Here is a 138,515-nt window from a genome sequence, read left to right as displayed (position 1 = left end):
ACAGTGTCCCTCTTGAAAAAAAAAAAAAAAAAAAAATGGAATTTGTGATTTTCTATGTATTTACTTATAGGGAAATACATGGTTTAGGTTAAATTTAAAGCCTGAACAGTACAATTAAAATCATTGTTTTGGACTAATTATAGGTGTCAAAAGAATAATAGTGAAGAGTTTCTGATTATGGTTTATTGAATATATAGCTTTGACCTAAGCTATAGCTTTGTATACATTGCTTTGTTTGAGAATGCTGCTAGGGATCCAGCCATTCGCACCAAGGCAGGGTTTTCCATATCTATTGTATTCCTGATAAATATTTATCTAATTCCTTCCTACAGACCTCCAGCATCAAAGCTGCCCCAGGCAGTCTGTTCCCAATGTCTAATCTGAGTCATCCTTGCACAGCGTGTAAAGCCAGTGTCTCTCAGCTGCTGTGCTATAGTTGTAAAGAACAACAAGCACATATTAGCCCTGTGGCTATATGGAACAAGTTTTACTGAACTGCCGGCAATTAAAATTTGGGCATTTCTTCTTTTGTCTTGTTTTAACAGTCCCTGGATCTGTAATCAACATACATGTTCCATGAGAAGAATTACTACTGCACCTAAGTAAAATTATATACATCATTGACAATTTTGTATCATTCCCTTCTGCAAAGGATGCCAAATTCTTTAGGTGCAGAGTAAAGCCCCGGTGGCTGGCAGCTATTCTCTGGGTGGCAGGCTGGATGAAATCCCCAGTGGATGTGTGCAGCCCTCTGCTTTGCTTTCTCGTTTCACTTTGCTGTAAGGTTTACCTCAGGAACTTCACAAACAGTATTATTCACTGAATTCCATTTATTTGCCACAAACCTGTTTGAATTGACTACATTAGGGTTTGATTGTCACTTTGTCTTGATATCTCATCATCAAACACACACAAGTGTGTATAAAAATCTATGGAGAAGTTACCAAAGCTGATAGCTTACAACAGCTTTCTTTATGGTGATTGTTCCAACTTATGATATTCTACAAAGGAAGCTCCTAAATCCACTTTTTTCTTTTTTTTTTTTCATGGTTTAAAGGCGGTGGGTACCACTGTCTTTAATGAAAATCAGTCTTCTTATCCTAGAGACTAATATAACTCCTGGCCCTGGAGTTTGAACCCTATCTCCCTAGACTGCCAGAGCATTCTCATTTTTCATCCCCGCTGAGAACACAGCTATAGCACATTTCCTAATTTCTATCATATGTTAGTGTGTCTCATGAAATGCAATTCCCTTTTTTTTTAATAAAAATAATCAAATAAACCACGTTGCAATGAATAGATGTTTTCCACTTTTTTTTACCTTACTTGATCAACTCATTTGAGAAGCCAGTAGTTATTTTCACTAAAGCTAGAATTTGTAAGTCTTCAGTCAAAAATGTGAGGTTTTTATATCTTATTAAATTTCATGTGGGTTATGCAGAAAATAAATTACATGCAACTGTACTATATAAGTACCGTTGCTGTATTTTTTTTTCACTGAGCAATTTCTGAAAGCAGTATAAATCATAGGCTAAATTCTGCTGCCCTTCCTCCAACCTCCTTGAGCCAAAATCCCATTAAAGTTAACTTTGAGATTTGGCCCTATGACTGGATGAGTATGGGAAAGCCTGTAATTTATAAGGCCATATCTAGTCTATTATACTTCTGGAAAATGTGCAGAAATATATTTTTAAGAGACTTTTCTCTCCAAGTCACTAAAAAAGCCTGAGTAATTTCAGGGAGGCAATCTGATAGACAGATTTGTATGAATATTTATACAACTAATAACAGAGCCAATACTTCTAAATATTTTCTAAGAATATTCACTCAAGAAAAACAGCGAACGCATCTTGGCTGTTTGTCTTCTTTCTATTTACTTCCTTTGAATATTCCTGCAGATGAGTTCACAGGCAGGAGTGTTGAAGAACTTCTGCAAATAATGACACTATTCACAAAGTGGATTTAAACTTGTAGCTCAGAGCAGTTTCATCAGAAATGTCTCCTAATTTGTGAATAGAAATGACAATGCATGGCAAGTGATGTTCAGAAAGATCTTACATTCTTGATTTTGAATAGTGAGTCTTTCAAATGTAAACAATCTACAGGTGATCTTCAGGGAACCTATTGAAAGAGTGATTTCCACTAATCCAAGAAAATTATAAAGTATCTTTAGAAAATATGCAAACAGAGAAAGGTTAAACCAATTAAGTAGGTTATTTACTACAAAATACTCATTCAGCCATAGAAACTAACCCCAAACAGATGAACGCTGCTCTGATGTACACTTGTGGTCTATTTGAAGATAATTTAAAATGCTTCTCTTAATATCAAATAGTCTTCAAAATTTTTCTTCAGATCTTCAGTCATTACCACAAACGTGCAGTGCAGAATTAAACACTGCAAATATATTCATCTTAAAGGTCAGGACCTAAACAGTGAAGTCTAGATTTCCACCAGAGGAATTAATCAGTTCCAACTAATCCTATATGCCTGATCTCAAGTTCTTCAGTAAATAGCCTGAATTTTGATGACTGGGAAGAAAATAGTCCATTACTGCCCTGGAAGCTATTTCAATTGTAACCCGTGTCTCTGCTCTGAAGCCCTGCCAGGCTCTTCTCCAGAAGGACATCTTAAATATGTTTGAGCCCCCACTGGTGGGGTGAGACTCTGAACAGATGAGGGTCCCCAGTTTACCCTCTCCTTACTGTTTAAGTAAGGAAAGAAAATGTAGGAAAATGTTAAGTCCATTTTTCACCCTACTTACTGCCCACCAGCAAGGGGGAAAAAAAACTAAAAGCTTTTGTGTGGACACACTTATAGGACATACGGAAAAGGTGGCATTGTTTATGAGTCTCTTGGACCCATTAGCAGTAAAGCACAGTACAGATTTTAGAAATCATACGCTGTTCAAGCAATAGACGTTTACTACAAGGCTAACTACTTTATTCATGGAAGTTTTACAATCTTATATGTTTAAACTGTTTGCATATGCATATGTAAACTGTATACTTCAATGTGCACATGGTCTACAATTGTTTCAGTATGCATAACTTGTCAGACGTAGCTGGTTATTATAGTTTGCAAGCACTAATATGTTTGATTGATGTTGATGTGTTCTGATTAAATTCACTGCTGATTAGTTGATCATCACTTTGAACAACAAGAAATTATATTTCACTGTTTTTATTACACTGATTGGCATTGAGTTTATCAGCCATTGCACCAATGGGAATTATCAGAGCTAATTGATTTCTAATGAGGATATATTAATTACATAGTTGTAAGGAAATTCAACCAATTTTAGTCTGTTTTATTTTAAGACAAGCAAACATGAAACTATGAAAAGGATCCTGCAGTAATCCTTAAATTCTACACAAGTGCATTGACCTTATACTTTAGATTGATCTGCCTGTATAATGAATCTCTGCTTCTGAGGGCTTTTCCTCTGATTCTGGCTGAGATTTGAAGAACTATTATCTTTTTTCTTTTAAGTTTAACACGCTACTTTTTTCATCAAAAATAATTCCTAATAGGGGTAATAATTATTTTGGGTTTATGTTGTGCAGCTTCATATCTTCTGGTATAATAAAAAATACTTTAAAATAACACTGTTACTAGTTTTAAATACATGAGTAAAAAGGAATCAAGGACATAAAATAACAAAACAACAAGTAAAAGCAAAACAACAACAACAAAAAGGGCAATTAAAAAGCTCTTCAGCATCTCACATATCTGTCTTCCCCTGCCTGTGGGTGCCAAGACAAAATGTTCAACTAATTTTGAAGTTTTTAATACCAGCTTTCTGGGGTTTGGTTCATGAATCTATTACACCCCTACTATCTAGTTCCCACATATTGATATCATCACTGCCATTGGCCCTAATTCAACAAAGCACTTACGTATGTGCCAATGACATCCATAGGGGGTTGCACTTTGTTGAACTGGGGGCTGCTGTCATCACAAAATTAAACAGGGGAAAAAACCTATAGTCAAGACATTCATATATAACCTGAAAACTAGCAGCCATATGTGCAGACTGGTGCTTGCATTTTCCACAATGCCAGCTTGTCTGTGGGTCTCTGCTGCACGCTTAAGCTGAACTGAAGCATGGGGATGCAGCATCCTCACACCAGTGAACTTCCCTGTGCTTGCTTCACACATTCATTCTATCTCTCTCTTTGTCAGATGAATTTGGTGTTTTGGAAGCCAGAGTCTCAGTCCTGCTTTAATGCTTTCTGAAAGCTGCTTGTTGCAGGCTCAGGATCATATCTAACGTATGTACCAACATTTTCTTGAATGCTCTTGCTCACTTTTAGGCCTGCTAATGAAGGCTGAAGTGTTTCTACTTAATATACTCAGAAGGACCTTTTGAATGCACTCTAGTTGGAGAATAAGTTGAGGGTTTCTTATGAGCACATGCTCCAAGAAGAAAGCACATACACTCCATCTTCAGGGAATTGCTGGCTGTCTTAAACCTCTCCAACATGATTCATGCTAAAGCACTTAGGAATATCAGTCTGTCCATGTGTTGTTCACCAGCTTCCACAGCCTGTGTAGGAGCAGCAGGAGTGGCTTACTGGTATGAATAATTTATGGCTGGGGGTAAAGCATTTTTACGTCTTCATATGTTCACCCATTAAGAGCAATTCAAAACCCACAGGAATGCGCAGAATGTGGGGACTTCACTGGGCCCCGAGAGCCTTAAAGGAAAAGAAACTTATCCTTATGTGCCAACGTTGAAAGTAAAAATAACTTAGCAAAACTCTGTTTCTAATGCAGCATTTCAAATGGAAGATCTTACGACACTTAATATTTCTTAATTTTTTTAGTGACATAGTGCTGACCATAAGATAGATGCCAAACTGAAAGCACAGTTATTACCTGAATGCTAAAGTTCAGACTTACAGATGGATGTGCCTGCAGCGTATACTCATTAAAGCATACCTTTCCAAACTTATTTTATTTCAGATTCTCCTCTTTATAGTATTTCAAGACTCATTATGAGTAAAATTAGTTATTATACATCAATAAGATATGTATAAAGCACAGGGAACTGTTTACTTTATGAACCCTTACCTCAACCCATAAAGGTTTGTTTATCTTTACACTAAAATAGGAACCTGACTGCACTATTTTAAAATGTGTGCAGTTTATTAAAACACTCAAATTCCATATTTAAATATGCTCCTGCTTTTTAATAGTTAAAATTAAAGTAATGGTATTTAGCCATCAGTAAATACTACATAACTATGGTATCAGGTAAAAAGACTCCAAATTAACCATAAATTCAAGAGGAAGGTTCATAATTGGAAGTCCTCATCAGAATACTGGAAGATGCACGCTTGCTATGGACCAAGAGGTCTTTCAGAAGTTGCATGTTGCTGGTATCAAAAGTGCCAGTATTCTAACCAGGCAAATGCTTTCAACAGAGCTGCAGCATTGCTGGAAAGTCTGAGCAGCCTGTAGACAATATATTTTGGTCATCATGCTGGGGGATGGCTCAGGCACAGAACGATCTAACTGGCAGACAGGAGCTGTAAGAAGATTGAGCTTGCTCAATTTTGGTGAAATCTCACAATTAGCCAGAAAACTCTGATGTGTCTCAACAGGGCAAGAAGAAAATGAATTTTCATGAGCTTGAAAAAAAGGAGTGTCATTGACATCAAGCCAACACCCTTGGCCAGATTTCAAATTCTGCTATAAATATGAGCATGATAGAGACTTTTTAAAATACTTTTAACTTTACAAAGAATAATTTATTTCTGAGTCTTAACTCTGGAAAAGATAAAAATCTGTCTTAACTCTGGAAAACCCATCTGAAATACTGATCCCAAAAAAAAATTCTTAAGCAAAGCATTCAACACTGTCCTGCATGACATCCTTGTCTCTAAACTTGAGACACATAAATTTGATGGATGGACCATTCAGTGGATAAAGAACTGGCTGGATGACTGCACGCAGAGAGTTGCTGTCAATGGCTGAATGTCCAGTTGGAGACCAGTAACGAGTGGTGTCACCCAGGGATCAGTGTTGGGACCGGTCTTGTTCAACATCTTTGTCAGTGACATGGACAGTGGGATTGAGTGCGCCCTCAGCAAGATTGCCGATGACACCAAGCTATGTGGTTCGGTTGATACGCCGGAGGGAAGGGATGCCATCCAGAGGGACCTCGACACGCTTGTGAGGTGGGCTGATGCCAACCTTATGAAGTTTAACCATGACAAGTGCAAGGTCCTACACCTGGGTCGGAGCAATCCCAGGCACAGCTACAGGTTGGGCAGAGAAGAGATTCAGAGCAGGCCTGCGGAGAAGGACTTGGGGGTGTTGGTCAATGAGAAAATGAACATGAGCCGGCTTCAGTGTGCGCTCGCAGCCCAGAAAGCCAACTGTATCCTGGGCTGCATCAAGAGGAGCGTGACCAGCAGGTCCAAGGAGGTGATCCTGCCCCTCTACTCTGCTCTCGGGAGACCTCACTTGGAGTATTGTGTGCAGTTCTGGTGTCCTCAACATAAAAAGGACATGGAACTGTTGGAACAAGTCCAGAGGAGGGCCATGAGGATGATCAGGGGACTGGAGCACCTCCCGTATGAAGATAGGCTGAGAAAGTTGGGGCTGTTCAGCCTGGAGAAGAGAAGGCTGTGTGGAGACCTCATAGCAGCCTTCCAGTATCTGAAGGGGGCCTACAAGGATGCTGGAGAGGGACTCTTCATTAGGGTCTGTAGCAATAGGTAAAGGGGTAATGGCTTTTAAGTAAAACAGGGGAAGTTTAGATTAGATATAAGGAAGAAGTTCTTTACTGCAAGGGTGGTGAGGCACTGGAATGGGTTGCCCAAAGAAGTGGTAAGTGCTCCATCCCTGGTGGTGTTCAAGGCCAGGTTGGACAGAGCCTAGGGCAACATGGTCTAGTGTGAGGCGTCTCTGCCCATGGCAGGGGGTTGGAACTGGATGATCTTAAGGTCCTTTTTAACCTTAACTATTCTATGATTCTGTGATTCTATGATTAAGTACACACAGACTTCTTAACTGGCAGGTTTGTTGGTAATACAGAAAGCTTTTCTTGCTGTTTTAATAGTCACACAAAATATGTTTATAGCAAAAAGTAACGTTTTGTGAACACTTCCTATTTAAAAAAAAGTGAAAAAAATTTCATAAAACAAAACATGTTTGACAATGGCAGCAATTTTTCAGACAATATTTTGGTTTGAAAAAGAAAGAAAATTGGATGCAAATTTTCCAACAGCTTCTTGAATCCCATTATCCTTGACTGCATTCTTAAAGGAAGGGTACAAGAAAGTTCACACATTCAGAAATGTTTAGATCAGTTGTTAAATCTGGTCCTTTGATGGTTAATGGCCATATACCAAATGTCAATAGAAAGGATGCTACCACATTACTTTCTGATTTCATTGAAAGGAATACACTGGAGAATGCATTTGAAGGTAGGCAGCCCTTACTACTGAAAGCGGAATATACATCTTGGAAGATACGCTTTGCATCAAAACAGCTTTATGAACAAAAGCTGTTTCCCTGCAGAGGTATTTCTGATTCCAGATCTTTCATTGTGAAGGTGTTTTTTCCTCTATTGTGTTACTGAAATGGTTAACAGCAAACTTTTGAAATCAGATTTGAAAAGCTTAATGAAAGAGCCTGATGCTTTCCCTGATTTTTCTTTCCCTCTATGGACAAAGGCCTTGAATGATGAAGGCTGAAAAGCCTATTATCACCAGAAAGAAATGTAAGTAAACAAGGCATTACAATAATGAATTCTACAGTACATGACAAGAAGGCAAGAACCAGCTCTGTGCAGCAAGCAGTGAAAGATTTGGCTGTATCTTGGCAATCTTTCAAAAATGATAACAATAAGAGGTTTTGTCGCTTCAGACATGTAAATCAAAAGGATATTTCAGCACTAAAAATGATACTGAGAGTCTCTAACCATTGACCCCAAACCAGCATCCAAACATAGACATTAAAACTAAGAAGCTATAATCCTACAAGCCATGCACAATCAAACCTAAAGAGCTAAAAAGACTGGATTTTTAAAGTCTATTTGAAATTAGGTTGGCAATAACAATCCTTATCCACAGCAGAAGGATTTCTGATATTCAAAGTTAAGATGTGATAAAAAGAAATAATTCAGAAATTATAGGAAGAGTATATTTCAAAACCAGCATTTTAAATGGTCTGAAATTCCCCAATCTTGTTCCGTAATAAGCAGCAAATACAGAGGACAAGCACATGGGTAGTTTGGACTATAAGGATGCTGAGAATTTAATTTGTAGGAAGTGAGGAGTGTGCATAAGTGAAACATGAAGATGGTCAAATTTGATATTTAGGCTTTTTATAGTGCATTAACAAACTGTACAAATGTGCCTAAAAGCAAATAAAACCAACAGCTTGGCCAAACTGTGCAGTAAAAATTTGGCAGAGCAGAAGGTAACCATTTAAAACTTCATCTACTGATAGAACTTAAAGCTGCTTAAAACTCGCAAAGCAGGAGAGTGTGTCCATATATGTGAGCAATGCCTTACAAACTCTAAATGAACACATAGAAATGAAGGCATAGCATAGCAACCTGTTAATAGTGAATTGAGTCTTTTGCACTGTCCACCTCATCTGTGAGAGAGGACAAGAACCCTTGCTGCATCAGCAAGGTGTAGCTCTTAATGCCACTGACAGCAGAGTATTGCTGACTTATCTGGGGCATCCTATGGGAATGAGCAGTGTCACTTCGAGAGACATATCCAAATAGCAGGCAGGATTGGACTCGGCACTTGTTCCTTTCCCCACCTAAGCCCTAACTACACACTCAAACAAAAAAACCCAAGCAAACAAAGAAGCAAAAAGCTTCAAACAAAACACATACTCAGGTGAAATGAAATTCCATCGCAGATGGGGTGCAGGTTGAATTAATGTATTGTCACCAATCTAACTGAGGTCAGCACGTGCCTGGCAATCCCCGGTGCTGCAACACTACAGCCCCTATTCTCTCACATTAAACTAACCAAGTGTGACATATTCTCAGCCACTGAACGACCTTTGTTTTTATATTTGCCCCCTGAGAAGTCTGTCAGAGCTGGGCTTGCTGAGCAGGAGCACAGGAACAACCACACATTTCAGTTCCTGACTCTGTGTTCTGCATCAAACTTCCCCCAAACTTCTGCATCAAGACAAGCCCAAAAGACTCCTCTTAACAAGCCTGATGCCTGAAAAGGACAGTACAGAAAAGACAGAAATGCTTTTGAGGTGGTTTTGTGGTGTGACCTAGACTGGGAAGAGTGGCTAAGATGATTTGACTTGAGTGAAGATGACCTTTGGGGTGCAGTGCAATACCAGGTGTGATGGGTGTCAGGAGTGTTTTTCTACTGAGGAGTAGAAAGCAGTACCACTCCATGAGGAGGCAAGATAAACATCTTTCTTGTATAGACTGACACCAAAGAGTCAGCACCCGCTCTGTGATATGAAGCAGGCAATGTTAAAGAAAGAATTTGGGGCATGAGGAAAACTTTTTCTCTTGGCAGGATCAGATGGGGCTTTCATCCAGACTTGGATTGATCCCAGGCTACAACCATTTCTGCATAGCTCAACTGAGTCCAGTGCAAATAACCCTCAAAGCAGTGACACCCCAAGCCTGATCCAGGACCAGAAGTGCTAATAACACATCACAAACACAAATAATAATAATAATAAGTCCCACCAGAAGTTCAAAAATTTCTGTATGGCGTAACATGGCACACTCTTATACAGCTATAGATAGTTTTGAGTAGAGCAGAACAGTCTGAACATTCTCTGGGCTAGTGCTTTCATTAATCCCTAGAGAGACAGGACCTTTCAGTAACAGGGGCACCTACATAGGAAAAAAGAAGCAAAAACCCTGCCAAAACAAACCCTGAACAAAGCTCCCTTCACCTCTTTAAGATCTACAGTAATCATATAAGTTTATAGGAATTGTATTTTAGTAAACTCTGAGACCTTTTTTAAGGCTTCTACAAACACGCTAGAATGAAGATGCAACCTGGTCTCTCCAGGGAAATCTCCACTTTCCTAACGGTCTGCCCCAGAGTCAATGTGTTGAGCTGAACAGCTGAAAAAGCAGCTCTCAGTTTCAGCGAGCACCAAAACTGGACTCAAGATCAAAGATTTTGTTCATGATCTGTCCCTAGCCCAGCTCCACTGAAGGCAAGAAAAGTTAGTTTCAGGTAAAGCTCTGTCTCAGAGTATATAAATGAACTAAACAAAGTGTCAGATGAACTAAACAAAGTGTCAGATGAACTAAACAAAGTGTCAGAAACTATGATCTTCCTCTATGATAAAGAGCCCATATTAGGGTTGGTTTTTTTTACTGATTCCATTTTATAAATCATTTTAATGGGCATGTGAGGTAATATTTTTCATGCCATTTGAGTTGCTTGGTGCTGACTAGTCTAATGTATATATGTACAGAAATGAGGAAGAGCTATTAAGACAAATCAAATAGTATAAACATTTGCACTGTGAAACAAAACTTATTTGCTGAAACATGTAATTAGGTATTAATAGCTCATAATGTGCAAATGTTTATCTAAAAATCAGCAAATAATGGTTCTATTATTATTATAGAGACCTAATAACAAACCTGTTTCACAGGCAAAAATTACTGACATGAATATGAATACCTTTGGTTAAATAATGTCCAAGAGAAAGAAAAAGTAATTTTCCACATGGACTTGCTCATTCATAAGTATCCCTGTACACTTTCTGGAAGCAGTGGGATTACAGGTGATCATACATCTTTCAGCAGTATGTTACTAAACTTTCTGCTTTATCAGCATCTCTCATGCATGCAGAAAATTTATTGCTGTTATATTATAAAAGCTGGTGCATTAGCCATTGGGCTGGTATATTTTTTCTCAACATTAAATAGTTCCTCTAAAGTTTGCTACTTTCCACATATATAATTAATTCCCAATGGATTTAAGTGACATTGACGACATCAAAATACTTTATGTATCTAGAAGCTGAATTCAATATTTTTATTAAATTACTGCATTTGGATAAAATATAGTTAGTGACCTACAGCTCCCAGACACATTCCACAACGTTCATGCTTAGTAGGTCACAAAGCCGTTAATGTGCCTTTATAAACCTCAGGAAGGCTGAGGGGGTAGGGAGAGTGGTGGGGAATAGGACAAACCAGAGTGAGAACAACCAGATCAAGCTAGACAAATTGCACTAAATTCCATAAGCCATGCAGACTTACTACATGTTGTTTACCCAGAGAAGACAGTGTTATGCAGGAATGAGGAATAACACAGTATGACATGAAAAAGAATTGCATGGCAAATTAACTTATTTTTTGTGAAGCGGAAGGAAGCTGTAAAAAGTTTGTCATCAGACAATTTAGTCATAATGGGAGAGCGTAGGTTTTAGGCTTAGTACTACATGTGCAAGATTGTTTACCTGTAGAAGCTATCAAGTGAGTTGTAGAGAGGAAAGCATGAAATATCTGTAACTTTTGTGTTCTGGTGGCTATAATTGTACCCTTTGATTTCCAGCCTGGCAGCAGGCTCATGAAATGTGGGATTTTTGTTAAGTATTATGCCCAAATTAACAAATTATAATGTTTTATTTCACTATAAACCCATTTCCTAGAAATATTTTCCCATTATGGGAAGCCCATTTGGCTCACAGTGAACACTCTGCTTCTGACAGAAGCTTCATCTGGTGCCTGTTTAGATACCACCCAGAGCTCTAAGCTTCTTGGCACTGTCAGGATATATTTCATGCCTAATATGAACACATCTTGTGGGTACACCCCGTGTTGACCACATCTGGTGCCTGGTCTAATAGCTGATTCTGACTACCTCAGGTGGTTTTTCTGCTTTTGCTGAGCTTCCCTTTTCATTTCTCATTGGCGAAGGCCTGAAATTACACCTGTCTACTTCATATATCCTACTGGGTTGCTGTTCCATGCAGCAGCACCTGAGAGACCAAAACCCTATTAGACTAGTTTCTGTACAAACATCAGTTTGAAAAAAAAAAAGAATTGATCCTAACATAAAGAAGAAGGCAGAAATGGAGAAAGAGTACGCCTGAGGGGATGTAGTAATGTTAATAGGTATTAGTTCATTTTATAAGACACCCTCACAGAGTGTTTTAGAAAGTAAGTCTGTCTGCCAAAGTTCAGTCAGAAGAGATGACAAGAAAAGAAAAAAGAAGATGAAAAAAAGGAATGACCTGGTGCAGATAGGACTGACCATAGTATGAGACCAGGCTGGTTTAGTTAATCCCAGAATGCACACATGCATGTAGATATAGTCTGCCTGGGAGTAGACCCACTTGCTTTATTTTTAACAAGGCAGCCTGTATTAATGTTTGGATAATAAGGTAATAATGATTAGATAATAAAGATCCGCATGCCCTACAACAGCAGTCCTCTGCAGTTGAACATCTGTGATTTTTGAGGCCCTCCCCTGCAGGGCAGAAAGGTCCTCATTTTCTCATATCTTAACAGAAAAAGCTTGGACAAGATTTAGCACCAACTGGTTAGTCATCTATTAATGGGATTTATGTCTTTTAAGAAGAATTTTGGTGTTAGGCTTCTTTTTGTTACATTTATAAAATTATGGTCCTCTGTTATCTCTTTTATTCTATATTTTTGTTACACAAATTTATTTCCAGCACTCCAGTATTAATATTTCCAGTTAACTTCTAAAACCAGTGCTTTGCAATGCTTTATTTTTTCAGGCAGTGGTTCCTGGAAAGCTGCCTGTGATTCCCAGCTCAGGTCTGGAAATCTTGTGTTCTTTCTGGGAACATATGTTTAGTGTCTGACTCCTCCACTTCATAATTTGTACTTCGGGTGTCTGAGATGGCAGGGTTAGGTGCTGCAACCTCCAGCACTACAGTATTGAAGGTCTTGCCATGTCAATACTGATCAACCGCAGCAAAAGTCCTTGAACAAATCCTACTACCTTGGTAAGCTGGGATAGCTGAGCTCTTCTCCTTAAAAACTGGATGCTTCCAGCTTCCTGGATGTCGGGTAACTCAAACACCTTTGATTCTGTATCCCAAGAGCGTTACAAATACCACCTTTTTTTCCATCTCCAATTCCTTAGGCCTACCCAAAATTTCTCTGCAGACATTTTTATTTAAACAACTGATTTATGGATTAAACTCATCAAGGAATAAAGAATAGGTATCATATCAACAATTCACTACTGTAGTAAATTACAATTGTTAAAATTAGACACTTGTTGAATAAGGCCTTGATGATAATTGCTAAAGTTGAGTATTTGTGGTAATGTGACACAGACTTAGTCATTAGAAAAGCAAGATTCAGCATTTTTAAAGTGTTGGTTTGTACTGACTATTGAAATCCAATATGCTATCACTGGACTTATTTATTGATCTATTTAACAGTTTTACAGAGCATTGCCATATACTTGTTAACATTTGAAAAGCAAAACCTAAACAGCTCTCTTTTACGTTCAGTCCATCTTGTACTATGACACATTTCCTGGATGTACTATGAGCAATAAATTCCATGTTTGGTATGTGTTTTTGCAAAGGTATAAAATCCACAGAGGTATCAAAAATAAAATTTAATAACACAGATGATGCCCAGACATTCCTTTCCCATTAAGGGCTGACTTGTAGAGAAATCTAGATGTGCATTTCCCACTGATTTCAGTAAAAGCTATGAATAAATCCTCAAAGTAACTTAGTCACTGAAATATCTTGCTCATAGATGATTGCCATCTAATCCATCTCTACCCCTCATTTAGAAGTCTGTAGGAGCAGAGAGCACTTCTGGAAGAAGAGAGAACTGCTTTACTGGATACAACTGCAGTTCAGAGAAAAGTACAAGCCTCAGGAGCCAAACTGGCTGACCCACCTGGATATGAGCACCTAACTCTGATCAGGAATGCTCATTTTGCAGAATCCTGACGAGCGAGACACATCCTGCAACCATGCTCAGCTCTTGTTCACAGCAAGAACTTCAGCAACGTTTTCTATCCCCATGGAAAGTTTCATCCTAAACTGACCATCTGTGCCATTCATGCTGTTTCAATTCATATAATTACCACAGGAACAAAAAGAGGCAGAACATATAGTATACTGGTTAATTAACATGAACAGAATATCCCTGCTCCAAGGGATATATTTTATTTATTCATTATAGAATATCTCTAAGAAGAAACATTTGGAAAGGACAGAGTAACCAAATAACTTGGACACTTGGGATCTGGCAGAGCTGAGTTTAAGCAAATTTCTTGGAACATACAGAAGAAGATGAGTCTTTGTCCTTCATCTCCCTAATGGATGCTCTAACTACTTAACTCCTCTGGACATATGCACACAGTTTCTCCCCACTCACTTCCTCTCCCTCCTTTTGTTTCATGCTTCAAGCCCTCCCACTGGCTGTCCTCCTGCTTCATGGCACAGATTGAGATGTTGGCTTTGGCATTGGAAAGCAGTAATACCAAACCATATGTAGGTTTCTATATGCTAATGAATGGAAAGATTTTTTTCTTCTTAGTGTACCTGGTTCAAGAAGGAATGAAATCAGAAAGCATTATAGCTCTGTGATACAGTTTGCACACTAAAGCTACTAATAGTTGAGTCTTGTCCTAAAAACTAGGAATGCCAGCAAATACAATTCTGATATTTCTAAAAGTATTGTTAGTTTCCCTATAATATTTTTTTTCAAATCTTTATTTAAACACTAGGAAAAAAAAAAGAAGTTGAAAGATGTAGATGCAACTGAAAATGTTTACAGAAGAAAAATGAAGTTTTACAGCCCAGTACCTAAATTCATCTAAGACTTCGACTGGGACAATTGCTACATTTTGTCTGACTTCAAAAAATTCATTCTTCAGGACAAAAGTTAGGATAAGCAGAAAAGGCAAGCTTTACATTTAGAACAACAAATTTTGGAAGAACACAATTTCATTTGCTTAGTTTTTCATACTTACTCGACCAAATATTTTATCGAAGATGTAATACCATGTAAAAATAACTGTTCATGTACAGTTGGTTAATGATGGATAACACACCATCAGTATCAGACTTGCTTAGAATTGAAGAACAAGATCTTTGAACATGTAGAAGAGAGAGGTTAAGTATTTCACCTTTAAATCTGATACTGAGAGCCAAAGAGAAAATCTTGAAGAAGAAAATGAGATGAGTCACTGTTATCCATGCAGGAGGCTTTTCATCATCATCTGCTTTTCCTTGGTCCTGGTGCTCAGTGAGGGTTAGTAAGCAGGACTGGCAGCACTTAACACTGATCCGAGCAAAATGGCCACCTAAGCTATGGTCAGTGTAGCTTACCCTGAAATCTGAAGCAGGTATAACCAGGTACACAACAAAAATATCCTCTAAACCTGAAAACACATCACCATTTGTCACAGCCTCCAGGGAAGTATGCATACAAGCAGGTATATGGTCTTTTACTTACAACACCGGATGATCTCTTGGTAACCTTGTAAGTGCACCAACACTTCATTGTTTTGCTGTCAGCACACCTAGCTACAAACTGACTAGAATTTAGTCCTCAGCATTTTCAAGTATCACAGTTAACAGCAAATCTTTTCCAATAACAAGAAAAACCATTTTCACCCTTTGGTCAATAAACATTTTCAAATGCTGCAAAAGCTAAACAAGAGTGCTTTAAAGGTTTGGGAATACTAAGCTCTGATTGATTAGAATTAATCATTTACAATGAAGGAAGCAATTGCTTCATTCATGCCTCGGAGTCCTGCAGGATTTCCTGAGGTATTTGAAGGATGCAGGTTTTAAATGAAAATATGACATTTTAAAATGTAAAATTCAACATACAAGTTGCAGCTAAGAAGTCTGAAGTAGCCAAGTGGCATTCTCCCTTTCTGTCATTTCATTGTAAAGCTATATTCCCTTTGGTGGGTCTGGGTTTGTGTTAATGTATTTGAATATTGTGAACATCACAAATATTCTAAGACTGGGCTTAACTGCTGGAATGGAAGAGTGTTGATTTTATGCCTTATGATAGATGTGCCTTTGTGTAAAGCAGTAAAAATTGGTAGAGATGGGATGCAAGTAGCAGTAAAAAGAAAAAATGTTGAGACTCTTTCTTTTAAAATACATCCTGCAGTTTAGCTATAAAGCTCCTTATTTTTAGAAAACCAGTAGAATTGTTCAGGCTCTGCCCCTGCAGTTTCAATGGCAGTCTAGTGCTTTAAAACCCTGACCTTGAAAAGAAAGCGTTTACATTGTAAATGTACTGGCAGTATGTAGACTATTCTATGACTGAGTATCCAACTGCGGCAAAAAGTTCAGAAGCAGATTTTCTTTATTCTGAAAGGCCTAATCCATGGGGCTTTTTTAGTGGTAAAAGCACTTGGCACTAATTGTGACTTAGTTCTAGCAGTGAACCTGTATAATTCTCAAATTTCACACAGCCAATTAATTCCCATGAATACCGGGAATCACAGACTCTGATAAGTGTTGATATGCAGCATTTTTTGATGCTTAGATCTTCTGCAAGCAAAGGGGACCTCTTAAAGCTGGTCTTGTGTCTAAAATGCAGCATGGCATCATAGCTTTGGGTCGTACACAAGTTTATGATGACCAGAGGACTTAAAGGATAAGCAGAAAACAATCTGTGGAGGTGACACAGGGATAAAATGTGGCATTAGAAGGATGTGCAGCCCCTCCTGCTTTCAGGGCTGCCTGTTGGAGGAAGTATGATGGAGAAGAGGCAAAGCACAACTGCAGAGACATTCTGCAATGGGTCCAATTCACAGTAAATCTTTTGTAAAAAGTCTCACCTTCAAGAATCTCTTTGATAAAGGCTCACTTCCCCACCTCACCACAAAGTTCTCCGTTCTGGTATGGAGGCCCCAGTCACAACGCTACGATTTAGGGAGACTTCTCTCTTGCTCCTAAAGCAGATTCATCATTTTTATTATGTACAGCAAATGAGCACACCTTCTCCAAACTTGCAGTTCTTACCCTTTAGAAACAGGATGAGTATTCTAAGCACTGACTGTGCATCACTTGTTTTGTATATTCTTTTATCATTATTTCCCCCTCCTTTTCTTTGCTATTAAGCCATTTTTATCTTAACCCATGAGTTTTACCTTTTTTCCCATTCTTTCCCCATCCCACCAGGGGAGAGTGAGTGAATGGCTGCATTATGGTTTAACCCTAGCTGGTAACTAAGTACCACATAGCCACTCACTCACTACCCACCCACCCCACTCCCAGTGGGTGGGTACAATCCATGGCTTGAGATAAGAACAGTTTAACAATTGAAATAAAGTGAAATATAACAACAACAACAATAACTAATAGCAGGAATCAGAGAGAGAGGAATAAAACTGAAGAAAGACGAGTGATGCACAGTACAATTGCTCACCACTTGCTGACTGATGCCCAGCCCATCCCTGAGCAGTGATCAGCCCCTCCCAGCCAACTCCCTCTGGTCTATATACTGAGCATGATGTGCTGTGGCATGGAATATCCCTTTGGCTAGTTTGGGTCAGGTGTCCTGGCTGTGCTTCCTCCCAGCTTCTTGTGCTCCTGCTCACTGGCAGTGCATGGGAAACTGAAAAAGTTCTTGATTTAGAGTAAGCATTACTTAGCAACAACATAAAACGTCAGTGTGTTATTAGCATTATTCACAGACTAAAGCCAAAACACAGCACTGCACCAGCTACTATCCCAGCTGAAACCAGGCAGGCTGTGTGGTGTTTCACTGCCTGCCAGGTTAAACCACAACATGAGGCATCAGTAGAAGATCCCTCCAGTTGCAGTGGAACCACAACTGTGTTAAAGAAGTATAATGAAGGCCATTGGTGGACAAGATCTAGAAAAATCACTAGTTGATTGAAGTAGCTGATGAAAATACTAAGAAAAAAGACACTTCAGTTGTGTCCATTAATGTTCCATTAATTTGCAGTACAGATGATATAAACAGGACCTTTTAGAGCAGTCTTGTGAAATTCTGAGATTGGGACACCTTCAGAGAGGCTACCAAGACAGCAGTTACTGTTATACTGGCTCTCACATCTTTCAAACGTCCCTAGCACCATGTGTTATGCTTTTTAAGTAAATAATTGCTGCAGTCTCCACATCAGAGCTGGACAGTTTAATACAGAGTTGGTTATACTCCAGAGTCAATGGCAGCTTGATAGTTTTGTTCAGGGACTCCATTTGACAAGATAAATAATCAGGTCACTGTACACTGCTTGTTACACGTTCAATTGAATCCCACCTGCAAGAATTCATCAAGTGGAGCCAACAAGACAATGTCTTTCTAACATTTGATATCCTGAAGTAAAACAGTGTCAGCTCAAAGGCCTGGTTCTTCAGCATACCCATCAGTCAATGAAGACCTCAAACAAATGATCACAGAAGGTCATGGCCTTCCCAAATGTACCTACCTTGTTATGAGGGAAAACAGAAAATAGCTATAAATTTTTAGGGTTTTATAAATAAACAACAGTAGTCAGTTTGAGAGTGAATTTTAATTGAAAAGGGTACCTTGAATAAAAGTATGTCCTGGTTCAGCAGTAGCAGTCATTTTTTCTCCTTCTTAGTAGCCGGTGCAGTGCTGTGTTTTTGACTTTCGGCCTAGGAACAGAGCTGATAACACCAATGTTTACCCTGACCAAGGACTTTGTGAGTCTTATGCTCTGCCAGGGAGGAGGAGAAGTCGGGAGGAAGCATAGACAGGACACCTGACCCAAACTAGCCAAAGAGGTATTCCATACCACAGCACGTCATGCCCAGGATGTAGAACTGAGAGTCGCCCGGAAGGGCTGGAACTCTGCTGGATGGGGGGCGAGGTATTGGTATCGATCGGGGGGTGGTGACATGTTGTATTCTCTTCCCTTGTTATTTCCTTTATCATTATTATTATTGGTGGTAGCAGTAGTGATTGGTGTTATACCTTAGTTATCTCAACCCGTGGGAGTTGCATTCTTTCAGTTCTCCTCCTCGTCCCTCCAGGAGCAGAGGGAAGAAAGGTGTGGGGGGAGAGTAGACTCCGTGGTTCTAATTTACGGCCTGGGCTTAAACCACAACAAAGTAGTATTCTGTTCCTCTGATTATGTGATCTTAGTAAAATAGGTGATTCTTTACACTCTTTGAGTAGTTAAAACTATGGAAGTCTGTCACAGAATCACAGAATCATTAGGTTTGGAAGGGACCTCTGGAGATCATAAGAGTCCAATACCAACGTGTCCTACACTTCAAGATAGCATTGTAGGATTAACAACCATTTCTCCCCCTAAATCCAGGTATTTTTAGAAGTCCTACGGAAAATCCCCTGGACAATGTGGGATGCTTACCTTTCAAAACTATTGTTCTCTCCTAAGTGGAAGTCCACCTACAATGCTGCATCTATACTCCGCTTGAATGAGAGGTCATATGGGCAAAATATAGCCCACTATACTCCTAGACCTGGCTCTCTGAGGGCACATTTACGGAAATAGGATGATTACAGCTGAGCTCCCAGTATCCACAGTATGCAAAACTCAGGCTGCCCATCAGTCCCAGCTACCTTTGTAGCATATGGTATCAGATATGGGATGAGTGCCCTCGTAGGAAAGATGCCAAGAAATCTAGTCTGCAGGCTCTTGGCCAGACCATGGCACCAGCATGGCAAAAGCAATGCAGAACAGCAGCCTAGTCATCCTGCAGCTCAACCTGCAGACAGCCAGCACATACCCAGACTGTGCCAAGAGACAGCGGTACCCAGAAATCAAGTCTGACCCTGCTCTTCCCTGGCAGCTTTGAGGCTCACGGTACTGGTGTGAAGAGAGTTTATGATGAAAAAGCAGAGCAGAAGAAGCCTATATCCACAGGGGCATTTTGAGAAGAACAGCATGTTTCCATTGTTCTTCCTGCAGCTGAGATCACAGGCTTCTCTTAATGAAAGTAGCTGCTGGCTATATTCTTAATGGGAACACTGTCATGACACAAAGAGAAGGGAGAGCTAAAAAAAAAAAAATAAAAAGATAATTTCTATTTAACTTCTATTTTAGGCAAACAGTTGAGTCTGGAACTAGAAATACATAAATGCCCTTCACTGGAATAATTTTATTTGGTAATGTTGCTTTACAGCAGAGTTGAAGTTCCTTGGATGCTATTTCTGAGCACTTCCCATCCTATTTTCCATGTATTTTCTTGAAATTTCACCTCTCTTTGGACTTTTAGAACTATTTATGTTTGATTTTGGACAATTATATGATCCCTACAAATTTTCTTGTTTAGCTCCAGGTTAAGTTGAAATTTATTTCAACAGAGTTGGTCTTTTTCTTTATTTGGACATAGAATATATTCAGCATTTAAGCACCTACAGCCAGTCTTGCACAAGTCCTAGAAAACAGTAAATAGGTCACCTCGTCTCTTCCTCTGCCTCAAGGGAGAATCAAGTATACCTATGTCATCCCTCACAGATATTCGTCCAACTTGTTCTGAACAGCTCTAATGTTTGAATTTCCATTTTCTTATCTTTTCCAATGCTTAAATATCTTCTCAAAATTGAAATCATTATGAGATTATTAAGAATGAAACTGTTCCACCACATTTTGCAGTGGAGTCCTCCAAATTAATGTGAAATGACATCTTAATGTAAAAATGAACAACTGTGTCTAGCGGTTTGCTCAAGATGGGCGCCCTCCCACTCACACAATAAGAGACAAAGGATGATAACAAACCTTTCAGCTCTACAAAAATTGCAGATCCCTTCTCTTCATTTTAGTTTTTCTAATTCTAGAAGAAGACAGTTCATATCTGAACTACCTGCACATTGTTTAAAGTACCTCAGAAGGTCTTTACTGGAGACATGTTAGGTGTTTACGTGGGAGACAATCTGGTGCTATGATTATAATTATACTGTAAGCATCTAGAGAATGTATCATGAACACAGATCTTCAAATTTTATATACTTGCTCTTTCAATCATGTTCTCTAAGTGAACTATATTTGAGATTTGAGACCTTAGCAATAATCTTCTGTATCTGGGATTCACTCCACTATCACATGCAGTATATAACCTCTAAGAGAGTAACAACTTTCCATAGACTGACTTTGTCTGTTTCTGCCATCTCCCAGTTGCTCACCCCATTCTGCTTTCCTTTATAGCCATAATCCGGCTGTGAGCACCTAGAGAAAAACTGTCTCACCACACACTCATACTCCTTGTTGAGCAATGTCCTGATACTTCCACAGTGCCAGTAAATATTAACAAAGCAAAATAATGACAGTACATCATCAAAAAAAAAATAGTAACAAACAGTAATAAGTAATTCATGTAAATAGGCAGTCTCTTACATTAAACTGCTCTTTAGAAAGCATACTGCATTTTTAGAGATTCATGAAACAGTGTATAGAATCATAGAATCATAGAATAGTTAGGGTTGGAAAGGACCTTAAGATCATCAGGTTCCAACCTCCCTGCCATGGGCAGGGACACCTCACACTAAACCATGCCACCCAAGGCCTCAACCAACCTGTCCTTGAACACCGTCAAGGATGGAGCATTCACAACCTCCCTGGGCAACCCATTCCAGTGCCTCACCACCCTCTCAGTAAAGAACTCCCTCCTTATATCAGAACTAAACTTCCCCTGTTTAAGTTTGAACCCGTTACCCCTTGTCTTGTCACTACAGTCCCTAATGAAGAGTCCCTCCCCAGCATCCTTGTAGGCTCCCTTCAGGTACTGGAAGGCTGCTATGAGGTCTCCATGCAGCCTTCTCTTCTCCATGCTGAACAGCCCCAACTTTCTCAGCCTGTCTCCATATGGGAGGTGCTCCAGTCCCCTGATCATCCTCGTGGACCTCCTCTGGGCTTGTTCCAACAGTTCCATGTCTTTTTTCTGTTGAGGACACCAGAACTGCACACAATACTCCAAGTGAGGTCTCCCGAGAGCAGAGTAGAGGGGCAGGATCACCTCCTTGGACCTGCTGGCCACGCTCCTTTTGATGCAGCCCAGGATACAGTTGGCTTTCTGGGCTGCGAGCGCACACTGAAGCCGGCTCATGTTCATTTTCTCATTGACCAACACCCCCAAGTCCTTCTCCGCAGGCCTGCTCTGAATCTCTTCTCTGCCCAACCTGTAACTGTGCCTGGGATTGCTCCGACCCAGGTGTAGGACCTTGAACTTGGCATGGTTAAACTTCATAAGGTTGGCATCAGCCCACCTCACAAGCGTGTCGAGGTCCCTCTGGATGGCATCCCTTCCCTCCGGCGTATCAACCAAACCACACAGCTTGGTGTCATCGGCAAACTTGCTGAGGGCTGTCGTGGTTTAAGCCCAGACCGTAAATCAGAGCCACGAAGTCCACTTCCCCCCCACCTTTCTTCCCTCCACTCCTGGAGGGACGGGGAGGAGAATCAAAAGAATGCAACTCCCACGGGTTGAGATAAGAACAGTTTAATAACTAAGGTATAACACAAATCACTACTGCTACCACTAATAGTAATAATGATAAAGGAAATAACAAGGAAGAGAATACAACCGCTCACCAACTGGTACCTCGTCCCCACCCCGCAGTGTTCCAGCCCTTCCGGGTCACTCTCAGTTCTACCTCCTGGGCATTGCGTGCTGTGGTATGGAATACCTCTTTGGCTAGTTTGGGTCAGGTGTCCTGTCCCTGCTTCCTCCCAGCTTCTCCCCCTCCCTGGCAGAGCATGAGACTCACAAAGTCCTTGGTCAGTCTAAACATCGCTGTTATCAGCTCTGTTCCCAGGCTGAAAGTCAAAAACACAGTGCTGCAACAGCTACTAAGAAGGAGAAAAAATGACTGCTGCTGCTGAACCCAGGACAGGGCGCACTCAATCCCACTGTCCATGTCACTGACAAAGATGTTGAACAAGACCGGTCCCAACACCGATCCCTGGGTGACACCACTCATTACTTGTCTCCAGCTGGACATTGAGCCATTGACCACAACTCTTTGTGTGAGGCCATCCAGCCAGTTCTTTATCCAACGAGTGGTCCACCCATCAAATTGATGTCTCTCCAATTTAGAGACAAGGATGTCATGCGGGACAGTGTTGAACACTTTGCACAAGTCCAGGTAGGTGACTTCAACTGCTCTACCCCTGTCCATCAGTTCCGTAGCCCCATCGTAGAAGGCCACCAAATTGGTCAGGGTAGGATCTCCCCTTAGTGAAGCCATGCTGGCTGTCACCAACCACCTTGTTGTCTTTCATGTGCCCTAGTATGCCTTCCGGGAGAATCTGCTCCAAGAGTTTGCCAGGCACAGAGGTGAGACTGACTGCTCTGTAATTCTCCAAGTCATCCATTTTCCCCTTCTTGAAAATGGGGTTATATTTCCCTTCTTCCAGTCATCGGGAACTTCACCTGACTGCCATGATTTTTCAAATATGATGGCCAGTGGCTTAGCAACTTCATTCTCCAGCTCCCTCAGGACCCGCGGATGGATTTCATCAGGTCCCATGGACTTGTGTACGTTCAGGTTCTTAAGATGGTCTCGAACCAGATCCTCTCCTACAGTGAGCCCAACGTCTTCATTCTCACAGTCCCTGCATCTGCCTTCCAAGACTTGGGTGGTGCGGTCAGAGCATTTCCCAGTGAAGACCGAGGCAAAGAAGTCATTAAGAACCTCAGCCTTCTCCAAATCCTGGGTAGCCAGTTCTTCTGATAGCTTCTGGAGAGGGCCCACGTTGTTCCTAGTCTGTCTTTTATTTGCAATGTACCTATAGAATCCCTTCCTGTTACCTTTAAGAACTTCCTGTTACTTTAAGAAGATATCCATTTAAGAACTCTCTGGTCTATAATATACAGGTTTCTGAGGAAATTTCAACATAGAATTATCAAAATTTCACTGTTATTTTTTCCACAATACTGGCAATAGCTGGCATAGGCCCTTCATTCATCCTGCTGCCAGCTGCTTTATTAGCCATTTTAACTGTCACGGTGCAGGACAAACAAGCCACCAGAGAGACTAGTTGAAAGGTAGGTTAAGCAGCTGAATGAAAGGGGGGTGGGAGGAACAGGGGGGCATAAAGCAAACATCTGAAAAAAAGTATTGAAAATTTTGCTCTGCCTTTCTCTAAAAGAAAATACACAGTGGGAGTTTCTTGTTCTTTTTCCTGAAGTGCAGAACTCTGATTTTCTGAAAGGCTGGAAGCTGATGAAATCACTTGCACTTGTATCCTAACCAAAGACTGTACTAGGAGTATTTTCTCTACAAGTTTTAACAACCAAACCTTATACAGGCTTAATATTTTGTGCAGGCACAATGTAACTGAAAGGAGGAGGGAAAATAGGACATCTTTTCCTGCTTCCATACTGCTGGCTACCGGGTCACCTTCTCCAGCCCCCTGCAACACAGTGGTGCATTTGCAGCACTCCTCTTGCTACAGCCAGGGCTGCCTGGGATCCTGCATTCGGATTTCCCTCAGGCACCCCAGCAACCACTGCAACCCCACAGAGCTAACATCCCTACAGTCTTTACCTGCAGAGCACAGTAGAAAGTCCAAAGGGACTTCTGCTGCAGAAGAATAAAGGGCCCAGTCCTCTATGGGGTACATTAAGCCAAGCATCCTAACTGCTTGTGAAACCCACTCTATAAAAGAAGGGTTCAGAAAAGCAGATTCAGCTCTCCAAATGACAAGTCCTGTTAGAGTTCTGCTGATCTCCAAGGCGGTAAGGCACCTCCTCATCCCAGCAGAGCAGCTCAGAGGCAGATTACCCTGCTGCTGCACTCACATAGCCAAGCACGACGCCAACATATGTTCTTTGCTTTTTTGGCTGAAGTTACAGTCGTCTTTCCTCTCTTTCTCCCCCCACCCTTCATCCTTGTTCTGACTCTCACAGGAGCAATAAATGCCAGCAATAAATATTCTCAGCCTTACAAGGATTTCAGTAAATTAAAGTTCACATCCAAGGTTTGGGCAACTTCCTGTATTCTAAATGGGATCCAAATGAAGGTTTTCCAAAGTCTATACAGTATAATAAAAATAAAAAACATATCTAAATCATTAAAATGAGTGACAGCATTCCCTATACCAGTTCTGGACTCCATAAATAATGTATAAAACCAATCTGCATTATATTAGCAAAAGACAGAAATTAGAAAAGGGCGAGAGCAAAAACGTTTCATTTTTCGGCAACACAAAGAAAATCCTCCCTGCTCCTGAGCCGAGAGCTCCATCTCGTGGGTGACGGTGGATGCGGAGTCATTTCCCGCTTATCGCAATATTATTAATGTTTAAATTTTCACCCATTTAAAAGATATCATGAGAATACAAGCTCTTCACTGAAAACAGCAAACCAGCACCTCCGTGCTCTGCAGCCCCACCACCTGACTTTGCTCTGCTTTATTGCACATTTCCTCCCAAACTCTCGCTAGAAATGGGCCAGTGTTTTGTTCTCACCACTTACAGTGGCTACAGCCTAAGTAATTCATGTACGCTGGCATCTGTGATCTGCTTTGTGTCCCTGCCCGTGAGCTAAGCATGCCCACTGTGCACACTGGCGTCCGTGCCTCCCCTGCCCTGCTGCTGATGTGATGCTCATGGAAGCAGCAACAGGCTCCCATGGAGCTATCTGGGCTCTGAGCCAAGGGCTGCATGGAGCTATCTGGGCCAAGCCCTGGTCCTGATCCTACCCCAGGGGTTTTATTCACCAGTGTGAGGTGGAGCCTCATAATAGCTTTTTCGTTCAGCTCAGCTTTACGGGGTTTCCAGCTGGTTCCTTGGGGAGTGAACCCCGCGGCACACAACCCAACATGCTCCAGGGTGGCAGAGGGTTGTGTGGGAGCCAGTGCTGTGCCAGCAAAGGCAAGTGTTCAACTCAGCCTCTGCTCTCTTCTTCTCTCCCCACCCAGCCAGCCCATACCCAGCATACCTGGGAATCCTCCCCCAGAAATGTTTGCAGTTAAATTTATGAACATTTGGAATATACTCCCAGGATGTAAGACTACTTATCTGGATAGTGCTATTGCCTAGTTGCCTAGTTGCATTCCAATATGCCTCATTATACACCCTTTGACGCCACAAGTTCCTGTAGGGCACCACTATCTCTTCAAGCCACCCTTCAAATATGTGTGAATACATCCCTCACCCTCTTACCAGGAAAGGTGAGATAAAGCATTAAAAGACCCACCTTTCCTAATAGTTGGCTTTTTCTTTTTTTCTTCCTTAACACACTCTCCAGAATTGGAGATGCCTTAAATTTAACTGTTATTTCCAAGATACCATTAACCAACGAAGAGTGCTTTGTGACAGGCAAGAGTACAGCTTACAAAGCAATATCCTCCTAAATGCTACTGAATGCAGCAGTCTGCTGCACTGTCATAGGCTTATGATTAATAGAAATTTGGTTGTAGCCTAGCTTTTAGAAGTTGCAGTCCACAGCACAGAGGTGGGCTAAGGAATGAGACAACATGGAGAAAGAGAAGACACAGATATTTCACCAAATGTGGGCAGAATTCCCCCAGATACCAGACTACAACAGAAAATCCACACAAAGTGGGCACATTGACAACACTCATGGGTTTCCACAGCTGCCATGTCACCGCAGGTACATACCCATAGGGAGCCACTTCCCTCCAAAAGCCGGTGAGACTGGAGCCTGATGTTTTCAGACTCAGGACTCACGCCTTGTTTGTGAGGGGAAAAGCAGAGGAGGGGCCTCTCTTTGACTCTCCAGGTGGTTCTAAATGGTAGCTCAAGGTGAGTTCCCCACTTCTTAGGTAGCTGCAAAAGAACAAAATGCAAATCTAATCCCCCTCCTTTTCCTTCAAAGCAACCATGTGAAGTAGAGTTTGAGTGAAGTAGAGTCCACATACTGGGGACTCATGCCCAAAAGAATCTGCACTAGATCTTGAAACTCCTAATTGCATGTGAAACTTATGAGAGAAAAGGAAACCTACTGAGAGATGAAGGAAAATAGGCTGGAGGACCACGCCATTTCTCACTCAGCTGGGACAGGAGCTCACCGTGATAGTTCTGGATGATAGAAGTGTGCTGATCCTGCTCTTGAGCATGGCAAAGCCCAGACTTTCAAGCAAGGTGGTGAGCTGGGGATCTGAGATCAGCAAAGCATTTTGTGATGGAGGTAGAGAGAGCAAGACACAAAAACAGACCAAAGAAAGGCGAAAATGAAGAAGCTGACAAAATTAAGCCTGTGTATAGGTTATATATATGTATATATATTATAACCTTGTACATAGATGGAATATAATGTCAGTGTTTTGTAACAATTAGACCAGAAGGAAGTACAAAATACTGTTTGGTGGATTGCTGCAGTCAATGGCCATCAGCTGTTCATAAATCAAGTACACAGACAGACTGCAAACTGCCTTGCTGCCATGACAAACACACAGTGATTAATGTTTCTGTTATGGATTAGGGAAGCACTGAGGTAGTATTATATGTAAGTCTAAGATGTTACCTTTTTTTACTTCTCAGCTGAAGGCCAAGCAAAGTTTAGTCAATATTACTCAGAACTAAACTGCTAAGAGAGTCATATGTTTTATTTTATAACATACACAAAGGCATCCCTGCAAGTGGCTTCTTGATTATTTTTTTTTTTTTGTAAATTCAGTAACTATTATGCAGTAGCTTTTTCAGTATTTTCTTATACTTATTGTCCTATTTTGTGCTATGTAAGTTTTTGTACAGGCTGTATTTTAGCATATATGTATATGTAATTCTCTTTCCTTTGCTTGAGGGTGTTTTTCAGTCTCTGTAGTGTGGCATCAGTCTAGTATCTACAAATCATCTAGTCTCCTCAGCCTGGAGAAGAAAGCAATTGCTAGAAATTCCCCAAACTCCTCAGGATGAACAAGAAAAAGAGAATCCAAAGGCTCTCAGCAGGAAGAATTGTGGTGCCCCAGTCTGCACAGAGCCAGATCCTCCACCGCCAGGATCATCGTGAGGGTTCTGGGACACCATGGGTATTGCACACCTGGCTGTCCCACATCGTCTGTCCCCTCCAGACCACAGGACTATTTCCTCACGTACTCCTCATACATACAGACTCCTGCTAGTAAACTCAGCTTAGCTCAGCTTTTGGACAAGGAACACATAGGTGTAGCTGGAGTGTTTTTCCACAAGAGATACATTCTGAAAAACTTCAAGGATCAGTAGGGTCTGTGAGTATCCCTCCTCCCCAGTGCCTTTCTACGCTCCCTGCTATTTTCTCTGCCCATCTGAAAAGACTCAGAGGATTCATTAACAGGATTTCCTAAACTCATTAATTGATGAAGTGGAGGGAGAAGGGGGAAAAGTCACAAACACTGATAAAGCTAATACGTGACTCGATTCCTGCATCTGAAATCCGACCTATGGTTTTGGTTTTCTTATACAGCTTATCTGCAGCACTGTTGCTGCCCGTAGCATCTACCTAACACTCATGTTTGTGTGATTCCAGTGGTTTTAGCTGAATGCACTGTCTGATGGATGGCAGCATTCTAACCTAAATTGAAATATATTTCTTGGAATCACTGGTAGGGAAAAAAAAAAAAAATCTAACTCTAAATTAAAAAAATATACTCCTCTATGGTTTCATTTGCTGATGAAAGAAATAAGTGAAATGAAATGAGCCAAAATGCAAAACACATCTCTACGTTCATAGAAAAAGTCATTTGCTGCTATTTTAGCAAAATGCTCACAGAACTCATAAAACAACATTCTCTCAATTTCTTGTTATTATAAGGCAATTGTTCTGTGTTTATCAAAAGACTTAGAGAAACATACTGTTCTTGTCTGAGAAAAGCGTAATGTTAGCGGACAACTGTTCACTTGATTTTATTTGCTTCACAAAAAAAGTACTGTTGTATTCTGAATAACCAAAGACACCCACCATGTTTCCAATACATTGCTGTATGCACATCTCACTGTTTGGCTACTTCATTCTGTCAGTAGACATTATATAAAGGGTACAGAGTGGTGCAAAGCACACACCACCGAATACTTTGAAATGTATTTACTTTTTGGCATTATTCAGTAAGAATGCACAGACACTTGTCTTCCAAATCTTTTGCTAGACTTTCATAGTTCAGATTTTATGAAGCACATAGGTTCCATGAGAAAGGCTCATCATTCATATTTAATGTTTATTTGCATTGATCAGTCATCAATTAGCATTTTAAATATATGTAGTTCTTCTTTATGTTCCTCTATTATACAGCTCTCCCTTATACAACTGACTAGACTTCTTGTTTAACCTTCCAAGACACAACCAAGACTGTTCAGAATCTTATGAAGGCTCAAAATTAAAAATAACATTCTGATTCTGGGTTTTTCCCATAGTAAAATATTAAAAGAGATATTTTATTCACATTGATCTTCCTTTGCGCACATTTTCTGGTTCAGTAGGATTCAGCTATTTTCCTTTTAATTCTAAATAAAGCTTTTCAGTACAAATATTTCCTTCAGACTATTCAAATCTTTTAGCATGATAAACAGGCATTGCAATTCGACTGAATCGCTATACAGGTAAACAGTTCTTTATTCCACAAAAATTACAGGAAGTGTTGTGACAAGTATTTTCATCTTTCATATACAGTTCTAGCTCTTTCAGACACTTAGAAAAAGTATTTACACTAAACGCCTTGCAGTTGAGTCATAGTAAAGGCTCTTTATTAGGCATGCTTCTCATTTCAGAATGTCTTCTCATTTGGCAATAACTACCATCTTACATTGGTTAATCAGATAGGTCTGATTTTAAGTAACTACAGAGCCTAAAAAGACAGAACATTCAGGTTTTGCACTGCCTGGATATGTGAAAATCTGGCTTGGACTTCTCATATGACCTTGAAGTACCTGTCCATGGCCTGCAGGGATGTGTAGGGGTGCAGGATTCTGAAGCGTGCCGTAAATCCTGCTTTTCTGGGTCTTGGAATTCTTACGCTCTAATTCCTACCTTGGAAATCCTGGTAAATAATGGTTCTGTCCTGGTTTTCATACACAGAAAGTGTCAGTATACATTTGCAGTGTGGACTGAGCTTGCTGTTACACACTGGCTCATCACTGCAGAGCTCATAGGCCTGGTTTTGTGTTACTCGTCTTTGAATAGACATTCAGCTTTCCAAGCAGACAGAATTCTCTGCTTATATGGTAACAGTCATTCAGCTCATCAAACTAGGCACAGCAATCACTAAATAGAGGTAGGAAGAATTTTGAGTGTGTTTTTGCTGTTCCTCTCACTAACTAGTTTACTAGTAGCTTATTGCAAGGAGATGGATATGAAGTAGCAGGTGCAAAAAAAGAAAAGAGCAATAACATTTCTCAGTTGGCTTTTTGCAGGGGAAGAGGAGCTTCCCCTTGGAAGTTTCTTTCCCTGAATTAAAGACAATGCTCTGCTGGCCAGGGTCTCATTGGCCTTGGTCTTTTTTAATTTTCCTTTGGCAAAGATGTGCCCTTGGCTCTGTTTGTAATAACGCGAGGGATGTGGACTATGGGCCTTTGTCCTTCTTCAAGAGGAGGAGCTTGTGATGTGGTTTAAAACTGAAAGTATGAAAATCTGATCAGCAAAGTTTAGCAGCTACACGTTTTGACTGCTGTGACTCAAAATCTAGTGATTTCTTACATTAAAGAATAAAGACATTTACAAAGCCCCAGGTCTTTTATGGCAATGATCAGTGAATAATCAATAAATACAGAAAACAGTTCCCCATGATGTAAAACAATGGCCCAGAGGAGACCGATAGTTTAGTGACATTAAACTGCAGCTTTCCTCATTAGAGCTGTTGGTAAGGTGTGCCCTGTGATTAATGACAGATCATTTATACCGCATTACCAGCAGGCAAGTAATTCTAATTACCAATAACATTAAATCATAATCACTATGCAAATAGTTTACATAATGGAATAGAATATCTGGTCATTACAGGGCAAACAATTTACTATGTTAACTGAGGTTAGTCAGTTATTGCAGAGTAAATAACATTAGAAATTAAACAAAGCCAAACTAATATCAGGTTTTATCCAGCTAATAACCAGTAAGCTTATCCCTAGCAAAACACATCAGACAATGAAAAGACTATGTAAAAACACATCAGACCTTGTAACTTTGGTGTCTAATGCAACACAAATTGGAGATAACTTGTAAAAACTTCCTGTCAAGCCAGATGTTACTGGCTATCTGAGGTGCATGAATGAGTGGTTGGGGAAATTCGCAGTGAAGCTTACTGATTTTTATTGCTTCATAGATGATACTTTCCTGTCTTTGCAGGGTTAAATCTTCAGATGTGAGCCACACGATCCTGTTTACAGTGTGAAGGATAAAGCACTGTGGCAGTCAAAACCAGCCCAGATGAGGCCAGTCTGTGTTCACACACTTGAAACATAGCTGTAGAAGTAGCATTATACTAAATCTGGCACTAATCTAAATCTATTAACAGAGTTATTTACAACCATAAAATCAGTTAAAGTACTCACCCAGCACATGGGGCATGCAATGTGCTAGAAATATGGTGGAAAGGAAGAGAGCAAAATATACAGGAGGTAATAATATATCTTAGAAAAAAGCAAAAGGGAGCCCAGAGAATGCTGTATTACCACAATTGTGAAAATATGGATTTGAGGACTGAGTTATATACTTGACTATGGAGACGAAAATATTACAATGTTGGGGATGGGGTGAAAGGAACAGTGTTTTCCAGCTTTTCATTTCCCTACTGAGAGGAAAGGATAAAAGGCAGACGTTGTTGTGAATAATGCCTGAAAGCTAACAGATGTATTTGTGAGATTTAATACAGATGATTTTTTTTACTGAAGAGAGATTACATTTTATTTGCTTGCTCTCATTCTCTTTTGTCTTCTGAAATCATAAAGCAGAAAAGGGTAGCTGGCTTACAAAGCTGGACACTCAGGCACCATCAGGTATCTTTAGGGCATTAACGACGTTTTCACAAGGGACTAGTCTCCTTGTGATGCTGAAGGACATTTGGACATCAGCAGTGAATTCTAGCGGAAATCTCCATCCATGGTAAACAAATTGGAGACAAACCCTTGTTTTGGACTCTGTCCATATTCAGTGTTGCTCTTGTGACTCATTTTTGTTTTCCCAGTGTCTCAGATAACTCCATGTTAGGACATGGACAGATGTCCTCCTCAAGATCCCAAGTGCCTGTTCAACCATTCTACCCCCAGTTGTTTGCACAGGCAGCAGCTGGAAGCCGTCCCCACGGCTCTGCTCCTGGAAGGGATCTTGGGTGGATTTGCTAGAACACTTCAGTCAAACAGCCCTGTTAGTGCAAACCAGTTTCATCAGCTGTTTAAATTAACCCAGTTGTAGTTGTCTGAAGCAGATTAGCAAATGTTGACAAGATTCCTCCTGAGGACAGTAATCTCTAGCATAAGCAAGTAGCACACAGCTGGGGAGAGAGGGTACTTCCAATCTTATTTCCCACTTCCAATGGGCATAGCTGTGTGAATGTACATCCCTGATCTTAGGTAGCTGTGGTGAACAGCTGTGCAGTAACTGAGCATATTGAAAGCAACTTAGCCAAACTAAGGTCAGTCAAAGGGATGGGAAGTAGGGGGCACAGTTTTAGCATGTTCAAGTACCTACAAAAAGAGCTTTGTTTTCATAGGTGCTGCCTGGTGTCTGCTGTTATGGAAGCTAATGTTAGTGGCAGATGCTCGGCACCTGTGGAACCACCAATTTATTCAGGAATCTCACTCTTTATTAAAGTGCCAACTTTAATCTTAGCTCTGAAAGTTTTTCTCATGTACACAGGCCTTCTGAGTTTTTAATAAATTCTCTTTAAAGGAATCCTAATCTCAGTTCCTTCAGTTCTTATATTACCAGGAACAATATTTAGAGTGTGAAGGAGGTTGGAAGAGAGATTGGCCAGTCCTGTAGCAGGTAACAAAAGTGATTTTGTTGTAGTTCGCTAGTAAAGTATCAAACTCACTTCATGCATTGTGACTATGCAGCACAGATGTGTGCTTGCCAGTCAACTGCTTTGCCTATGAATGCACACAAAAAGAAACTTTTAAAGTGACACGAGGAACTGCTCAAGCCTTTGTAAATCCAGACATAATGAGAAAAGTGAGTAAGGTGGTACTGAATGAGCTATTTTGATATTAAGACTGTAGAACATTATGGTGTGATAGGGCTTGAATTAGGAGAAGGGCAATAAATTAGTCTTATGCTATTTGAAATGCTTAGATACAATAGTAGATAACACTGAGGATTAAAACATACTTGTGCATAGATGAATTCTGCTCATGTTTAGTACATCGGTAGTCAGATATAATGTATTGCTGAAGAGTGGGTTACGTGAGTCACTTTCAACTTATTAGCTCTAATCCGGATGTGACCCTTTCAGCTTAGCAAGACAGAGGCATGATGTCCAGGCAAGCAGTGCTGTAATTACTCCCCAAATTTCTTCATGAACCAGCAGTGCTCTGGATCAGGAGCTTGGCCCATCCTTGCCTGCCCAGGGACTGCAGGTTCCTGCAGGAGGATGCTTCCTGCTGCAGTTCTGGTGAATTCAAAATCCTTAGCTTCTGCTTTTTCACTTTTAATGCTTACTTCTGCCCTGCTCTTCACCCCATGGCTTGCTCTTTTCTAACCATGTACCAACAACAGTTGCTGCCTCTGCAGTGAGTTACTTCAGTGAGGCAACTGGGATATTGTTAGGCAGTCCTTGATCACCATGGTTATTAAAACAAACTCATTCATTCATCAGTATTAATTAATGCATGTTATTCAAGGCTCCTAAATTTCTCAAAATATTTTTCCTTGGTAGTGAAATATCTCTTGATCACACTGATTTAACTTCTAATATGCCTAGCATCAGAGCCTGTTGCAGCAGCAGTTCATTCAAGTTCAGATCCCGTGGCCCAGGTCAACCTGGATGGGGCATAGCCGTGTGAAAACAGCTACCTGTGAGAAAGAGATGCAATAAGCCTTGCTTGGGACATCCCTGTGGATCCTCCGCCCATGATCCATCACCTGCATTTAAGCTCTGTGGACTGAGACCACACTAGTGAGGCCCTTACCTTGCCCCCTGACTGGTGCACACAACTCTGGAGCTCAAAGGCTTGTGGCTCCCTGGTGCGTATGGTGCCTAACATAGCAACCAACTACCTGCTCCAGGGCCAGATCAGGCAACTGGTACTGGATGTATTTTCAAAACACTTAGGTTTTATCTAATTTTATTTGAAATAATCTCTTCCTATTTCACTTGAAAGGGATTCTTAAGCTTGCGTGCAGATTTATGTCACTTCAGAGGAATACAACAGGACTTGAGAGATGAAGCCTTTGTGTGTCAGCTAGAAGATAAAATGAGAGCAAATCCTCCTCCTCTACTGAGGAGAACTAATGAAACAGGGCTACTTAAATTTAATACTCATGCCTGGCCACACTGTTATAGCAGAATTCATTTTTTCGATCACTGGGCAGAGTGAAACCCTGCTCTGAGGCTGGATGGTCTTTTCTTAATTTGGGTTGTTAATAAAGGTAAAGGCATGGTAATTCTGGATTTACCTGAGTTTACTGAATATTCTGTTTAGTAGACTAGCTAACTGTGTTTTAACTCAACATCCTTCACTAGTCCACGCTATAACAGTGATAGAGAAAATTCATACCCATTCCCAAGATATACCATGCTGCTGTATGCAACCATGCATTTCTCCATCTTCAGCCCATGTTTCAACATCATCTAAAAGGAAAACATATGACCAGTCCTTGGAGAGAATTCACCAAGCAGCTGACTGATCCAAGAGCCTCCTGTAACCTTCCCTCCTGTCTGAGTACAGTAGGTAGCCTGGTATAGCGATGAATTAGCCTCACTGCAGCTTATTTTGACAAGATATATTTCCCTTTAAACTGCATACATAGTGCTTGATTCTCCACCTGCCTGTATCTTTGACAGAGAATAGCTTAATTCCCTTCACCCTTTACTAACTGAAAAAATAAGTTTTCTATAAGTTGCATTTCAGACACTTGGTCAACAGGGCTGGATGGATCACCTTTCTCATCTTCTCAGAGAAGACATGCTCAGGCTCTCTTTCCCACCCACCACTGGAACACTGCCACTCCAACAACACCTTTACTTCTGTTTAGATAGACTTGCCAATAGGTTTCATGCCAGCAACCCATTGGCATTTTCCTTAATTTCCACTTATTTATCCTGGAAAGAGTCTTTCCTCCTGGATATTGTAGGTTGAACTCAAAAGCTCCCCTTGTCTGCTCTGGTTTCTTCATATTCCTACTGTCACAAGAAAGTCTCTCTCAGCAGTGGCCCCAAGGGAAGATGAAAGATGACTTACAGTGGGTGATGCAAAACTTTGGTCACATTCTTGCTTTTTTTCTCACACACAATGCAGGATAGCTAGCACCTCTTTGAAACTATTTATGGAAACATTGCTGCATTACATGTAATCTACCTATGCTATGTTAAGGAAACGTAATCTAAACCAGGGAAGAACACTAACTCTGGGTAGATGAAAACATGTTTGTTTCACATTGGTTTATCAATATGCTTGCTATATGAGCATTCTTAATTGGTCATTTTCTCATGAGAGAAAAGTTCTTGGACTTCATTGATATTCACGTATTATTCTTCTTAACCCTGTTGTTGAGGGCATTACCTCTTTTGTTTTAATGAAAGTTGAGCAGAAGATGGAAATCTCACAAAAAGTATTTATTTGCTGACCTGCCCGAATCTGGGCACAGGAGATAGTGTGTGATGGATTGTGTGGAGTAGGAAAAAAATAGCATTATTTGCCTCTTGTAAAGTGATATAGCAAAGAGAACATAAATGAAGTAGCATTAAGGCAGCAAATAAGAAAGGAGATAACTGACTTTCAAAGACAACTTTACAAAAGGGAAGAAATACATAGGCTGGCTATACTTGTGAAAAGTGGATGGTTCGAGAGCATCTTAAGAACCTGAACGTGCACAAGTCCATGGGACCTGATGAAATCCATCCGCGGGTCCTGAAGGAGCTGGAGAATGAAGTTGCTAAGCCACTGTTCATCATATTTGAAAAATCATGGCAGTCAGGTGAAGTTCCCAATGACTGGAAAAAGGGAAATACAACCCCCATTTTCAAGAAGGGGAAAATGGATGACCCAGGGAATTACAGACCAGTCAGTCTCACCTCTGTGCCTGGCAAAATCTTGGAGCAGATTCTCCCGGAAGGCATGCTAAGGCACATGAAAGACAACAAGGTGATTGGTGACAGCCAGCATGGCTTCACTAAGGGGAGATCCTACCCTGACCAATTTGGTGGCCTTCTATGATGGGGCTATGGAACTGATGGACAGGGGCAGAGCAGTTGACGTCACCTACCTGGACTTGTGCAAAGTGTTCAACACTGCCCCGCATGACATCCTTGTTTCTAAATTGGAGAGACATCAATTTGATAGGTGGACCACTCGGTGGATAAAGAACTGGCTGGATGGCCGCACACAAAGAGTTGTGGTCAATGGCTCGATGTCCAGCTGGAGACCAGTAATGAGTGGTGTCCCTCAGGGATCAGTGTTGGGACCGGTCTTGTTCAACATCTTTGTCAGTGACATGGACAGTGGGATTCAGAGCAGCCCTGCGGAGAAGGACTTGGAGGTGTTGGCTGATAAGAAAATTAACATGAACCGGCAGTGTGTGCTCGCAGCCCAGAAAGCCAACTGTATCCTGGGCTGCATCAAAAGGAGCGTGACCAGCAGGTCGAAGGTGATCCTGCCTCTCTGCTCTCGTGAGACCTCACTTGGAGTACTGTGTGCAGTTCTGGGGTTCTCAACATAAAAGGGACATGGAACTGTTGGAACAAGCCCAGAGGAGGTCCACGAGGATGATCAGGGGACTGGAGCACCTCCCGTATGAAGACAGGCTGAGAGAGTTGGGGCTGTTCAGCCTGGAGAAGAGAAGGCTGCAAGGAGACCTCATAGCAGCCTTTCAGTATCTAAAGGGGGCCTATAAGGATGCTGGGGAGGGACTCTTTGTTAGGGTCTGTAGTGATAGGACAAGGGGTAACGGGTTCAAACTTAAACAGGGGAAGTTTAGATTGGATATAAGGAGGAAGTTCTTTACTGAGAGGGTGGTGAGGCACTGGAATAGGTTGCCCAGGGAGGTTGTGAATGCTCCATCCCTGGTGGTGTTCAAGGCCAGGTTGGACAGAACCTTGGGTGACATGGTTCAGTGAGAGGTGTCCCTGCCCATGGCAGGGGGTTTGGAACCTGATGATCTTAAGGTCATTTCCAACCCTAGCTATTCTATGATTCTATGAAAATTCTGAGCTATGGAGGAGGTAGCTGGGGTAAGCAATAACAGGAGACTTTAGAAAAAGCCTCAAGTTTTTGACTTGAGAGAAATCCAAAGTGGAGAAGCCTTCTCTGTTACATGCACCACTGGTCTGTATTGCAAGCATTGCAAACTTTCCGAAAACTTGAGAGAAAACATAATTTTAACAAAAGACATTTATTTTTCAAAGTCAAGAGAATGGAAACAGTGGGACAAAAAAGACTATGACCAAAACAAGTCAGGTCTTTTACCACAATGTTGTCAGCCTTAACTATGAGTATTTAACCAGATGTTAAGTAATATCATCAATGTCTGTGATCTTTAAAAACTGGAATAAACTTCACCACTCCACATTGAACAATAAACTGTAATACATTAGAAACCCCTAAATTTATTTGCAACTCATGGATGAAAAAGACCAATATTACTTTGCCAGGCTGCCCTGTTTTGGTGACTGAATTAGTCACAAAGTCCCATAGCCAAAAAATCAGCCCTACATGATTTTATTTATTTTTCTAAAGCCAGCACTTGTACTCAGTAAGTCAAACACAGGCCAGCTTTTCTACCACAAGTTCAAGCTGTTACAAAAGCAGCAGAAGCAGAAGCTTCCCAGCTGTTCCAAGGTGTATCACATCCAGCAACAGCACACCCTTGTTTAGCCAAAGGTGTAAGGAACTCCATGAGCAGAAGTAGAGAAGTTTGGATTCTGAATTCTGGAGATGGCTGCAACTTGCATGTCACTTTTCAGTGCAATTGGACTCGAGGTATTTATAAAGTGCAGAATGAAGGAGGTGTGCAGAGCTCTCTGGGGAATGGTACAGGGTGAAAGGTTATAGGGCCATGAGGCCTTATTAAATGGCACCCAACCCAGTTTTCTTACCACATGGTTTAGCCTTCTAACCACAAAGTAGGTTTGGAAAAGGATGTATGTAGATGGTATACGAGTCGTGTATTTCACCACTAGTTCACTGCTGTTCAGAGAAAGCAGGTTATGTTGGTACCATTTGTTAAAGCAAATTTTGTGAAAGCAGGAACATCACGGCACATACAGGTTCAAGAGCTTAATTTCCAATCTCTGACACCCCTCTTCAATCTCCACCCTGCTCTTCTCTTTCTGAGCACCTGTAAATGGCAGTGTGTTTACTTTGCTACATGCAGTGGAAGATTCAAAAGATCTGCAAAATGTCACACCTCTCCTACACTAACCTTAGATATTCCTGTCCTACAACTCAATAATTTCAAAGCATCTGTTATTGCAACATCTGGCTCCTTTTAAGACTTTTCTTACCAGTCAATCTCAAATGTAGCTTCTGACTCTGCCACTCAACTTATTGCCACTGCCTTCTTCAAGAAGTCTGAAAATAGTAACATAAAAGGAAACGCCACTCTGCAAATGTACACAATGTGCACAGTACATGAGCTCTGAGATTCAGCATGAAACGTATCACTGCACTCACTGAAGTTTAGCAAATGTATACATAATAAAATATAAGCGATATATGCATTGTCTGTGTATGTAAAACATGCACTTTATTCTGCACCCAGAGTGCAACGTTTCAGACCAGCTGAATATGCTAAACAAATAGCTCCACCTAGTTTCTAAATAATGTTATTTCTTAATTCACACTGATTATGTATTATTCGAATAAAACTGAAGGTGAACAACAAATTAAAGTAGAAAATATTTAAAAAAATTCACTAATGTGGGGTTGTCTCAACTGGACTTCTCCCCTTTCTCCACGCAAGCTTCCAAACCAGAGCTATACACCACAAATTCTTTCAACCAGCAGTTCCTCCTCCTCACTATAAATGCACTTCCCTGGCAAAGAGTGAATCTGCCAGACTTCATCAGTGTTAGAGGCAAATTTAGGCACACTTAGGTCCAATGATTTTGAACTAACTTTTGAATCTCCCAGTTTCAGCTCAGCATGGGTAACAGACATCTCCACTTTCTATTCAGGTCTTCCTTTTCTCTTCCATTTCCTTTCAGATTCATCTCTGTGCAGGTAGCTGTATGTCTTTCAAGCTGTACCCTTTTCCAATTCAAGATACATCTAAGTCTCTAAAGTTGCTGAGTTTGCCTTTTTTTTTTTTTTTTTTTTACATTATTTTGTTAAGATACAGCACTTTCCATTTGTTCATGTAACTATAATTGTTACAAGAGCTTTCAAAAGTTGGATTCTGAATTCAACTGCAGCAACCACTCAACTGGACTGCAGACAGTCTCCTGAATTCCAGCCAGCACATTTTTGATAGCTTTAACAAGATTCATCCTATTACTAGCCAGGTTTCTTTTGCTCTTCTAGATGGCCATTTCAAAACCTCACTAAGTGGTTAGAAACTTTTCTCTAAATTCAAGGCTAAATTTATTCTTAAACAACTTCTGCCCTGTGATCTACTCAATGATATTTGCATCACAAACTTGTTCTTACACCCTTGGATCATTTTTAGTTATTGTTATTCAATATGTCCTCCGGCTTTGAAAGCTCATTTCTACAGTATAGTGCATAGGAAGTCTTAGATGCAAATATCTACTGTACCATCTATCCATTACTGTAAACTGGTGTGCTTTCACATGCAAAACTTCAATCTGAGTAGCATCATTAAAACCAGATGCTTTCCAGGCTGGTTTTGCTTTGGGCTAGTGATATACAGTGCACGGCATCGCTTACCTTACTGCATGTTTAGCAGCTAAGAGCCACCTTCTTTGCTAGCTCTCATTCACTCATCTTCAATGGACTCCTCAAAGCCAACCTGTGGAAACAGAAGGATATAATGCTCTATAACATATTCTTATTCAACCTTGAATTTCATCCCAAGCTGAATATCTGTTTCTTTATGTTACAGAGAGGAGAAGAAATTCACAGGCTGGCTGCTATCTCATGTTGCTTTCCCATAGTGATATGAAAGCTAACTTGGTATTTTCTCTAGGGAGTTTTGAAGAGGGGCTGCCTGGTGGATCTGTTCATCATAGGAAGGAACTGATTAATGGAACTATTAATGGATGCTTATAGAAATTTCCTTCTCGTAAATGTTCATGGAGAATGACTTCACCCCTCTATCCAGAGTGGCCAAGCTTGGAACTCCTCTCCGATGACTGCATTAACAGAAATATTGCCAAAGTATTTTCTTTGTTTTTTCCCTACTATTGGTTTGGTATGGACTGACTATGTAAGAATAGAAAGAGGATTTTAATAAAACGTCCCCAGCGGGCTGCACAGGTCGTATTTAAAGGGCTTGATTTTCTAATCATATACCAGCAGGTCCCATTTACTGTCACAAGATGGCAGCATAGAATAAGAGATTACTGATAACAACGTTGTGTTTCATTTTTGATTCTATGCTATAAATGTTGAGTTTAGCAGTGAACAACATTAAACATTTTGCCTTTGGTGCTATATTTATTAAATATTTTACAAAAGCATAGTCACCTTTTTATTTCACATTCTCCTACAGAATTCTTTGGCTTTTCTTCACAGTGAGTCTTTCAAAGAGAAACCGTATTTAGAATCAGACAAGTGCGAACAATTTATATCCACATCAGAATTATAGCAGAGAGAGTGATAATTCAACTCTTGATAGAACTATTGTCGTGGTTTAAGCCCCGGCTGTAAATTAGAACCACGCAGTCTACTTCCCCCCCCCCCCACTCCCCAGAGGGATGGGGAGGAGAATCGAAAGAATGTAACTCCCACGGGTTGAGATAAGAACAGTCCAGTAACTCAGGTATAACACAAACCACTACTGCTGCCACCAATAATAATAATGATAAGAGAAATAACAAGGGAAGAAAATATGATACCGCTCGCCGGAAAAGAGCCCGACCGAAAAGAGGACGTGCCCTTCCGGGTAGCTCCCAGTTACATCCCCGGGCATGACGTGCTGTGGTATGGAATACCTCTTTGGCTAGTTTGGGTCAGGCGTCCTGTCCCTGCTTCCTCCCGGCCCCTCCTCCTCCCTGGCAGAGCATGAGACTCACAAAGTCCTTGGTCAGTCTAAACATCAGTGTTATCAGCTCTGTTTCGAGGCTAAAAGTCAAAAACACAGCACTGCACCAGCTACTAAGAAGGAGAAAAACTGACTGCTACTGCTGAACCCAGGACAACTATTCACTGACAACTATACAGATCTGATAGAAATCCACACTGAAAATAAAAATTACAGTGAAGTGAAAGATGCAGTTTTAAAAATCAAGGGATTAGTCATAAATACAAGCCTGGATGCATCCGTGACACAGAATAATGAACAGAGTTCTGATCTGAAGGTCCCTGAGGTCAACAGAGAGCTAAGAAATGCCATAATTTAAAAGAATATATGCTATCTCAGGTGTGCGCAGCCCCCACAGCATACTGGCTTAGTCCAAATGTCTCTCATAACTTACCTTGTCTTATCATCCCTGCAGAACCTGCAGGAGCCAAGCCACAGGTGGGATAGACTGCCCAGAGCATACTTTTCTCTTACACCAAATATTCACCCCAGAATGCTTTGACCTGTCTCGCACTGACCTCTGCAAGCTGTGGCCAGACTCAGTCTGTCAATACGACTAGCTGCACCCAGGTATTTTGGGAAGCCTTTTGGTTTTGCCTTGTTAGCCTAGCTGGGGCAAGTCTGTGGAATACAAAATATACTTAATTGCTGCCTGTTTCCACAATTCACAACGCTTTGTATTATTATTAAAAATGTTAATTACTGTTAACATAGATTGCTGGCTTGTTATCATTATTACAAGTATGACAGTTCAGTGGACTATATCACTAAAGATTCCAAAATGCCCATACAAAGCATGTATACTCGGACCTAATGGAATTTCTTCATCACAGAAATGATCAGTCTCTGCATTTTTTTTATTTTTTTTTTATTTTTTTTTTGTCCTTCAAAATGGCACAAATTCAGAACCTGCAAATTAGGAACAAGTAAGAGACTCACAGGCAATCTTCTCCTTCTGACTGCTGATGTAAAGAAAGCCACCAAGACCACATGGAAGCAGAAGCCCAGGTGAAGTCAGATGTTCTGGTACTGCCTCCAGTCTGGACAAGATTACAACAGCAGTGTGTGGCAGAACTCGGTGACTGCTGATAAGCGAGACATAAACAACCTCTGTCAGCTTGAAATCCTTTTCATCAAAGCTGCAAGAGGCAGCTAAAGCAGAAGATAGCAGAGAACTGAAGTGTGCCAGAGCTAGTTCTCTACTTGACCTAGCTCACTCACGGAACTGCTAACATGGAAAAGCAGCACACAGCCACTTTAGGGCCCTCTTTGTTTTTAAGGGGAGAACTCTTCTCCATTACTGGTAATTGCTCACTGTGTGACCCTTAAAAGATCTATTGTACTGGAATTCATAAAATCTATGCATGTTTTGGTTAAACAGATAACATAAGCTCGGTCATAGCTGATGAGAACTCTAATTAAGATGAGGCAGTATCCCGTCTCCAGCATCTTATCTTTAATCCCAGTTGATTTCTTGGGAGAAAAGAGCAAGAAATCCTGAAGTTTACCATGCTAGAATAAAAAGTGTTCCTGTAGGTAGATTCTTCTAACTCCCACCAGTTAAAATTTGGTTCATGGTCAAAATAAGGAAGATTAATCCTTACCACAGAAGTGAATCTTTGCCAATGCAATTCTGAGTATTTTAATCTTAATTTTCTATTTGAAGCTGTTGTGTACCATAGCTACATGGTGTTAAAAGAGCTTGTCTGTATCCCTATTTTGACTTAATTTCAGATGTGTAGATGGTCCCTATGCATTTCAGTAGATTTTTTTTAAATACAGTTATTTCTGGCAGGCATGATTACACAATCTTTAGAGGACAAAGTGAACCCTTACTAGCTTCTTTCTGAGTGATTATCTGACAATGACATGAATGAACTTAGATACCACCTTTCTCTTTAATTAGAAGGGGAATTAATGGTTCTTGTCAATTTATTGTAGCTATTTATGTGATTCTACAAAAAAAGCAAAAGTAAAATTTTCATGCAGATCCTTGTATTTTAAATCCACACTTAAGCTGAAGAACAATTAAAACCTGTTATCATTTTCAAGAATAAACGAGAGTCATTGCACTTTGGAGAATTTTAATATTCATCCATTTGCCTGTTAGATCAGCAACCTTCACATCCATCTTCTACTGAGGAAGAAATCCTCCTTGCTTGTAAAAAGCACCTTGTCCCTTCCCCTTTTTATATGAACTAACAAAATATGTATATTACAGTAACGATTTTGTTACCTTTCACAGCTATGTTCTTCATTCTTTTGTAGCTTACTCAATTTTAATTATTATCACTTGATATTTTTACTTGCATAATATCCAGTTTAGACTGGAAAATTCTTGGAGCAGAATCTTGGGCTTTATTTGTAGGGGAGATGCTATGAATTTCTGTGACAGTACATAAACAACTGCAAAATTTAAGAAAAGGAAATCCAGACATAAATCAGAGTTATGGTATTTTCCTTCCTGTTGTATTTCCTGTTTGGGGATTTCAGAGATATTAACAGAGGTTGCTGAATCAAGCATCACAGTTCTGTGAAGAGGTGGCATATACAATAGTATCATCATTTTATATATAGGGAAAAAGTGCTATGGAAATTACTTCTGGAATACAGAAAAAACATGTTGACTCCTCATGCGTTAATCATAAACTGTTTTACTCTCCTCATGTTTTAAATTATCATTTGTAAGTCTTCTACTTCAGAGAAATCCTTTACTTAGCTCCTCTAGCTGAGAAGCAGGCAGGCTTTTCATTTGTTCCAAATTGTTGAGATAGCTCTTTACTAAAATAGTCTACTTTTTGTTCTGTGCATTTAAGTTCTAGTTTGATTCAAACATCAACAAATTGATCCTTGGCAAACCAAGCTTTCCACTATATAATAGCATTTCCTCATTGAGCTAATTGCGTCACTATACTGGTCAAAATATTGCTTTTAAAGTAATTGGGGGCTTACATATCCATGTTCTTTATGCAAATTAAAATGAATAGCTATACTTAGTAAATGGCAAAACTGCTTGTTACAGCTGCTCCCAAGCTGAAAACCCACTGCCCACAAGAGAAACTTCAGTTGTTTACCCAGTTCTGAATTTAAGATTTTTAACTGTGTGTCCCCCAAATGACACTCCTCAGCCCATATCTAGAATTCTAAATTCATGTGGCACCCTTGCAAAAATGTTTGTCACCTCTAACTGCCTCTAACCCAGTAAGACACAGTGCTCTTGCTTTCTCAGTGCTGAATTATCTCAACTACTTCCTTGAAAGCTCACAGAAATCGGGCTTTGTTGCACAGAAAGAGCTGGCTCAGTATCAGTCTATTCCTTAACTTCCTAAACCTTCTAGCATCACAGTGTTTGCACGATCATTGCGAACAAATGGGAGGGTGTTCTTCTCTACCAGGACACCAGTTATTTTCCAGAGTGAAACATTCCACTCCTGGCTGTGCCTTCAGGACTATGATGCTGATCATGCAGCTGGTTCAGCCAGGCACTACACTCGCTCACCCAAGTTGGGCTAGAGATGTAAAACATTCAGGCAAAGTTTTAAATATTTGGCTGCTGAGGACAGTAACCAAACATGGCTAAAAAGGGAAGAACAGTATCTGCCATGGAGGCACACTGTAGAAAAGCAAGGGTGAACTGGCACTATGAGCAATCCTAACTCCCAGCATCAGAAGCCAGGAATATGCTGTGAGTAGGAAAGAGTAAATCAGAAGACACAGTACATCTGTGAATATTCATATCTTTTTTCTTTTTTCCTGTTAATTCTCAGGTATCACTTTATTAGTCCTGCTTGTCCATGGACTCCAATTCAAATGCATGCTTGTTCTTTGCAGACACATCAGGACATCTTATTGGATCTTTACTTTAACCATCTTACTGGAAATGCAAAATATTCCTATTAAACAAGATGTGCTTTGTATATTACCATAAAGTATGCTGCTTGTAATTAAGATGACAGTTCTGCTTTCATCCAAAGGGCAACACTCAGACATTCAACTGTTTTTATTTTAATTGATAACTCTCTTGATTTCAGTTCAAACAATCTCACTTAAGGAAAGGGAAGAATGATTGTTATGGATTGTGAAATATAGGAGTACTGAGAGGGAACTGAATGTGCCAGCTGGGAATATACAAAGGAGGGAGTGAGTCATGTAACTTCCAGTCATTTGGAAAGGGGTCATCCTAACTGGGCAGGGCTGCAATTATTAAAATTTATGTCTCAAACATTTATTCCTGGGTAGAATGAATAAGTGATCTGCTAGCAGATCATAATGATCATAAATGATCTGCTAGCAATGCTGTGATAAAGGTTCTGTCAGCGATTATAGGGATTTATAATACAGAACTAAAATAGTGCATCCTGGTCACTAAAATAACTCTAGAGTCAGACTTTGGATCAAGTTATTGTAATGAAGCAGCTGACTAATGCCCACAAAAATATCCACATGCATGGGAGTCATCCTGATGCAAGCTGGTTGGGTAACTGCTTGTCTAAGGCTCTTTTTGCTTACAAACATCACTATAGAACGTATGGGTACTGGGTTATGTGAACACATTTCTGTGAGCAAATGCTCTGAACAAACACATGAACATCAATGCATACCTGTGCAAGTTTTTTAGGCCAAAACAAGCCATTAGATTGTAAAGAAGCATATACTCTTAAGGCTGAGCTAGAAGTTAATCTAGTACTCCACAGTAACTCCCAGTAACAGAAATGCTGTCAGTACTTTAAACAAAATAGTGTTAAAGAGACATCATTTCCAGGACTTTTTCTTAGTCAGCTGCCATAATTAAAAATGTGCTTTCATATGGTTTTCCAAAAAGAAATACATTTCCTATTGTTTCAATTAAATTGATGGATTCTTTAACCATTTGATAGCTTCCCCAATACCTGTGTTGTGATATTCCAAATGTGAGCTCAGTGGCTGACATGGAATCTCAGCTTTTATCCTTGATGTCCCTCCGTGAGTTCTATCAGCTCTTAATGTGGCTTTGATGCATGTAACTTGTAAATTACAGGATCTCACAACAATAACAATTTGAAAATGGAAAGGAAAAACATGTTCAGTTAATGTTCTGCTACTTGATGTCTATGTAGGGCAGGTAGGGTTACTCTGCAGTAATATCTAGCATTTTCAGTGTAAGTGCCTTTCTTTATGACTTGCCACTGCTGACAGAGCAATCCCAAACACATTCCAGCGCATCTTGTTACTCATCAAAGTAGAACAATCCTCCTGAAGTTCCAAATGGTAATTGGATTTGTACAGAGCCTGCCAAATTAAAATTGCCTGTTTCAAAATCTAAAACTTGAGCAAAAAAAAGTACGGGAAATTTTGAGTTCCAGATGACAATGTACTCTTATCTCATCATACTACTATAGAAGGTCTGGTGCATGACATAAGAAATCATCCTTGTCAATGCTTAACTGTGCTATCAATAGACACAATTTGATATATTGTTAGACACAGTTTATAAATACATCAAAAATCTACATCTGCACACTAATACATAAAAGATTATGCAGACTATATTGAAGTTAATGAAATTAAATGAGTTAAATTTTACTCAAATGCTATTGTCATGCTTGACAACTACATTGTTAGAGTTCATAACAAAACCAGAACCCAGTCTCAATGGGTGACAATTATTAAAAAAACTTAATACTGAATCCTTGCCTGAAAGAGGCCAGCTGATTTTAGAATATTTCTACCATTAAAATGATACTTAGCTCCAGAAGTTGATCTTGATTTCAGTATTCTGTTGACATGTATATGTAAATAAACATTTGTGTGTGTTTATATCTATAAAAACAACATCTGTGTTCATGAACAGAAGTTCTGCATAAGGTTTTTCACCATTATTTTGTGCACAGTGATCTGCAGCATTGTTTAAATAGCAAGTAACAATTAAACAATATAACATTTTTTCTTTCAAACTTAAAATAATCCAAACTAGTCCCAACTTCATGAAAACTGCATGAGTCCACTAAGGGTCATGACATTATTTTGACACAAAATGACTGACGCTTTGGTCTCAAAGCCATTAGTTATATGTTTATAAGCAATACATTTCCTTTTCTATATATGCTATGGTTCATGTTTTTCACATGCAAGTGTAATTACAAAATGAGCCATAATTTCCAGAAACAGAAATCTAAACTAGGGGTCCCAAAACCTCTCAACTGATTCAGCTGGCCCTACAGGAGGCTTAACATTTTTTAAGAACACATTTTTACTGCCTAAAACCAGAAAAGCACTTACCCATATGTTTAAATCTAACACATTTGAATTATCTTCTGAGTAGAGATGCTTTCCAGAAGTGAGAGACTTAAGATCCTATCTAGAGATCTCACAATCTAATTTTAGGCACAAAGCTTGTATGCATGTATATATCTGCATAGTTTATCATAATAGAAATGTTCTTGCTGAGCTGAGATTTTCGACGGATTAAAATCAATAGGATGGATTACCACAACTCTGATTGCTAATGATTCTCAGAGATTTCCATCTCCACCTGAGTTTGGCATGACTGCAAATTCACATTGTAAATTCAGGCACAAACCCCAGGCCACTCGAAATCTGGGATACCACTGCTGCTCCCTGAACCTGAAAAATATGAAGAAATGGTAAACTGAAACTTACACATTCTGTCTGATCCTGGGAATTTCATTCTTAGGTACAGGAAACTCATGTTTAGGTGCTGAGACGCTATTACCTAAGTGCTTTTCTCTTCCCAGTTCATGACTTTTGGAACTTTCATAACCATTTTTTTCTCTGCATTTTCTCTACCGATTTCCTCCCACCTATTTCCCTCACACCTCATGTCTGGCTTAGCTCTTCTGAGGAAGCAGCTAAGGATGGAGTCAAAGGCAGATGCACCTTTGTAACACTTAAAACCATCTTGTCATGTATAGAGCCATCTTTAAATATTATGTAGTGTAGCTACTGATATGTAACAAGAAAAAAATGAGGAAAGAAGAGATTACAAAGCCTTTCTTATAGCACTTCCAAGACTGTGATAAAGTAACTTGGAATCAAAGAAATTTAGGAACCTTCCTTCTACCTTACTTACAAATGTGAAAGGCTCGAACCCTGTGGGAAATGCCCCATATATCACTGAGTTATGTTGATGCTGAAAAGACCATTTACTGCTTTTCTGACATAATAGGTGTCAGAGGTTCAGGTATCTGCACTCTAGTACAGGCAGCAGTTTAATTATTAGTTGTGGTATTTTGCTCAAGATATAAATCCTCGAGAAATCTTGACACTGAGAAATGGAGATCAGACCATGGGCAAGAAAAAAACTGTCACTAATGCTCACAGAAAAAGTACTGCCTTGATAAAAAATGTTCAAGATGTCTGATAGGGAAAGAGCTATAAAATAATACACTAGGGAAATTCTAGAAGTCTTAACAAAAATCAAAGAATATTACAAAACTTAAGGTAACATGAGCATGTTTTTTAAAACCTGTAATACTGAACTAACTGCCTGTACCTCTGCCCTTCAGTCCTCCTTGAACTATGGTTCCAAGATAACGCACCACATAAAAGTACCTCAAAAGAATTATTTCTCCCCAAAATTTCAAAAATGGCAGGTGTGGAAAATCATGTTGATTTTAACTGTGCAGCAGCTCCCCTCCTATATAATACAGTATCCAAAGCAAACAAATAATGGAAACGTACCAGGGAGAAGTCAAACCCGACTTTCCTGTACTGTAGTATTGCATAACAGTATTTGTAATTGCGTTATTCAAGGACATGCTGATGTTGAGTAATGCCCTTAGCTTACCTAGGATTCAACCTAACATTTAGTGAGCCTACAACTCCGGAAAATATCTGTAAACTCTAGCATTGTAAATTTTATATTGAGGTAAGGAAAAAAAATAATTACTAAATGAAACATGTAGGGTGCTAATGTCTATACAACAATTTCTTATATTGGTTATTTTTCATACATTAAGATTGTCCCATGCAAAAATTCATGTGCTGGTTAGATGTTGAACATAAAATGGAGGAAAAAATCTTTACATGGTTTTTCTCCTGTGGGCGTAAACAGATATTTTTAACTTCAGCTACCAAACAGAACTGACTGAGACAGAATTAGATTATACTTCCAACCAATACTTTGGTACCTTGCAAATATACAACAGCTGCGATTCTGGAAGATTTAGAACTAAGTTTGTTAATATCAGTTGTTGCTAAGAGATGCATTGCCTTTAGTAGAAGAATGAATATGCACCCGCATACTAAGTGGATCGATGAACTGAAAGCCACAAATCCAACACAAAATAATATGTTTATGTTACAAAAGTGCCTGAAAATATTTTATTACGGGGAAAAAATCAGCATTATTGCACTTTGGGTTCATCATGTGCTTTGTTGACTTTCCTCCTCAAAGAAAGTGTACTCAGTGATGGCATTGTTAAAAAGGAACAAGGACTGAAAATCACATTGAAGACTATAACCCAATATAATTCTTTCAGGAGACTCAAGAACTTAAACCATTAAGCAATAAATTTTTAGTGTCTAGTCTTTTTTGAATTATACTGGAAAGTCTAAAGAAGTTTGAGTCTTGCTGACAAAAAGCTTACAATGGAAGATACGCACCAGATGTTTTCACAGAGTTATGAGTATTGCAGTTGCTCATAACTGTTTCATACAGCTATGAGTGCTGCATTGTTATTATCATCACTATAGAACCTGACTCTTCTTTACTGCTGGTTAATGTATTCTCCAGTTTCACTTACCTCTGCTTGGTACAGTGCACTGAGTTTCAAGAGTTCTCTCCAGACTTCCTTCATATTTATTAACGTACGTCCATAACTTACTTCTTATATGAGTTATAGCTAGTGAATGCTCCATCCCTGGCAGTGTCCAAGGCCAGGCTGGGCAGGGCCTTAAGCAACCTGGACTAGTGGAAGGTGTCCTGGCCCACAGCAGGGGGTTTGGAACTAGATGATCTTGAGGTCCTTTCCAACCCATTCTATGACTCTATGAATCTATGATTTTATTGACAGATATTTGTTCCATGTTTATATTGCTCTCTAAAAAGAAGATCTTAGTTGACCTCTTCTTAGCACACTTCACTGAGACCACTATGTTAAGAGGGGAAATCTGAGTTGGTGGGGTTAAATTACATATATGGCAAGGTCTGAAAAGACAACCAAGGTCTGAAAAAGTTCAGCCAGCAAAAAAGCACTACAAAAAAATATTAACCATGATCTGAATCTTCTTCTTAATAACCGTTTGCTTGGTCTTGTGGGGAAAAAAAAAGAAAAAAAAGTTACCAAAAAAAAAGGAGTTTTAGACTATGGAAAAATGTTCTTTAGCAAAAGACCATCCTCACTAGGAGACAGAGTAGTTGCAGCAATAAGTACTTAGAGACTAAAGCACAACTGGACACAATATAAAAGCTTTAATACTTGACGGCGCCAGAATAAACTTTCCTGATATCAAATTAGCAAAAATCCCTCTGTGATGATTATGTATAAAACACATTTTAGGTATATAACCATTACTCTAGCATATGGAAGATTGAAGACAGAAAATTAAGTAGCTTACATAAAGCCCCAAAGATCAGCACTGCTGACATTTCTAATAAAATTCAAATAACTCTTACTTCCTTGTCTGTCTTCACTGCATGACTATCCTAATGATTTTTGTTGTTGTATGAATGAAACTGCTTTTTCTCCTTGGAGACAGGCATTACTTTGAACCAACCCTCCTCTTTCCCCCTCCCCCCACCTGCTAATGATCTCTTGGGAGAAAAAAAGCAGAAATCCAGCTGTGGTAACATAGGGCTGTGTCTTGCTCTAAGGAAACCGCTTCAGGAAGAAGATTGGTGAATGGTTATGAAACTGCAAAGTGGATTCCAACATGCTGCAGAGTCATTCCGTAGCATGTCTCAAAGCAGATAAGCTATGGAAAGCAAAATACAGCTTCTCAACAGCAGATGGTCCCAGATAACTCCCAACAGCAGATATCATACTGAGCCGCTACTTCCTATATCAACACCACTAACATTTTTTTCACTAAACAACTTTTCCCCTCTGACTTGGCTAGATCAAGGACTCAAATATCTAAAAACTGGATTTTGCTGCAGTTGGGTTGACTTTCTGGAAGTGGCCACCAAGCCAAAATACCATGCTATAGTTGAAATACACAATTGCATGTGGAAAGGAATGCATTAAAATTCTGACTGACGGTGGGTTACAAATTCAATGTAAAGTACAGAAAAAAACATATAGAAAGACTATGGGTAAAAACTTGAGGGTAGCTGCTAAGTGTGCTTTTGAAGGTTCAAAAATATGAGCGAATTCTTAGCTGAATCATATTGCAGTCAAATTATTATCGTGCCTTCAGCTGAACTACTTCAAGCGGAGAACTGGAAGATCTTGTAAACTAAGCAAGGTTATCTTGGGTCAACTCGTGAATAGAAAGTGTCTGTGCTATCACAACTGCTGCCAGCAGTTCATTATATAGCATCTCAGTGAGCCTGAAGGAGAAATAACATAGCTGGTTGTTAGATGATGTTTGATGCTACAAACAACTTCTTTTGGGTAAGACTGATAACAAGGTTGTGACAGTCTGTTGTCCTTCAATATCATGCAGTGCATCTTACCAATGGATATAGCTTTTATACACAGTTGGAAGGAGAGAAGCAGAGTATCTCTGAGGATGTCATGCACCTTTGCATGGACTGCTACAGGACTCCAGCTGGGGGAATTTTTCAGCTCTTTTTGGAGCTCTTAGTTCTGCATCCTGTTTTTCCCACAGCTTTTTACATCTGCAGAGAAAACATGGGAGAAGAAAGCCCAAGCTAATGATGTGTAGTAGCTATAGCTGTTAGCTCCTGATATGGTACTCAATACACATTATGAGTGCCTGTAAAAAGCGCTTCATTGCCTGGATGTCAAGACCTGGATGAATCCTACCAGATTTTAGGCATTTAGAACCACTAAAATGGGCACCTCCAGTCTATCCAAAGCCTGAAATGCTCTTTGAGACAACTGTACGAGAAACTCATAGAGGAAAACTACTATGGCTTCCAAAGAAAGAATAAAGCACTCTTTGTGTTCCCAGGACAAATGGCTAAATATTAAGCTGACTGAATCTGGCCTTTGAATGTACGATAAGAACATGAGAACTGAATGTGTGTACTTCAAATTCAGGCCAGATATTTTGTCCTTGTGCCCACGTGAATTTCCCCTGCAAACAAGTGCTTTACTGTTATCTTGAGCTTCCTGCTTTTTACATTCATGTTTACTCTTGCATAAATTATAAGCTCTTTGAGACAGGAACAATTATTTTTCACTAGTATGGCCTCTGATAAGCCTTACCACTGCCAATACCATGCTGCCAGTAACTAACAGCATTTCCAGCCTCAGCACTTCACAAGCCGCAAGACTTCAGACACTGGTTCTTGGGCTGGTGGGGCCTGCTGACCTCTGTGGGCTCCTTGAGCAATGTCACCTGCTCTCCGGTGCCCAGTGGAGTATAGTGAGCTCTGTATGAGCCAGATGGCTACTGCAGCACCTGCCTACATGCAGGTGAGCCTGGTGCTTCGACTTCTCCCAGAGGCCTCTTCCCCAAGAGCTACACATACCTTGGAGTGCGGGCCTGTAACCTCAAGTGGCCAGTCTCGCTCATTGAAATCCTCTTGGCTTTAGAGTTAATAATTCATCTCGTTTTCCATTTTCAAACAAGGTCTTTATTTGCGCAACGTAGATTAAACACGTTATTTGCAACTGTTTTGAACCACTGTTTCCCAGCCCATTGTAGTGGGTGAAACCATGGGCATGACACATGTTTCTTGTAACAGCAGAAGGCCCACTGTATCTCTCCCCTAACACAGACATCTTCCTTTGTACCTAGCAGCATCTATAGTACGAGAATACGCTTTGAAGCCGGGCAGAAGACGCTGAGGCCCCGGCACTCCAGGGGTTAACTGCCGCGACGCCACACCAAAATGGCGCCGCCCGCCTTCGCACCCGCCCCGCGCGCTGGGCAGTCGCGCGGCGGCCGTGGCGCGCCGCTGTCGCACGGTTATGAGTCACCGCCAGGGGCGCGGCGCGGCGCGCGGCTCGGGGGCGGCGGGCTCGGGGCGGGCGGCGCTGCTGCTGGCGGCGAACATGGCCGGCGTTCCCGACGCCGCTGCCTCCGCCGCCGCGCCGGGCAGCGGCGGGGATGGGCGGCGCGGCGGCGGCCCGGAGCAGCAGGAGAGCTGCCGGGGTGAGCCGAAAACTCTCTGGGGGAACAGCGAGCCGTGGCCGCCCGCCTCCGGTTCGGGGCAGCCGTCTCCGCAGCAGCGAGCGGAGACGCTGGGCTTCTACGAGAGCGACCGGGGCAGGAAGAAGAAGCGGAGCCTCTCGGGTGAGGGGCGGTGGCGGGGCGAGAGGCCTCTTCCCGCAGGTCCTGGCGGGTGGAGGGCAGCGAGGGCCCCTAGGTAGGGTTGTCCCTCTTGGGAGACCGGAGTGGCCGAGGCGGTGTTGCCCGGGGCGGGCGGTGCCTGCGGGGCGCGTCGCCAGCGCTGGCTCCTCACAGCGCCGGCCGGGCCGGGCCGCCTGGGGGGCCAGGGCCGGGGTGGGTGCCGGAGGCAGGGCTGTGGGCGCTCTGTGCGAACTTCGGCGAGCGACTTAGAAAAGTGAGCTGGGACCTAGCGGGCCCGGGAGCGGCGGCGTTCGGCCGCTCCGGGAGCGCGGGCGAGAGGGCGGGGAACTCCGCTCCGGCTGTGCTGCCTTCGCTCTCCCTGCCTTAAGTTTCGGCAGTGAACTCGCCTGTGTTGGTGCTCCTTAGCGTAATCCCGTGGTGGCCCCGCTTTCCACACGAGCGTGTTCAGGAGGGGGAGCGCGGATAGCGGGTCTCTGCGCGGTGTCACGCAGCGTGTTGGGAGGTGTTAAACAACAAGGGCATTACCTGTCCCACCGTCATACACTGAAGCGGAGGCTGAGGCTGTTCGGTCGGTACCTGCCAAGGAGTGACAGCAGCGAGTGCGTAGCATACCGGTTCCTGACAGGAGCAGGGGACTTAGACACGGGGCTGGGTTTCCTGAGCCCCACAGCCGGGAGAGCTGCGGGCTCGATGAACTTTCTTAAGTACGAGAAATGCTTCGTCGTGTTACGGGTTCTTGTTACACGAGCTTTGAGTCTTTGCCCCTACTACTGTATAGAACAATACTGTTGGAAGTTGTGTGCAGTTTATTAGAAGCCTTTCAAAGTAAATGTAATCTACTAACTGAGGACTTTATAGGGAAAAATAGGAAAAATGTCATGGTCTTTGCTATCTTTCTGCAGCTGTATTTACTTTTACACTTGAACTGGGCTTTTTTTAGGTATCTTCAGAGTAATTTTTGAAAGCAACCCTGCCTTTTTTATGTAATAATGATCACTCTGTGTGACAGGGTTGATTCCGTGTTACTAAGATCATAAATAACTTTATTAGCACCATTAGTTGCGCTGGTTGCTGAAAGTGGTGTTCAGATATCCAGGCTTTCTGCCGCAGTGTTGGTTTGAAGGTGATCCCACAGGTCTTACCAAATACAGAAAAGAAAAAGTAGGAATTAGGATTTAACTTGAATAATCTGCCACCAATTGAAGGCTTTCCTTCTGAGTTTGACAGGTGCTGTGTCCCTTTCTGACATGTATTATGTCATAGGAAATGCAGCATCATTGACTGCAGTTCTGGGGTGTTGGTGAGACTGGTGTAATTTCCATAGTTATAAAGAACTGGCTTTATTGTTATGAATTGCTTTTTAGTGGGGAAAAAAAAAAAGTGGTCAAGATGTGTACTAATGTTCCTGAAAGATGAGCAAATAGCTTAGTAAAAAGTATGGAAATTGTTACTTGTGTGTGTGCACAGGAATTCCTAACTGTGTTCCAGTTGATCATAAACTCTGAAATAGTTAAAAATCATTGGTGCTCTGTGGCTCTTCAGGACAGGAGAATGTTAGAAGAACAGGTTTTTTGATAGAGCAACTAAAACTTCTAACTCATCTAATGATAGGAGTATGTTACACAATAGAAGTAGGGATTTTTCACTATACGGAGGGAGGAGGAAATAAAAAAAAAACCAACCACCATATTGTGCTGTTTTAGCCTTGATTGATTTAGTTAAGTCTTTATGATAGAAGTGTGTTTTAGGATTAAGGGGAGTGAAGTGAGTGCCTGGAATCGTTGGATTTACGATTGAAGTTACGATTGCACAGCAGTAGAAGCTTATCTAGGTATGATACGTTTCACATTTGCACAAATTTTCCTTTCCATTTCTGGTTAATGGTTATCCTTTGTGTAGTTATGCATTGAAGTATAACTTAGGTAAATCATTATCTTCTTACTTTGAAGGAACTAGTGGCCTTCTATGTTTTGAATATGCTTGTGCTTTTCTGTTCTGAGTTGGGGAGATAAATGAGGATAAGCATTAAGAATATGCTGTCTGAACAGTTTAAACCTAGGGTTTAAACGCAATCTAAAACTTTATGACTGCAAAAGAGGGGAAAGTTGAAGTGGAGAAGGAGTTTGAAGTAGGAATTAAAGCATTTACTTACTTTTAGAAGAAAATGATGCTTTGATAGCAGAATTAAACTTTTTCAGATGATTTATTACTCTGTCCTGCCTTGGTGTCTCATGCTGTTCTCCTTGCTGCATTTCTCCTGCAGGGTTGGCCACTGATCTGTTTCACAGCTGACGCAGAGATAGGGCTGATGTAGAGTGGCAGTAAGTGCTCAGAAAGGAGGTGGCTGAGCAACTATGGGCTTCAGTGCACCCCTCTCACTGCAGAGATTGTTTTGCAGTCACAGTCTGGAACTTGTGTACTGATCAACCCCAGTCATGAGGAGTTGTCATTTCTTAATTTCAATGGCATGAAAGTCTAACCAGATGAAGGAAACCTAAAATCATTTGTTTTTCAATAGACCTGTGAACCAATTTGTATGGGGTAAGGAGGGGGAAAGAGCTCATTAGTTAGGATATCTCAAATTGGAAAGGACCTATACAGGTCCACTAAGTTACTCCGTGGTGTATATGCCATATTTATTTTGCAGGAAACTTTAGTTTTCGGAGATGCATTATCTTTAAGTTAGAGAAGGTTGGTTATCTGAGGTGGAAGAAATATACCTGGGCAGTTAACAGAGTAGCTAAGTGGTGTGTTTATATCTAAGGTTATCTCTTGCTATAAAAAAGAAGGGGTGGGGGGGAACAAAAAATCAAAACGAAAAAAGTTACAAGTGATAGTATTAAAAAGGAAGACAAAGAAAACAAGTTTGCAAGACATCGGAGCAATCATAAAGTAGTAGAATGGTTAGGGTTAGAAAGGACCTTAAGATCATCTAGTTCCAACCTGCCTGTCATGGGTCACATGCCACGTCACTAAGCCATGTCACCCAAGGCTCTGTCCAACCTGGCTTTGAACACCACCAGGGATGGAGCATTCACAACCTCCCTGGGCAACCTATTCCAGTGCCTCATCACCCTTACAGTAGAGACCTTCCTTCTTATATCCAATCTAAACTTCCCCTGTTTAAGTTTGAACCCATTACCTCTTGTCCTGTCACTACAGTCCCTAACAAAGAGTCCCTCCCCAGCATCCTTATAGGCCCCCTTCAGATACTGAAAGGCTGCTATGAGGTCTCCTTGCAGCCTTCTCTTCTCCAGGCTGAACAGCCCCGACTTTCTCAGCCTATCTTCATACAGGAGGTGCTCCAGTCCCCTGATCATCCTTGTGGCCGTCCTCTGGACTTGCTCCAACAGTTCCATGTCCTTTTTATGTTGAGAACCCCAGAACTGCACACAGTACTCCAAGTGAGGTCTCACGAGAGCAGAGAGGCAGGATCACCTTCGACCTGCTGGTCACGCTCCTTTTGATGCAGCCCAGGATACAGTTGGCTTTCTGGGCTGCGAGCGCACACTGAAGCCGGCTCATGTTCATTTTCTCATCAGCCAACACCTCCAAGTCCTTCTCTGCAGGGCTGCTCTGAATCCCACTGTCCATGTCACCGACAAAAGGTATTGAACAAGACCGGTCCCAACACTGATCCCTGAGGGACACCACTCGTTACTGGTCTCCAGCTGGACATTGAGCCATTGACCACAACTCTTTGCGTGCGGCCATCCAGCCAGTTCTTTATCCACAGAATGGTCCACCTATCAAATTGATGTCTCTCCAATTTAGAAACAAGGATGTCATGCGGGGCAGTGTTGAACAGTTTGCACAAGTCCAGGTAGATGACGTCGACTGCTCTGCCCCTGTCCATCAGTTCCATAGCCCCATCATAGAAGGCCACCAAATTGGTCAGGCAGGATTTCCCCTTAGTGAAGCCATGCTGGCTGTCACCAATCACCTTGTTGCTTTTCATGTGCCTTAGCATGCCTTCCGGGAGAATCTGCTGCAAGATTTTGCCAGGCACAGAGGTGAGACTGACTGCTCTGTAGTTCCCTGTGTAAATAATTTAGTAGAATGAACTTCTGCCTTGTTGCACTGGAATGAACTTTGATTTAAACTTTATCTGTAAATATTAGGTTTTTACTACTCATTAAGCTACCTCTTGTTCTCTTTTGTCTTCAGATAAATACCTTTAAGGATTACAGTGGGTTCGGCCTGCTTACTGGAAGTGGATCAGCAATACATATACATATATAAAAATCACTATCAAAACAAGCTCATACAGGGAAAAACCGTTCAGTTTAAAGAAATAATGATATAAATGATTTGTTAATACATAATGAGCCAGCAGTTAGTGAGTTGTATAGCTGTGATCTGTATCAGCAACGTGATAAATCACAATATTACACATACACAGGGTGTTAATACACCATCACAGGCTTCAAAATGCCAATTTATTGTCCCCCCAAATTGTAATCACATGCAATACATGTGCCCCCCACCTAGAGCAGTGTAGGTTATACGCACACCCTGCTGCTTCTTCTTTTATATTTCTGTTTGAGCTGATTCCTTCTTTGCTTTAAAACTATTTGTAATTTTATGGCTGTTCTTCTGGCTAATGTTCTTCATCATCTTCAATGTGATGAATATTGAGGAGCCACTATCAGATGGTTTTGGGTGAAGTCTTTACACGTAGCATGTATACTTGCATTCCTCTCTTAACAGCTGTTACCTAGTCTGTTTTACTAAGGGTGTGTTATGCAGCCTTTTCTTTCTCCACAAAAATGGGAAGCATTGTACCATGCAAGGTCCAACCCCTGCCCAGTAGTCACTAAGTCTTTTGCTAAAATCTGAATTTACTATTTGTGTGTTCTTGTGTCATGGTAAATGATCTGTAGCTTTTAATCTGTCTAGATAGGTGATTTCCATCTTTTGCATGTTGTGTGAACACTGAGAGTTTCTATTTTTAAATGCCAGTAGTAACCAGAAATGTTGGATTTTATTGTAGTGTTTTGTCACTTCTGAAGTGTTACCAGAAGATGATGATGTCAGACCTTGTCAATGAGTGTCAAAACTTAAACTCAACATCCTTGTCCTGACAGCCTGAATTTTCATAATTGCAATTTTCATATTTTATTTCATTTTGCAAGACTACTCTGCACAAAGCCTTTTTTAGAAGCCATATGAGTTGACTGTACATAGGTCAGTCAGCCTTTGACTTATTTACCTGTAGCCATTAAAATGTAGGAGACCTGTATGTGCTTGATGGCTTTTTGGTCTGGAAAGGCTTTGATCTGGTCATGAAATAATCAGCATGCTTGTACTGTTTGTGCACTGAATCACTTGGGATCGTGTATCTGTGAACATTTTGATCTTCCAGAAAGTTGTTCTTTAAAATAAAGAGTAAGTTGCTAGCGTTGCTGGGAGAAGAAATAGCTTTTAAGAAGTTTAAAATAGAGCTTAGTAAATTTAGGAGGACTGTCAGTACATTAAGGATTAGGTCCGCTCAACATACTGCATCCAATGTAATTGCTTTGAGTAATATTTTGGAGAAGTGGGATGAAACCAATTGGCTGGGAAGAGAAGTGGGAAAATGATTGGCTTGTTTTGGTTGTTCCCCTGGGGCAACAGGGATATGGTAGAGCATAGGACTTGCTTCTCTTATAGTTCCTTCTGTACCAAGTTATTTGATGTTCTGGTTATGATCAACAGAAACTTCTGGGATTAGATACAATACAAATGAAATATGTAGCAAGTAAAAAAAAAAACATAGCGGTCTCCTCACACTTTGGAGGTCATGCCTGAAGTGTCTTCTGCTTATGTGTTCCTGAATATAGATCTTTCATTGCTGAGGTTCATCAGTGCTGAGCTAACAAGAGGCTACTTCCTTGAACACAATGAAGCAAAATACACAGAACGGAGAGAGAGAGTATACACGTGCATGCGAATACCAAAAGAACTGGAAAAGGTGAAGTATACTGAAAGATTTGTTTTAATTTAGAGATGAAATCTGTTGCATTACATTATTTGAAGAAATACTTATTTTTCAAAGACTTGCTACTAAAAAAGTTAAACATCTGTAATGATTAGTTTTCAGTGTTAGTAAGTTAAGCATTTGTTTCAGGGTTTTTTGCCTGTTTGTTTGCTGCTTCTGCTGTTATTAGGCAAGACAGACATGGCTAACTTTCAAGTCCAGATGATGACAAATTGATTCAAATACAAAGATATCACTGATCCTTAAAGGAATGTTCAAGCAAAATGAAACTTTTTACAGCAAGATGCAATTAAAAAAAAAAAAAAAAGATTGTTTTAAAGATTTATTTGAGGATGGGAAGATTTCAGTCCTTTAAAATATGGTGATGGGTCAGTTTCTATCTAAGGTTTTTGACTTAATTTTCATAGCTTTCTGGTTCACTTCTTGCAGCTAATTACCACATCCTCCCTCTCTGTCCCAGTGCTACAGCCCTTCCTGAAGCATTCCTGCCACTTCCTTTATGTCAGCTTAGATATAATTTTGGCCGTGCAGTGAGCTATTGCCACTGCTCTAATGTAGAAGAGAATTTTACTCTGTCTTACCCTTTGTGATTTGGGAGGCAAAGGAATATGCTCAAGGATGATGAGTAAGGCAGCATTGTAATAAGGTTTGGCTAGGCTGCAGTGTAACGATAACATTAAAAGTAATATAGCTAAAATTCTCAAAACTTTCCAGGATTAAGTTACGTAGTAAGGCTAAATCAATTTAGCTCTAGCTTACACTGAAGGGAGAGTCTGTGTGATTCTTTCTCTCACTTCAGTCTCCTGCCTTATGCATGCTGCCTGTTTTACATGAGCTATGGTGCTTGCTGGACTGTTCTAAGGGTTAAATCAGCTCATAATTTGGCAATGAATGCTTCAGTTTTCTTGCTCTGTTTGTTCTTCAATGGGATAGCGAGCTGAATTGCTTGGCTGGTATTCTTGAGAATCCACAGTCTACGCAAGGGCAGAAGGCGAGCTGTGTAGCTTGGGGTAGGGGTAGAAAAGCGAAAGAGCAGTGGTGCATGGAGGGACAGTAGGATTCCTTTTGTCAGCAGCCCTCAGATTTCTCCTTCAGTGTCATTAAATTCGTCCTTAGTCTGTGATGAGACCTTTTTTCACAAAACTCAATTCCCAGTCAGTTACTGCAGGAAATCACTGAATGAATGAGATTAGGATGGACCTCTGGAAATGATGTAGTCCAAACCCTTGCTTAAAACTGCATCACCTACAACAGCTTGCTCAGGACTAGATCCAGTTAGATGTCTCCATGGATGTTGTCTTCACAGTCTCACTGTGAAGACAACTTTACTCTTTACGGTAGAATATTTCAGTTATGGTAGAGTCTCAGTTGAACTTTATAGCAGTTTTACATCATCTCCATAGTAATTATGTATACTATTATGTGCCCTCTCCAAGTCACAGGAATTATTCTGAATGATCATCAGCATAGATTTCCAATAAAAATTTCAGTGTGTAAGAACAAGGCAAGGCCAACAGTCTTTTAAAAATAAGCTTGATGCTGTAAGTGGTGAAATTGATGGTTTTTGCATGGTAAATCATATTTCAGTCTGTACTTTCAATATGAAAGAATATGAAACTGAAGTAGTAAGCATGTGGATTTAAAAAATGATGTTTATCTCTTTAGAGATTCTGAAATAAATTTGTTTGCATGGGCTTAGTCCAGGTTAGTATACATACTAGCTATATCAAATCAAATCATACTTGTTGAAAAAGTACAATTATTAACATCTAGAAAGCAAATTTACACTATTTAGCAAACTAAATAGTGTACGAATCATCATCTCTTGGAGGAATCACTTGCCTCTGTGATTCAAAAGTCTGCTTAAAGTGTGAGGCACTAGGAAAGGAAAAGAAGAATTTTCTTAATTGATGATATTGTTTACTACCCAATTACCCAATAGTGTAATTACAGAGTAGTAATGAAAATCATAATCAGGTAGAGTGAGAATAAACTGGAGTAAGTTTATCAGAGCCTAATCTTGGGACATATTCTTTAGCATGCACTTGTTACATGTACCTAATTTTAGAGTGGGGTGTAATGTTTAAAGGGTAATATTTTGTTATTGTTCTGAATACTTTTTTTTTTTAGACAAACTAGATAATTTGTAATATAAATGCTACTTCTGCTCAAGCTTTTTGTGCAGTTTCAGTGAAAGTTCTTCAATGTAATAAGTTATTTGTCATAAATAAAAGGTGGTCCCTATTCTACCATCTTAGGGGAAAACTTGTCAATTCATCTCAAAATTAAACTTGGAGCTTTTGTGCTAAAAAATAGTTATGATGATGGAAAAGCTCATTAAGCTTTTCTGTTTGCTCCTCAGTATCTGGAATATAGCAGCAAAAATAATGTTTACCAAAATGAGGGGAAGGTTCAGTGCTGATTGTATTTCATCAGGCACGTGTAAGTTCAGTCTAGTGAAAAATTAGGAAAATGAAGGCATTAAACAATTGCAGATATTAATGCAAGATTATAGAATGTGAAAACCTATAATTGCCTCAGGCAGAGATAAAGTTTCTGTTTAAGTCAAAAAGAAAATGCAGAGGTTTTTTTTTGATTACAACGATGCCCTCAAAGGATGCAGAGGCAATGACAGGCTGTCTTTCTATTTTGCTTGGGTTAATGAGTTAAAAAAGGGAAGATACATGTTCAGCTCCAGTCATCCTCAGTGGTGGATATTCAGCGCTTGGTTTAAAAGTTAGCAAAGAAATGGGTAACTTGATAGCATATTAAAATGCAGTGGGTAAATTCATCCATTATTTGTAACCACCGCTCCTGATAATTTTTATTGATAACCCTCTGCTGAAATCTTAGAAAACAGTGCTAGAGGTGAATGAGTTAGTATCAGGGAGAAGACCTTAATGTCGTGGTGATACTGAAGTACAGACTGCAGAATTGGCAGAAATAATATTATAAGGGAAGGCAACAGTTCAAAAATGATAGCTGTGCTCTTAGACCAGAGTCAGTCATCAGTTGCTTGCAGATAGATGTACTGGAGCGTATTCTGTAGGACTGCTTTCAAAGTTACAAGGATGCATGAGTGAGAGAAAGGTACATGTCGGTGATACTAGCTCATTGGACATTGAACTGGCTGTTGCTCAAGCTGACAAGGTATTTTGAAAGGCAAACAGGTTGTGAGAGTTAAAAGTAATTTATTTGTCCTTTGATTTACTCCCCACTTCCCCACCCCTCAAACTGGTGTCCGTCTTTCCCATCAGCAATACATGAAAACTTTAAATGCATTTCTGTCATGGATGCATAGGCCTGCTTAAAGATTGCTAGTCTTAATTGTGTAGCCGATGATTTTCCTGGCAGGAAAAAACACTACCTACTGATCTGACAGAAGTGTAAAAGCCTATGTCTAGAGTCTTATTCATGTAAACTTTAGATAAATTCAAAAAGCAGATGAGGAAGGAAAGTCATGCGGGGACAGTGGTATACAAGATCTTTCTAATTAAGGGATTTCTAATGGCAGAGTTTAGGTCCAGTTTAATTATCACAGAATTGCTTGACTCGTGGCTATAATAAAATGACTTTAACTGTTCCTGTTAATTAAGGATAAAGCATTTAAACTGAGAGCAACTGGAAGTTTACCTCTTTGTATTTTATACTCTTTGTATGAAAAAGGTGGATATTGTGTGAAGGAGAATTACCACATCTGGTAATTAGCTGTGCAATAGGGAATTAACAAGGTAAGAAAAAGAAAAGCATATTAAAAAGGAGGTAGACAGAAAACGGTTGTGCACATGTGCACACAGCTCTACTTGACACATACCACAACCCCCAAGGTTAAAAACATTAACTTTTTTAACCCTAGGGGAAGGTCACCATTGGAAAATGAACTGCAGTTATATCCACATGTAATTCATCTATCCAGTAAAGACTGAGTTCAGTGAGCCATGGAAGTCTGGAAAAGCCTTTGCTGCTTGGATGTTGTGGTGCAGAATTTTTGCTGAAAAGTCTTCCAAGTGCATAGCCTGTTATTTTTGTTACAGTTCAGCAGATTGAACAAGTGAGGGTATTGTGCTTATTTGGTTAATTAGTCCTATGTAAATGTAATTTTCATAAAATCATACAATTCTTTATAAACTACTAACATACTTTTGTTTTATTTTTGTAATTTAGTTGATGTTTTTTGGAATCTTTTTGTGCCTGGATGCTTTTCTGTATGTATTCACCCTGCTTCCTTTGAGAGTTTTTCTGGCAATGTTCCGGTTCATCACTTTGCCTTGCTATGGCTTACGGTAAGTTGATTCAAGAGAAAGGTGTTGATACCCTTAAATAATGTTTATTTATGTTTGTATTTAATTTTATAGTCTTCAGTACTGTTTAAACTACTAATGACTTCTTCCACTGTAAAACAGAAGTTTTGGTCTAAACTAGTCAAAAGGTATTTGTATGTGGGATCTAAGCTTTGCCAGCAGTCACTAACTGTCATCGTTATTTTCTTCAGACACAACAGTTTGATAACAGCAGCACTTAGGCATATTCAGGTTAGTAAAGGAAGGAGATCTAAGCTTATCCTGTAGTTTTGTTCTTTTAACCAACATGTATCTGAACAGTTTCAAGATTTCTTAGATTGGAATTAATGACTTGGTTCATGTCTTTTGATAGGCTGTTTGATATTGAAACAGAATTTTGGTGGGATTTTTTTTGTTTTTGGGTTTTTCTGTTTGTTATTTTGTTTGAGTGTTTTGTTGGTGTTTTTGTTGTTTTGGTTTTTTACAACAGTTTTCTTTATCTGCATGGTAAACTTTGCCCAAAGAACCCCTGAATGAAATGTGTTATTTTCTTTCTTTCAAGCAATCTTAAGACAGTAATCAAATGGGACTAACTACTTGGAATAATATTAAGACATTTTAGATCTTGATGCCTTGCTTTTTTGTTCAGATCAATAAGAAGAAGTTGTTGCTAATTCGTAGAATTTTTGGTTTGCCTTTCTTGTGTAGGTGTCAAAAATTGGATAGAACTGGTTTCTGTTCTAAAAGTTGGGACTTCATGGTAAAACTGGTTATGTAAGTCTGAAGTGTGGCCTAAAAGAAAGAGATTATTTGTATCAGTGTTGTAACTTTTCCTTGTTATAAATAAGGACTTAAGAGTTTTCATTCTGGATCGCTCCAAACCTGAAGTTGATTTATGGTAGCTGATTATTTTTTTGGTAGTTGCTCATATTTGCATTATTTATAGGTTTTTTATATGTGAAGTGCTTTTAGATGTGTAGTTTAGAATGTATGTTCTGATTAGAGCAAATGCAAGTCTAGTTGCAAAAGAAATAATATTTTAAAGCCTAGTTTTAATTGGAAATGTTTGTACTTCGGTGGTGCTTAACATAGGCACTAGGTGGCAGTGTAATATTTTATTGTGCTGTTAACTTAGAGCTGAATCTCAGTCTTTCATTATGTTGAGAGTTTTCCTAGGTGTATGAAAAATATGGCAGCTATTTAGTTTTAGTCTCATGACAGGTCAAATTATGTGCCTATTTGTTAATATCATAAAGGTACTATTGCTAAAATAATAAAATTTAGGCAAATATAATGGATTTTAAAAAATCACTTGGATCTTACTATTTTTTCTTGTTTAAAAAATGTTCTTTCTTGTTTATAAACTCAGCTTTGCTTTTTGCCAAGTTTTCTGCTCTTCTGAATTACGATTAAAAATTTGAAAGACCAGTTGCTGGTTTGGGGTATTGTTCAATATACTGAAGAAAATGACATGGAACATACCATATACACTCACACGTGTGTGTCTGTATGTACACACACCTGCAATATTAAAATTTAGTCTGCTTGCTTGATAGTATTTTTAGTGTGTGATGCAGGATAGAATCCAGTTTGATCTTTTCAACTTGGCTATGTTAACTTTAAAGTGTTATCAGGTAAGATGCAGTGAAAGTGAATTATTTTGAGTGAATAAAACTTTGTTTATGTAAGAACTCCTGAAGCAATTTCGTTTGTCACAATTTCCTCAAAGGTTTATGGACTTTATTTCCTTAGAATCTCTTTACTTGTTCAATACTTGACGCTTTGTCTAATTTATTAATATTTTAAAATTGATGACTTTTACTCAAAGGTTCACAATTCATATTTATAGTACGTACTGGAACTTTTTCAGATGTAATAATTCTTATTTCTGAATATTCAGTGCCTCCATTTTGATTTTGGGGTGGGTTTTTTTGTTGTTTTTCTAGTTATGCTGATTTGATTTCTTAAGGCAAAAAAGATTTGGGATTTTCTTCTCACTCACGAAATTGATTTTTATCTAACAAAATAGATTTCAAGAGCTAAAACATCTGTAATTACAAAAGGTACTTACAAAGCAGGTGGCTGTTTATCTTTTAGCTTGCTCTTTCTCACAGATGTCAAGTAAATGTTGGGAAACATGACTAGTTGTTACTTGAACCTGCCACATCATATTCCATTCTGTGTAGTAAATAAAAGTGCTCCTCCCTTCATCTTGACTTTTTTTTAACCAACATCTCAGTGAAGTGATTGAGCAGTGAGTGTTCCATCTCCCTTCCAGTTTACTCTTCAGTTTATTTCCTCATAATAGCTGCTCTTTTTCAGTGTAGAAAAAGGTTATATTACCCATTATTTTTTTAAAAACCAATAAAACCCTGTTCCATGTAAGATGGGCTAGTTCCTGTCAATGGAACTGTGTGCAGTACTTAAATGTAGCGGGAGTGCTTCATAGCCTCTTCCTCATGTTTTAATACTGCATTTTACAGAGTTCTGAAAGGGAACTAACAGTAATGTATATTAGAGAAATTTGTTTCCTTATGCTGTCTGGACAGTGTAAATGCTTCAGTGTGACTGCAGAGTTGTCATTCCTCTTCACTTGATCCTTCCGTTTGAGTAAATTTGGTTCAGTGTATTTGTCAGAGCTGTATTGGTGTTAAAGTAGCTATTTTAGGGAGACCCTAAACTTTGAAAACTTCAGTCAGAAGAATCCAAGATTCTGTCATTAGGTAAACAGAGCTTCTGGTTAAATCGCTGTGGTCAAACTGGCAGAAGCTGAATCATCACATTGTGGTGGTTTTGGCAGGTGCAACTTCATTACTGCTATGCTCTGTAAATAGCAGGATGCTCTTAATAATTAACAAGCACTTCACAAAATTAAATGACATCTTCTAAAATTGCAGAAAAAAAAAAATCAACCCAGCTCTGATGTATTCCAAGTCATGGAGAGAAGTTTCCCTGAATTATTCTTTTTTAATCTTCTAAATTACTCTCATCTCATTAAACTATTATTTGACATCATAAAAGCACATACTTTGCTCTAACAAGCAAGTCTAAGGTAGAGAGATAAGTGGACTTGGTGGAGTTCTCTTCAGAATTACAGTCCTTGATGGTAGGTTCCTAAAACTAACCCTACCTGTGACTGAAAGGTAGGGTTTTCTTCTGCAGTTCAGACACATCTTTTTATTAATACCTCAGATGTGGATGTTCTGTGCAGATTAATATCTCTGCTTCTTTGCAAACACTTTTAAAGCACTAACTTCTTGTTTTTCTTGGAAGTATGTTGCACACCAATAAAAGCTCTTGTGGGAATGTGGAAAAGCTCTTCTGTATTATTTGAAAAACACCACGATATGAAGACTGAAATTGTATGTTAGTGAAACTCTGATGGGACTCCCAGTTTAATTACACTTAAAACTATTTTCCATCTTCTCCACAAAGCAAGTAAGGACTTGTTACGGAAAGTGAGACTTCATTTCTTTCCCTCCAAATTCTGGTTTTCTAAAGAAAATACACAAGTAGATTATGAATTTTCTTGTATGTGAAGATTGATTGACAAGATCTTTACCTTTCTTCCATGTAGAAATAGATACAGACTGTAAATATTTTCCGTGTTTTTCTTTTACTCCACTCTCTTCTCCGTGAAATGAGTGGATTTAGGTCCTGCCAGCAATAACATCATTAACTTCAGTTGTATTATATATACCTCTTAAAATTCCCATCACCCTCCTGTGAAGTCACAGATTTATGCCTTTTAGTAGGAAATAAGTAGAACAGCATTAGTTCAAGAAAGAAACTGTAGGAAGAAAGCGTATCGTGGTAAAACAAATAAGCCAATCAAAACCCACTCTGAACCCCCAAAACCAAATCCCAGACAAACCAAACTAAACAGATATACTGGCATTCTATTATGAACATTATTTCTTTGTTCATATTATCAGGTTATTAAATAAATCTAAAACTTTGTTGCGTACTTTTTGCTGAGGGCTTTAGCTGTTAAATACCTAAACTTCCTATTGTCTGGTTAAGTTCATGAAGAAAGTAGTGCATCTGTCTACCAAAACGTCTGGCTTTCTACCAAGCAAAAAAAGGCAGGTGCATTCAGTATTTTCTGTAATAAACTCTCAGATCTAGTACTCCTTTCTCCTTTCCATAACAGTGCATAGTGTAGCAACATTACAAACTTCTCTTTCTTTCTTTCTTGTAAATCAGACCGAAGGGAAGAGCACTTTCACTTCCTTTATAGGATGGAATGTGGTGTCACAGGGATTCCTCCTTGGTGAGTAAATCCTGATTTTCTTTTTCCTTCTGTGCTGTCAGCCAAATCCACACATGCAATCAGTAAAAAGACTGATTACAAATGAGTAGTGTAGCTAAATTAGCCAAGGTATTTCAAAGGAGAAGCCAACACACTGACATTCATTCAATGCTGTTTATGATAGGTATATTTTCACATGGAACTGCATCACTGTGGAAATAAGTTGTGATTTTAATAGATTTTAAACATTTTTTACATAAACTGCCTGCAGACCTGTTCAGCCCAATTTAAAATATGATGTCTTGGAAAAGCTATAGCCCCTGCTGTAATGCCTTACGCTTTTTTTTACATTTATTCTAAGCAATGTTTCAGTCAGGTTCATAGTTACATTTTTGTGTGTTCTTCCGGCGTTGGTTTTGTTTTATTTTTTTTTTTAATGCTTAATGTAAATTTTGGGGAGTTCTGCAAGTTCATTGCAAGTATCTTAGTATTAGACTTGACTCTCTGCATAATGAACATATGATAAGGTGCTGTATTTTATTTACTGACTTCAGTTATAGTTGATTCTGTTATGAAAAAAATAAAACCTTAATGGAAGCTTGTTTTAATTGTCACTTATTTGAAACCTCAATTTGTTTTTTATTTATTTTGAGACAGCTTTCATCGGGGCGTAACAGCAAGGTTGGTTTTGTTTCATTCTTAGCATGATCTCGTGCTGTGGTGCGTGCATGTAGAGGCTTTTTATTGTGTGAGAAATGAAATGCCATTTGAAACCTTGGCAAACTCAGCTCTTTGAATCTTAGAATTCTTCATTTGGGACATATTTTTATCATTACTTAGTCTGTATATCTCAGTTTTATAACAGTTAAGCCCTGCATATGTACACTGTATCTCTCTTAAAGTATCGAATTGGATTGATCAAAATAAAGCTATTTTGATTAAAAAGCTTCTTCTGGAAACCAGACTTGACTTCAAAGTGGAGCATATTTGTAGGGAAATATGTCCAATAAATCACTTCGCACATTTTGAAAATTCTTGGTGTATGCCCTGCAGACAAACTTGGCTTGGGTTTTATTTTCCCTGACACCCTTATTTATTATGCTAACAGGAAAATACTCCCTTATGTGTTGATCTGGTTGTTCTTGTTAATGCTCCATATAAGATTAGAAATTTATGATACAGCTGTTCATCAATGAAGGTTACATTGAAAGAATTTGATCAAGATTACATGTAACTATCTACATGTAAACCAGAATACCACAGTTCAGTTTCCATACAAGTATCTGCAATGTGAAAATAGAGAAGATACCCAAACAAAACTTTAACTAGACCACCATTTCAGTAACTGAAATACATTATTAATTAATATAAATCTCAGTGGCTTTCTATTTCAAAGTATTAATAATATAGTTAGAAAAGGTTTGCCTTAAAATCCTTGCTCAAGCTTGTAACCTCAGTGCTAAAACATTTCTTCAGTGGATTGTTAGCTGAACAAGCTATATAATGAAAGGGTTTTTTAATTGTGTAAGTACAATAACATTTATAGAAGTAATACTTTTATCTTAAGAGTTTATAGATGTATATGTATGCAGGTGGTTAAGTTCATTATTTTAGGATTAAAATATCACCCTAAAGCATTTTTGCAATAATAGTGCATTGGTATCTTTAGATTACTGTATCTGTGAGATCAGTATTGGAAATTTAGTGCTGACTATGAGGGAGTAATTGTTTATGGTAATCTGAATTATTTGGATGAGACTATACTAAAGGAACCAATTGAAAATTCAGCAAACTGTAAACTTAAACAAGAAAAATACATTGAATTCTTGTTGGTTTGGAGAAAAAACAAGCATCAAAAGCCAAACAACTTTACAAGGTGACTGGAAAACCATATGTAATCAGAGTAGAGGGTATCAGAAAGCCTGGAAGACAAAAGTAAAGTAGCCATGTGATAGCATATGACAATCCGTGCAGAGTTAAGTTTTAAAATAATATATGCAGAGTTTTAAATAATACATGCAGAGTGCTTATGCATCAGCTGTCAAAGGAGTTAAGCTCAGACAAGCATACTTGTCTACTGATTACTTTATATACAATATACAGGTTAAAACATTGTTTATTTTTCAGTGACAGTCGCTGAAAAGCATGCCATAAACAGCTGTACTGAGAGGTGTTTAGACCCTTTCTTTTATACAGCAAGAGCAAATTACGGTTTGTCCTGGGGAGCATTTTATGTTCCAAATGACTTAACCATAAGGAAGGCTTATTAAAACATTTAACATCCAATTTTGTTCTTTTCAGAAGTCAGCCACTTACACAAACTTATTCATTAGCTACTTGTGACTTGTAACATCTTAAAGCCAAATACCAGTAAACTGATTTATTTTTAATAATGCTCTACTTAGTGCTAAGTAACTGCAATTGTACAGCTGCTGGAATGAAAAAGGGATTGCTGTGGTAGGAGCCAATGCCAAATGCTAATACACTCAAACTCTTGAGCTGTTTTGCTTCTTTAATAACTTAAAGGAAAGATAGTATGAAATCCAACATGCTTTTCAGCTGACACTCTTGCAAACATAATATATTGGTAGTATGACCATTTGTATGGTCACAGCCATTATGAATGATTGAACCTAATGTTTTTCAGTCGGAACATGGAAACAGAACTCATTACTTTATGAAATATGATAAACGTACTTGAAAGGTCATGATCCAAATAGACATACCTTGAAAATGACAGTCAGGAACTAGTTCCTTAAACTTACATTTGTCTAAAGAAGTTGCTTTTGATGAACACTGTTTTTCCACACCAGACTTTTCTTCACTGAGTAGCTGGTTTACATATACCATGAAATAATTTTGAGTTAGTTTTGTAACAGTGGGTTTTTTAACAGATACCAAAAGTAATCATTTAAAAAAAAATTAGATTTTTTTTTTCCTTGTTCCTAAATCTATAGAACTAATTTGTGGATACCCAGAATATTTGGTAGTATTCTGATAGTATTTGAATTTAATTTTATAGAATAGCAAAGTAATTCTTCCTAACTGTTTATAAGGGAAGTTGCTCGTTTTCGTCAAAGGGGGAGGATATACGCAGATCCAGTAGCTTTCTAAACAGAGGAAGGACTTGGATTCGCACTTCCTAAATGTGTCTCAAGGTGGGCAAACCGTAAACTGGAAAATTTGGGGCATGAGTATTAAACCTTGAGCTTTTGAATTGTGTTGGGAAAAGTAACTTTTTTCTGTAACAGACTGGTTTTCTGAATTCCTAGTCCTTGGTTGATGTCAGCGTACTGTATAAATTCTGCCGTAGTTTCACTTTCAACTGCCTCAAACGCTGTGTGATAAGTGTTGAGCTTGGCATGCTTCTCGTTTTGTTAGTTGGCTGGGCTGAAACAGAAGCATGGTGTGGTAGAATAGGGCAGTATAGTAGTAAGGCATGCACATCACTTATATTAAAGTGAATAATAAGCTTGTATATCCACTTAAGCGTGCATTTGTGAAATATATATTATTTGGACACAGTAACTGAGTTCTTTTCTGTGGAGATTTTTTATCCATTAGTAGGTGTAACGGTAAAGGTACCCAAAGGCTGAGGAGTTTGAACACCTTGTTAAGTGTACACTGTAGAATATTGAAGTCCTTCTGTGTATTTTCTGTGTTGTCTTAATTTGCTAATGACTGTTCCAGTGTAAGAAAGTTTATCTGCAGAGGAGTGCTTGGATTTTCACTGTGAACTCACACAGATTGAAGGATCATCTCATGTTCAAACAGCTCAGCATATTCAGCGGTAATAATAGTAAAGCGATACAAGATTTTATGTAGTGAATAATACAGTGGAAAAGCCTTATTGTTTATTATTGACGTACTTTGAAGAAGTTTAATTTAAAAATTTGATTCCTTGGTAGTCATAGAATCATAGAATAGTTAGGGTTGGAAAGGACCTTAAGATCATCTAGTTCCAACCCCCCTGCCATGGGCCGGGTCACCTCACACTAAACCAAGCCACCCAAACACTAAACCAAGCTAGTCTGTACAGCTGAACATGGGAATTCAAGGCTTAGCATAATGAAACCACTTTTCAGATTCTGTAAAGAGCATTTTGGAGAGCATGACTTGTAGCAAAAACATTAGAAGTAATAATGGAATGATGTTAGAAAATAATTAGGTGAAAACACAGAAATTGTGTATCTTAATAAGGCCCATCTGAAGGACAGTCCATATGCCCTGAATCTGCATATTTACTGGTTTGAGATGTGAAAGTTGTAATTTTTCAGCTATGTAATTAGTCAGCTATGTAATCAGCTAAATTGTGAAACAATTCACATAATATTATTTCTGGAATCCAGTAGGATATTAAAGAAGCTGCATCTTGCACAAAGGCTCTCGTGATACTATCTTCTAAGAGCAGAGTTCACTAAAGCTGGGAAAGTATTAATATTTAATTCACTTCTGCAGCATCACTGCATGTCTGGGGGTAGCTTTGAAGGAAAAGACCAACTGATTTCTATAGAAAGATTCTTCTGCTTGGTTTTTTGTAGCTGAAATGATTAAATACAAAATAAGATGGTTATGTTCGCTATTGTTCTCCTTTTCTTGCTCTTAAGAACAAAACACTCATAACTAATTTTCATGTGAAATCTTTCCCACTGAATTCTGTCACATTTCATGCACAACTGCAAAAATTCAAAGTCTTTTGAAATGAGCTAAGCTGTTTCAACTTCTCTTATCTCTGTTCAGTGGTTTCTAGAGTTGTACAGTATCATGCTGTGAGCTATCACAGTAGCTCAGTATTGTCTAGTTTTTACCTCTTGGCTCCCTAATTTCAAATGAGATATTGAAAGTATTATCAGCACTATGCTGTATTTCTTGTTTGTTTCTTGACCTTTGTATAGTTGTCATAGCTTGGCTGATACCAGCTTTTTTGACATTCTGTAGTATGCATGGTGTTGATGATGTCCTGGGTTCAGCATTATGAATTTGTATGTGATATTAATCACGAGGTCTCATTACTTAGTGCTCAAGATTGTTCTGAAAGGACTTTCCAGTGTTGGCACTGTGTAGTTATTGGAGACAATAAGTAGAAACATACAATGAAAGAAATGAATGCAGAAAATGTGATGTGTGTCATGAGTGGGCTGAGAGTTTTTGGCAGGCATAAAATCGCATCAGCCTCTGTGTGTTTATATGTATTGAACAGTTAGGATAAGAATGATTTGTGACAAATACAGATTGAAACAACGTGAGCCTGATCATATATTAAAACTGCAATGTTAAGTTCTCACTGAACACCGACTACATTATTTCATAACTGCAGGCTTTGCAGTTAGTTCTGTGTATTTGCCAAAAGGTGACAAATCATTAGACTTAATCCATTTACTTGATTTCCTTGTCTTTCTAGGAAATAATTATTCCTGTCCCATATTATATTCACAGCCACACCTCAAAATCCTTTTGTAAATGTTATTAGCCAGAGCAAAAAAGGATTTTGCTGCAGTGAAAGTGCTTTTGTAGTTTTATGCAGTAGTCATGGTTAATCTCCCTCAATCAGAAATATATGTAGACCATAGATTACTTGCTAGTCAATATGAAAGGGTCTTTTTTTAGTGTACAGTGAAAGAGTACTAGAATATATTTTAAGTGCTAGGATATTCTTTCTACTTTCTATAAAGCAGTTTTAGGTACTCAGCCTTTGCAGTAATCCCTTATACTTACTAGGGGTTAGAGATGCTGACAGCTATTCTGTCATCAAGCTGAGTAAATTGAAACTGTGAGGATATTTTTGTGATTTCTTATAAAGATGTGTTTTGAAGAAGTTGTCACAGTTTTATTGTTGGTTCTGCTTCTCATGTACATGAGAAGCACAAGAAGTTACTGTACAACTCTGAATAGAACATTAACAATGAGTGTTTTTAGTTAAAATGTCAGAAGTAAAAAATACTGCAGTTTTTTCTAAATACACAGACTACTGAGAAACTAAATCTAAGTCACTGTTAAAGGTAAAATTCTTGAAAAACATAATTTGAACATACTCTATTGTACAAAAGCTTAATTCCTGTAAGGCACAGCAGTCAAGTGTCATTGATCTGATCCTTTTGAGCAGCCTTGGAATTGAATTGTAGTGATACTCAGTTTGTTCTGGAAGCAGCACGTTCTCAGAATACCTTCGTCTTTACAGTGTATAGGGTGCTGTGTGCAAGTTTGGGTACACCTTCATATGACATTGTTCTTGTGAGTTTGTTTTCAGAGTTGAGGCATCTTTACAAGAGCAGTGTGCTTTTGATTGTGTGTAGTCTGTTCTTAGAGAGTGTGATGGTTGTTATCTGCTTTTACAGTAGCTTCTTATGGGTTGATTTCACTTAAGTGAGTGTAGTCATACTGATGAAAATTAACACAAGCAGAAGCCTGATAGGGTTAACAGTACAGAATAACAGAGGTTTGTGACTACTGGTGGTTGAGCATCATTGATGCTACTTGTGAGCCAGAAAATCTTTAGCATGATAACATCAAAGCATTTTCCTGGGTGAATCTTTCTGGACTGTTTCAGAAACTTCATAAACAGATTCTGCTTACTAGTGCATTTCAAGAGACCGTCCCCTTGTAAAAATTGGTATCCTGCCAAACTTTGAAAACATAGATTTTTTTGAATATTTTGTCTTTAATGATAAAGTAGATGTTGGCTGGAAGAATGAAGATGCTAATTTTCTGAGTAACAAAATTTGATTCTCTCTTTCAAATGCTAAGACCTGGCCTTACTGTTGTGAAGTAATAACCCTTTATCGTTTTATCCCAATCTGTATTGTTCACTATGAGTGTTGACTAAGGGACTTACACTGAAATGACTCTGAGTACACTTCCAAAATTGAAGTAGGTTGGAGTAAAAGTATAATCATTTAAGTGAGATGTAGTTAAATAGAGCACGAAACTTTCTAGATGCAGTTTTGCAGGTTAGGGCATTTTTGTGTGTGTCATGCGAGGGCGTAGTCATAGGTTCTTTAAGCAGCAGGCAAATAAGGGATGTGCTGGAAAATGGATACTTTAAGTTTTTTAATTGGTGTTTTCAGTTGCAACTCAATTTGGTGGGGGGGAGGGGGAGGAATTCACCAAGGCTTTTTGTCAAGGACTTAGTCTGAAATAAAATGTGGTGTGGTTGCTGTTACTGACTTCTGAGAGCAAGAAAATGTCTCTTAGGGTGAGAAAGCCACTCGTAAGCAGTTCAGGTATGTTGGAACAGGTTGAATTCTATTATTCAGAATATAATTAATTTTAATATAGATTATGCATGAAAAAGTATATAGTAGAAGGAGCAGTTGCTCTCTGTAAATCTAAGAGCTCTGGAAACTTTCTCACTCATACTCCTAGAATGAGCATGATCTCACTCATACTCCTAGAATGAGCATGATTTGCTCATTGTGGAATGACACTGTGTGGTCCACAAGTGTTATAATGTAGGAATACTGTATTCAAGGCTCCTTTCTTCTGAACGGAAGGCAGCAAAGATAGCTGAAGTATAATGCTGTAGCTCAGATGTTGTACTTAAATAGAATGAGTCAGGTAGCTGAGGTTTTTGACTTGTCTGCTAGGTCTGTAAAATGTCTTGAGTCCCAAAGGTCATGAGTAATTGTTCGGATGTTTTTTAAAAATAGCATATTTATCAACTTCCTTTAATTTTTTCTTTCTAAATGTGTTACCAGTTTATGGGAGCACTGTCTAATCTCTGGATAACCTTGTGATTTAAGAATACAGCAAATGAAAATTTGTAACTTGCATTGTTAATTGGTTCTGACTTCCCTAAAATGATAACTTCTGCAAAAGCCTTTCAGTGTGTATTAAAAATAAATGTGTAATAGAAATGCTTCTCCATTTTTTTTTTACATTTAATTGTCAAATAACCTTGTGATTTAATTTGAAGACTTTTTAAATGCTTTGAATCCTATTAATATTAAACTAAGTAAATAGACAAGTAGATACTGCCTAGCAATGTCATTATGTTTATGGCTGCTACTGTGGCAATTGAAGTAAAGCTGTTTTCTTCCTGTAGCTTTAGTTTATAGGGTGAAATTGTATAATGACTCATTTAGTGTTCTGGGTTACTTGTGGAATTGTAGATAGAAAACTTCTGCATTGATTGGTTCAAGATCAAACTCAAGCTCTAATGTCAAATTGTTTGCATTTATTGCTGCAGAGCTTAGAGCTGAAAGAAAATATTGAATTGCATTTAGAACCCATTCCTCAGCATGTGGTTTGTTATAGTGAAATTGAAGATGGCTGCTTCATTTATTTTTCTTTTGGTTATAGCAAATGCAATTTCTGTAACTGATGAATTCAAAATGATAAGCCAAATTGGCTGGAAGAAGGAAGGTAAATTAAAAACCACAGGGCATGCATGTGGAAGGTTCTTTAAAAATAGGAGTTCTTGCCCAGCAAATACAGTATTTTAACCAAATGGATGTGGGAGATCAGAAAATGTGTTCAGGAGTGTGATCTATAAATGTGTATGATGGTTATGGTGAGTGAGGAGCAGTGGAAGGAGCAATAATAAACTACTTTAAAATATATCTGTGATTAACAGCTTGTGTAAATTCCTACTGACTTGGTAACATTTGTATCTTTTGAGTATATAACATTTAGTGGAACTTTTTGCGCTTTGTATTTCAGTGATAGACGTTTGCTACAACCTGCTCAGGTATGTGACATTCTCAAGGGAGTTATATTGGTCATCTGCTACTTCATGATGCACTATGTTGACTACTCTATGATGTACCATCTGATAAGGGGACAGTCTGTCATAAAGCTCTACATCATCTACAACATGCTTGAGGTAAGAATGTTGGCATCAGAATATCAAGCATGCTTTTTCTCAGACTATCTAAAATATTGTTGTATCACAGTATTTGTTCTTAGAATATGGCACATCTCATTCTCACAAATGTGCACGCACTCATATTGAGCCTAGATGCAGTGAAACAGGCAAGTTTGTGAAAAATAAATTTTGTAAATACTGCTTCACATTGTCTAATTCCTGGAGCTTATTAATCGGTTGAGTTGAATGGAAACTGAAAACTGGAAATGAAAGAAGAAATGCTTTAAACTGAAATGCAGTAAGTGGAGTGAATGAGGTTTTGAAATTAAGAAGAGTAGAAACTATTAATTTGAAATAGTGGCAATATCCAGAGAGAGAGGAGAGAAGGAAGATAGTAGAAGACGTAGAATTTGGTTTTTAGTTCTTCATTATGAAAGTGTAGCTTCACTGTTTGCAAAGACACGTGTTGCTGCTTAACCCATCTCAGTCTGGGCTAGCAGATAAGAGCCTGAGTACGTAAACAGTAACTTGAGTGAATATAGTGAAACAAGAAAAGGAAATTCTGGTTTGGGAGGTAAGATAAAGAGAAATCAGGGGAAATAAGGGAGGAATCTTTCTGTTTTGTTACTAGTGTACAACATGAAATTTTTAATTGCACTTCAGCGGTTCACAAAGTAAATAATGTTTTTGTAGTTACAATCTTATCTCTATCCTTCAAATATAGGACCTATTAGGAGTACAGCCTCTTAAATCAGAGCTTTGTACACAAGAGTTACTGTGCTAGGATTCTAGGATCTCTGAATAACATTAATCCTTGCTGTACCGTTGTTTGAAGATTGCTAAAATGAGAGTACTCTTTGTGCAAAATCTGAATGTTTTGTCTGAAGATCTTTGTTCTTTAAAATACGAATATGTTGCAAAAGGAACACACTTCATAATCCTAAGTGAAATAAATATCATACAAGCCACCTCAGTTGTTTATTCTTAGGGTTGTGTTTCCTTTGATTTTAGGTTTGCTGAAAAGCATGGACGAATACTAAATTAGCACTTAGTTACTATGTGAATTTTAGTCATGTGTGTATATTCATCCATATACAGGGATTGGAACTAGATCTTTAAAGTCCCTTCCAGACCGAACCATTCTATGATATTGAGAGATAATAATATACTAAATAAATGTGTTCAAAATAATAATTTCTCTTTCTTTCAAGGCTCTTTGAGGTCACTTCTCTTAAAGCTTAGAAAGTACACCACTGTGTGCTTACCAAATAACTGGAGGGACTGCAGCGTTTGCTGCGAATTGAAAGCCATGTGCCATTCGTTTTGAATGAAGAGATTAATTTCTGTGCTAATGTCTGGCAGAACCAAAAGTGTGTCTCAACTAAGAAGTGGGGGGGTGATTTTTTTTTTTTTGGGGGGGTGGAGGTTTTTGTGGTGTTTTTTTTGGATGTTGGCTGGGGGGGTGTGTTTTGTTCTTTAGGAAAGAGGGAAGTCTGTTACCATTCAACATTATTAGAAACATTATATTAGACTTTGAAGTTGGAATCGGTATTTAACTTCCATGGTGTCTCATGAAACCCAACATGCCAAGCAGAGGGCATGTCTTTTAAGGGGCTTTTTTACCATGGTAGGTTCACCCACAGTATTGGCAGAACATGTCACGGGATCCCGCTAGTTGATAGTCAGCTTTCAACAGTTTGAATATTGCCTTGCTTAGACCATTTCAGTGAATTTTGTTGTTAGTCTTTACTACTAATGCAAGCAGTGCTCTTTCAGGAACTGTTAAATATGCTTTAAAAAAAAAAAAAAGTCATAAACTTTACATTTTCACAAATTTTTAAAATAGGAAGATTTTTTTAATTAATTTAATTCACTGAGCTGCAGAGATGTTTACAATGTCCTAATGTTTTCGGCTGTTGGAAAGTCCAGGAAGTGTTGTCCTGGACAGATACAATGAATGCAAAAACTTCAAATTCTGTGCTGAATGCTCCAGATAGACAGCCTCAGGGGAGCATTCAGCACCTTTGGCTTAAATGACACTTTTCTTTTTTAGATTCAGACCCACCGGCTCCTGCTCCTTGTGAAGCCCCAGTGTGCGTTACGCTGGTGACAGCACTCACCATGGAATTCTGCTGGAGCCTGGAGCCGGCATGTAGGGTTTAGGTAAGTCATATTTGGAAAAACAAGCAGCAATATTGTGTGGTGGGTTTTAATATTTTCTATCCTGTCAGCTAAGAAAAAAGCACTGCTTAAATAAAAAGGAAAGCAAAGCCACTATTTCTGTCTGTTAAACCCCTCACAATATTGTGAACAAAAGCTTACCAAACTCTTAAGCGTTCTGTAGTTGGTGCTATCACACCAGGTGTAGTTACTCAGTGGGTCATCACAATGAGCAGGAATCTGATGATGCAGACCACCGTAATTTACAAAACTTTAAAGCCGAAAACACTACCACTGTAAATATCTCTCAAAGTGATGGGTTTTTGAACTTCAGGTTTATTATTCATCAGCTTATGGTTTTGTTCATTTTATTGCATAGGTGATGCTTAAAGTGTAACGTATAGTAGAGTTTATTTGAGATATCCAGTCAAAATTTGGTTAAATTTAACCTTCAAATTTTATGAAACTTCAATGACTGTTGGCTTGAATAAATTAAACTATATGACTTCTCTCCTGTCAGGATTTTAGAACTCATAATTAACAAAGTCAGGAAATTATCCCAAATCTAGGTTTACTTACATTGTCCCAGAAACATATTTTCTAGTTACTAGTTATAGTTCAGTATTTGCAGGTACATTATGCACCTCCTTCTGTATTGTTACGTGTTTTTTTTTAACGTGTCCAAAACTACTGTCTTACAGGAAGATACTGAAAGGAAGTATCACTTGTCTTGATTAAGTAGAGATAATCAGTACTATTTCTGTTTGGTTGAGTTAGTAAGCAATGACAGATACTTGTTGGGTTTTTTTTTTTAGCCAGATGCATTGTGACACCAAATTTAATATTTGAAGTGCTGTTCTTGTTACCGGATGCAGCATAGTTTTAAAATTAGTGAACTGTAGTTTATAGGCAGAAAAAGATCTTTCCTTGTAACAATCTTCAGTTTTACGTGCTTCCTGATGATGAAGTGTTGAGAACTGATGGAACTCCATATGACCTTTCTTGCTGCGATATTGAATTACAAGCTCAGATTGCTCTCTGTGTTGTTCCTATGTTTAGAACCCGTGCTAGGGGGCTTTTGCTACTTGTGCATGCATTTTTTTTGAGTTACACTTCAGATTCTTGTCTTTTCTTCCACACTAATTTTCCCTTTTTAGCAGAATTTCTAGTCCCTCTTGATCACTTGATATGATGTTCTAGTGCTTTTGTTTTTGAATTCTGCTTTACGCAGAGGTTTGTGCTGAGTATATACTTTATTCCAAGATGTAAGGAAACAGTACAAGCAGTGTATTTCTATAGAATATATATATTTCTGTATAGAAATAATTTCTATAGAAATAAATACTTTTCTGTAATTTCAGTCCTTTTTGTACCTATAAGCTGATGTTTCCTATGACACATTTGAAATTCACTTTCTTTCCTTCCCCTCTCTTCTCTTCCCTCACCATTAAACCCAGAGGGATGGAAAAAAAACCCAGGATAGTTTGAGGAAACACATATATTGCTTTATCAAAGGCTGAAGTTTGAACTGTGCTTGGATGTGTTCCAGGGAAGCATCTAAGATAGCACTGCATGGTTATGGATTGTAAATACTGTTGAAAAGGGGATAGTAAATTTGAGAGGGAAAGTAAGCTGCTGAGTATACAAAAGGAGGAATATCAAATCCAAAAATGGAAACGGAATGGGCAAAAGATGAAAGGAGATAAATATGGGAAACTTTTTTTAGGTTGAGTTTTACTTATGGTGGCATATGTTGGAGAGAAATTTGCTTTAAAATTGCTTTAAGGTAGTAAAACGTTTTTCTTGTTTAGGTGGCTGATCGTCTGTTTTCTTCATTTGGACAAGATATTTTGGATGCTCTTTACTGGACAGCGACAGAACCCAAGGAAAGAAAACGAGCTCACATAGGTGTGATTCCTCACTTCTTCATGGCAGTGCTGTATGTCTGTATCCTTTTCTTCAATAAATTGCAAAATTTTCTAAATTAAATTACACAGTAATTGCTCTGTATTGTTTTATGTTAATATATTTGAGAAACTGATGGGATTCTTCAATCAGTGTTCCTTTACTTTCAGAGTAAAATTGCCAGTTCTACATGCTTATAGAATTAATGGAAAAAACCTTTTAACCTGCTTTTAAATAAAAATCTTCATAATGGTGTACTGCTGCAATAGTAGACAGCTTTTCTAAATACCTAATGCGTAGTAAAATGAAAACTGTTAATTGGATAGGTAATGGAAATTTTCATTTCTGATTTATATTTGAGTATTTTGGGTCACAGGGTCTGGAAGAAAGTGTGTTTTTTTCATTTAGTGGAATGTTAGAAACACCTTGCTTGAAACTTTTGCTTTCAATGAAGGGCATTTCAAGCCATGCATATTCAGGATGCAAATGGGTGTGAAGTAACCTTACAGTGAACTGATGAAGTAGAGATATGTACTCTGATAGATGTGGCAATGAATTCAGAATTCTTGCACTTTCCCCCATTTTCTCTGAAATCTTTAGGCTAATTCTGAATCTTTATTTCAGATTTTTTTTTTTTTCAGGTTATGTTGCTGTTTCTCCTGACTAATGTCATTAGGCTCTTTTAGAACAAGAAAATTAGCATAATTACTACATGCTACAGAGCCCTGTGGGTATGTTATGAAGGTTTAAGTTCTGTCTTGCTGTAAATCTAGTTGATAGGGAGATAAAAACTTTCTTTGTTAAACTTTGGAAGCAAAATAGGAAATCTGAGGTTTGGTACTGTTGTGTACTGTAAAATACTTCCAAAGATGCTTCCTTAACCCTGCTATCTCTAGTCCTGCATGCTATTCTTATAATGGTTCAAGCAACAACCCTTAATGTGGCCTTCAACTCCCACAATAAATCACTGCTTACCATCATGATGTCCAATAATGTAAGTATTATATAGCTACCCTGTTTTTTTTTCAGCATCTGTCATCTTTGTGTATCATATGTCTGTTTGCATATTATTTGTCTGATTTATGTCAGTTTCTTATCAATAAAAATTAACTGGCTGTTTCTAAACATTGCAGTTCGTTGAAATAAAAGGAAGCGTTTTCAAGAAGTTTGAGAAGAACAATCTTTTTCAGATGTCAAATAGTGGTATGTATAGCTATGCTAAGCAAGAGAAAATGTGAAGTGAGAGCCTGATTCTCTTAAATTATTCATTTATTTAATGTTGTTTTAAAAGAACTTTACCTTGGTGAATCTGAGCGTTGACTTGAATGCCTTACTTCCCTTACTACCATGCGGTTCAGTAGGATAAAACTGGGATTCCACTTCCACAAACACTGTTTCTTCTTAAATGGCTGGCTTTTGTTTGAGGTTCTAAAGCATCCTATTGGCTCTGTGCTGAATTCATTATTAAATAGGAATCTTAGATTTAAGTTGTGTTACTTACATTATCCATGCTTCAAAGTGTCTAAAGTAGTCTGTGTTTTTGAAAAGTTGAATTTGTAGTGTGCTGTGTTGACAGTGATCTCAGAATGCATATTGTTTGGCACTTGGGAGGATAGGTCTTGAAATATTTCCCCCATCCCTAAAAAGAATTGTAACGATGAAGTAGTTGGCTTATGAAGGATTTGCCAGTGATGACTATCTTTTGACATGCTATCAAGATAACAGTAGAGAGTACTTAGGAAACACATTATGCTTCTGGCACTCCTTACTTGTCTTGCTGCTTAGTATTAAATTTGGGAACTCTTATTCAGGGTGTCTTACGAGGAAAAGCAGATATCCTTTCTAATACTTTTGTTTCTAATACTTCTGTCAGCCATCTGAAATATTTGTTGAATTCTTGGTTTCAGAACTAATACGAGAGATTGTGCTTCAAGGTTGTCCTAGATCTTCTTTGCTTGTAATATTTTCTGATCTTTGAACACACTCGTTTCTGTTACTTTGTGCGTATGACTCTTCTGGTCAAAGCTATACAGATAAGCAAGCAAAATAGAAAATATTTTTCAATTCCAACCACTGATTTTTCAAACCAAAGAACTCAAATGTTTGGTAGGTTAAAAAAATACTAATAATGTAGCTGCTTATTTTAAAACCAGATTTTGGTTTGGACTTTTTTTTATCCAGAGTTAAACTCTCGGAAGACTTGCTTCAGGTTTTGAATTCTGGCTATCGATGGGATTTTTGTCTAATTGCAAACTGCGATAATATTACATGCAAATGTGAAATGGCAGTTGGTTTTGATGCTTTGGATGAAAGACTATTGACAAAAATCTTAAATATGACACATAACAGAAAAATAAGCACTGAGTTTTCATCCATCCTGTAAATTCTTAGAAAAACCTCAAAATAATCTTCCTGCTGGGTTGATAAGATGCTTATTCTGTATTAAGAGTATGTATTTTTGTCTCCAAGATTTAAATACTTATATTTTTTAAATTATATGTATTTAAATTTACAGTGAGAACATCCAAAAGTGATGTGTGCTAAAATACAGAAAACAGATGAGTTTTCTTAAATTTTCTCTCATTAATCACAGTACTTGCAGAAAATAGTCACAGGTATGCACCCAGCTGTCCTATTGAAAGGTGAGGCCTCTTTCTTGATTTAAATGTTGAAATAAATGAGGGACTGCTATTAGAAGTGGCTAGTAATTTCCTCCATAAAAAGCACCTGCAACAGTGTGCTAGAAGAAATGTGTATCAATATTTTATTGCTGGACATGATTATTGAAGACCTGTAATAACAACGTCAGGTCTCCTATTATTTTCCCTGGTGGAAAAAGTGATGACATTCATTATACCGTATGGGGATAGAAGTACGTGAGTGCATACAGAGAAGAGTGCACAAAACAAACTAATTTATTCCCTGCAAACAGATAACTTTTCCCAGAACACTTCTCAGTATGGTTATAAATAGCAATGTTTTTCTTCTCATAGATAAATAATGTAGATAGGTTTTTATGAGAGGTTTTCACCTCTTTTAAACATACTTACTGTGTCACAGCTTCAGTAGGAATGGATCAGTATTGCTTTAATTTGTGTATTCTGATCCTTTAGATGTTTTATTTCCTGCAGCTGAAATGGTAGTGCATCTTGCGTTGGCGTACTACGCTATGCTATATCCTGTGCCCTCAGATTCTGGTTAGCCTATGGATTGTCGTGTGCAGCCTAGAACACAATATGCTACAACTGCATGGCTGGACTAAAATGCTAAAATAAAGCACTGAATACAGTGCTTTCCTCTATATATTGCCCTGTATATTTCCCACCTTTCTCTTGGTTTCTTCTAGAAGCTTTCTCAGGTCTGCAGTCTTTGCTGTTGGGCAACAATGCCAACAGTAGCTGATTAAGCTTAGACAGAGTGAACAGATGACCCTTTGCCCCACCTTGTCTGGGGCTCTTTCTAAAATATTATTGTTCTCTCAATCACATGGTTTAAATTCATTGAAAAGGAACCAAATTGTACACAGAAGCTAAATACCATTAAATCATTTTCACTTGGCGTTGTGCTCAGCACTGGCTTGTGGATAGCGAGCAGATCTATGGTTATGCTGTTTTTCCCAGTATTTCCAGCTCTGAACTTAGTGCAGTGGAGTCAGTGATCCTTCTCACCTTTGTATGGGCATTTAAAATTCTGCTGTAATAGCTAGTTGATTAAAACTTCAGGTCTAAAAGAACTGTGAAGTATCTACATAAAAACTAATGGAACAGAACGCACGATATACATTGGTTACACAGTTATATAAGAAAATCAAACCTGTTATCTTTTAGGTGCAGGAAGTCAGAAAAGATCTTGGGGTTTGTGTACCTGCTTGAGATTGCAGCTATGGAATCTGTGATTTCAAGCATATCGGCTCCAGCAGCTTTCATTTCTCAGCTGTAGCAAAACTACTTTCACGTTGTCACCTGACTTTTACTGGGAAATTTATGTACACCCAGGCAGTCTAAACACTGGCCACTGGAAAAGATTTCTATACAGAAGACAGAACCTTAGATTTGTTGTAGCAGGAAGAAATATTTCTTTACATTTAAATAGTATATTCTCTTTTTGATATAGCTAGTTTTGTAGGGTTCAGGACTAGTGAATGAAGAGACTAAAATTATAAAGAGAAGCTCTTTCATCATTATTGAAAGCCCAGCAGGCTGCCTTCCTTTATGCTTTCGAATGCCTTATTTTAATTTCAAGCCGTGCTCTAAACTAAATTTTTCACAAAACACAATTGTACATCATATGAAATAGTACATTAGGTGCAGCGCATTGTGCCATTAGCTTCAGTTGGCTGTTTGGCCTGATTATTCCTTGATTTTTTAAATCTCTCATCTCAGAAAATTTAACATATTTATTCTGAAGCTTTAGAAACTTCAGGGGTTTTTTCTTTAGAATGTCTTTTTTTTTTTTTTCCCTTAATTCTGTTCTTTTTGTTTTGTTCCTGATTTAAAAGTCTCTTTTGGCTTTGATGAAAATACTGAAAAAATATTTTTACCTTTGGTCTCTGGAATTCACACTGCTTTCTCATATGGCTTTAGTTTTTTTTAATGCTGTTATTCTAATTCAGCTGTTTGTTTTAAGGATGAAGGATTTGGGGCCAGGAGTACATACAAGATAGATCAATGCCTCCTTGATGATTCCTTGTTCAGCCTTTGATCCTTTCTTGTGCTCTGGTCACTTGTTAAGAGGTAGTTGTCACTAAAGTGTATTAGCATTTGCCTAGATGTAAACCATGTTTCACTTCTTACACACTATGATTTATAATCAGCTTTTGATGTAAACATACGAACACTTGAGATTAACATGATCAAAATTATGTTTTCCTGCCTGATTATGGATTCCTTCATGATGTGTCAGGGAATCTGGAAGGAAATTAGTAGGTGCTCTAAAGACTATTTTCTACTTGGGCAAGTAGAAGTGCCACTTGTGAATTGTTGTTCCTGGGATCTCATTGCCTGTCTTGGTAGCTACCACTGCCAGGTACCTAAACTCTTCAGAGTTGAGGTCCTGCCTGAATGGGTTCAGTAATCAGTAGTGTGAGATGCTGGCTCATTAATTGTACTAGTCCATACTAGATGCAGGGTTGTCCTAGGAACATCCTTTATTTCCAATTGCATCTTTTACATGTGTTTTAATAGTGATGATACCCCGTGACACATCAGCAGTTCAACTTTCGGTCTCTGTTGGCAGTCTGTTCCGTCCTTTAAACTGAATGTCTGTATTTCCCAGAAGGATTTAGAGAAGGGCAGAATGTGTTATTAACATGGGCATAGAATTCCTTTTGAATTGGAGTGGCCGGGGAGATGTAAATGGGGTGAAAAATATTTAAAGTCTGATTTGGCTTAGGACAATCCTTTTTTAGGCTTTACTGCACAGAACCACTAGAAAAAAAGTGCATTTTTAATTGGGTTTTGGTCTAATTACCATTGGTTGTTTTGAATATCTTGGAGCCTTTTTTGTCCTTTTCCATAAGGGTGAGAAACAAAATGAATTTCTGAATTACTTGGGTTTATTGTTGAAGCTGCTGTAAAATGCCCTTTCTCCTGTGCTTGAGTCTGACAATCAGTTGATGAGAGGGACGCGGATGAAGAAGAGCAGCCTCAGTCAGTCCTCTCACTCCAAGCAGCCTTGAACAGCTGTGGCAGCAGAGATAACAGATTAGAAGGGAGGCCAATAAGAACTGGAAAAATAAGCAGAGGGGAAATACAGGTGTCAAACTGTCATCCAGTCCCAGAAATTATTGGGGAGAGAATTTTTATGGAAGTTTATTTTTACAGTGTAAGAGGAAATTTAAGGCCAAAGATTTCCCTTCTCAGTTTAATCCTGACGACTGGTGAGGTAACATAGTCTGAGCAGGTAATAAATTTCTGAAGGATTTGTCTGAAACATGGTTATTATAATGTTTAGGCCTGAATTAAGGTCTTTACTTCCTAGGGAGGCCTGTGGAGATAGAAATTCTCAAGTGGGATCTGAAGCACTGAAGATGGGATATGTGTATTGTCTTACGCATTGATGATCATTGATGATGATCATGGCAGTGTGGGAAATACAATATGAAACCTTTTTGAGATTTTGGGCAAAAGTCTGAAGTTAGTTATTATTTTCAAATTGTCAATGGGTATGATAGAGAATATAGATCAAGGAATGCTGGACTGCATATTAATCCATTGGCGACAGTGCCAAGTGATATCTAATAACTAGATTTATCAGAAAATACTGTGTTCTGGTAGTTGGACAATATTTGATTATTTCAGAAGCGTAGAAGAATGTACTTGACTTGTTGGAGTGTTACTGGCAGGTTAGGACTTCATCTGTGTCCTGTTTTTTCTGGTATTCAGAATTATTTCACCAAAGGATTTCTTTGTTTCTTCCCCAATACGTATGCCACCTGTTCTGTTTTGGAAACTTGTGTTTCCTTTGACCTTTTCCCAGCCCATACTGAGAGATGAATTTATGTACCCCATAGTGTGCCTTTTTACCTGTGCACGTGCTTTCTCATTCTGATTGAATTCTTCATGCTTTTTGTTCCCCTCTCCTGGAGGAGTCGTTCGTTTCTTTTTGTACCCTTTCCTTCAGGCTTGCCAGTATTTGGAAACTTGTTTTTTAAAATTAGGGATATTGTTATACTAGAATATAGTGACTGCAGTTTGTGTGCTTTTTAGTACGTTAAAAAATGTGATCCTTCCTGGAGCAAGATGTATGGGTTTTCCCTGGAGATAGGGTACCAAAGGATCAAAAAAGGCTTTGCCTGTTCTGGGAGGGCAAGTCATAGGACTCACTCTCAAGTCGGACTGCTTTTGTGTTACAGTTCTTAACGGTTTTAATAACTGAGCTAATGTATCCTGCTGTTCCTTTCAAAGGTGGCACTGTGAAAGGCTAGTAGACACCTTCTAACTAAGCTGTAATAGTTGTCTTGAAATACCTTCTCCCACCCCACTACTGGATCCAGAATATAACAGTTTGGATATCTGCATTCTGTAGAAAACAAAATTTGCCTTGCTAGTAACTTGAAATGGCAGGCAGGTGTGTTGTCTTCATTTTTGCACCAGGAGGTGCTGGTTCTTCTTGAATCACGTAAGAAATACACAAAGTTCATCAAGAAACATAGCTATTTTATTAATGCATTAGAAAAGTTGATAACAAGTCTGTTTTATTAATGCATTAGGAAAGGTGATAGCAAGTCACAACTTAAGTCCCTTCTGATGCTGGGGAGCCTGAGTTGATGCAGCATTGGACAAACCTCCAGTCAGGCCACAGCATAGTACAGAGATCCTGTCCATGATGAGGTTCCCATCATCCTCTGCCCTGAAATCTGATCAAATAATTTAAAGAAGACTTAATAAATGATAGAACTCAGCATGCTTAGATATCTGTGTATGCAAATAAATGTTTCTTTGGAGTTGACAGCTTTTCTTTTTCTTTTTTTTTTTACCTAGACATAAAGGAGAGGTTCACCAACTACGTGCTGCTGTTAATTGTATGTCTAAGAAATATGGAACAGTTCTCATGGAATCCAGGTGAGTAAACTAGTAGAAAAAATAATACAGAATGACAATTTCCTGTGCTATTAACAATGGTATCTTTTGATTCGTTCCTCAATCTGAAAGGTAACTAGGACGTTTAATTAAGGAAACTTAATTTGACAAATTCCTTAGATTCTCATTTTTCTGTTTCTGGATTTCTTATAAGAATGACTTGCTCCTTTCTGTCAGAAGTAGGTACTGTTGTGCTACAAACTTCCTAGTTATGTTTCAAGTAGCATCTTACATGATTTCTTCACAGCTCTTCCGTTTCCTTGGTGGACATTGAGGAGGAAGGATCCCATAGAGAACTTGGTTTCATGAGGCTAATGAAATAGAAATCTGATAGATTATGTAAAAATTTCTATTCATAATATTGATTATACTTACGATTTTATATTTAATACATACTGAGTAAAATTTAGTTATTTTATTAAAAATCTAGTTTCATAGTTTTAAGACCTTATCTGTGTGGCGTATTTTACTTGAATGTTACTAGTCTACATAAATTTTACCTTAAGCATCTAAATCACAGGTACTCTGCTTCATACATACTGAACATGACTATCTATTACATACAAAGGTTGTCTTCCTAGCAGAGATTAAACTTCACAAAATAAGGGCTTTAAAACCTGATCCTAACTGTGGTGTGATTGGATGGTACTGATGGGTTTCTAGAACGGTAGTGGAGTAAGTGAGAGCTTGCACACTGCAAGCTGAGTGGTGATGTAAAGTTACAGCCTCTTCAGACTCTTGAGGGCTTTTGACTGTTAAGCAGAATTGTTACGATTTTTGTTCTGTATACTGGCATCACATTAAATAGCCTCACTTGTTTCTTCCCAACCTTCAGATCATCTTTGGGTGTTATTCCCAGATGTTTGCATGGTGGTTGCTTCAGAAATTGCGGTGGATATTGTGAAACATGCCTTTATAACAAAATTCAATGACATCACAGCTGATGTAGGTATCCTCTTTAGAATACTGAGTGCTATTTTAGTTGTAGTTTATTTTGCTAATTTTTTTTTTTTTTTTTAATATTGAAATCTCTTCCAGTGCAGAAAATGTAAGAATTATTTTCAGGATAGGATATTTTTTGGGAAGGCTTAGTAATTTCCTGATGCAATATACTTCTGAGGATCTTTATAATGTGGAACAAACACCTCTGCTTTTAAATTAGCAGTTCCAGATGCATAAATTACTGAAAGTGTTGTATAACAGTTCACATAATTACTACAATCCACGTAACTGGCAGATCATTTTATGAAGTGATCACTAGTTAAATTGATAGAAAGTTACTTGTTCTACAAGTCTAGATGGAGCTTGTACCTTTTCCTATGAGAATGGATTGTAGGTTGAAATTCAGGGTTTAGGAAAAACATCTTGTGAGGCTGCTGAACCTCTGTTGTTGCATGCGTATTAAAGGTGGAAACTGAGATCAGAGATACATGTTTCCACTGTCCCTGGAGCACTAATATGAAGTAGGTTATATTCGTTTGCCACTCCTGAAAATTCTTAGGCCATATGTATTATGCAGTCCTGCTTTTAAAGTAGTAGATGAGGTTACTTTTTATGTGTTATGACGTGATACACGTCTTGCATGTCGTGTGAGTTCAAATGTGCTTGATAAATTTGTGTAGTGATGAGCCAGTGTTTTTTCACTTTTAAAACCTCTTTTGAGGAAATGAGATCAGAACTTGTAAGTGCTATCTTTTCCAGTATCTCTAAAGTAACTACATTGTGCAGTGTAGAAACAAGTTTAATGGATGTACTTAATAAGCCAGAGGCATTTATGCATGCCCTACTTTCATATAGAGAGTGTGGAAAAGAGCAATAATGAAGTCATGATAGCCAAGAGCGTAGCGTGCTTCAGCGTGCTGAAACAGCTGGAGGATGGGGCTCATGAATGACAGTTTTGCAAGATTTATTTAACAAACCTTGTATTTTTTGGAAGAAGTTCTAAAGGTTTATGATTGCTAGGTCAGACATTTTCAGAAGTTTTGAACACCTGCAGTGCAGCTGCCCTGCCACTTACCCTTAAAATAGATGCTTTTATGTCTTAATATGCAGAACTGTTTTAAAGAGAAAAATAAGCTACATTTACCTTCTGATACAGCTTCCTTATTTCACAAGATTGCTTGCTTAGTGTATAAATAAGCTTTCATTTGCTTAATTTGATCCCAGTCCTACCTTTCACGTAGCTTAAAAGCAATTATGAAATGTAGGGAAAAAGTATCCATGATTTCTCTTACTTTGTGTTTCTGATGATCCTCAAGTTTAGCAAGTGCTTATAAAGTCTCATTCAATTCTTAAAACATAGTATAGTGTTGTTTGTTTGTTGTATATACGAGCAAGTTACCTTATCATGGAAAGATAGGCTCATCTGCTGAAGGGTGTAGTTAGACCTAACTAAAACTGGCTTGGACTACTTCAGCCTGGCGTAGATTTATTTTATTAATATCTCTGCTGCTTCTATAATGTAATAACAAATGAATCACACATCCTATGTGCTGGATTTTTTCCAGGTCTACAGTGAATACAGAGCCAGCCTTGCTTTTGACCTTGTTAGCAGTCGACAGAAAAACGTAAGCCTCAAAATAAAGGCATCTCGTGTTGCCTAATATAATTGTTACAGCGGGGATCGTAGAATATGATGTTGGGTACTGGAACAAATAAAGAAATACACAACTCTTAACACTCCTACAGCACTGAAATTCTACCCTGCTTTTTAATCAGAGATAACGGGATATATTCTTGGTTTTATACAGTTGTTAAGGTCACTTCAGGCTTTATTTGATATGTTGTTGTGAAGTCTTTTCCAAATACACTTATATTCAGGGAATGCTTGTACCAACTTCAACGTTTTTGAGATACATGGGAAGTAATTCACCTTAACAAGATGTCATTGAGATAATTTTCAGTTACTGCTCTTTTTCTTTTATTTTAATTGGTTTGCAACAAAATACAGTATTCATCAGGAATTTATATCATTTCTTCACCATGTGTGCAGATGTATAGGGATGTTTTTATTTTGCATGTTACTGTTGTGACATAGGTATTTATAAAGCACCCAAACTGCTTGTGTTTTTCATTAGTACTGGGTTTTGGAAAACTATTTACAGCACACCTTTCCTGATAAGTCTGTCTGTGAGTGCTCTGGGTGAGTGCTCTGCCTATTAAATGAACTTTATTATTATAATTTATGTACTTTTCTTGGGAATGTTTAATAGCTATTGCTAGGAATGAAGTCGTTATACCTCATAAAGGAGTTAGACACCTTCAGTTACAAATAATTTATACATGTTTAAAAATGGTTTGTAGTTCTCAAAACTCCATTCCTTTCCCTAGGAATCTTCTGTGGAAAATAAGTATCGTATAGCAACTAATTTTGGCATGACTTTTAATAGTGCATGAAAGCTGTCATGCAAAGTAGTTGTGTTTTGGGAGTTCAAATGTAAGCATATTTTCAAAATTACTTTAACACAATTATCCTGAGGCTAGTTATAGATGCTCATAGAATGATTTAAAATCACTAGCATGGTGGATAATTGTACTTTCATCCCTGTTATGGGTTTTTCTGTACAGTATTGAGGATCAAAGTCAAAGTAATACAAAAAAGTCTCTAAGCTGGTAATAATGTGCACATGAGATATCATGGTGCATTTGGATTCAGTGTCCTAATTGCTCTCGATTTAGAGATTTGTATTATACTCCAGTTGCTCTTGGTTTAGAATGCTGAAGCTAATCTTGCTGGTCATGGTAGTATTACATTTTTGTCTGAGAGTACAGATAACTGCGTTTGGATTTCAGAATGTGAATAGGTAAAATTTATACCAGTACAGTGTTTGTTAGCAGAGATTGATTCTTATCTAGAGGGTGTGCCAAGCTAAAATAAGTTCATTCTTTTGCATAAATAGTTCATTCTTCCTCTTTTTGCTAGGCATATACAGATTATAGTGATTCGGTTTCCAGAAGGATGGGCTTCATTCCTCTTCCACTGGCTGTTTTAGTGAGTTCTATCTTTCCTATAAGTTTTCTGTCAATAAGATCTCACTTTGAGAATATATGCCTGTGAGATAGCTGGCTCATTTTGGTGTTTTGAGGACGAAATGATCACGTTAAGTCACAGAAATGGTGCTGCAAGGTTGAGTTAGCATTCAGTGTAATCTGTATCACCTATTAATTGTAACTTCATGAATATGTTACTGTTTATCATCTCTTCATAGAAAATCAAATATATTTTAATTTTATAGAATTTATAAGCACTTGGATTGTAGCAGTGGAGCTAAACTTCATCTGTGCTTATTAAACATTTATTCCTGTTGGCAATTATCCTGTTCATTCATTCGGAAGAGTCAAAGCAGCTGGTTGCCAGAAGGTTAGCAGTAGTGTACTAGTTTTTTTAGGCTTTTCATGGGAGTCCTCGTGGTTTTCCCTGTAATGATATGCTTAATGACTAAGTTTTCTTTTCATGTGAGTGAGCTGTGTGGTGTTCAGCTGCCTGCCGGGTTAAACCGTGACAATATGGGGCACTGAGCTTCTGAGCTGTTGTGGAATACATGATTCTGAAATAGTTAACCCTGTTTACATGGACATGCTGCTATAAAATTAATTACTTCATTATTGGAATTGTGTCCACATGCTCTCTAATCTGAATTAACTGTTGCAGAATGTTTTGTGTAAATAGCTGGTCTGGCTCTCCACATACACACATGCAGACAAGCAGTAGTTACCTTAACACTGGCTATGTGCCCTTGCTTTGCCAGCCAGGATGGTAACTAATCATTTTCCTGAAAGAATATCAATATGAATTAACTTAAATGTAATTTTTTCCATAGAGGTGGGGACAAATATCATTGACAGACTCTGCCTAGTTTTTTATAGGATTTAAAAAAAAAAAAAACCACACCAAAAAAAAAAAAAAAAAAAAAAAAAAAAAAAAAAAAAACCACCAAAAAATAAACCAGCTGGGGTTATAATCATGATTTCTTTTATAACTGAGCAAAGTACATCCAGTGAGAATTGGATTGAAATGCTTTTTTTCAATTAAATTGTGTGCTAATAGGATATCCCTGAGACTAAAAGCTTTAAAACAAACTGAAGTGCTTTGCTAACTTGGAACCCTAACTGTGAAATGCTGAAGTAAACCTGAAGTTTCAGGATCATTTGTTACTGAACCTTGGGATTCATATACCTAGCCCACAAAGCAATTCTGTGTTCAAAATGTTAGCATAGTGTGAAACACTGATTCTGTTTTACTGCATCAGCATCTCTTGACATTTTCCACAAAAATTGTTAACTCAGCTTCCAGCCCTTGACTGGGAAGGGTTGTTTTTGCTCAGTATTTTACTTAAGCATCAGTGGAGAAATAAACATTACCAGACTGTAGCTTTGGCAGAGTTGCAAATAAGTGCTACTGTAATGCTTACTCAAACCAAAACCCTGAATAGTTAGCACTATCAGGGGAACATTAGAATAAATTTCTGTTAATGTAAATAATTCTACTTCTGTCTTGAATTTACCAAATAAGAAAGGTCTGTTAAAATATTCATGTGCTGTATGTTTTAACTGTTTAACTTTTGTCTTTAAAACAGCTCATCAGAGTCGTAACAAGCTCAATAAAAGTACAGGGAGTCTTAGCTTATGTTTGTGTTGTGCTGTTTTACTGTGGGTAAGTAAATACACACAATTGAAACATATTTATCATTATCTGATCAAATAGGTGAAAAAAGCTTCTTTTGGTATGTCTAGATGTAAGTGTAGACACAGTTTATGGTCGGTAGAACATAAATGCAAAACATGCTTATAAACTGAAATTGAGAGTGCAGATTGGTCTCTAAGTACTGTAACTGCATTGGGTTATCATAGCCCACATTAAGTAACTTCAGTAACGAAAATAACTAATTGAATAATATTTGACAGACAAGCAGCATACCTCTGAATAAAAGGGGAAATTGAATTCTAAGGAATTAAACTTTCTGTGAAAAGAACAAAAATTCCATCTGTCAACAAAAATAAGCAGTAAGTACTGCGAGCAGATCATGAATTCTTCTCTCTGGTAGCTGAAGGCGAGATTTCTTCCTGTTAGGAAACAGCTATATAAGAAAAAAAAAAATTAAACGCAAGGCTCACCCTTCTGGGAAGGATGGGGTCAGTAAGTAATCTTGGGAAATGTAATCTTAGAACTATAGAATGGGTTGGGTTGGGAGGGACCTTAAAGATCATATAGTTACAATGCCCCTGCCATGGGCAGGGACAGCTTCCACTAGATCAGGTTGCTCAAAGCCCCATTTAGTCTGGCCTTGAATGTTCTGTGGCAGTTTGTTTTCCAAAAGCAGTCATTTGCAAGTATCCCTTCACTGCCTCATCAGTTTATACCTGTCTTATCCTTAACTACTCACCAGTCAAAACATACTTGAGATGCATTTAGTTGCACTTTAAATCCAGTCTAATTTGCCTGTCCTGATGCACTTGCTGTAGACTATATGGGGATGACTAGTTTCTAGGAAAGCTGCGTACTGAATTGTGTTAGCGTTTGTTGCCTCTCGGTACTTGTTGATACTGGAGTCCTCTTAAAATTGATCATAAAGAAATAAATGTTTCAAGTTGCTGCAGCACGGAGAACCTGTCTGGGGTATTGTGGGAATACCTCTTCCAATGTCCTACCAAGTTGTGTATGTAAATAAAGGCAGCAAGATGGAAAGTAAAAACACTTCTAGGTCTGGGGCAGTGGTCCAGGAGGTACACTGGAAAAGAGAAAGCTGCTGGTTTACAGTATCTTGTGAAAAGGATGGGATTACTACACAGTTTTCATGAATAGTTAGACTTGTATCTCTAATCTGACCTTGATCTGCAAAAAATGTAAACTTGGTGTGGTGTGTCTGGCTCACATCAGTGTAGAGACACATCTCTTCAGTGTTGGATACTAAGACTTTGCATATAGGCCGAATATTAACGTTTGCTATATTCCTCTCCACCATACTTAGATTTCTTTCCCAGCATACCATGTGCTGTGCCCATGTTCTCTCTAAAACCAACCCTATGAAATAAAAAACACAGACAATGTGATCTTGGATCACATTGTCTTTCTGCTCCTTCCTCTGTGTTCTGACTTGCCCAGCATCAAAGTACTCTACCTCTGAACCTGCTGCTGTGTGATTCCTCACTAGCAATGTTTTGTGGGAGGCATTTGGCCATCTAAATGCACTCAAGCACTTTTTATCTTGTTTATTCACTATTTCTTTACACAGTGTGAAGCGATCACTACATCAGGCAGGAATAATCTGCCTCTGCCAAAGCTGTGCTATGGTCTTTGGAAAGTGTCTCATTCTTAGTACTGGAACAGGTGGATTTCCAAAGTGTTTTCTCTATTAAGAGTCACACATTCATGTTGTGGTATACCAAGCTCAGCACCTTTGTTCTGCTCAGTGGCTTTTCCTTTTTCCCAACATATATTTCCCTACATCTACTGTTCCACTGCTTCAGCCCAGCTCTGTTTCTGGCTTGAAGGGTAGAGGGCAGGAAGAAGTAATGTGATTAACATGAAGGATTAAGTGCTGTTCTTTGAAGGCTTAGGTCACAAGAGTTAAATACATTTTGGTTTATTTTGTGTTAATTGAAAAGTGAGAACAGATTTTACTGTAATAGTGTGTAATAGTTACAGGATTCTGAGCAACTGCAAACTTATATTGTTGTTGGAAATTTGAGCCTGGTGTGGACTGGCAGAAAAGAATAAAGGAGAATCACTAGAAACTCTTGCATAATTTTCCATGAAAAGCTGGAACTGATACAGTAAAGTGTTGATTTACGGCCTTTTCAGCTTTGAGCTCATAAAATCAGAGTCAAATCATGCTGTAAATACCTACTCTCTTGGAACAAAAGCATAAAAATGTAGAAAATATAACATAAAAAGTGTAGAAACATGACATAAGTGTAGGGGAAAAAGAAAAAAAAAAATCCCAAACCTCTAAAACTTACTAGAAATGGAGCAGAGCTTCTTAACTCTCAGAAACAAAATCTGTCCTGATAACCTAATAAAATTGTAGAGAACCATAGCTTTCAACTTGTATAAAATTATATCATCTGTGTGGTTGCTTGGATACTGAAATGTTGGTTTCTTCTGAGTACTGAGCGTGGTCTGCTCTGCTCATTCTTCCATATCTCAAAATTCCTTCTGCATGTAAATGTATTGCATAAAATTCCCTTAAAAGTGCAGAGTACTTTATTTTTCTGTTTTGACAAGTTCTGGTTACATTAATGCAGTGAGAAATAGTGAAGCTGCCACTGAATTGTGCTTGGGTCACTTTATGATTAAGCAATTAGACCCACACCATGAATCTGTGAATGTTCACTTCAAGTCTTCTTTTTAGGCAGTTAGTGGTATATGTAATAAACAGATTTTCAGAGTGGGGAATGAATTTAAAGCCTGCATTTGGTTCAGTTCTGTTACTTAGGTTGATTTGTGTAGACAATATTTGTATTCATCCTACAGAGAATAGATCGCTGTCTCCTTGTTCTGTTGTGAAGCCTTCGCCTGCTTCACCTCTGCTTTCACCTCTGGATTGGGCATTAGTCTGCATGTCACATACTACTAGTAATGGAACTTAGATTTTGCAAAACTCAGCTGTAAATCTAAAAGCACTTGATGGTAGATGGGACTTCCCTGTTCTTCAGATGAGAAGACAGGTATAAAAGAGACTTTCAGTGATTTGCTGAAGTTTGTGTTGCAGATTAGTGATAATAGAGAATCTTCCATCAACTGGTCTGTGCCGTGATGGTAATGCAGTGCTGCTTGTTTGGATTTGTTGAGTTTTATTGACTGTCTTTTGCAATGTGAAAAAGGACTCTTTATGATTAGCCTGTAATTTGTGAAAACCTTCTGAAAAAAAGAATAAACAAAACATAAAGCATTGTATCCAAAACAGATTATTAGGAAAAGGAAATTACTTTTTGATCTTGCTATAGAAGGGATTTAATTTGTTAGCTAATCCTTCCAAGACAGCAGTAACCATATGCAGTTATTTTAATATGAATAATTGCAGTCTGAATAATATGCAATTTTTTTAATATGCTAATGCAAATATGTAAACAAATCCTTTTCTTCTTTTCAGGTTAATATCTCTGAAAGTCCTTAACAGTATTGTATTGCTGGGGAAATCATGTCAATATGTAAAGGAGGCAAAAATGGAGGAGAAATTATTCAATCCTGGCCTGACTGCCACCCCAGGGAAGCCAGCTGGCAAACAGCAAAGCACATTTAAATCTACCCAAGGTAAGGCTAACTACCTTGTTATGTTTTCAGCTGAAATTCCTTTTAGACTAAATTTAGTATTAAACCAGATGTAGGGTATCGTTTGCTGCATAGTAATGCTGTTGCTGGACCTTAATTGTACCATATCACGGCTGCGAACACAACCTTGTAAATGTAATAAAATTTATTGCTTTTAGTCCATGCATCATCTTTTGGTTATAAATACTCATCTCTCTGATAAAATCCCACCCTGATATGTGGAGGTGATAGAAACATCAAAACAAAACACCCACATGCTTTTGTTGGAAAATCATAATCATAGACCGGTTTGGATTGGAATGGACCTTTAAAGATCATCTAGTCCTCTGCCACCTCACTACACAAATCAGTAAATATTTACACATTGTCTCTGGCAGCACTAAAGTTTAATAAGGAAGCAGTCTATGCATTTCTTCTGGAAATTAATGTAAAATATGGCACACAATAGGTATAATTGTAGCTGTCATGAGCACATTAACAAAAACCTTTATGAAATCCAAATAGGTATTTCAGCTGGTCTGCTTGCTTCATTTCAAGTCCATGCAGCGTGGTTTTCTCATATAGGTCTTCAGCATTAGCGGTTAATATGTAACTGCAATGGCGCATTATTCTATTCCTGTGACACATTATAGAAGGAAACAGAACCTTCATTGTTCCAGTCAACTGAATTGGATTGTATATCTTCCTCTGTGATGAGCTCAATGACAGCCCTAGAAAACTTAACAGTGGGGCTTTTATTGTGTTCACTCTATTGCTTCCCAAAGACTTGGAAAGCTTGAAATGTAAGGTGCTTATTAGTCATGATAGTGCCTCGCCAGCAATAGTAGAATTAAGAATCAGTCAGTGTTTCAGTCATAAATCTCTGTATCTCACCTGTGTCAAATCACAGGCAGAAACTTGGTGCAGACCTTTATTTTAAATAGTTAAATTCATAGAGTTGCTTCATTTTGTGATGAAAGAATGTAATATGAATTACTCTGAATGGCTTTTACATTTCATTAAACAACTGTCATAATGATAATACTACACTTGAATATGACACTTAATAAGTTGTACTTACTTAGATTAACCCTTAAACTTACTCACAATAAATAAGTCCTGAAGACTGTTTTTAGCAGCAGCTTCAGTCAGCAGAGATTACCAGGTCAGTCAGCAGAGACATTTTTTCTGCAAATGGAAAGATTTTGATTGAAAAATAGCAATCAAAAAGCTTCTCCTGACTTTTAGAATATTCTTAACTTTCATTGGTGATGAAAAAGCTCAATTTTTAATAATTTTTGAGGGGGTTATACCTTTTAACAGCTCTTTATTTATTAGAAACCTCGATTGTGAGAAATACTAGTTTTACCTTACCCAGCTTCTCTGTGTTTGTATTATTACTGCAGAGCTCTGCAATACTGGTTAATCCCTGTGCCCCACTTACCACAGTTTTTTCAATACAGTCTCTTAACCCATCTCCTACTAGTGTGAGGGTGAGGGAATTAACCTGGTCTACTTTCTGTCTGCTTATAATGTAAGTCAGTTCATTTTCCTTTGAGTTTCCACCTCGACCACAGACACAGTTTAAAATTTTGAAGGATAAAATCTAATACTTGCTCTTGAAGGGTGGAAGTCCTAAAGGCTGGTAATCATTTATAGGCTGGGCAGCTCTCTGGAAGCTGCTGAGTTAGAAAATACCTTTGTAATGAAGTTCTGTAATTAGCATTACTTGTCTCCTTTCTTAGTGCAAGTTTTGTACCTTTGTCTTGCATAAGACTGTGGGGAGTAATCCATGTACCTTCAAGGAGTAGATGGTATACACTGAAGAGATGCTATACAGAGAGAAGTTTTTGTAGTAATTTGGATAGTGCTGCCATTCTGACAAGTAATGTTCCCTTGGCCTGGTCTGCAGTACTCTCCACATCAGGCAAATCTTTTCAGATTCGTTTAGAAACAATAACTTGGTCTTTATGAGGAAAAAGTAAATAAGAAAAAATTATTTCCTTGTGGTTGTGCATTTTAATTCTTTAAATGTTTTAAGAAAATGTGGAAATAATACATGGATATTACTTACAAATATCTTGAGTTAATGGAGCTGGTGTTCAATTCCACTGAAGTAAGAGGCAGGAATAAAAATAGATATCTTTAATAGAACAGCTTTAGGAGCCAGTGCTATTAAAGTGTGTAGCAGTGCATGAGTAATTTATTAACCATCCCTAGAGAAGACGGGTTTATTGTGGTTATGTAGAGGATTAGACACATCTAGTTCCCACTACAGAGTTTCCTTTTCTTCATTTCAGTAGAAAATATTTGTGTGATTAACACAATGACTGTCAAAAATCTTTTTGCCTAAGCCAACAAAAATGAGAATGTAAACCAGAAGAATGCAGTTTATGTCCTGACATCTGCTGCTTATGCTCTTGCTTGTTATCTGAACTTCTACAGAGTTTGTTTTCTACGTTTCACACAGTTAGAAAAGCAAATCTCTTGGTAAAACTAAGAAGAGATAGTGGCTCCCACCAAGCATTCTTCTATCGCTTCTGCTGATTTCATGCAGCACACTTTTTCATACCACCTTTGGATGAATCTGGACGTCATAGGTGTGTCAGTATGTCTGTGTAAAATTTGTGATTATCTTTGTAATTGTCTCCTGTTCCAACAGGAATTTCCACAGATGAAAATGGATCCACATCAGTTACCAGTCAACCTGTGCACCAGGAGAACTCACCATCTTTACTTGTAACAAGCAATTCTGATCAGTTTCTGACAACTCCTGATGGAGAAGAAAAAGATATAAGCCAAGACAGTTCAGAATTAAAACACAGGTCTGCAAAGAAGGACTTGCTGGAGATAGACAGGTTTACTATTTGTGGAAACAGAATTGACTAAGATTTTTTTTATTTTAATCAATGTGCTGAGGATACTGAGCTGTGGGGACAGCAGATGCTACCAGAATGGACAGCTGCCAAAAAAGGCACATAAATATTTATTTAAAACTTAAATTATTAATGGCAAAAAAAATTAATTTCTTTCTACAAGTAACTTGGCTTGGTATCTGGTCAGGTCAAGTCAGTGATCTTTAACTTGCCTCTTGGAAAATGTGGTGGATCGTGAGTTTCTAGCCTGGTGGCAGAGCTACAATATCACTTTTCTGGAAAATAGACTGGAAAAAAAGCTAAAGTCTGTTCTGCGTTATGAAACCATGCTTCCAGAACATACTACTTGTCATGAAGGTCCCTCCAGTGTAAGGATATTCCTGGAAATGTACGCAACTTGAGCGGGAGCTTGCCTTTCCAGTTACCTTGTTTTATTAAGCATCTGCAAGCAGAATCCAAAACTTGTGCTTATATCAACAAATGCATAAAACGTTGGTACATAAAACAGTAAGTCAAGATAGTTTGTAAAGAGAAACCTTTTCCAGATGTATCTTGAAAATCTTGTAATCAGAATAAAATCTTGCCTTTAAATGAAAGACTTACTGCATACTGTTTTGTCCAAATACTGAGCACCAAGGAAAGATCACAGTAGTGAAGGTTCTGCTTAACTGGGCAAATATGAAGCATATTCATTTCTTGTGTTGTGTGTCCTGCAAGGCAAATTATTTATCAAATTATTTTGAAAAGCTGAGGATTTTTTGTTGCTGTAGGAAAAAATAATAAAGGGGCACTTGTATATTTTGAGGAAAGGCAGTGTTAGTGGCAGCAAGCAAGGGTCGTGTTGGAACCATATGTATGGCATTAACACAGCAGAAAAGAACATTGCACTGCATTTTGGATTTAACTCTTATCAGAGTGATATCTGTGTATTAACATGCCTGAGAACATGCTATAAAAGCTCATACTGACAATCAGATCAGAATGATCCATTGTAATTGATTGGATTTAGCCACACTTAGTAGATAGACTAGATCTATAAAAAGCTTTCAAGCATTACAATGCATGTAAATTTCTGGTGTTAAATGCAGTTGTGGGAGAATTGATGAAAGATGGTTTAGAATCCTAAGACCAAGAATGGAATGAATTTGAGCTCAAAATTTAGGCTGGAGACTTGTATCAAAAGACACCTTGTAGTTAATGATAAATTGTTGTAAAACACTGCATTAATTTCAAATGCCTTTCAGCTATTTAAGTAAGCACTTGTTTCACTTTCCAGGGGAAGGTATCATAAAAGTACTTCAGTACCAAACAAGACAAAATTTGCTCTTTGCTAATTTCATAATTTGTCAGAGTGGGAAAGCCAAAGTTTATTTGCTTTATGAACATGGGAAAGTTTCATGTATATGCTAATCCCTGAAACTTGCAGGACTACAGTAATATAACAAATGGAGACAGCTGAACAGTTACCATGTATCTGAGCAGACTTGGTAATGAGATTTGCCATACAGGTTAGCATGCTGTGCTCTGGTGGGAACTTCTTGCTACAGTCTTTCAGCCTCCTCTCCCATCGAGAGTAGCTGGAGGAACGGCCAAAATCTGTGGTTACTGTTCAGGGATGAGAGTAAAAAGAAGAGGACTTGTGCTGAGGAAAAATCTGAAACTCTTTAACTTTTGATGTATTTTATACTAATTGGAGATGTTCACACATTGAAATTCAGATTATCTGTCTATTTGGTGTATCTTATTTTTGAATTATTTAGCAGTTGCTAAAGAAAGCTTGGATTTGCTTTCATTTTTTTTTCTGTTGAATGACATTCTGTATCAATTTTATATGTGCATCTTGTGTGAAACTCAATAAAATTCAATTTTTTAATATTTGTTTAAAAAAGGACCAGTACGGTTTTGACGTTTCTTTCATATTCAGAGTTGGTGAACTTGCAATGTATTTACTGTATTAAATTCTGATTTCCGTAAAGTAAGATTCTTGCAAACATGGGACATGAATGTGGGTAACAACTGGGTTATCAGTGACTTCTGATTGATTTTGTAGCAGTTGCTTACTGCTATTTGTAGGAAGAAGGTATCAGTGCCAGCCTAGTATTATTTTGGTTTTTAAAGGTAAAACCCATGTAAATGAGAAAGTATGCCTTAAGGAAGTTATAATTTATGTAGTCAATTCCTACACCTGGACTAGTTACACCTACACAGCAAAGCCAGATGTAATTGCGGTATAAGCTTAGGGATAAGCTTTGCTGAGCACAGGACAATAGTAGTGAAAGGGCAACAGGCAACTTCACTGAAGTCAAGTCCTGCCCCCATCCTCATCCTGAGGTTGGCAGTCTTTGTTGCTTTGTTTCTACACTTGAACTGTGCTAAAGCTGCATAGCGGGGCTTTGGGATATGGCTGTTACACCTGTGTTTGTTGTAACTTTATTGATGTACAGGTCACAGTAATTCCAGGGTATGCTCGAGGCACTGGTTAAAGAGGGCATTGCAAATACAACGCTTCCTCTTAAACTCTCTGGAAGTCTGGTAGGGGCTGAACTGGACATGAAATTTCATTGTTTTCTCTTGCTCTAAGCTTTCTAATTGTTGTCATGTTTTTGTTTGTAATTAATAGGGATTCCTTGAATATCTAGCAGGGCATCTTTAATGAGAGGTTGCAGCTTCTCTGACCTAGATGGTCCTCTTAGAACTCTCGAGGTGGCGAGGGGGAACAAACCACAAAACAAACCAGAAACACCAAATTTCTTGTCTGTAGATACGGTTCTTTATTTCTATAGGCTTTCTTGAAAAGATCCTCTCTTAACAATGAAATAAGTAAGAGCATTGGAGGTTAAGCAGTGAATAAATTGAGTTCTTTCATTGATAAATCCCTCCAAAAATAAAACCTAGGCAGTTCCGATGCAAGCAGTAGTATTTCAACTACAGTTACAGTTGCCAAAATAATTCCAAAAGCACACACTGAGTAGAGTGTATATCCATAATTAGTATTACTCATTATGGGGAGCATTCAGGAACAACTGTGTTTTTTCATAGGATTATTTAATTAATCTTCTGAAGCCTTTCAGATGTTCATAAGCCTAGTAGAATTTCCCCTCAAGCAAAATAGTTTTACCATCACAAGTACACAGATAATTTACTTGCCTCTTCATTCAGAGTGAGTTTGCTGAAACTTTTCAACTTTGTCTTGGCTTTTTGTGGTGTAAAATTTTGTCTATTTAAGTATTCATTTAGAAGTCTTTGTAATTTGGCAAAGTTGTTGAGGTCCCTGTTGTTAAAGCCAGTATTTGCCCAGTTGTGGTTGCTATGCCTGCTCAGCTGTTGGGCTGCAATTCTGAATCAATTTGGTGGTGGTAAGGAAGGATGAATGGAACTTAATTATAGTACAAATGTAATCAAACTCCCTGAAACATTCATAGAATCATCACAGAGTGGTTTGGGCTGGAAGGGACTTTAAAGATCATCCAGTTCCAGCCCCCCTGCCATGGCTAGAGACACCTTCCACTAGAGCAGCTTGCTCCAAGCCCTGTCCAATCTGGCCTTGAACACTGCCAGGGATGGGGCAGCCACAGCTTCTCTGGGCACCCTGTGCCAGCGCCTCAGCACTCTCACAGGGAAGAACTTCTGCCTAATGTCTAATTAGGACATTAGCAAACATTGTCTTACAAACTGGACTGCTCACTGGGAGTAAACTAGGGGTTATACCAACTGTGTCAGTCTTGGGTAGTGATGGCTTCAGGAATGCTCTTCACAGTTACTAAACAAAATTTGCTCTTGAAACATCTTCAGAGTAATTGCTGCTTCTTAGACATTTGGACTATGTTAATTTTGCTGACTCCAAGGAACCAAACAGCTTTGTGTAAGTACTAAGGAGCAAGCAAGGGGGCTGTAACGAACACTGTGGAAGCAGCACAATGGGGCCGTCTTTATCTCAAGGAAATTTTCCCATATGTAGTGGTATGGGATACTTAAGACTACGAAGGTTGTCAAAAACCTAATGTATCATTTCTGTATGTCTTGTTCTCTAAGAGAACAGTATCTTTCACTGGCCATGCCAACTAAGCCTGAGCCAAGCTAGACCTTTTCTAGGACTTCAGTATCTGTTACACTTTGATTTAGAAAAAACACTGCCAACAGAGGAGTTGTAAGAGGGGTCATGAGTACATAACACCAAAGACCATTCTTAGTAAGCTTGCAGCTGTAATAACAGAAAAATCCAAACTTATAATAGGTTTTAAAACATTCCTCAGTTTTGACCAAAACACTATTACCATGTTTGCAGTGAAATAAACTGAGATTTTAATTAAAATGTGCCTTTCCTGTTTCAGGTTTTGCATGTCTTCTATTCATTACACTTTGTAGGAGAGTAGTGCTATCAAGTTGAGCCAAGGTTTCACTCTAATTGGCAGCAGTTCTGTCTTGCAGCCAAACTGCAGAAAGTGTTGAGCATCAGGGGGAGAGAGGAGTTGATTTGTGGTGAGTACAAAGATGTGGGTTGCAGCAACACTGCCTTGGGTTCTCTTTTTTATTTTAGGGTGACGGGTGCCGTTTTGTAAACTTTGCTAAAAATATCCTGTATTTAATAGGCAAACACATTGTATGTATTACACATTGCATTGCATTTACTACTTTCATGTTTTTATATCAGAAATTACTCAGGTTGGTGGTATGACAGCAATGTTGCAAGGTATGTATATTTTTAATAGAGTAATTCTGGTGTTCAGGGAAGGATCAGGTTTTATGTTGGTGTTGCTGCTTCCCATCCCTGCTCGGTTTGTTGGACAAACGCAGCAATATGTTTCTATGTAGGTGGACTGTTTTGAACATCAGAGCATGTTCCTGTGATGCCCAGTCCTGAGAGATGCTTCTATCTGCCGTTCCTGTTGAAAATAAATGAAGTATCAAGGTAGCTCAGGAATCACTTGTGCGGTGCTGACAGTTTAAAAGAGGTCATCCAGAACAGCTTCAAAGAGGTAATCCAGAGAGGTGGAATTGTGGAGCCTTGGGAAATGATGCCTCTGATTTACCGAGAAGTGTGTCCATGAAAGCTGAAATCCCGCATTGGACAGCACGTCCTTGGGCTCAGTACACCAAATCAAAGCAGGAGGGTGTTTGAGTTGATGTTGGCAAGTACAATCCTGGTGACAGCACTGACTGTCAGTCCAAAGTTTTCCAGCAGATTAGATTTGAACTTGACATTCTTGTTAAAGGCAGCAATATCGCCATCAGCCAAGTTCTCTCTACAGCCAAGGCAGCAGGAGCTGTGCTAAACCAGTCTCTTCTGGAAGCAATTCTTGAAGTATCATGTGCACACGTATCTAACCTCAAAGCTATGAAACCTTGTTTTAGGGTCAGTTAACGCTCTGTTCCCCTTGGATACCTGCAAGCTGTATCTGATTGAAAGGAGCCTTGCATTGAGGCTTGGCACTAGCTACTGATTTGAGACAATGTCCTTAACACAGCAGCAGAGAAACCACCTATTAGGCTAAAAATTTGAGTTGTCTTTGGTCACTTAAAATTACTCTGACGCTGCAGAAGGAGAGTGAATTTTGGTCCATCTGTGGTAATGGTTTGTGGTGCTTGTTCAGCCATTTAGTAACCACATGCTATTTCACCTCCATGCGGGCAGGAGTATATTCTCTAGCCAGTTTTTGTGCTGAACCCTCATTAAAAGCAAGGACCAAAGCCCCAGTGTATATTTAGTAAGTGATTCTTTATAGTAGATGTTCTGCTAATGGCATCAGAGTAATTTTGTGGAATCAATTTACCTGCTTCGTACATTTCATGTTCAAAATGGCAATCTGTGTGAGGTAAGTTTCAGCTTTTGATCTGGATGCACATTGGTTTTTCATTGCTATTTAATTGATCTGACAAGTCTGCTTTCTGAAACATTAACATTCCAGTAGTCCCATGTTCCTGTAATGTAGACTTTTGTCCCAGGGAACCTAAGGGCGGTAGGTGCTAAGCTGTTGATATGGCAACCACACCACAAACCCTAAGAAACCAAAATACAAGCTTCATGGTTTCACATACCCACTGTAAGGAGCAGGATAATCTGTGGTTTATCCCTGGCATGAGAGTCCATGAGAGCAGAAAGAGCACAGTAAGAGACCAATACACAGTATACTCAGTTTTCAGGTCTTAGAGTTTATCTGTAAATTCTCCTTACAGTGCAAGGAAATGAGTTAGATCTTGGATAAATCTTGCCTGTAGAAGAAAATACTCTCACAGGAACTTAACTTGAGAAAGGCTCTTGGACTATTTAAAACCGTTGTTGTTTTATAATAATAAGACAACAAGATTTTGTCTGTAATTACTGGCTTTGGGTTTGCTGTAATGCTGCAAGTAGCTGTTGACAGCCTGTGGTGATAGTGAGATGGGTATCAAGTTATCAGCGTTGTGATTTCACTACGGGGTAATGCAAGTAAGGACACCTGGTAACCTTCAAACCCAAGCCTGCAACAGCTGTAAACCAGAGCTCCCTAATTAATGAGCTCTGGCCTAAAAGCCACGTGAAACCTGTGAATTTTGTTTAGCATATTATGGAGCATTTGAAAGTCTTTCATAGTGTCTTGAAGAGAAATTGGTCAGGATAACGTTTTTCCCAGAAAAAATAATCAGGGATTTTCTCCTTCAGCCCACCATGGGGTAATGCTCAGCAGACTGGGACTTCTAAAGCCTGTGTCATTTATATGCTTGCTAATGATCTATAAAGAACATATATATGATTTTATTTATAAAGAAAAAAGGAAGGAAGGGGCTGATAGATAACTTCAACCAGTTGAGAAAACCCCAAAATCTAATGTTTGAAAATAGCCTCTGCAAATGTAGAACTTACTACATGAAGTGTAACAGTAGGAGTGACATGTGTTTGGGTGCACGTTTCCAGAGTTGCATTTGTGTATGTTTATGTAGTAGGGACAAAGTAGGGTAAAGTCTTCCTTCATTGTTATTCCATACTCCCAAGCCGTGCTATTTGCCCCTTCAAATCAGTCTCTAAACAAAATCAGTCTCAGAATGAAATTTGGCTGTAACACTGGTTACTGGGTGCTTTTGTTCCCCTTCCAGGGTGCCAGGTCTCCAGAGTACAGTTGCCTCTGCAAAGGTATATGCTCAGGTCTTGGGGAAGGTCTTCCTTTGAGCAGCATTTTCTCTGATATCAGAGAAGCAGCCCTGGTAGAGCACGAGCTGAGTATGTAGATGAGAACAAGCCCCCTTGCTCATGGATCGGTGTAGTCCTTGACTTGTTGAGCTGTGGAGTAAAGGGTGGGAGGATTGGTTCTGGGCACTTTCTAACAGCAGGTATTTCCTCTCCTTTGTTACACTGCTCAGGAATTTGGCCAGGTATGGTTTCCTTCTGCTGATGGGTGCCAAGGTGAGGCTATGGCCTGATGTGAACTCCAACAGGCTCTCCTGGATGTAGATTGCACATGGAGGCCTTTGTCAAAGCCCCCTTTGTAACCATAAACAATGCACGTTTGTACCACAGCACAGAAGTTTCCTACTTGACCTCATGTTGCAGTAAGTAAATGGTACATTTGCATCCAGAGAGAATCATTAAGAGAGACTTCTTTTACATCTCAAAGCCGACAGCTGAGCGCCCAGGGTGAGGGATGGTGCTGTGGTAGTGATGGTGATAACATGATTTGATTGGCACAGGAAGAAGGCTTTGTTCCACTTGCCCCACGTAAAATGGGGTGAGTTTGTGTGTGGGCATGTAGCAGCCTGGCATACACCATGGGAGATGAGGGTAAGAACATCCAAGCTTCAGCCAGTGCCTCATAGAAGGTAAAGGAGGCATTTGTAAGAGTTGTCTTACAAGTACGGCAGCTCCAGCCCTCCCACTACGGGGCCTTTTCAAGCTATTTGCTTTCTTGGGCTGCACATACACACAACAGTCACAGCTTTTAAAGAATCAGGGAGAACAGCCCAGCACACCAGGCCACAGCAGCCAAATGTCATAATCTGGGTCTTTCGTTTTCCTTCTGCTGTCATTTCCAACTTGTTTCTCTATGTTGGTACTCATCACATAGTCCAGCCCTGGTGGCTGGGTTCCCTGCCATGAGAGTGGTAGAGAGCAGCCTGATGCCAGGGCTGAGGTTTGTCCTCTGAGCTGTTCAGTTGTTTTCTGCCTGGTTTTCTCCAGTAGTCAGTGCTGCACTCACTTGTTTTACTTGTTTTAACGTTGTTTATCAAGGTATCAAAACCTGGAGAGTGCTTACCCTGGCTCAGGTCCTGTCCGTTGCAGCATCGAGTTCGTGTACTTCCTGATAGATATTTGCTTAACATCTTCCTCAGTCTTAAATGACAGAGATTCCACAACCTTCTTGACCAGCAAATATGTACACTGCAAATGCTGTTATTACCTGCGGGACCTTCCTACTGCCTACTTTAAGTCTCTCTTACTGAAATTTAATCTCCACTACTTTTACCTCTCCTGGGCATGAAGAATACATTTCACCTCCCTCTCTCTCTCTTTCTGTCTTACACCCTGGCAGCTGAGCCTGGTTCATGTTTCCCTTCAGGCTCCTTTGCTAAACCACCCTGATGCGCTTGTCCCATGCTTGTCCTGGGCACAGAACTCCAGCTGATGCCTTTCTACCCAGCTGAGCCAAGCCCAAGGATTTCATCAGCCGGCTTTTAGTTGCCATATCCTGGTACGGGATTTACCTCTTAAAAACAGGATATCACCTCTGACCCCGGAGAGCTTGAATGTGCTGTGAGATCAATATCCTTACTATGGAACTGCCTAATTGTTCCCAAGCCTGCACTTGTGCCGCAGCGCAGTGCTGCCAAAATGTAAAATCCTGTATTAGAGCTGCTCCAGCTTAATTTTTTACCATCTGTTTCTGTAGTTAGTCGAGTTTGTGTTGAACTCCTGTCATGTAGAGCATCCACAGCCCTTCCTTCCTTTACCTTTCTCTGGCACCAGCACGGTCCTACTGATTAAAACACTGAAAGCAATGGAGCCTGAAGGGCCCTCTGCAGGATCCTACTGCTGTGTGATGGTGGACTGGTGATAAATAGTCCCCAAGCAGAATTACCCAACAAGAGCTGTCAACTGCTCCAAGCAATTTCAATCTGTACTATGTTTCCATGTTTCCTTAGTTAGAGAATATCATGTGAGAGAGTATCAAAAGCCTCTTGAAAATCAACATATGTGATTATCTGCTGCTTCTCACTTTCTGGTGTATTACGCTGTTGAAGGGAAATGCACTGGTTTGAAATGATCTGACAAATTTATGTTGGCTTTCATTCATCATCATGTTACTCTTCAAGCACCAAAAAGAACAAAACCCAGATCTGATTACTTGCCCAGAAAAATTCTGGAACACTGCTGTTGGTTTGCTCGATGGTTTCCTTTTTCGCTATTCTAAAGATTGCTCTTTAAAATCACAAGGAAACTGCTAATGATTGCCACTTTTGGGGTTTTTTGGTTTGGTGCCAAGGATAAGACCTGAGCTGAGTGAAAAATCTCACCTACCTCAGTAGTGATGTGACAGGGTCTGCATGAGTCCCCATGAAACTGCTGGTGGTGTGTTTGGTAGGGAGAAATGGTGGCTTTGTACTGGTCTGATTTGTCTTTGTGTGGTGTTCTGAGAAAGAAGGTTGATATGACTCAAGTTAAAGCTCTCATAATATGTTGTGCAAAGCCTTACTAATGTGATTTCAGGTGCTTCTAGGGATAAAAGGAAGAAAGTGCTAACCTGTCACCCGAATCCATGTTTATCGAAGGGCCTTAAGGAAGAACAGGGAACAAATGGGATAAACCTCTGAAGTGCCTTGTGATGTCCTAATGTACAGTGATGAGAATCAAGAAAGCAAAGCCCTGTCAAAGGCAGGGCAGTGTGCCACCATAACCCTCAAACACTGGGTGAGGGCTGCGGCTCTGCCCTGTCCTTTGCCACACAGGAGAGGGAGCAGTGTGCAGCACAGGCAGTATTCAGGTAACTAAAACATTCAGGGAAGGGATTTCCCTGTGTTCCTTTCTGTCCTTCTCTTGGATTTACAATAGCTACCTGATTTCTGCTGCTCCTTAGACTTTAGTCCAGATTGAGCTGTTATTGCTTACCAGTGGGCTCCTGTTACTCTTTTCCTCTCAAATCTCACTTAAGCCCTCCACGTCCTGGAAAGCTGGCAGACAAAGAGGCTTTCCCTGTCAAGAGGGTTCCCATCTTCCTCAGCAGCTCACGCAATGCTGTCCCATGGCTGAGGATAACAAAGCCATCCTGCAAACATCATCTGTGCACTTGTCTCCAGGACGCATTTGGCTCCGCCTGATCCTTGACTAGAAGGATAAGGATTCACAAGCCTGGAGCAACATCACCACTGCTTTCTCTACTATTCAAGCCTTTCTTGAAAGTATCTTAGCTGAGCAGCCAGGGTCACTTGATGTGACTCCTGCTGTCTTTGTGCCTCTCCAATGCCTCTGAGGCTTGGGTGCTGAGAGAGACCCCATCTCTCTGAGAAGGAGCCTTTCTATCGCACCCAGCTGGAAGTCCCCCAGTCCCTGCTGCTCTTTCCTTGCAGCAATGACTGTGAAATGGATTTTCAGCAAGGCATTTGTTATTTTTGCAACAAAGAGCAAACTCTTACTTGCTGGCAGGATATTGGAGCAGCAATTTAAAACATCTTTAGTCTGGTGGCTACCTGTTAAGGGTGGAAGCAGAGGAAGCCTGCAATATGTTCATTTCCTTTCTCCTTACCCTAGCAGATACAGCAAGCAATGAATCACTTTCTTTATAACAATATAAGACTGTTATCATACCTCTTCTTGATCATCTTTTTTTCTAGGCTAAAGTTGCTTAATGTTCTTTCCTCTAGACTCTCCATAACTTGTCTGCATCTTTGAAGTGTCATCCCCAAGAGTCCTCCTGTTGAGGCTTCACTGGGAACAAAAACAACAGACTAATGATTGTCTTTCACTTTATGCCCCATTAATGTATCTTATAGCTCATAAAGCAAATCTTTAAATTGTCTCTGTCAGCATAAACTTTGGACATTCCCATGTAGCGGTGCAGCCAACTGCACCAAGTCTGGGCTAGACTTTAAAAGAATTTAGATGCTAATTAATTTTGTTTATTTCCTAAATACTTTTAGGAAACTGATCTCTTGCATATTCTGTTGAGATTGTTTTTCTCTTTATTAAGGTGTTAGTAGCCATAAATACGGATTAATGGTTTTGCTTTGGGACCCTGATGCTTTGGTTACAGATAATCAAAAATCACCTTTTTTCAAGACCCGAAACAGGCAATTAAGATGCAATATCAGCTCCACTTACAATGTCACTGTCTTGACATGAAATCCTAGAGGTAGCACCGTGAAGGAGAGATGAAAGGTGCAAGCTTTGCCTGATCTCCTTTGCATTTCAATTCTCTTTACTCTTCCACTTCCAGTGAGGTGTCAAAGATTTGGGTGTTATATTTTTGGATGAGAATCGAAATAAAATGCTTCAGGCAAGAAGTTAAGTCCCTGAGCCTGTATTCTCAGTGGAATACCAGCAGATCACAAAGAATCAGAGACATACTTCACCCTGACAGGTTTCCCATCCGATGAATGTATTTTATACGGTGATAATTCAGTGTAAAGATCCCACTCTTATCTGAGTGAAGAAAATCTGAGGTCAAATACTTGTTAAAAAAAAACAAACAAAACCCACCCAAACCATAACCTCACAAAACCTCACCCCCCCAACACACACACATACACATACACACTGTCTTTTTAAAGCAAATGATAGCAATTTCCAGGGCACTGCAATTTGCAATAATCTTCAGAATGATGTGGGGCAGCTCCTCAGTTTGAGCTGACTTTTCCTAATTAAAATATTTAATTAATAATTCCTAGGTTGTAAGTTGAAAGCACCAATATAGCTTGCCCTTCAATGCAGTAACGTTTAAAGATACCTTTAATCTAAGGTAATTAATTAGGAAACATACTATAGTTCCCCAAGGCAACTCCCCTAGCTAACAATTGGCACTACTTAAAAGCCTGTGTCTGCTTGAAAGTGATATACGTATTAAAAGGTATACCTCAGCTTCTTATAATGGCTTTCACTTAAGTCACAATCCTTTCTGCTTTTTGAAATGTACAATAAATCCCTGTGCAAATATATCATCATGCTTCCATATTTCAGCCCATAATCTCAAAACCAATAAATCTCTCTTAAGCTTCACAGCAGCACATTCTCCCACAGTGGGACATAGGAGACTATTTCTGCTTAAGAAATTCATGAAACGAAGTACAGGAAATCTAGCTCGCTGACCCAAAATCTGTGTTATGGTAGGGAACAAGGCCAGAAGGATCTATAGCACTGGTCCATGGTAAAGGCAGCACTGCCCTGAAGCGAAGGAAACTGTTTGTTTTACTGTCATTGCACGAGGCTTCATCAAGGGAATGTGCAAGGGTGTTTCAAGCCTAGGCTTCAGGATTATCCATTCTTAGTGGATAATATTCTAAGCAGGTTCACCCTGCTCTGAAGCACCTTGATTGAAACACACCAGGAGATGTGGAAAACAAAAAGGTTTGGATACCACTTTCTCTCCCTGGATCTCCAGGACATGTTTTATATTACTATTATTCTTTATTTTTTGAAGCTTTTGTCTGTAACTCTGAGAGCTGGAGGTTTTTTCTCTAAACTAAATACATAAATTGCAGATTGTCAGACAATCAGAAGACCCCAGGAGTTCCAGCCTTAGGAAATACACTAAGTGCGAGTACTGGAAGACTGGCAGGACTGCAGTGCACAAATGAGGCTTGCCACCTTAACTAAACATTTTCTCTCGGGGGAAATGCTCCTCCACTGCAGAGAACCCACCGAAGAAGTTTTGCGTTGTATTACCATATAATTATATGGGCTTATTAAGAGCAATCATAGTAAGAACTGAACAAGTCCTAATCCCCATCTCTGCCATGAGCACACTAGTGAGTATTGCCTTGGCTGTGTGTGCAGCTTCATTTCAAGGCAGCAATTACAGCAGACCCTTTAAAGAATGGGGTTAGCTGATGTTTGGCTCGCAGGGCAATTTAATTTTACTGAAAAGCTGTCAGAAGTTGTTGAGTTTGCAGTCACATACAGCTCTTGAGCTAACAATATTCTGATAACACAGTGAACACTTTTTCCTTCTTTAATGTATGTCTAAGATAGAATATGTTTTCCTCTTTCCTGACCTCATGATTTTTCAGTGTCTTCTAATGGTACAATGAGATGTGAGAAGGCAGGTCTGCTCCAGATCTGATGTACCACTGTACCAAATTTAGTATGGCAATCTAAAAATTATTGTACTGCTTCAGTGAGGTAACACATACATCAATCATATCTACTAGCTAAGTTGTGACTGTGGCAGCAGTTCTCTACTGGAGCTTCTTGGTTCATCTGGCAGAAGTGTCACTGGCTATAGTAGAAAGCTAACAGCAGGATCCAGATTGGGTAAGTGCTGAAAAAGTGTCTTTTCTCTATTTTCATGCTGAAAAAGAATCTTTTCTCTATTTTCATTCCATTGAAGCAACATCCTCCAACGCACATCAATCTGTGTGCCTGTTGCCCAATCCCGGCCTAATAAATTGTCCTTAAGAATGTGATGACATTCAGCACTGCTCATGTGTGGAGGATGTGCTCTGTATACATTTCCCTCACTAGCAGAAGTATTTGTTGTTTGACAGCTGTAACTACTGTGTCAAGGACAACCACCGTGCTACAGTTCAGGTCACATTGTGTTAGAGGAGCTACAAACGTGCAGGGAACGACCATCGCTGTGTAGACAGTTGAGGATATTAACTGATGATCTGTTAATTTGACTTGAGTGAGTACCATTTCTCCTAGCAGTATTCCCCTGCAGAAGTTGAATGGGAGCATGAAAATAAAACAACACAGCAATGTCTCTTGTGCTAAACCAGGCAGTTTTCATCTGTTCATTACTCTATTAAAAAATAAATTGAAACTATCTAGCTCCACTACAGGTTGGAGTTTGTGATAGGACGATTCTGTTCAATGAACTATTTCAGTTGTAAAGTTCAAAGTTGTAGTTCAAATTTATCTGTTTTCAAGACAAATCAAACCCTTCTGTTTCAAAATCCAAACATAATAAGCCTGGATGGTTCTAGCATATAGAACTGATCAAAGACATAGTAACACTGTTCAAAACAAATGCTGTTTCTCAAGTGTTCCTCAATGCAAACACACTACCTGTTCCATTAATTTCAGAAGACTTTATTAGAGTCTTTCTTAAGAGAGTCTGAAAGTAGAGCAACGCTCATCTTCATTGTCTTGTTCATGATAATGCAATGAGAAGCCCTAGAGCAGCAGAGGTTATATTGTGCAAAATTCATACGGGAATTACACACCGTCTTCACTCTGAATTGCTGCACAACTGAACCAAGACAGAGAAAGCTCAGAAAGGTCTTTCAAACTGTTTAACTGCAGGAGGAAACTGAATGTAGAATGCATCATTAATGTGATGCTGCTTGTTGACGAAGACTCTGGTGGTGTTTAGAAGAGCCCGAGAAAGATCAAACAGGACAGCGTTTCCTTTCAACATCTCATCAGCCTTGCAGCCAACACCTTGGCCCAGAGCCCTGTCTTCACAGGCTTTCTTTTAATGTCCTGCTACATGTGCTTTTGCAGCTGTACCCCTGGCAGTCCCCGCTGGCTTCCTCTCTGAGTTCTTTTTCCTTTTCTTGTGCACATATCTATGCCTATTTAAGCAAAACCCAAGCGAACTTTGTGGCTTAGCCTTGCCTTTAATAAGATTCATAGAGGGTTTCCTCTTTAAACAGATATCACTTCTGAAAACACAGCCACTCTATTATAGCAGTCCTCTTCCTTTGTTGGTTATAGTTTAAATGGGGTAAATCCTGGTAACTGATGGAAAGAAATGAGTTTGAATTAGACTGCCAAGGCTTATTGTGGGGCTTCACACCACGTTTTCCTTCCTAAACAATGACCCTCCTTTTAACAACCATCTTTTAGTTTCAATGTGTTTGTTTCCTGTTACAAGGCCTTTCAACACTTGAATAATCTCATTTAACCTAATGGTGTCTTACTTAACCCAGTGGTTCCCACTGTGGGCTTACAGGAGAGCCAACCATGGCAGAGCACAATGATCATCAGAGTGTGTCCAAGCACACCGAACAGCAGCTGCCTTTCCAGAGAAGACCCTGTTTCACTGGCAATAGTGAAGAAATGGAGATAAATGCAGCTGTGAACTAGTGCACAAACAGGGTGGTCAAGAATTTCTCATTTCCAGTCACTTAGGACCACCTTTTCCATAATATCTGGCGTTGACACAATAATCTCTCCCTCTCTGATCTGCTCACTTCTCTACTGTTTATTTCTCTCCCACACAGTTAGTGCAAGTTGTTTGTGCCTTTTCGTGGCCACCATATGCTGGAAACCTGAACTCTGCAGGGAGGCTCAGTCAGCACTGCACAAGCTGTCACAGCGTTTGAATGGAGCTGCTGGAGTTCTGCCAGGGGAGGCTGCTCCAGACCCATCTTGCTGGATTTGTCTCTGTGTTTCCCAGACCCCGTAATATTCGTGATATCTCTGATGATCAGGGAAGACACTTGCACACACACATGGTTCTTATAATCCCCACAGATCTTCAGCAATTGAGAGACTGAACTGGAATCTGGTATCTGTGATGGACTCCAGGGAGACATTTTCCAGCATTATGTGCTGCTTTGTCCAGTTTGACATCCAGCTCGGAAATATAAAATGCTATTGTCACCAGAAATCCTTCTGATGAGTATCTGAGAATTATTTCTAGTACAGTCACTATTTCCTCTGAGGTTTCTATTTAAAAAGAAAGCAAAGTAAACCTCTTGCATGTTATTTTGAAAAGAAGCCCAGTAACTCCCAATGGTTTTATACGTATTCTGACCTGAAAAAAAACTAACTCTTTGCATCTGGGATGTACAATTTTCTGCCAGGTAACTTGTCTGTTTTCAAGCTACAGTTGCCCTATGGGTGATTCCAGTGTAAGTCCACACAGCCACAACTGTCTGAATGAGGGTCTTGGATTCTGTCAAGCAACAGCCCTGCATAAGGAAAGGCTACACAAGCTTTGCCTGTCTCTTAGGTGCTTGTCAAACATACTCATGGAGCACTGGGCTGACAGTTTCTGGATGTCAGACATTCCTTCATGATGAATGCTGGCGAGTGAAGGGTAGCACAATGTGACAGGCTAACACTGGTGTCGACACTGCTTCATTCGTCAGTCTTGCTTAGATGTGTCTTTACTTTTGCTTTGGCTATTAGCATGAATAGGTTAGGAGAGTCTGGTCCCAAAAATGTTGTGTATAGAATCATAGAATAGTTAGGGTTGTAAAGGACCTTAAGATCATCTAGTTCCAACCCCCCTGCCATGGGCAGGGACACCTCACACTAAACCATGTCATCCAAGGCTCTGTCCAACCTGGCCTTGAACACCACCAGGGATGGAACATTCACGAATGTAGAGCACAATTGTATGAAAAGAAGGGGTTCCTTTGATTTTGAGAGCATGAAGGAGCTCTCCATGACCAATAAATGCCATAAGGAAGGCAATATTCACCCTTTATGGATAATAGAGGGATATTGAGTGATGAGGGCAGGGTATGATATGGACCATTGCATTGAGTGGAAGTATCGCATGAGGGCAAATAAAACTCGCATGTCTGTAGTCAACCAAATTGCAGGTAGAGAGAAAGAAACAGCCCCAGAGGATGAGATTCCCAATAGTTCAAATACTTTTTATTTCCCCTCAGGGCATAACTGGATGCACCTGGAAACTACTGAGAGAATGCTCCAGGTTGAACAAAAATATCTCTACTTCTCTGCAACTGGAAATTAAAAGAACTGGGGACTTTTTATGCCTTCAGGATGCATGTTGCTCCAAACTGCAGGACGGAGTATGACATCTTCCCCCACTTTAAGCTGGCTGCAGACCGGACACTGAACACCACAAACACTGAAAACAAGCCTTTATTGCAGCATGACACAGCTGCCAGCTTAAGGATGGACATTTTCTTTATTCATGCTCTTCCAAACAGGTAATGGGAGAGGTTTCAGCACTGTTATTTGCTTGGGGAAGAAGAAAATCTTCCTTACTCCTTTTTTTAACACCTCTTTTAAGCATTATTTCTGTGCCTTTAAGCAGCTTTGCACTGTGAATCACATCTATTTTGAAACCCAGAGACTAAGTTTTGTATGAATACCGGTTACGGAACTGAAACCTTATCAACAAGACTCAAATCCCATTAGTATTGCATTTTGCATAAAATATTCAAAATGAATCACAGATATTTGTAGAGCAAAGGAGGAGTAAATTAGCAAAAAAAAAAAGTGCATTTTATGTAGGAAAGCATGGCCTGAAGTGTGTGTCTGAGGCTTGGGAAGCTATGTGTAATGAATAGGTAAGTGTGCTCTTGAATTTGGGTATTTTCTGTAGGTGGATGATGGAAATTTTGCAGCATTGATGTGTAAATAACGTGCACACGCTTTGTAGCTCTGACCAGGTACTTCTGAAACAGAGGAGAATGCACCAGGAAGAGCCTGAAAATAATACTCAAAATAAACCTCTAAATCACATAGATGTATACAGCTCCCAGCACCCAGGCAGACCATCAATTTGGGAACTGTATTTCATGATTCCTTCTCTCCTCCTGCCCCATTCATCACAAGGATTTTGTTGCAACTACATGAATGGGGGCTTCCAGCGCACGGCTTGTTCAAATACTGAACTTTCCAGCTGCTAGAGGGTAAATTCACATAAATCGCGTGCCCTCTCTGTGTGCTGCTGAAAACAAGTGCATGTGGTCTAATTTGTCTATAAAATTGTAACGGATATGTTCGTACAGCAGACATGTGATGTGTAGATGAATCTGAAAGAACAGCTGGCTCAAGCTAGATGCTGTGGATTGGAAATACTAATTAATGTTTTTCTAAAGGCTGTATCTCATACTGCAATTCACCCCAGGACTAGGGAAAAAAAGATACAGCAAGAGACCAAGCACTGCAAGTGTTTGTGTGCCACTGAGACCTTCACTTGGAAGTAGCACAAATTTACCCTGAGCTCTTCCTCTGCTTTCGCATCCTTAAGTGGCTTTTTGCAATAGATCAGTGTTTGTATTTGGGTCAAAATTATTGTAAACAGAGAAGGCACAGGGCAACTAGCTTTTGTATATCCTGATATCTACTGCCTTTCTGCTCTGGTAATTGCAGTGGTCTTGGCAGTGGAGGGAGCCTCAGGTAACCCTGCCCAGTGGGAGTGTGAAGAACCATGCCTTCTCAAAGCAGGGCCACACACTAGGAAGTCTTCCTTCAGAACATCCCAACATGTTTTGGTAAGTAAAAATAACCAAGTCTTGTGAAATCCAGAGAAAATAACTCCTCTGAATTAGAGAGGACAAGAAAACCTCATTTGCCTTGTCCTTGATCTCCTAGATTAACCCAGAGGACTTAGTTGAAGGTTTGGGTCTTCTTCCAGTTGACAGCAATGTTCTGGTCTTTATTCCAGCTTCCCGCCTCCGAGGCACCGGCACTCCTGCTGTCCTGGCAAACTTCTCCCAAATAAAACAACGTTGTGGCTTTGGTAGCCTCCCATTAGGCTTTTTATTGCCTCCCTGGCAAAGTGTCTCTTCCTTGCTGTTTGTTGAGAGAGCTTCAACAGCCTCTTACTGCATGCTAATAAGACTGAAGGAAGATCTTTCCACAGTAAACTTTATCCCTGTCTGAAATACTGTCTAACAAAATTGATAAAGGAATTAAATCTTCCAGCAAGCATTTTAAATAGATGTGATATTTGTGTGTGCAGGTGATGTATGTTCTGCTCTGGAATGGAAAGCTAGCTCCAGTCCAGTGCAGTCAGAATCGGTAAACAAGTTGTCATGCATAATTTTAATGGTGCAAATAACTTTGCATGGGTGACAGAATGAGGATAAATGCATTTAATATGAAATGCTGTTTTATATATGGACACATAGGCTGTACTTCCCATACATAATAGTGTAACTCCTAAAGCATTTTTAAGGTTTTTATAGCTCCAGTTCTGCTTGAAAGAGAAGTCACCAGACTGTGTGGAAACTCCCCCCCTCCTGTAAGTGGTTACACATAGGTGCTGAAGACAGAAGCCTGACAGGGACAGCCAAAACCCTACAAGAGGCAGCCACTGCCTCCTTTGCCTGCTAGAAAGGGAATTGATCCTGGTGGTGAGGGTTTTGGCTGTGTGAGGCAAGGCTGTGCCAGCAGTGGGGCAGAGGCAGCTCTGCCCCCATTCTTTAGTGGGAGCTGTATTGAGGAGATGTTCATAACAAAGAAACAGAAATTCAGCTTTGTCTACTCCATCAAGAAGACTTGCATCGGTTTTGTCCCATCCCCGCCTGTGTGAAGTTGAACCTGTGTCTGCAGCACAGAACTCTGGTATCAGCTGAGTTTCTCCAGTATTGCAGGGAGAGCGAATAAAAGCATGAAATGGTGGCTAAGATATATTTTGAGTCTTCTACACTGGTATCAATGGCCATGAGAGCTGCAGAATATCATGCTGAAGGCAGGCTTTTTCTCAATCAAATATGACAAAAGGAAAAAGCACTCAACAATGCCAATGCCGTAATTTAATTTCTAATGGGTATTCTACTATCTGAAACAAAAGCTCAGCACTGCCAGAGGGTTGTGACTAATATAAACAAGTATTCAAAAGTGATTCTTCCTTTGCAAGCAGATCGCATGGTGAATTTACCTAAGCCATTCTCTTCGGGGGATAGCTTGGTGACACACTTCAAGCACAGAACCACTAAACTAGATTTAGTCATGCATACTTGAGTCATGGTCTTGTGTTACTTAATTTAGTACAGGTTGTTAAGTATTTTTACCTCTATGTTGGGATCAGGACAGGAGAAGTGATCAAGTGAGATTCACTGAGGCTTTATAGGTCTTCTTCCACACTCAAATTTACTCCCCATCATGTGACTGAGACAAAAACATGGGGGTCACATATTTCATGTATATACATGTATATTTACTTGTGAGTTTGGTGAGCCTAGTGTGCATGTGTGCAAGGGCAATATTAAATGTTTAAACCATCTTCATGCAAAAGCAAAGCATTTCAAGGTGAGAATAAAGATGTTCGAGGTGACAGCCAGAGCAGAGGTGCAGAAGCCCCAGCCTAGTCTGACCTACAGATGTTTTGTTGGTACAAACGCATCAAGGATGTGTGGCAGTGGCACAAAACAGTGCTTAATTCAGGGTGGTTACCTTGGTGCAGGATGTTTGCTGAGGTTTCACATCACAAGATTTATTAATATATTAATACACTGGTGGAAACATCCTTGATACACAGAGGCCTGAAGAAAAAAGACACATTTGGCAAAGCCTAATTTGTTTAGCCTCTTTAGTATTCATCTTGTTAAACATGTACAGCACTAAATGAATTTGTGCTACTTAAATATTTATCAGCTGTCTCCCTGCATGCTTAAATAGCAAGCAGGCAGCCAGTCATGAACATCAACATGTTTTTTTACCACCCCTCCAGGATCATCTGCATTTCTTCTTTTCCCCTCAAAGGCTCAGCATCATGGTCACTTTAGTGCCACAGCATGGGGACAAGCCAGGCAGGGTCTGATAGGCTGTGCGGGAGCTGAGAGCCTGGGACCACCCCCCTTGGGGCTGAAACTCAAGTCCCTGGCATAGCAGCAGATCCCCTTCACCCAAGCTGCAGGGCTGGTGCTCGGCTCAGCCACTTCAATGGGTTACTCGGTGCTGTTTGTGGCACTGAGCAGGCATTTTGTCACATTTTTATTTGGAATGAGTTTTGTTTACCCCTGTGATTCAAACCTCACTGTGGCTTCACGCTGTTGTATTATTATAACCTTTTTCTGCAAATAAGCTTTAAAAAACTGGTTTGCATCATTGCCAGAAAGATTAAAAGCAAAAAGGAAAGAGCTATTTTAATATGAATTACAAAATCATAGCAACAGCCACTAACACAACCTCATCCCACACCCCATTTCCACTGGTGACTGGTACGTTTTAATGATGAGAAGGTTTGTGCCAAGTGCACGCAGGGAATTGTAATTAGAATTTGTTTCCAGCTGTGTTTCACACAGCGCTGGTGCCAGCCAAGCACAAATGCACATCCTGCTGACCAATGTTAGAAGAGGGAATCAAAGCAAAGTGACCTGACAAGACCCCAGTGCGGTATAGACCTAGGATCTGATACCAAGAGTGTAAGTCCTACAGATTCACTGTCTTCATCACCATTAGTTTCCACTAGCATGAGTGATGTCAGTGCTGGATACGCAATCATTTATATTGTGCACTTCAATAGCATCTTCCCCCAAGAAGCCACGTACTTCACAAGCATCTTTGTTTCCCTTTTACAGACAAGGAGTCAATGAAAAGAGAGGTTATAATAACTTTCTTACATATGTATTAAAAGTTGGGGAAAAATGAACAAAAAAAATTTTAACTCTCTGACTCCTCCTAGTTTTGTGCTATTACCACAAAACCTTCCTTAACCCTGCACCACATGCAAACAAGCAAACTGATGGCATGCCACTCTTTTCATTGCACGCAACAGGGCACTTAGGTTTCCGTGGTTCAGTGCCAACCTCTGAAGGCATTTGAAGTGCAGCCTTTTTGGGACACAGTTCTGTGCCTCACAATACTTTCCTCAATGGTTCAGTGGGAGTGGAGTGTGCCCTTATAAAATATGCAACTGATGCCAATTTGAGACACAGATCAACTAGATCAACTATTTGAAGTTAAAGAAAGCAAGGTAAAAAGGAGGGAAAATCAAACACACACAGAAACCCCCAGAATTACTTGCCTAGGCAGCAGTACTGCATAAGAGATTTTGGATATTGCACGGACCGACAGACACACTGATAATGCACCAAGGATAGGATGCTCTTACCAAGAAGGCAGATTCAGCAGTGCACAAAGAAGAGGCTATGGGATGTCATCAAATTGTTTTCCTGAGGAAGGGAACCATCAGCTGGAGTTCCATGTTTACACAGGAGAACTATATGTTTTAAAAGACATACACAAATTGGAGAGAGGTCACAAGACAGAAATGAAAACATGACTTTTAGGATAGCTTTGAAGATCTGGTCTTCAATCCAGAAAACAGAAGACTGGGAGAAGGACATGGTAACTTGTCCCAGTGCATGTTCCAGTATTCAAATGTTGTTATAAAAACAATGACAATCAATTGCTTTCCGTGTCCACTGAGGGAAGGGTGGGCAGAAGCAAACTTAATTTGCAGAAAAGAATATTTACGTTAGATATTAGGAAAACTTTCCAATTACAAGCATAATTAAGTGCTGGACCAGACTGTTTGAGGGATTCTGCCTTCACAGGAGGTGCTGGAGTGCAGGCTGGGCAAGGATGATCTGGGCAGACTTTGCAGCTGGGAGAGGGAACTGGTGACCCTTCTTATTCTTATGTTTAAGTGGTATTTGTGAAGTTCTGAGATGCAGTGCCTAAATGAAATGTAATATTCTTGACACTACTATTTGTCTTAACGTTGGTCTGGTCTTCATAGCAGTTTCTAGAGCCTAAAGTTTGCTTCACCTGATTAAACAACTCAATTGATAAGACTGAATGAAAGTGCTCCAGACAAAATTTCTTGGTCACAAGTAGTTCAAAATGACTTCATACTACGATCAAAGCACTGCTAAATCTGTGCTAAACCTCTTCCTGCCCACTGAGAAGAACTGACATTCTGCAGATTTGAAATACAGCAACTGAGGCAGCCTGGATACAAAGGTTAACCTAGACAGATTAATATGAGCTCATATAAAGCTCTTAATGTTATTCCAAATGCTAATAGTGACTGACATTATAGGGTTTCCTGGAACTGATTTAGAAAGACGAGAACTGCTTGCAATAAAAAGTCTGTTTATCTAATAAGAGCAAAAATTCCTTAATTACCCTGCAATTTAACCAATTATGATCTCATTTTACAGACAAATCATTTCTAAACATGGCATACATCTGCCTGATTTCCCAAGACACTGTACTGTACCATACAGTGCTCTTCAAACAGGGCTCCAGAGGCACTTACGAAATACGTGCTGACAGAAAGTGGTGAAAAAAGGCAGGTTTTATTATAACCATTTTGCTTTCGCCAGCCAGTAAAGTGAACTGCAGCAAGTACACTGTGTTTCTCAAGGTCAGAGAAAGTGGGACAAACAGATTCATAGAGAGAGGTTTTAGCTTTACCTGTATATTCAAAATCTTTTAGTGATTTTGCCAAGAAAGTTTGGTCCAGATGATCCTTGAAGTCCTTTCCAACCTGGTATTCTATGATTTAAGAACCCAATTAGAAAAATACTATATCCCCTCTCCCCCCTCCCCGCCATGGCAGAACTTTAACATTAAAAAAGAAATAGGACTTCTCAGTCAAAAGCAAGAGACAGGATTTTACTGTCTTTCAGATATTGCCAAGTGACTGCAGAAAATAAATATCAGAATAGTTATAATATGCAGAAACTTGGGCTGGAAATTCAACTGGAAGGCTTTCTCAAGTGTATGTGGTATGCTGTGCCACTAAGTACAAACTAATGACATTTGATGTATGCCAGAATTCAGATTTGGCTGACAGCTACACACACATATATCTCCTCTTGCTTGGTTCAATGTAAACTGTATTCCCATCTCAGGGCAGGCTTTGTTTCCTAGTCTTTCTGGGAATTTTCACAGATTTCACACAGGCAGGAAATATTTTGCATGTGATCTCTCTGCTCTTGCTTTGGCAGCTCCTGGGTGGAATTACTATGCACACTTCTTTATAATGTTTTGCTGGGTTTTGCTCTGAGTATTGAGATATTCTGCCAGCTACTTAAATCCAATTACAAAACCACTGCAATGTGCATGTTTGGCAATATGAAACAGCTGCTAAAGAAAGCTCAAAATACATCTGATGTGTACTTTTTAATTGCATGCCTTTACTGTACCGACTCTCAGATTGCTCCTATAGAATATAGAAACTAGCATGTTTTACTGCAGGGAATTGTGGGTTACTTTTTATGGGATGATTGCTTCTGTCACTACAGCATGATTCGGGAATTTATTTCTTTTCCTTACTACAAATAGCAGAGGGTAAAAACTATAAATCTGCAAAAGTAAATCTTCAAGCCTGTAGAGAGGTAAATGCTCAGATGAGCAAGGTGCAACAGAAACAGAGAACTGGTGGCCTTGGTGAATTTGGTGAAAATTACAATGGACTTGTTAGGACTTGTAAAGTTAAATATGACAAAACAACACAAAGTCATTAAGATTATAGGAATGATCTGCCTGGGGGGAGCTGCCCTTGATTGTCCTGTACTGCCTTTATGTGGTTGTCTCTTCAGACAGGCAGGATGAAACGCAGATTTAAATTAAGTGTCCATTTAGCGAGAGGAGAGGGAAAAGGAGTTTGCAATCTAAGCTCAGTCTATTAGACCTCCAGCTTTTCAAATGTCGGTAATTCAATGTTCAAGGAATTGAAGAGCAGAAAGAATGCCACAATATGCATCAGGCTCAGATTTATAGATAAAGCATTAGAGTGACAAACAACGGCTTCCAGACTTGTCAAAAGACCTTTTCTACCTTAGCAACTGTGTAGGACTTGCAGATTTTATATGCTGAAGAGAATACTACTGCTTTCTAGTTGGAATTGGCATCAAAATCCCAATCTTTTATCTGTCATGTCCACTTTGGACTGCTGCCTCTTCAAAGCACAGATTCTCTTTTCCTATACTGTATAGATTGTACCATACTTGATGGCACAGAAAGCCAATAACATTCAATCACAAGCACTAATTTAACCAAGTGACCAGGCAATACCAGTGCTGGCGGGTCTTAAAACATATTATTTAACACGGCTTTTACTAATATTTTTTTCAGAAAGTGAGAGAAAAGCATTGAATTTTGCAATTGCAAGATTCTCTTCCAGAACAGTGCTACACTGTCATAACAGCTTTAGTTTGTCAATGGAAAAGACTCAAAGAATCTCATAAAGTTCAAATGGCACCAGTGTTGGGCCAGCAGAGGTTAGGGTTGAAGACTAGTATCACCATTGAGTGGTATCATGCCTAATTATTTGGTATTGCTTGGTACTGTGGAGCTACTGCACTGTTTATCACTATCACAAGGCTGTTCAACAGAGTAGAAAAGAAACTGGAAACTGAAACTAGATATCTCAAATGAAGGCTAAAATGTTAATCTTTAATATGAGAGATGATGGTCATTCAAACAGTTCACAATGCAACCAAGGTCTGCTGTCACCTGAAACCTAGGTACTCCAGAAGTCTGCCATACTGATGAACTTGATATTGAAACTAGCATGTGAGTTTTCATAGCTTCATGCATGTTTTGCATATAAATCACATGCAAAGTAATCACAGCAGTTCTCTCTGACTTAAAAGAAAAACCTTATGAATCAAGGAACTTATGAAACAACACTTGATCGTTTATTTCTTCATCAGATGCAATGCAGACAAAGAGCACATGACTTACTGCAGTCCCTTTTATGAAAGTATGTGATGAGTTAAGTATGATGATGAAAGTTAGTCTTTGTTTTGCTCAGATCTTGTGTGCAATGTCTCTGTTTTCTGTTCCTGTGTGGTCCTCCCTACCCAGGCCAAAAGATGCAGCAGGGATGTGCTTAAGTGAATGACCGCACCCCAGACTTCACTATTCCTTAAACTGTGCCAGTCTGGAGACTACACATGAACTAACACTTGTGCAGCCAGAGACTGGAAACCTGAGCAAAGAACAAACCAGCATGATGACATGGCTGAGCCCCTGCTGTACTCATCAGCTTGATTGTGAACTCAGGCACAGAGGGAGGGAAGATATAGCCTGCAGCAGGGCAGAACCAAGAGGCACGCTGTGGCTCTTGGAGCATGAGAGTGATTCTTGCTGTACTGCCTGCACAAATATAGCTATGTGCTGTCTCTTACTCAGGGTAGATTTTAAGCCTACAGTTTGACTGTGAAGCGATCAACCTCAGGTGTCCTCTGACAGTATAAATGTTCCCTGTTCTCAAATGCTTAGTGTTGCCATGGAATAATAGGGAAAATCATTAAACATTCAGATGTGCAGAAAAAGAAGAGAGTTAAAGGTCAGCTTCTCTTTTTATATCTTGCAGGCTTCAACAATGGAAATACTTTTCCCTTACTTGGTCTCTCATAGTTTAATGAGGTGGGAGGTAGAACACGGGAGATAATAAATTAATGAGACCATTAGGAGAAGAAAAAGTCAATCTCCTCCATAAAATTCTGAAAAAACCTTTCTTGACAAAAACAAAACAAACAAACAAATCAACAACACCTCCTTCACCCCCCTTATATTACAGAGGGTAAAATGGCATTTACTTGGAGCATGTTATCATTGGGGCTGCAATCTTTTGCTCAGACATAATGAACATTTTTGTACCAAACCAGAGAAGACTAAGGAGGGAGCTGAAGCTGAGGTGGCAAAAGGAAGAAGCTGCACTTCTGTTTTGCATGGTAACAGTTTGTAGGTAGTAGGCTTCTGTCCCAGTCATCCAGTGGAAAGCGGGGGCTTGGTTGGGAAGGGACAGAAGTGGCTGGGTTTTTTTAAGCATGCAGTTTAACATGTGGAGAGGGACGGAGAAGTTCACCACCTAAACCAGAAGCCTGGACAAGGTAACAATAAGAATTGTATCTACACTACAAGAAACTTAGGGATCAGATAACTGGCACACCTCTGTGAAGGGCATATAAAAGCCAGGCCTCTTATCATCCTGGTAATAAATTTTCAGCTGAGGTACAGTCTGTGTAAGATAAATTGTTATACCTCATACAGTTCATGTGAGGAGACTCGCACTAGGTGTGAAGTTAATAATAGAAACTAGAGCGAAGGGGCTCTGTTGGGTTAATCCTGTGATGTGTGTTTATGTGCTTCCTGCAAGATGTTGTAGGTAGTGGTGTCATTCTCCCTGAAAACATAATGAACGTATGCCTTCCTTTCTTGTATTTTGTTGTGCTACAGATTATTTTATACTGATATTAAAAATAACCTTCTTCCAATCTTCTTCACTCACTAGACAGAATTTACTCCAGAGCAAGCAGACAAAGGAAGGTCACCGCAGCAGCTAAGCTTCTAAGGTAGGATTACATTTTGTGGGAAGCATGGGATGGATGCCCTGTGCTAAGGGGACTTTTGTTTATCATAGGGTCAAAAAAACAGATGAAAACTGATCTTTTTTTTCCCTGACAACTGACTGCCAAGATGAATGACTTTGCTTCTGTGCTAGTTTTTATGACTGTACTTGGTTTGTCTACAGGGTTTTGTTCTTACTGACGTACAGATACTCCTATTAGATGCATAGCTTATTTAAACCATTTCTCACAGACCCTCTTGCTTCTGTCCAAGCAGTCCAGCTTAGGTCCTACCTTTAAGAAGAGATGAATAAATGCATTCCTTAAAACAAAATCAAAACAAATAAATAAGCCACAAGAGAGAACAAAGAATCTGTCATTCCTGATCACCAGGTGTCCCTTACTGTAGCCTGAGGTGAGGTAGCAGGCTAGGCTCAGTGCTGTATCACATACAGCTCCTGGACACTTGCATCATGTGCATGGGTGGCTTTGTTAGTCAGGACTCAACTTCATGACTGTGCTTGTGGGACCCAGTCACAAGATATCAGTATACCACAAGATACAGCTGTAGTGGTAGTCAGCGATTAACTGGTCACAAGCAAGGAATGACCAGTAGTTTAGGACAGATGTGCTCCATGGACATAACCTCATTTCTGAGGGGAAAGGCACCAAACCATGTGTGTGAGTTTAGTAAACAGGAACAACCTTATTTAAAATCTATTTTTCTATAAGGTGACATTATACTTGTGCAGAAGGGTTTCGCGACTTCATTTGAAAGCTTTTATTTAAGGTTATAAGCTGCTTTCTAACAATCTGAAATGCCCTTGGTGACATGGCCATGTCACTGAATCATAGAACCGCAGAATGGTTTGGGTTGGAAGTGACTTCAAAGATCATCTAGTTCCAGCCCCCTGTCATAGGCAGAGATACTTTCCACTAGACCAGGTTGCTCAAAGCCCTGTTCAACCTGGCACTGAACACTTCCAGGGATGAGCATCCACAGCTTCTCTGGGCAACTGCTGCCAGTGTCTCACCACCCTCATAGTGAAGCATTTCTTCCTAATAGCTCATCTAAATTTGCCTTCTTTCAGTTTAAAGACATTCCCCCCTGTCCTGTCACTACTCGCCCTTGTAAAAAGTCTCTCTCCAGATTTCGTGTAGGCCCCTTTAGGCACTGGAAGCTGCTCCAAGGTCTTTCCGAGCCTTTTCTCTCCAGGCTGAACAAGCTCAACTCTCTCAACCCTCTATCAGGCAGCTCGCTACATACAGCTTCCCCAGAGAGAACCTGGGAGCTGCTGTTCAATACCTTTATGTCACAAGTGTAAAGTGCTAGAGCTGGAACCAAAATCTGCGGAGGTAGATGGCCATTGCTCCTCAAGCTGCTACCAAATAGTATAATAACCAAGTAATGCTCCTTTGATTCCAGTGTCAAAAAGACATGTGCCTTTCCCATTTTAATTTCAAGCATTCCTGACATGGTAATTTATCAGGATGGCAAGTGTCAAAGCTTGTGAGCAGAAATAAAACATAGAGATGATAGAAAAATAGAGTTGGGAGGAGCTCATAAAAGAAGCTACAAGTTCCAAGTACATGCATCATGTAATCCCTGTCATCTTGTGTCTTTGTTTAGCTGTAAAATATGCTATAGCAGCTACTAGTGGTTTCCTCAGATGAAAAGCAATGAATGTAACTTTTAACTTCCTTGACGAGTTGTTATGCAGATCTATCACAGTCACGAGAAGGGGACACAGCATAGCATAATGGCAAGACATGTAGCTGACAAAACATCAACTCTCTGAAGGCATCCTAAAGTGATATACAGCAGCATAAATCTTCTGTTCAAACGAAGGCAAGGCTCACTGAAATCATATTGTAAACTGGCGTGAATCAAAGGTCTACAATGAAATGTCATGTTCTTTTCTAGGTTTGAGAATGAATGTGAGTAAGATTGTCCATTTCCTTTTTTTATCTTCCCTCAGGAGTAAGAAATTAGGCAAATACATGGCAGGCTATAGACACAGCAATTGTAATGTTTCTCACCATTTTTATGGATCCTAATCATTCTTTCAAATTTTATATGTTTTTTATCTAATACAGCAACTCCTGCCTGCTATAACCCTAGTTCCCTGCTCTCCCAGAGCCTGCAGAGCCTGGCCTAGCCTTGGCTCTAGCCTGGAAGAACTGGAGTTCAGGCCGTGAACTCATACAGCCCATAATCCTTTAAGCCTTGCATCCCACAGGAGAATTAAGGATAAGGAGGGATGCAGCTGTGGATGTCAGAGAAATAGTGTCAATAAGGAGCTGAGCAGAAGGAGGACATTGGGTATGTGAGTAGCTGGTGGGTGCTGCTGATGGGAGGGCTGGCAGAATCCAAAGGGCTAAGCCAGACCTGGAGGGAAGGCAGGCACTGGGTGGCAGGAGGGAGGGCACTGCTAAACAGAGGGCATGGTGGCAGGGGGCAGGGAAGGACTGGGAGGCATAGCCCACAGGAAGCTGGACAAAGTAGGCAGGCATCAGGCTAAACTCTAAAGCTGAAAAGAGGGATAAGTTGCATTTTGAGGTGTTGGCAGAATTCACTCTTCGGTGTGCTCTTGACAAAGGGTGTGAATCACTTTTTCTCCATAGCCCTGGTGCAGTGAAGGCATGCTACTCCTCTCCGCCGCTTCCATGCACCCTTCTTTCTCTGAACACACGATCAGCGAACAGGCAGAGGAAAACTACACACAACGTAAGAGGTTTTCTACTTCAACCTTTTTCTTTTCGGGAGGTGGAAGGGTTGGAGTTATGATTTTAGAACTCTTCAGGCAACACTATGCTTCGCTTAACTCCAACTAATGAAAAAGGCTATTTATCTAATAGACCTTTAATCACAAGCTCTACTTAAAAATCAATTACGTGATACAACCATTACAGTTAAGCTCTAAATCTCATGCATCTTCCTGTTATCTGAGGATTTTCCTCTGAGATAACAGGGATGATTGATACACAGCCAGATTTTCAAATGCTCACCACAGAGTAAGGGCCAGGTTTTTTTCATCCAGCTGTTCCTGTTTTGGATGCTTATAAAGCAGGTTTTCAAAGGCATTAGCACCTACTGTGCTGTGGTTTGAAAGACTGCTTCCTCATTTATGTGAGCAATTAGGGGTTTAGCTGTCTCACAAACCTGACCGCAGCTCTGAGTGCTGAGATCATTTAAAAGTTTGCACCACGAAGAATAAAGCTAGGAGGCATCTTGATTAATTTTAGCCCAATTGCCCTGAGGCACAAAGGACCACATATAAAAGATGCTGCAGTCCCTGGAGGACAAGTTTTCTTGATGCTCTCTGAGCCTGCTAAGACTACACCATTTTTACACATTCTGCTCCTCTAATGTAACTGTGTTACACTGTGCATGCAAACCACATATCAGCACATCGTTTGCAGAACATACAGCAAAATGCCAAGCAGGTAAGTGCAGCTAAGCAAGCCCTGACACAGTTGTAATTCGGATGGCAGAGAGACAGGAAGTGAAGGAAAGGGCTGCTAACTGGTGCAGTATTTACCACTTCACCATTGTTCGCCTCTACCTGACATGCAGTTAGCAGAGAAGAAGCATCAAGGAAAGGTCAACAGCTGCTCAGAGCACTTTCAGGTCAGACATTTACTTGGAGTTGCCAGCAACGTAGTAGGAGGCAGCTGAAGAGGTCATGCTTCCATTTACCATCTCACGGTGACAAGCTCTGACATTTTAACTACGTGCTACTTGGAGAGCACATTTGCAGTACCTAATACAATATAAATTATCTTAACTTGGTCACTTCCAGAGATCTGAGGCAAACTCCTTGTATCAGGCTAGGTATCAGTAGTATAAAGAAACTTCAGATGTGACTGGAAAGCTTTCTTGTAACAATGGCATCATCCATAAAAAAACAGGAAAGCTGTTACACATGGATAATACTAATCAGAAAACAGGTGTTGGCTTAGTCTACTGAAGCCTCTATTAATAGTGTTTGCCTTGATTTAGTTTCAGTTCTTCTCCAAAAGCTAATATCCTTTTTCTGTAACTCCATTTGCATGCTCTTGTTGATGCAAACTACCATAAATGGTAGTAAACCTATAACTTATATAAATTAGTAATCCAAAAGAAAATCTTGATGTTTTTGGCTCCAACAAGGCAAGATTACCTGAAACTTCATTCCATGCTGTTCTCTTCCACATTTCCAGATTCTCTTCAAGTTCGTTCACACTATTCTACCCTTGCAGTTATTTATCACTGTAGCCATATGCCTTCACACTGCAGTTTAAACTTGACACTGCCTCTGTCAATGAGGCCATTTTGATTTGGTCTTTTTGTTTTAACCCTATGTGGAAGCAAGAGAATCAAATCCACCAGATCATCTCAGTGCTATGTAAGGTCTTCAGGTATCTCTGCTTAATAACAGAGATATATTCCTTTCCGCAAGTTTACAGTCTTTGGGGTGCAAAAATCCAAACAGCTCAGGGTGGACATTATCACTTTCTACAACTACCTGAAATGAGGATGGAGGGGGGGGGGTGTCAGTCTCTTCTCCTAAGTAACAAGTGACAGGACAAGAGCAAACAGCCTCAAGCTGCACCAGGGGAGGTTTAGATTGGATATTAGGAAAAATATCTTCGCCAGAAGGGTGATCGCATTGTAACAGACTGCCCAGGGAAGTGGTGGAGTCACAGTCCATTGGCAGTGTTCAAAAAACACGCAGACGAGGCCCTTAGAGACATGGTGTAGAGGTGGTCCTGGCAGTCCTGGGGTAACTATCGGACTTGATCTTAAAGGTCTTTTCCAATCTAGTTGATGCTGTGATTTTATCATTGAGAGTGTTGGGCACTCACAGCCCATTATTTGGAAAGAATATTCTCTTGTATTTAGAACAATTTTCATCTAAAGCTTAAGACAGGACCTGTACTATGGATTTGGGTACTACATTGCTAATGTTACACATTTGTCCTTTTGTCAAGCTGTTCTGTGTTTTCCCCAAGACTACAGCATTGCCCATCTTTGACACATGGCTTAGGGTGCATATGAGAACTATAAAAAGAACTAGGACAAGATCCTTTTTTTGAGCTCTGTGTCACTCCGTTTTGGGTTGCACCACTGTATCCTTCTGCTGAACAAATCCAGGATCAGCTGTAGTCAGAAAAACTGTTCTTTCTATGTGCAGCCAATGTGGCAACTTGTTCTTTGATGTGCATCACTGGCACATGCCCTGAGCTGAAATACAAGTAGAGTTCAGCAACACCAAATAACATCTATGGGAAAGCTGTTCAATGTTTGGCCAAACTCACATTAGCAATGCAGACTGCTGCCACAGCCACAGCCTTGATTTCTTTCTGCCTGCCAAAAGGGAGACTAAACACCTTCTCCATCAGTGTTTTAAGGACTTCCAAGGAACCAGCATGACCTTGGATATCCAGTGCAAATCCTTCCTTTGCCTCGTGATGCTGAAAAATGAAGGGTCTAGTAACAGAGATAAGAATCATGTTTGTTTTAACATGCAATGGGGGGGACCATATTAAAATACCAAAGCTGCAAATAAAACCTGCAAAGGGCAGGAGAAGGAAAGCACAAGAGCCTTTAGAAGTGTATGCTACTGTAACCTGTAGGAAAAGTGCTTCTCGTTTCACCTCTAAATCACAAGGCCTCAGAAACAAACAAACAAAACCGCTTAGGAAAATGAAACATGGATACCAGTCCTACAAAAAATGATAACCCCATTAGAAAATAACACCCCTCGGGAAGGGTAAAACAAGATGTCTTTCCAAAAGCTAATGGGGTAAGTCACCTTGATGGGAAAACAAACCCACCTGATCTCACACCAAGCCCTAGGAGAAGCACCAAAAAGGGTGTGAGGCACAGCCACACCTGGGGTGGAAAGGACGAGTGTGCCTTGGCGGAGGTTGGCCCTTGTTCCCGGGCACCTTCCCGGCGGGACGAGGGCAGGGAGACAGGTCCTGCCTCGGAGCAACAGGTCGCCGATCGCTGCATGCTCCCACCGTTCCTGGTACAGGGTCAGCCAGACCCGCTGGGCCAAGCTTCAACAGCAGCGACACAAAACCTCGCCGGCGGGTCCCTCTGGGGTTAAACGCCTCACGCTCCTCCTCTTCCTCCCCCCTCAGACCCAGCCTGCCGGGGTGGTCCCGCAGCCCCGGCCCGGGGCAGAGCCCGCCCTCCATAATCCATGCGCGGGCGGTAGCACCAGCACCACCGACCTGGCGCTCTGAGGCGGCAGGCAGAGCGGGCAGTACCGCGCCGCGCCGTGCCCCGCCGCCTCTGTCTCGCGTTTCCCGCTTGGCCGGTGAGTGCTGTCGGCGGGGGGAGGGGGGCGGCGCAAAGAGGTGCCCCGGTACCGCTCTGCCCCGGTACCGCTCTGCCCCGGTACCGCTCTGCCCGCAGTGGGGTCGGCAGCAGGTGGGGGTGGGGCTCCCCCGCCTTCTCGGCTGCTCCCGCTGCGGGCGGCGGAAGGTCCTAGCCGGGAGAGGAGGGCCCCTTCTCCGTAGGGGGAGAGCGGGCCGGGGGCTGCTGTGAGAAGCCGGGTGAGGAGGCGGGTGTGGATGACCGTCGAAGGAAGCGGGTGCCCGAGGGATCTGGTTGCTTGTGGGAAGGGGGTCGGTGTGGGTCCCGACGGGCTCAGTCGGGGTTGCGAGAGCGACCTGTGGGAGCGGGGAGTGGCGGGATGGAAGCGCTGAAGGAGGGAGCCCCGAAAGCGAGGTAAGGACAGAGGGGTCGGCCGGCGGGTTTGTGCTGAGCCGGGGAAGCGGGCTTGCGGGCAGGGGCTCTGCGGGAGGGACGCGTTTGGCTGGGGGGAAGGGTCTGCGGCACGGCGGGGCGGCGTGTGCCGGTCCGGGGGGAGCGAGGGCGGACCCACCCGCTGACGAGAGCGGGGCGGCATGAGCTGCGAGGGAAGCGGATTTGCTCCGCGAGGGGCCGTGTGTGGCGGGTTCGGGTGAGGAGGGGTCGGGTTCGGCTGTGAGTGTTTGCCCGCTGAACAGAGATGAAAGGCGGGAGCAGGGCGGGGAGAGCCCCGGAGATCTTCAGCAGAGGGGAATCGCTCCGCGGGGAGGAGGTGCCCGCTGAGGGCACCTGCCCGGGGCGAGGAGCGGGCAGGCGGACGGTGGGGCCAGAGCAGCCCGGGAGGGGCAAGGGGACGAGGACACGGTGCTGGCCTCGAAATAGGCTCGTCAGGGGCGGAGGAGGCAGGAGGCAAAGCCTCCACTGCCTTGGTTTTGCGGTGGTGCTGTGGATGTCAGCGGGGACCCGCCCGCCGCCGCCGGGGGTCCCTGCTCGTTACGGCAGAGCGCTGCGGTGATGCCGCCCCGGGGGAGTTGATAGAGGCGGTGGTGCTGATGTCTGCTGCTCCGTGTGTACCTGGGCACATCGCGACAGTTCACCCCGGATGGTCAGACCTTTATCTCGGCAGGGGTGAGCTCTGCGGTGAGCTGGGGACCTCATCTGAGAGCGGGGGAGAAGGGGCAGTTGTGGCAGTCAGCATGGGCTGTGTCTCCCTCTGCACGCATATGCAGGGAAGCAACTGAAGAAACTACTAAAACGGTCGTTGTTTCATCAGGGCAGAGTTGCGGTACCGTGTTACTATGCAGTTTGCAGACCGAGGACTAAGCACAGTGGTAGAGGAAGAAGAGATCTCTACAGTTCTAGTAATTGGAAAGATGATGGAGGAAAGACTTGGTCTCAGCTGCCAGGGCGAGTATGTGCGGTCTGTTGTTGCAGTACGTTGGTATTGGGACACATACTCAGCCCTCATCACTTCACATTAGCAAAAAAAAAAAACCTGCCTGTTTATGGGTTTGCTTTACTGTGTTTTAGCATTTTCTATGTGATGCCGAAAAGTGCTCTCACAGGGAATGCTCTATGAATGCTAGGATAAATGCACCACTTAAAATCAAGTTAAGTATGTTTTTTTGTCGTTCAGCTAGCGAAAATATGCTTTAAACATCTAGGCAGTCGGCTAAAAATCAGACCTACTGATGCTCTGGGGAAGATATTTCACTTGGTATTATTACAGGTCTGTTTCTGTTATTTGCAAATGGTTGTGACTTGTAAAACAGTGGGACTTTTTGGTGTTGCTTTTTTATTTATTTTCAAATTATTAAGTAGCTGCTCAGAGAACTGGCTTCTAAATATCCAGCTTTTCCTGACTTGAACATTTACTTTTTTTGAGATGTAGCAAGTGCGTCAGATGCATACTGAGGCTATCTTGTGTGGAAGATTCTGTTTGAGTTTTGTCAGTGCTGCCACTCTGTTCTGCAGTCCCTAGTGCTTGTTAGGTTCATTTGCTTCCTACTACTCGTGTGGCAACAGGTTGTAATTGTTGGTAGCCTTGGGACAGATTTTGTAACAGAAAACTGCATTTTTAGCTTGCTGGTACCTAACTTGGCTTGCTCATCATGTCTCTTGAATGGGAAGGTGATGGTGTGGGGGTTTTTTGATACCCACTTGGGAATTTTAGTGTACTGTAACTACCTGTTTGAATGTTTTAGTTCATTTCATTTTTCTGGTAGTTGCTCTCACTGGAGCAGCCTCAAAGGGGATTATGGAGTTGGGTTCTTCAAATGACTAATTAAGAGATGTAACCAGCATAGCCAGATCCTTTGTATTCTTACGTACAACTGCATCTTCCAGTATTCCATCCCATGGTGCTTCATGGCCAGCAGGCTCCCATATTGAGCTTTAGCAATCCAGCCTCTGGCTGGTTGAATTTCAGTTCACAGTGTTAATCATCATTGCATCACTGCACTGCCGTGTTGTATTGCATGGATTGCAGTGTTAAACAGAAGGAGGTCAGCCCTGTTGAAACAAAGAGCTGGACACCATGCTGTTTCTGAGCTTGGTTGTTTAGAGTTGATGTATCATGGAAGCAGTTCCTGATCTAATGCATTTCTTGCTCTGTCTGCTCTCCCCCTCATAAACTTACAGTGGAGTTCCTGAAGCTTTATTTGATTTGGAAAATATTACATCTTTTAATAAGAGATAGTGTATATCAGAGATGTGACAATAGTGCAGCATATTTGGTAAAAGGCTGATGGTGTTCTCCACAGATAGTGTTTAAAGCCCCAGGAATTATGTTCAGTGGCTTGTACATGTGGAATATTAGTGACAACCACAGAATAAAAAGCAAAAGCTCTAATATTTTAGAGGTGGACACTGGGAAACCACACAGAAAATAAACACTTTCATTATTATGAAGTATTCCAGGTTTGTGTTGTTTTGTGTGTTGCTTTTTTTTTTTTAATTGAAGCATACTAATAAAATGGCTATCTTGATTAATGTAAGCTCTTCAAAGGTGCACACGGCTTCTTTTCATTCACTATTTATTTGAACTTGGGGAGAGTTGTGCTGGCAGTTGCTGTAGTTCACTGACTGCGGTGATGCGATGCTGTTTTTGAGGAAATGCGATGGCCGCACGCTGCAGCCAAGAGCACCATAAACTGCTGTGTGTCTCTCTCTGTGTCACTTGTGTGTGTCACTTTGCAGTTCTCACAACTACAAATTTCATGGATAGATTTTTTTTTTTTTCCACTTTAATGTTGTTTGTCTAGCATGTTTAACTACTAATATGCCCTCACCTAAGTTTCTTTCAGATATCAAGATAAGGGTAACTGCTGGGAGCTTTTTATATCTGAGTTATTTTAGGTAGGTTGAATATGTGTTGAATGCTTGGAGGTAGTAGTGTTTCTGTGAGTTCCTGATCATTATTAATGTAACCTTGAAAATATATTAGGTTTTTATGTAATATAGAGAAGATCTGGTGTCAGCCTGGAGGAATTGCCTGGTAAGATTACGTATACCGTGTTTATTGTGATATATTTGCCGACGAAGGGAGAGGAAGAAAGTATGGTTGGAATTCTGCAGGTTCTTTCATTTGCGAGAAACTCACTACTCTGTTGAAAAAAATCTGAATTTTATAAAAGCTTAACTGAAAATTATGTAGAGTTGGAGAATTCAGCTGGTTATGTACCTCCACTTTGCAGAGTATTTTTTGTATCTGCAGTATAGGTAGTGTCCTTGCACTTTCAGTAGTGTCCTTGTCTTAAAACTGGCAACTTTCTGGGTTGGTTAATACGTAACTTCACATTTCTAGCAGACTTAGTGATAATTTCCCTATATTGTGAGGATGTTTTGACGTTGCTTTATTTGTCTGTTTGTACAATTAGATGCAATTTAAATTGTCCTTAATCTAAAATCTAACAACAACGAAGTTGTATGTGCTTTCTGTTCTAATGCTGTCTCTCTAGTATAACAGAACACACTACAGAGAACATGCCCTGTCTTCTAGCTTTGCCTTAAGACACCAGTTAGAGAGGCCACTTTCCTTTCAATTTAATCTTTCTCAGAGACACCTGATGTTTCCCTGTATTGTATGCTTTTTTTTCTACTTCCTTAACTCTTGGAAGCAACGCTCAGTCACTGTGCGTGAGCTTTTTCCTGACTCATTAAAGTGTTGCAACTGTATGTGAGAAATCTCTAGAAAGCTAAACTTTATGTAGAAGAGTCTTTAAACCTTTTTCTTTAAGAAAGCCAAGTTGAACTGTAAGTATTGAACTTGTCCAATCTTCACTGTTCTGTCATTAACATAAAATACTTTGGTTTTTTACACATAGTTCTGGTCTTGTGATATTTTGTCCCATAGAGCTTCTGTAGATTTGATAATAAACTGCAGCATAAACAGTTTTCAGTTTTTTACCATGTCTGTGTTCAGCCCTACAGTAATAGCCACATAAAGGAAAA

The 138,515-nt window shown here is 39.7% G+C and overlaps 1 protein-coding gene and 1 long non-coding RNA gene across 9 annotated transcripts; one reads left to right on the top strand and one right to left on the bottom strand.

Annotated features, from left to right (window-relative positions):
• Positions 1-35,593: 35,593 nt before the first annotated feature.
• Positions 35,594-52,954, bottom strand: LOC308231540. The gene is made up of 7 exons (XR_013958701.1): positions 52,796-52,954; positions 51,812-51,976; positions 49,938-51,685; positions 42,133-47,796; positions 39,879-39,960; positions 36,259-36,511; positions 35,594-36,113 (listed from the first exon to the last, which is right to left on the bottom strand). It is a non-coding gene; the product is annotated as an uncharacterized lncRNA (long non-coding RNA).
• A 161-nt stretch (positions 52,955-53,115) lies between these two features.
• Positions 53,116-102,557, top strand: TAPT1 (transmembrane anterior posterior transformation 1). 8 transcript variants are annotated; one of them, XM_080637015.1, is made up of 16 exons: positions 57,353-57,403; positions 57,548-57,593; positions 59,403-59,533; positions 63,725-63,843; positions 64,549-64,614; positions 76,751-76,913; positions 80,867-81,002; positions 81,857-81,954; positions 82,094-82,163; positions 88,442-88,522; positions 89,376-89,485; positions 91,048-91,107; positions 92,463-92,531; positions 94,117-94,193; positions 97,633-97,793; positions 100,453-102,557. In XM_080637015.1, exons 1-16 carry the CDS (start codon positions 57,368-57,370, stop codon positions 100,677-100,679), a joined length of 1,650 nt encoding a protein of 549 aa, XP_080493141.1. In that variant the 5' UTR covers positions 57,353-57,367; the 3' UTR covers positions 100,680-102,557. The 8 variants fall into 8 exon arrangements, with proteins under 8 accessions (XP_080493139.1, XP_080493135.1, XP_080493136.1 ...); XM_080637013.1 differs by lacking the exons at positions 57,353-57,403; positions 57,548-57,593; positions 64,549-64,614 and adding exons at positions 53,116-53,562; positions 68,750-68,773; XM_080637009.1 differs by lacking the exons at positions 57,353-57,403; positions 57,548-57,593 and adding an exon at positions 53,116-53,562.
• Positions 102,558-138,515: the final 35,958 nt, after the last annotated feature.

Source organism: Psittacula echo (genome assembly GCF_963264785.1).
Source record: "Psittacula echo genome assembly, chromosome: 1".
Lineage (NCBI taxonomy): Eukaryota > Metazoa > Chordata > Aves > Psittaciformes > Psittacidae > Psittacula > Psittacula echo.
This window is presented reverse-complemented; position numbering and strand designations above follow the sequence as displayed.

Excerpts from the sequence above, each read along its gene's own strand:
- TAPT1 (XM_080637008.1), top strand. The coding sequence starts at position 53,238 with ATGAGTCACCGCCAGGGGCGCGGCGCGGCGCGCGGCTCGGGGGCGGCG. Across the intron at positions 92,532-94,116 it reads CTCTTCCACTGGCTGTTTTA|CTCATCAGAGTCGTAACAAG; the intron begins GTGAGTTCTATC and ends TCTTTAAAACAG. Across the intron at positions 94,194-97,632 it reads GTTGTGCTGTTTTACTGTGG|GTTAATATCTCTGAAAGTCC; the intron begins GTAAGTAAATAC and ends TCTTCTTTTCAG.